Here is a 141,207-nt window from a genome sequence, read left to right as displayed (position 1 = left end):
ACGCAAGATGTGGGGGCGGTGCCAGACCCAGTAGCAGGAAGCTGCCACGGGCTTTGGATTTCTGTGCCAGAAAATTGCTGCACTTGGGCTGTGCCAGAACAGGGAAATGTCCAGATCTGGGCACTGGCAGTGCCAGCAAACAGCCCATTTCAGGCTCCAGGCTCCAGGAAGGATTGGATCTGGATGCCTTCCTCTTTTCTTTCCTTCTATCCTTCCTTCTTTCCTGGGATCCTGCTGTCAGCAAACTCCAGATTGGGCGGTGCTGGCAAGGGGAAATTGCCAGGTTTTAGCTTTCTTTGCCAGCAAATTGCTGGACATGGGTGGTGCCCAAAGAGGGAAATTGCCAGATGTGGGCACTGGCAGTGCCAGCGCACACCAGATCTGGGTGGGGGATGTGCCAGCACCAGGAAATTGCCAGATGTTAACTTTCAGTGCCAGCATATTGCTGGAATTATGCTGTGCAGGAACCTAAAAAATTCTGGATCTGGGCACTTGTGGTGTCAGCAAACACAAGATTGGGTTGCTGTAAGTACCAGGTATTTGCAAGATTTTGGCTTTCCTTGCCAGAAAATTACTAGACTTGGGCTGTGCTGGCACTGGGAAATTCCCGCATCTGGGCACTGGTGGTGCCAGCAAACACCGGATCTTGGCATTGCCAATGACAGTAGCAGGGAATTGCCAGATTGTGGCTTTCTTTACCAGAAAATTGCTGGACTTGGCTCTGCCAGAACAGGGAAATATCCAGATCTGAGCACTGGCAGTGGCAGCAAACATCAGGTCTGGGCACCTGTACTGGCATCAGGAAATTGCCGGATTTTGGCTTTCTGTGCCAGCAAATTGCTGGACTTGGGCTGTGCCAGCACTGGGAAATTTCCGGATCTGGGCACTTGCGCAGCAAACACCAGATCTGGGTGGTGCTGGTGGCAGCACTGGGAAGCTGCTGGGTTCTGGCTTTCTTTGCCAGAAAATTGCTGCATTTAGGTTTTGCTGGCAGTGAGAAATTGCCTGATGCTCATTTCCTGTGCCAGCAAACTGCTGCAATTGTGCTGTGCTGGCATCTGAAACATTCCCGATCTGGCTACTGGCGCTGTCAGCAAACCCGAGATTGGGTTGCTCTAGGTACCAGGTCTTTGCTTGCTTTTGGCTTTCTTTGCCAGCCACTTGCTGCACTTGGGCTGTGCCACAATAGGGAAATATCAAGACGTGGGAACTGGCAGTGCCAGCAAACACCACATTTCAGGAAGGACTGGATCTGGACCCGTTCCCTCCCTGCCCGCCTCCCTCAACAAGGTGCCAGAGGGGCTGGAGAGCGGCCAGGCAGAAAGGGACCTGCAGGGACTGATGGACAGCAGGCTGGACATGAGGCAGCAGTGTGCCCAGGTGGGCAAGCAGGCCAATGGCTCCTGGCCTGGCTCAGGAATGGTGTGGCCAGCAGGAGCAGGGCAGGGATTCTTCCCCTGTGCTGGGCACTGCTTGGGCAGCACCTCGAGTGCTGTGTCCAGTTCTGGTGCCCCCAATTTAGGAAGGACATGGAGGGGCTGGAGCGTGTCCAGAGAAGGGCAGCAAGGCTGGGGAGGGGTCTGGAGCACAAGAGCTGTGGGGAGTGGCTGAGAGAGCAGCTGGGGTTGTTTATCCTGGAGGAGAGGAGGCTCAGGGGAGACAAGGTGGTGTCAGGGCACAGGTGGGACTTGATGATCTCCATGGCCTCTTCCACCCTTGCTGATTCTGGGATTCTCTGGAACCACCCTTGGAGCAGTTGCAGGAGGAGCCCTGGGCCTCCTCTTCAGAAGCTTCAGCAGCCCAGGTCCCTCAGCTTCTCCTGCCAGCCCCAAAGCCCATCCTGTCAGTCCTGCAGAGCCTCTGCAGCTCCTCCTCGCTGCCCAGAACAGGGAGCCCCAGAGGCAGACACAGCAGCCCAGATGTGCCCCCCTGGCCTGGGGTGCCTCTGGCAAGGGAGCAGCGCCAGGCACTGCACGGGCCTGCAGACAATTGATCTGAAGGCCAAAGCTCCTTAGCTCCTTCTGAAAGAGCAGGAACAGTTCCTCATTCCAGCGTGGTGGAATGCTGGGCACCACAGCTCCAGGCGAGGACTGGACACAAGTTTCCTCCCACTGAGTGCTGTGATGGGTTCTGCAGGAGCTCTGGCCTCCTGTGCTTGCCAGGCACAATGAGGAGAGAAGGAGCCAAGTGCACTGATGTGGGAAATGGTTTTGTAGAAAGTTTTTAGAGCCTAATAGAAGGCCCACACAGTATGAATATGTATAAAATCTTGAGACAAGAAATGGTAACTTAAAAATTTCCATGGAATAGGACAGATATTGTTGAGAGAGAAATGGAGCTAGATAAAAGTTTCTAAAGATGGCCTTGCAAATAAGACTTTGGAAAAACAGAGCTATGAAAGATGCATTGGAGTGGGACCCACGAGGAGTAGTTTCAAATCATTCGCTTTAAGGCATCTACAACCTGGCATGGCAAAAAGGCTGAGAGACCAAGAAACGCTTATAATGTATTATAATTAGGAAGCAGTTCGCTTCTGCTTGTGATGGCGTGAATGATAACATCTGTATTGTCTCACCCTTCTCATGAGACTGAAAATGGAATAAAAGTTTTTAAAACACCTCTCAGTGTCCCCATCTCTAGGTCAAGAAAAGAGTATTATCCAACACACTGACACACCTTTGCCTCGAGCATAACCCAGCCTGGACCAAACACACTGAAAGGTTTCCCCTTTGGCCCATGTCTGGGAACATCAGCTCTGCTGTTTGACAGCTCAGGTTGGTTTGGTGTCAAGGAGTTTCCCTCAGAAATACTGGGTTTATCCTCCTCTGTGCCTTCCCCTCAGCAGCCTTGGGGATGCTCCTGTGTGAAGCCATCTGTCTCACACAGTTTGAGACAACTTCAAACAGGATATTGTGCAATAAGTCGTCTCCTCTAAAGTGTTCCAACAACCCCTTTCCAGCAATAGGAAAGCATTACTGATAGATGAAAGTGGAAAAACCCCAACAGTTTATTAACAAACAGAATCCCCCCATGACACGCGTTCCAAGAAGGCGCCGGGGTCTCTCTCGGAAGAACAGGAGCCGTCACGGAGCAGCTCCAGCAGCTGATGGAAGCTCGGGGGCTCGTCCGGCGTTGGCTTTCTCCCATGGCAGAGCTCCATGGAGCGGGCAGGGCAGTGAAGCAGCTGGGCTGGAGCCCCTCGCTGCCTTTTCTCCCCGGCGTGGCTCAGCTCACAGACTCTCGGGCTGGGAGCGGGGCCGCTCCGCTCCTGCCGGCACTGCGTCCCTGGGCTTGGACAAACGGTTTCCTGCCAGGAGAGCCCTGCACACTGCTCCACAGATCTTTCATAAAGGCCCAAACCAACTCCAAACACTCTGTCTGCTGCAGCTTTTCACAAAGGGTTGCAGCGATCCAGGACAGCTGCAAGTGAGCGTCGGAAGGCTCTTGTCTTGTTCCTGACAGCAGAATTCTTCATGATCTTGTGCAGTTTTATTCAGATGTAACATGAGAGCTGAGGTTTTTTTGTTAAAATATTTCTTGATGAGTAACAAGCTGTGGGAGCATGAGGTACAGGACTGACATGCGAAAGCATGAGCATATCCTCCAAAGTGGCCAGTCTAATTGTCCATTTTATTACTCTTGTATTTACTCCGCACTAATGAGGAAAACCAAGCTCTGCTTGGAGGCAAAACAGGCATGGGATACACTACAGCCCCTCGCAGGCTCAGCAGGGCTGGCAGTGGCACAGCAGGCAGTCTGCTTCATTGTGAACCACTACAGAGCTGCATCCCAATCTGGTTTAAGTAGTGTGGTATTATTAAGAGCTCCTTTTCCGCACGAGATTCAAAAAGGAGATTCCAAATGATCTTCATGCAAGCATGCAGTAAAGAACTGCTCCGGCTGTCCTAACAGAGCATTTGCTTTGGCAATTACACTCTTCCCGTACATCTTTTGATGCAGACACCTCAGGTTTTCCCCCACACCCCTGCAAGGCTGGCAGTCACTGTTTCCCATTTCCTGTTCTTCCCTAGAGATGGTGCAGTGGCTGCTTTGAAACAAAGAGCCCTGGGATCTGGACAGCTTGAAGGAGCATGAAATGCTGATTAAGTGCTCATATTGGTAACACCCAGGCCTGCACTGCCCAGTGCTCTGCAGCAGCAGCAGCAGCAGCAGGACCATGCATCATTCCTGTTGGGGGATGTTCATGTTTCTGATGTGCAAGAGCAATGACTCTGAGGAGGGACAAAAATGCCCCTCTTCAAACAGTGGGTGTGCAAGGAGATGTGAAGTTTCACAGCCTTTTCTAGGATATTTCAGAAAGATCTAAGAGAATATTGTGGCATGGAGCAGGTCCCTAATTTTGTCTCCAGAGAAATCCCCAAAGGGCACATTGACTCTGCTGCTGATGGCAACCCCAGAAGCTCATGGACCAGTTTTCCCTGCAATGTGCCGCCCTGCCCGGGCTTTACTGGGCCGGGACTAGACCCAGAGCTAAGCAAACACAGGCAGCCAGGTGACATTCTGTAACATCAGAAACTGGCGACCATGAGGACTTTGCTCATGGCCAAAAGTGGAAGAGGAGAGGCCCAATGAGGAAAGGATGTGGTGAGACACTGGCACATCGAGTGAGCTCTAGGCTAGCAGGTCCTGGTCTCACATTCTCCTCTTGGTTTTTTTCAATTTTGTTTATTTATTTACTTTTTTTCATCATCAAAATAAAATAGATAGAATTAAAAAAAAAAATGTCATCAAAAGTTAAAGACAGAATCAAAAGACATTAATTCAAAACTAACCCTAACCCTAACCCTATCCCTAACCCGAACCCCAACCCCAACCCTAACCCTAACCCCAACCCTAACTCTAACTGGGGTCGTGTTTCCCTAATTTTCCCCATTTTTCCCCAATGTTTCCCCTCTGTGTCTCGGATTCCCCCCCGATTTCCCCCCGGGGATCCCCGGCCGTGCCCGGTTCTTTTCCCCGATCCCGCCCGGCCGTTCACGGCCCTCGCCCGTCCCCGTGCCCCGGCCGGCCCTGGGGCTCTCCCTTGCCGGCCCCGGGCGGGTGCGGGAGAGAGAAAATCCAATAAAATGGAACAAAACCCAATCCAACCGTGCGGGGTCTCGCTGGGGTTTGGGGTGCACGGCTGGCATTTGGGGCGTGCGGGTGGGATCCGGGGCTCACTCCCGGCTGGGGTTTGGGGTCAGCCGGGGCCGGTTCGGGGCTCCCGTCGGCAGAGGAGCCGGGCCCGGTCGGAGGAGTCCGCAGGGGATTTGGGGGCAGCTGAGCTGGTTTTGGGGGAACCGGGGGCATTCTGGGGGCTCCGAGATGAATGCTGGGATGACCTGGGGGCATTTGGGGGCTCCCGAGTGGGTTTTCGGGGCACTTGCAGGCATTTGGACAGTCCCGCAGGGAGGCTGAGCTGAACTTGTGGCCATCGCAGCTCAGCAAGGAAAGAAAAGGTAAAACAGAAAGCCCGAAAGCCAGGCAGAAAGGAATTCCCAATTTTTAACCCCAAAAATGCCGGTTGAAGCCCTAAACACTGCGAGATTTTCTCCCTGCAAGGACCCAAAATTCCCATTTCCCCCCCTTATTCAGGCCCTACAAAGGCAGGATTTTACCCCAAAAATCCGGAGATCCATCCCTGAAAGATTCAGGTTTTCAAGCCCAGAAATGCCGAGCTTGAACCCCAAACGATCCGAGTTTGAACCCCAAATCTTCCCCGAATTTTTTCCCCTTCCAGGACCCAAAGGTCCCGGTTTGGAACCCCTAGAGTCGCGATTTTCAAGCCCAACATTGCCGAGTTTTCACCCCCAAAATCCCCACCCGAATGCATGCCCAGAACGGGGGGGGGGGGATTGAAGCCCAAAAGCCCCGACTTTTCGGGCCGGAGTTCCGGGAATTTCCCGCCAAAATGCTCAGGGCTTCCGGGCGCGGCCATGGTGGCGGCGGGATCGGCCCGGCTCAGGTTGGGGGTGTCCGGGGGGGGGGGTTTGGGGGGAATCGGGGGGATTTTGGGGCTCCTGGGGGGATCGGGGGGCCGCCAGGTCGGTTTTGGGGTGAATCGGGGCCGTTTCTGCACTCCCATCGAGCGCGGCCGAACCGAGCGCGGCACAGGCGGCGGCGGGAAGGGGGCGGGGGGGGCAGCGGTGGCGGGAGCGGCCGGGCCGGGGCGGAGGCGTCCGGGGGGGATTTGCGGGGACTCTGGGGCAATTGGGGGGGGATTTTTGGGCTCCGAGGCCGGTTTTGGGGGGGATTTGGGTGCTTTCTGGGCTCTCGTAAGCGGCGCCGAGCCAAGCGCGGCAGAGGCGGCGGCGGGGGAGGGGGGGCGCAGCAGCGGGAGCGTCCGGGGGGCGATTTGGGGGGACCTGGGGGGGATTAGGGTGTGGTAGCCGAGGCTGGAGGGGTCCTGAGGCGGTGTCGGGGGGAGCTGAGGCTTTTTGGGGGATACTGGGGGGGTTTTGGGGCTCCCGGGTGAGGTTTTGGGGGGGTCCGTGAGGGGTCGTGGGGGTCCTGGATGGGATTTGGGGAGATGGGAGGGATTTGGGGAGATGGGAGGGATTTGGGGGCTGGCAGGTGAATACGGGGGGGGGAATTGGGCCATTGCGGAGGTCCCAAGTTGTTTTTCCCATTTTTTACCGCCGAGTTCCCGATGTTTCGGCCGTCGGTCCCTGCGCCCGTTCCCCGCTGGCCCCACAAGCCCCGCGGCCGAGCCCCACGCGCCCCCGGGACGGCCCCTGCGCCTGCCCGAACACGGGAAAGGGGAGCGCAGACATCAATAGGGGAAAACATCTTGGATTGTTTCTTTCGTTTTCATTTCCCTTCTGGAAAGCTGTTTCTGTTTTCCAGGAATCTTCTCCTGTCTGCTCTTCCCAAGAATCTCTCACGGAGAACAAGGTCGAGCTTCTGTCGCAAGATTTGCCACCAGGAAACGATGCCGCTGGTGAAGTTTCCATGGTGACCGTTTGTGCTGGCTTAGGGCTACTTTTGGGGAGGAAACCTCCAAAAGGGGTCCGTCTAGAAAGCGAATTCAAGCAGCCCCTCCCCCTACTCGTTCAGGAAAAGACTTCCCTTAAGAAAAGGGGAAAAAACCCCAGTTTCTTGAACAAGTCAAGTATTCACAAGCATGAAGAATGAATAATATTAAATAAAGTCTCGGACAGTGCTGAAGAGATGACAAATTCAGAAAGTCCTTTTTGTGGGTTGGAGTTGGCTCACTCGGTCTCTCCGGAGTCCCTCTGGCGCTGGAACGCGGCGTCCCGGAGCTCGGTGGGCCAGGGGTGTGAGCTGCTGCCGGCGTTCGTCTGGGTTTTCAGTCCAGAGCAGGTGTAAACAGTTCCAAGAAAAAGGAAAGTCACGGTTCCTCCACGGAAAGAGGAACTTCTCTTCCTGAGCTAGCTAAAAGCAAATTGCTAGAGCTGGGCTGTGAAGGCACCGGGAAGTTTCCACATCTGGGCGCTGGTGGTCCAGCAAACACCAGAGCTGGATGCTGCTGGTGCCAGAACCTGCAAATTTCCAAACTTTGGCTGTCTGTGCCAGCAGATCGCTGGACTTGGGCTGTGCCGGCACCAGGGAGTTTTCAGATCTGGGCGCTGGCGCTGCCAGCAAACACCAGATGCGGGCGGCGTCATTGCCGGCGACAGAAATCTGCCGGATTTGGGCTCTGCCGGCAGCGGGAAATTTCCAAATCTGGCTTCTGGTTACATGAAACGCAAGATGTGGGGGCGGTGCCAGACCCAGGAGCAGGAAGCTGCCACAGGTTTTGGATTTCTGTGCCAGCAAATTGCTGCACTTGGACTGTGCCAGAATAGGGACATTTCCAGATCGGGGCGCTGGCAGTGCCAGCAAACGGCCCATTCCAGGCTCCAGGCAGGACTGGATCCGGATGCCTTCTTCCTTCTTCCTTCCTTCCTTCCTTCCTTCCTTCCTTCCTTCCTTCCTTCCTTCCTGCCTTCCTCCCTTCCTGCCTTCCTCCCTCCCTCCCTCCCTCCCTCCCTCTCTCCTCTCTCCTCCCTCCCTCCCTCCTTCCTTTTTGCCCTCCTTCCTTCCCTCCCTCCCTCCTTCCTGGGCCATTCTGGGGGCTCCCAGATGAATGCTGCGATGACCTGGGGGCATTTGGGGGCTCCCGAGTGGGTTTTCGGGGCACTTGCAGGCATTTGGACAGTCCCGCAGGGAGGCTGAGCTGAACTTGTGGCCATCGCAGCTCAGCAAGGAAAGAAAAGGTAAAACAGAAAGCCCCGAAAGCCAGGCAGAAAGGAATTCCCAATTTTTAACCCCAAAAATGCCGGTTGAAGCCCTAAACACTGCGAGATTTTCTCCCTGCAAGGACCCAAAATTCCATTTCCCCCCCTTATTCAGGCCCTACAAAGGCAGGATTTTACCCCAAAAATCCGGAGATCCATCCCTGAAAGATTCAGGTTTTCAAGCCCAGAAATGCCGAGCTTGAACCCCAAACGATCCGAGTTTGAACCCCAAATCTTCCCCGAATTTTTTCCCCTTCCAGGACCCAAAGGTCCGGTTTGGAACCCCTAGAGTCGCGATTTTCAAGCCCAACATTGCCGAGTTTTCACCCCCAAAATCCCCACCCGAATGCATGCCCAGAACGGGGGGGGGGGGATTGAAGCCAAAAGCCCCGACTTTTCGGGCCGGAGTTCCGGGAATTTCCCGCCAAAATGCTCAGGGCTTCCGGGCGCGGCCATGGTGGCGGCGGGATCGGCCCGGCTCAGGTTGGGGGTGTCCGGGGGGGGGGGGTTGGGGGAATCGGGGGGATTTTGGGGCTCCTGGGGGATCGGGGGGCCGCCAGGTCGGTTTTGGGGTGAATCGGGGCCGTTTCTGGACTCCCATCGAGCGCGGCCCGAACCGAGCGCGGCACAGGCGGCGGCGGGAAGGGGGCGGGGGGGGCAGCGGTGGCGGGAGCGGCCGGGCCGGGGCGGAGGTGTCCTGCGGGGGGATTTGCGGGGACTCTGGGGCAATTGGGGGGGGATTTTTGGGCTCCGAGGCCGGTTTTGGGGGGGATTTGGGTGCTTTCTGGGCTCTCGTAAGCGGCGCCGAGCCAAGCGCGGCAGAGGCGGCGGCGGGGGAGGGGGGGCGCAGCAGCGGGAGCGTCCGGGGGGCGATTTGGGGGGACCTGGGGGGATTAGGGTGTGGTAGCCGAGGCTGGAGGGGTCCTGAGGCGGTGTCGGGGGGAGCTGAGGCTTTTTGGGGGATACTGGGGGGGTTTTGGGGCTCCCGGGTGAGGTTTTGGGGGGTCCGTGAGGGGTCGTGGGGGTCCTGGATGGGATCTGGGGAGATGGGAGGGATTTGGGGGTGAATGTGGGGGATTTGGGGGCTGGCAGGTGAATACGGGGGGGGGGAATTGGGCCATTGCGGAGGTCCCAAGTTGTTTTTCCCATTTTTTACCGCCGAGTTCCCGATGTTTCGGCCGTCGGTCCCTGCGCCCGTTCCCCGCTGGCCCCACAAGCCCCGCGGCCGAGCCCCACGCGCCCCCGGGACGGCCCCTGCGCCTGTCCGAACACGGGAAAGGGGAGCGCAGACATCAATAGGGGAAAACATCTTGGATTGTTTCTTTCGTTTTCATTTCCCTTCTGGAAAGCTGTTTCTGTTTTCCAGGAATCTTCTCCTGTCTGCTCTTCCAAGAATCTCTCACGGAGAACAAGGTCGAGCTTCTGTCGCAAGATTTGCCACCAGGAAACGATGCCGCTGGTGAAGTTTCCATGGTGACCGTTTGTGCTGGCTTAGGGCTACTTTTGGGGAGGAAACCTCCAAAAGGGGTCCGTCTAGAAAGCGAATTCAAGCAGCCCCTCCCCCTACTCGTTCAGGAAAAGACTTCCCTTAAGAAAAGGGGAAAAAACCCCAGTTTCTTGAACAAGTCAAGTATTCACAAGCATGAAGAATGAATAATATTAAATAAAGTCTCGGACAGTGCTGAAGAGATGACAAATTCAGAAAGTCCTTTTTGTGGGTTGGAGTTGGCTCACTCGGTCTCTCCGGAGTCCCTCTGGCGCTGGAACGCGGCGTCCCGGAGCTCGGTGGGCCAGGGGTGTGAGCTGCTGCCGGCGTTCGTCTGGGTTTTCAGTCCAGAGCAGGTGTAAACAGTTCCAAGAAAAAGGAAAGTCACGGTTCCTCCACGGAAAGAGGAACTTCTCTTCCTGAGCTAGCTAAAACCAAATTGCTAGAGCTGGGCTGTGAAGGCACCGGGAAGTTTCCACATCTGGGCGCTGGTGGTCCAGCAAACACCAGAGCTGGATGCTGCTGGTGCCAGAACCTGCAAATTTCCAAACTTTGGCTGTCTGTGCCAGCAGATCGCTGGACTTGGGCTGTGCCGGCACCAGGGAGTTTTCAGATCTGGGCGCTGGCGCTGCCAGCAAACACCAGATCCGGGCGGCGTCATTGCCGGCGACAGAAATCTGCCGGATTTGGGCTCTGCCGGCAGCGGGAAATTTCCAAATCTGGGTTCTGGTTACATGAAACGCAAGATGTGGGGGCGGTGCCAGACCCAGGAGCAGGAAGCTGCCACAGGTTTTGGATTTCTGTGCCAGCAAATTGCTGCACTTGGACTGTGCCAGAATAGGGACATTTCCAGATCGGGGCGCTGGCAGTGCCAGCAAACGGCCCATTCCAGGCTCCAGGCAGGACTGGATCCGGATGCCTTCCTTCCTTCCTTCCTTCCTTCCTTCCTTCCTTCTTCCTTCCTTCCTTCCTTCCTTCCTTCCTTCCTTCCTTCCTTCCTTCCTTCCTTCCTTCCTTCCTTCCTGCCTTCCTTCCTTCTTTCCTGCCTTCCTCCCTCCCTCCCTCCTCCTCCTTCCTTCCTTTTTGCCCTCCTTCCTTCCCTCCCTCCCTCCTTCCTGGGCCATTCTGGGGGCTCCCAGATGAATGCTGCGATGACCTGGGGGCATTTGGGGGCTCCCGAGTGGGTTTTCGGGGCACTTGCAGGCATTTGGACAGTCCCGCAGGGAGGCTGAGCTGAACTTGTGGCCATCGCAGCTCAGCAAGGAAAGAAAAGGTAAAACAGAAAACCCGAAAGCCAGGCAGAAAGGAATTCCCAATTTTTAACCCAAAAATGCCGGTGAAGCCCTAAACACTGCGAGATTTTCTCCCTGCAAGGACCCAAAATTCCATTTCCCCCCCTTATTCAGGCCCTACAAAGGCAGGATTTTACCCCAAAAATCCGGAGATCCATCCTGAAAGATTCAGGTTTTCAAGCCCAGAAATGCCGAGCTTGAACCCCAAACGATCCGAGTTTGAACCCCAAATCTTCCCCGAATTTTTTCCCCTTCCAGGACCCAAAGGTCCCGGTTTGGAACCCCTAGAGTCGCGATTTTCAAGCCCAACATTGCCGAGTTTTCACCCCCAAAATCCCCACCCGAATGCATGCCCAGAACGGGGGGGGGGATTGAAGCCCAAAAGCCCCGACTTTTCGGGCCGGAGTTCCGGGAATTTCCCGCCAAAATGCTCAGGGCTTCCGGGCGCGGCCATGGTGGCGGCGGGATCGGCCCGGCTCAGGTTGGGGGTGTCCGGGGGGGGGGGTTTGGGGGAATCGGGGGATTTTGGGGCTCCTGGGGGGATCGGGGGGCCGCCAGGTCGGTTTTGGGGTGAATCGGGGCCGTTTCTGGACTCCATCGAGCGCGGCCGAACCGAGCGCGGCACAGGCGGCGGCGGGAAGGGGGCGGGGGGGGCAGCGGTGGCGGGAGCGGCCGGGCCGGGGCGGAGGTGTCCGGGGGGATTTGCGGGGACTCTGGGGCAATTGGGGGGGTGATTTTTGGGCTCCGAGGCCGGTTTTGGGGGGGATTTGGGTGCTTTCTGGGCTCTCGTAAGCGGCGCCGAGCCAAGCGCGCAGAGGCGGCGGCGGGGGAGGGGGGCGCAGCAGCGGGAGCGTCCGGGCGGCGATTTGGGGGGACCTGCGGGGGGATTAGGGTGTGGTAGCCGAGGCTGGAGGGGTCCTGAGGCGGTGTCGGGGGAGCTGAGGCTTTTTGGGGGATACTGGGGGGGTTTTGGGGCTCCCGGGTGAGGTTTTGGGGGGGTCCGTGAGGGGTCGTGGGGGTCCTGGATGGGATTTGGGGAGATGGAGGGATTTGGGGGTGAATGTGGGGGATTTGGGGGCTGGCAGGTGAATACGGGGGGGGGAATTGGGCCATTGCGGAGGTCCCAAGTTGTTTTTCCCATTTTTTACCGCCGAGTTCCCGATGTTTCGGCCGTCGGTCCCTGCGCCCGTTCCCCGCTGGCCCCACAAGCCCCGCGGCCGAGCCCACGCGCCCCCGGGACGGCCCCTGCGCCTGCCCGAACACGGGAAAGGGGAGCGCAGACATCAATAGGGGAAAACATCTTGGATTGTTTCTTTCGTTTTCATTTCCTTCTGGAAAGCTGTTTCTGTTTTCCAGGAATCTTCTCCTGTCTGCTCTTCCAAGAATCTCTCACGGAGAACAAGGTCGAGCTTCTGTCGCAAGATTTGCCACCAGGAAACGATGCCGCTGGTGAAGTTTCCATGGTGACCGTTTGTGCTGGCTTAGGGCTACTTTTGGGGAGGAAACCTCCAAAAGGGGTCCGTCTAGAAAGCGAATTCAAGCAGCCCCTCCCCCTACTCGTTCAGGAAAAGACTTCCCTTAAGAAAAGGGAAAAAACCCCAGTTTCTTGAACAAGTCAAGTATTCACAAGCATGAAGAATGAATAATATTAAATAAAGTCTCGGACAGTGCTGAAGAGATGACAAATTCAGAAAGTCCTTTTTGTGGGTTGGAGTTGGCTCACTCGGTCTCTCCGGAGTCCCTCTGGCGCTGGAACGCGGCGTCCCGGAGCTCGGTGGGCCAGGGGTGTGAGCTGCTGCCGGCGTTCGTCTGGGTTTTCAGTCCAGAGCAGGTGTAAACAGTTCCAAGAAAAAGGAAAGTCACGGTTCCTCCACGGAAAGAGGAACTTCTCTTCCTGAGCTAGCTAAAAGCAAATTGCTAGAGCTGGGCTGTGAAGGCACCGGGAAGTTTCCACATCTGGGCGCTGGTGGTCCAGCAAACACCAGAGCTGGATGCTGCTGGTGCCAGAACCTGCAAATTTCCAAACTTTGGCTGTCTGTGCCAGCAGATCGCTGGACTTGGGCTGTGCCGGCACCAGGGAGTTTTCAGATCTGGGCGCTGGCGCTGCCAGCAAACACCAGATGCGGGCGGCGTCATTGCCGGCGACAGAAATCTGCCGGATTTGGGCTCTGCCGGCAGCGGGAAATTTCCAAATCTGGCTTCTGGTTACATGAAACGCAAGATGTGGGGGCGGTGCCAGACCCAGGAGCAGGAAGCTGCCACAGGTTTTGGATTTCTGTGCCAGCAAATTGCTGCACTTGGACTGTGCCAGAATAGGGACATTTCCAGATCGGGGCGCTGGCAGTGCCAGCAAACGGCCCATTCCAGGCTCCAGGCAGGACTGGATCCGGATGCCTTCCTTCCTTCCTTCCTTCCTTCCTTCCTTCCTTCCTTCCTTCCTTCCTTCCTTCCTTCCTTCCTTCCTTCCTTCCTTCCTTCCTTCCTTCCTCCCTTCCTGCCTTCCTCCCTCCCTCACTCCCTCCCTCCCTCCTTCCTTTTTGCCCTCCTTCCTTCCCTCCCTCCCTCCTTCCTGGGCCATTCTGGGGGCTCCCAGATGAATGCTGCGATGACCTGGGGGCATTTGGGGGCTCCCGAGTGGGTTTTCGGGGCACTTGCAGGCATTTGGACAGTCCCGCAGGGAGGCTGAGCTGAACTTGTGGCCATCGCAGCTCAGCAAGGAAAGAAAAGGTAAAACAGAAAGCCCGAAAGCCAGGCAGAAAGGAATTCCCAATTTTAAACCCCAAAAATGCCGGTTGAAGCCCTAAACACTGCGAGATTTTCTCCCTGCAAGGACCCAAAATTCCCATTTCCCCCCCTTATTCAGGCCCTACAAAGGCAGGATTTTACCCCAAAAATCCGGAGATCCATCCCTGAAAGATTCAGGTTTTCAAGCCCAGAAATGCCGAGCTTGAACCCCAAACGATCCGAGTTTGAACCCCAAATCTTCCCCGAATTTTTTCCCCTTCCAGGACCCAAAGGTCCCGGTTTGGAACCCCTAGAGTCGCGATTTTCAAGCCCAACATTGCCGAGTTTTCACCCCCAAAATCCCCACCCGAATGCATGCCCAGAACGGGGGGGGGGGATTGAAGCCCAAAAGCCCCGACTTTTCGGGCCGGAGTTCCGGGAATTTCCCGCCAAAATGCTCAGGGCTTCCGGGCGCGGCCATGGTGGCGGCGGGATCGGCCCGGCTCAGGTTGGGGGTGTCCGGGGGGGGGGGTTTGGGGGGAATCGGGGGGATTTTGGGGCTCCTGGGGGGATCGGGGGGCCGCCAGGTCGGTTTTGGGGTGAATCGGGGCCGTTTCTGGACTCCCATCGAGCGCGGCCGAACCGAGCGCGGCACAGGCGGCGGCGGGAAGGGGGCGGGGGGGGCAGCGGTGGCGGGAGCGGCCGGGCCGGGGCGGAGGTGTCCGGGGGGATTTGCGGGGACTCTGGGGCAATTGGGGGGGGATTTTTGGGCTCCGAGGCCGGTTTTGGGGGGGATTTGGGTGCTTTCTGGGCTCTCGTAAGCGGCGCCGAGCCAAGCGCGGCAGAGGCGGCGGCGGGGGAGGGGGGGCGCAGCAGCGGGAGCGTCCGGGGGGCGATTTGGGGGGACCTGGGGGGGATTAGGGTGTGGTAGCCGAGGCTGGAGGGGTCCTGAGGCGGTGTCGGGGGGAGCTGAGGCTTTTTGGGGGATACTGGGGGGGTTTTGGGGCTCCCGGGTGAGGTTTTGGGGGGGTCCGTGAGGGGTCGTGGGGGTCCTGGATGGGATTTGGGGAGATGGGAGGGATTTGGGGGTGAATGTGGGGGATTTGGGGGCTGGCAGGTGAATACGGGGGGGGGAATTGGGCCATTGCGGAGGTCCCAAGTTGTTTTTCCCATTTTTTACCGCCGAGTTCCCGATGTTTCGGCCGTCGGTCCCTGCGCCCGTTCCCCGCTGGCCCCACAAGCCCCGCGGCCGAGCCCCACGCGCCCCCGGGACGGCCCCTGCGCCTGCCCGAACACGGGAAAGGGGAGCGCAGACATCAATAGGGGAAAACATCTTGGATTGTTTCTTTCGTTTTCATTTCCCTTCTGGAAAGCTGTTTCTGTTTTCCAGGAATCTTCTCCTGTCTGCTCTTCCCAAGAATCTCTCACGGAGAACAAGGTCGAGCTTCTGTCGCAAGATTTGCCACCAGGAAACGATGCCGCTGGTGAAGTTTCCATGGTGACCGTTTGTGCTGGCTTAGGGCTACTTTTGGGGAGGAAACCTCCAAAAGGGGTCCGTCTAGAAAGCGAATTCAAGCAGCCCCTCCCCCTACTCGTTCAGGAAAAGACTTCCCTTAAGAAAAGGGGAAAAAACCCCAGTTTCTTGAACAAGTCAAGTATTCACAAGCATGAAGAATGAATAATATTAAATAAAGTCTCGGACAGTGCTGAAGAGATGACAAATTCAGAAAGTCCTTTTTGTGGGTTGGAGTTGGCTCACTCGGTCTCTCCGGAGTCCCTCTGGCGCTGGAACGCGGCGTCCCGGAGCTCGGTGGGCCAGGGGTGTGAGCTGCTGCCGGCGTTCGTCTGGGTTTTCAGTCCAGAGCAGGTGTAAACAGTTCCAAGAAAAAGGAAAGTCACGGTTCCTCCACGGAAAGAGGAACTTCTCTTCCTGAGCTAGCTAAAAGCAAATTGCTAGAGCTGGGCTGTGAAGGCACCGGGAAGTTTCCACATCTGGGCGCTGGTGGTCCAGCAAACACCAGAGCTGGATGCTGCTGGTGCCAGAACCTGCAAATTTCCAAACTTTGGCTGTCTGTGCCAGCAGATCGCTGGACTTGGGCTGTGCCGGCACCAGGGAGTTTTCAGATCTGGGCGCTGGCGCTGCCAGCAAACACCAGATGCGGGCGGCGTCATTGCCGGCGACAGAAATCTGCCGGATTTGGGCTCTGCCGGCAGCGGGAAATTTCCAAATCTGGCTTCTGGTTACATGAAACGCAAGATGTGGGGGCGGTGCCAGACCCAGGAGCAGGAAGCTGCCACAGGTTTTGGATTTCTGTGCCAGCAAATTGCTGCACTTGGACTGTGCCAGAATAGGGACATTTCCAGATCGGGGCGCTGGCAGTGCCAGCAAACGGCCCATTCCAGGCTCCAGGCAGGACTGGATCCGGATGCCTTCCTTCCTTCCTTCCTTCCTTCCTTCCTTCCTTCCTGCCTTCCTGCCTTCCTCCCTCCCTCCCTCCCTCCCTCCTTCCTTCCTTTTTGCCCTCCTTCCTTCCCTCCCTCCCTCCTTCCTGGGCCATTCTGGGGGCTCCCAGATGAATGCTGCGATGACCTGGGGGCATTTGGGGGCTCCCGAGTGGGTTTTCGGGGCACTTGCAGGCATTTGGACAGTCCCGCAGGGAGGCTGAGCTGAACTTGTGGCCATCGCAGCTCAGCAAGGAAAGAAAAGGTAAAACAGAAAGCCCGAAAGCCAGGCAGAAAGGAATTCCCAATTTTTAACCCCAAAAATGCCGGTTGAAGCCCTAAACACTGCGAGATTTTCTCCCTGCAAGGACCCAAAATTCCCATTTCCCCCCCTTATTCAGGCCCTACAAAGGCAGGATTTTACCCCAAAAATCCGGAGATCCATCCCTGAAAGATTCAGGTTTTCAAGCCCAGAAATGCCGAGCTTGAACCCCAAACGATCCGAGTTTGAACCCCAAATCTTCCCCGAATTTTTTCCCCTTCCAGGACCCAAAGGTCCCGGTTTGGAACCCCTAGAGTCGCGATTTTCAAGCCCAACATTGCCGAGTTTTCACCCCCAAAATCCCCACCCGAATGCATGCCCAGAACGGGGTGGGTATTGAAGCCCAAAAGCCCCGACTTTTCGGGCCGGAGTTCCGGGAATTTCCCGCCAAAATGCTCAGGGCTTCCGGGCGCGGCCATGGTGGCGGCGGGATCGGCCCGGCTCAGGTTGGGGGTGTCCGGGGGTGGGGGGGTTGGGGGGAATCGGGGGGATTTTGGGGCTCCTGGGGGGATCGGGGGGCCGCCAGGTCGGTTTTGGGGTGAATCGGGGCCGTTTCTGGACTCCCATCGAGCGCGGCCGAACCGAGCGCGGCACAGGCGGCGGCGGGAAGGGGGCGGGGGGGGCAGCGGTGGCGGGAGCGGCCGGACCGGGGCGGAGGTGTCCGGGGGGGATTTGCGGGGACTCTGGGGCAATTGGGGGGGGATTTTTGGGCTCCGAGGCCGGTTTTGGGGGGGATTTGGGTGCTTTCTGGGCTCTCGTAAGCGGCGCCGAGCCAAGCGCGGCAGAGGCGGCGGCGGGGGAGGGGGGGCGCAGCAGCGGGAGCGTCCGGGGGGCGATTTGGGGGGACCTGGGGGGGATTAGGGTGTGGTAGCCGAGGCTGGAGGGGTCCTGAGGCGGTGTCGGGGGGAGCTGAGGCTTTTTGGGGGATACTGGGGGGATTTTGGGGCTCCCGGGTGAGGTTTTGGGGGGACCGTGAGGGGTCGTGGGGGTCCTGGATGGGATTTGGGGAGATGGGAGGGATTTGGGGGTGAATGTGGGGGATTTGGGGGCTGGCAGGTGAATACGGGGGGCGGAATTGGGCCATTGCGGAGGTCCCAAGTTGTTTTTCCCATTTTTTACCGCCGAGTTCCCGATGTTTCGGCCGTCGGTCCCTGCGCCCGTTCCCCGCTGGCCCCACAAGCCCCGCGGCCGAGCCCCACGCGCCCCCGGGACGGCCCCTGCGCCTGCCCGAACACGGGAAAGGGGAGCGCAGACATCAATAGGGGAAAACATCTTGGATTGTTTCTTTCGTTTTCATTTCCCTTCTGGAAAGCTGTTTCTGTTTTCCAGGAATCTTCTCCTGTCTGCTCTTCCCAAGAATCTCTCACGGAGAACAAGGTCGAGCTTCTGTCGCAAGATTTGCCACCAGGAAACGATGCCGCTGGTGAAGTTTCCATGGTGACCGTTTGTGCTGGCTTAGGGCTACTTTTGGGGAGGAAACCTCCAAAAGGGGTCCGTCTAGAAAGCGAATTCAAGCAGCCCCTCCCCCTACTCGTTCAGGAAAAGACTTCCCTTAAGAAAAGGGGAAAAAACCCCAGTTTCTTGAACAAGTCAAGTATTCACAAGCATGAAGAATGAATAATATTAAATAAAGTCTCGGACAGTGCTGAAGAGATGACAAATTCAGAAAGTCCTTTTTGTGGGTTGGAGTTGGCTCACTCGGTCTCTCCGGAGTCCCTCTGGCGCTGGAACGCGGCGTCCCGGAGCTCGGTGGGCCAGGGGTGTGAGCTGCTGCCGGCGTTCGTCTGGGTTTTCAGTCCAGAGCAGGTGTAAACAGTTCCAAGAAAAAGGAAAGTCACGGTTCCTCCACGGAAAGAGGAACTTCTCTTCCTGAGCTAGCTAAAAGCAAATTGCTAGAGCTGGGCTGTGAAGGCACCGGGAAGTTTCCACATCTGGGCGCTGGTGGTCCAGCAAACACCAGAGCTGGATGCTGCTGGTGCCAGAACCTGCAAATTTCCAAACTTTGGCTGTCTGTGCCAGCAGATCGCTGGACTTGGGCTGTGCCGGCACCAGGGAGTTTTCAGATCTGGGCGCTGGCGCTGCCAGCAAACACCAGATCCGGGCGGCGTCATTGCCGGCGACAGAAATCTGCCGGATTTGGGCTCTGCCGGCAGCGGGAAATTTCCAAATCTGGCTTCTGGTTACATGAAACGCAAGATGTGGGGGCGGTGCCCGACCCAGGAGCAGGAAGCTGCCACAGGTTTTGGATTTCTGTGCCAGCAAATTGCTGCACTTGGACTGTGCCAGAATAGGGACATTTCCAGATCGGGGCGCTGGCAGTGCCAGCAAACGGCCCATTCCAGGCTCCAGGCAGGACTGGATCCGGATGCCTTCCTTCCTTCCTTCCTTCCTTCCTTCCTTCCTTCCTTCCTTCCTTCCTTCCTTCCTTCCTTCCTTCCTTCCTTCCTTCCTTTTTGCCCTCCTTCCTTCCCTCCCTCCTTCCTTCCTTCCTTCCTTCCTTCCTTCCTTCCTTCCTTCCTTCCTTCCTTCCTTCCTTCCTTCCTTCCTTCCTTTTTGCCCTCCTTCCTTCACTCCCTCCCTCCCTCCCTCCTTCCCTCCTTCCTTCCTTCCCTCCTTCCTTCCTTCCTTCCTTCCTTCCTTCCTTCCTTCCTTCCTTCCTTCCTTCCTTCCTTCCTTCCTTCCTTCCTTCCTTCCTTCCTTTCCTTCCTTCCCTGGGGTCCTGCTGCCAGCAAACTCCCCATTGGGCAGTGCTGCCAAGGGGAAACTGCCAGGTTTTAGCTTTCTTGGCCAGCAAATTGCTGCACATGGCTGCTGCCAGAAGAGGGAAATTGCCAGGTGTGGCCACTGGCAGTGCCAGCGCACACCAGATCCGGCTGAGGGATGAGCCGGCACTGAGAAATTGCCAGATGCTCATTTCCTGTGCCAGCAAACTGCTGCAATTGTGCTGTGCAGGCATCTGAAACATTCCCGATCTGGCTACTGGCGGTGTCAGCAAACCCGAGATCGGGTTGCTCTAGGTACCAGGTCTTTGCTTGCTTTTGGCTTTCTTTGCCAGCCACTTGCTGCACTTGGGCTGTGCCACAATAGGGAAATATCAAGACGTGGGAACTGGCAGTGCCAGCAAACACCACATTTCAGGAAGGACTGGATCTGGACCCGTTCCCTCCCTGCCCGCCTCCCTCATCAAGGTGCCAGAGGGGCTGGAGAGCGGCCAGGCAGAAAGGGACCGGCAGGGACTGATGGACAGCAGGCTGGACATGAGGCAGCAGTGTGCCCAGGTGGGCAAGCAGGCCAATGGCTCCTGGCCTGGCTCAGGAATGGTGTGGCCAGCAGGAGCAGGGCAGGGATTCTTCCCCTGTGCTGGGCACTGCTTGGGCAGCACCTCGAGTGCTGTGTCCAGTTCTGGTGCCCCCAATTTAGGAAGGACATGGAGGGGCTGGAGCGTGTCCAGAGAAGGGCAGCAAGGCTGGGGAGGGGTCTGGAGCACAAGAGCTGTGGGGAGTGGCTGAGAGAGCAGCTGGGGTTGTTTATCCTGGAGGAGAGGAGGCTCAGGGGAGACAAGGTGGTGTCAGGGCACAGGTGGGACTTGATGATCTCCGTGGCCTCTTCCACCCTTGCTGATTCTGGGATTCTCTGGAACCACCCTTGGAGCAGTTGCAGGAGGAGCCCTGGGCCTCCTCTTCAGGAGCTCCAGCAGCCCAGGTCCCTCAGCTTCTCCTGCCAGCCCCAAAGCCCATCCTGTCAGTCCTGCAGAGCCTCTGCAGCTCCTCCTCACTGCCCAGAACAGGGAGCCCCAGAGCCAGACACAGCAGCCCAGATGTGCCCCCCTGGCCTGGGGTGCCTCTGGCAAGGGAGCAGCACCAGGCACTGCAGGAGCCTGCAGAACATTGATCTGAAGGCCAAAGCTCCTTAGCTCCTTCTGAAAGAGCAGGAACAGTTCCTCATTCCAGCGTGGTGGAATGCTGGGCACCACAGCTCCAGGCGAGGACTGGACACAAGGTTGCTCCCACTGAGTGCTGGGATGGGTTCTGCAGGAGCTCTGGCCTCCTGTGCTTGCCAGGCACAATGAGGAGACAAGGAGCCAAGTGCACTGATGTGGGAAATGGTTTTGTAGAAAGTTTTTAGAGCCTAATAGAAGGCCCACACAGTATGAATATGTATATAATCTTGAGACAAGAAATGGTAACTTAAAAATTTCCATGGAATAGGACAGATATTGTTGAGAGAGAAATGGAGCTAGATAAAAGTTTCTAAAGATGGACTTGCAAATAAGACTTTGGAAAAACAGAGCTATGAAAGATGCATTGGAGTGGGACCCACGAGGAGTAGTTTCAAATAATTGGCTTTAAGGCATCTACAACATGGCATGGCAAAAAGGCTGAGAGACCAAGAAACGCTTATAATGTATTATAATTAGGAAATAGTTGGCTTCTGCTTGTGATGGCGTGAATGATAACATCTGTATTGTCTCACCCTTCTCATGAGACTGAAAATGGAATAAAAGTTTTTAAAACACCTCTCAGTGTCCCCATCTCTAGGTCAAGAAAAGAGTATTATCCAACACACTGACACACCTTTGCCTCGAGCATAACCCAGCCTGGACCAAACACACTGAAACGTTTCCCCTTTGGCCCATGTCTCGGAATATCAGCTCTGCTGTTTGACAGCTCAGGTTGGTTTGGTGTCAAGGAGTTTCCCTCAGAAATACTGGGTTTGTCCTCCTCTGTGCCTTCCCCTCAGCAGCCTTGGGGATGCTCCTGTGTGAAGCCATCTGTCTCACACAGTTTGAGACAACTTCAAACAGGATATTGTGCAATAAGTCATCTCCTCTAAAGTGTTCCAACAATCCCTTTCCAGCAATAGGAAATTATTACTAATAGATGAAAGTGGAAAACCCCAACAGTTTAGTAACAAACAGAATCCCCCCGTGACACGCGTTCCAAGAAGGCGCCGGGGTCTCTCTCGGAAGAACAGGAGCCGTCACGGAGCAGCTCCAGCAGCTGATGGAAGCTCGGGGGCTCGTCCGGCGTTGGCTTTCTCCCATGGCAGAGCTCCATGGAGCGGGCAGGGCAGTGAAGCAGCTGGGCTGGAGCCCCTCGCTGCCTTTTCTCCCCGGCGTGGCTCAGCTCACAGACTCTCGGGCTGGGAGCGGGGCCGCTCCGCTCCTGCCGGCACTGCGTCCCTGGGCTTGGCCAAACGGTTTCCTGCCAGGAGAGCCCTGCACACTGCTCCACAGATCTTTCATAAAGGCCCAAACCAACTCCAAACACTCTGTCTGCAGCAGCTTTTCACAAAGGGCTGCAGCGATCCAGGACAGCTGCAAGTGAGCGTCGGAAGGCTCTTGTCTTGTTCCTGACAGCAGAATTCTTGATGATCTTGTGCAGTTTTATTCAGATGTAACATGAGAGCTGAGGTTTTTTTGTTAAAATATTTAATGATGAGTAACAAGCCTTGGGAGCATGAGGTGCAGGACTGACATGCGAAAGCATGAGCATATCCTCCAAAGTGGCCAGTCTAATTGTCCATTTTATTACTCTTGTATTTACTCCACACTAATAAGGAAAGCCAAGCTCTGCTTGGAGGTAAAACAGGCATGGGATACACTACAGTCCCTCGCAGGCTCAGCAGGCTGGAAGTGGCACAGCAGGCAGTCTGCTTCATTGTGAACCACTACAGAGCTGCATCCCAATCTGGTTTAAGTAGTGTGGTATTATTAAGAGCTCCTTTTCTGCATGAGATACAAAAAGGAGATCCCAAATGATCTTCATTCAAGCATGCAGTAAAGAACTGCTCCTGCTATCCTAACGAAGCATTTGCTTTGGCAATTACACTCTTCCTATTCATCTTTTGATGCAGACACCTCAGGTTTTCCCCCACACCCCTGCAAGGCTGGCAGTCGCTGTTTCCCATTTCCTGCTCTTCCCTAGAGATGGTGCAGTGGCTGCTTTGAAACAAAAAGCCCTGGGATCTGAACAGCTTGAAGGAGCATGAAATGCTAATTATGTGCTCATATTGGTAACACCCAGGCCTGCACTGCCCAGTGCTCTGCAGCAGCAGCAGCAGCAGCAGGACCATGCATGATTCCCGTTGGTGGATGTTCATGTTTCTGATGTGCAAGAGCAATGACTCTGAGGAGGGACAAAAATGCCCCTCTTCAAACAGTGGGTGTGCAAGGAGATGTGAAGTTTCACAGCCTTTTCTAGGATATTGCAGAAAGATCTAAGAGAATATTGTGGCATGGGGTAGGTCCCTAATTTTGTCTCCAGAGGAATCCCCAAAGGGCACATTGACTCTGCTGCTGATGGCAACCCCAGAAGCTCACGAACCAATTTTCCCTGCAACGTGCCACCCTGCCTGGGCTCTACTAGGCCAGGACTAGACCCAGAGCTAAGTAGCACATGCAGCCAGGTGACATTGTTTAACATCAGAAGCTGGCAACCATGAGGACTTTGCTGTCAAAAGGTTACAGCTTGCACTGGGCCCAGAAGCGTTTTACCCTAAAGCAAAGCAAATTAAAATGTGAATTTTCAAAGTTTCAAATGACTATGAAAGGAAACTGCAGAATAATTTCTGGAAGGGCAGCATTGTCAATGATCATGCAGCCCACCAACAGCTGGAGCTGAATCCAGAATTGGATTCCAAAGGTTTTCATTTGCTTTGGCTGTACTTCATATGGCTGCAGGTCACATTTCCTTTGGCTTAAGGAAGTATCTTGGCAGTTACTCTTGGTAATATATCTTGCTAATTCTGCCCTTGGAGGAATTACTCAGTTCTGCAGTCCTTATTACACGCCCTGTTCTAAAAGACTTTTATATTGTTTTCCCTCTCTCTGTGTTTTCACACTTGTTCAACAAGGTTTTCTTTCTAAGAATATTAGTCACAATATCCCAAAGGATTAAAAAGTGCTTTGGTATTTGTTCCCTAAGTATTTACTAAAGAAAAATAATAATAATAAAAAAAAACCCTGTATGCATGCTGGATGTAAAATACAAACAGAAATAAACTTGAGAGTTCTCCCAAAAACCTTAAGAAAAAACCCCATGTATTCTATAAAACCTGGAGTATTCATCTACAGTATACAAAAATGGGCATGTTCTAGAAGAGAAAATTTGTGCAATGGTTCCGCACAGAATTCTATGCTTTCAAGCTTTTTGCCCTTCAAGGGCAGTGCCATTCTCTGAACTGTAATGCTCTGAGCATGTTCTGCTCACCATGGCAGCTTTCTGCTCTGCCCTGGTACAGATCATCCTCCCAGCAAAGGGGGAGTGCAGCCACCACAACTCGCAGCACCTTCCCACACAGCAAGAACCTGAAGGAGAGAGATGGCTTTCACCAGCTGCTGCGGGTTCTAATAGTGCCACCTCTCAGCTGCCAAAAGCCTGAATTTCTGTGTTGCAGTGTGGTAGTTTATTGAGTCAAATGTTCTGTTATGTAGTGGTATGTTCAAGTGTTCCCCGAGTTATTACAGTTAGTTCTCCTAGTTAGTTATGCCCTCCTACCCAAGTGTCTCTCAAGGAATTCCCTCCCTCCTCACCAGATTTTTCCCTGTCTGTCAAGACAACCCGGCCCCTTTGCCCCATCCATCAGCCCAAACCCTACCCTTTGTTCCAGAAAGTTCCCTGTCCCTCACCCTAAGATCCAATCCCTATCCCAACGCTCTCTCCTCCCCTTGTTCTGATTTGTTGTAGCCCTCAAAACCACATCCCAAGAGTTGCTTATTGGTTACTATATGGTGTCCACCCCCTGTTTTGAAAGATTTTAAAAATCCGGTCACAGGGATGTTGGGGGTTTTTTTAACATCTGTTTCCTTTGGGAATTCTCAGCTGTGAACCTTCCCCCTGTCTCTCCTGGTGAATTTGCTGCACTTTATGCCGCAGAAGAGCCTCCTGTGCTTCCTTCACTCGGTCCTCCAGAGGTCTCTACTGCTGGCATTTGGCCTAGAGGTTCTGGCTCAGGCAAAACCCTAACCTAGCCAGATCCCCACTCTTGCCATTGTCCCTGGAGCATCACAGAGCTAGCCAGGGCTGCAGAGGGCAGTGACAGTGACCCATGCCCTGGCATGTCACAGTCCCCAGAGCCACACCTGCCAGGCCACAAGCCCCAGCCCTGGTCCCCACTGCCGGCCTCAGGGGCTCCTGGGCACCCTCACTCTGAGTGCAAAAGCAGCCTCAGGAGCCCCCAGGGCGCTCTGGATCCAGGCTGCAGACACCCTAAAGTCAGCACTGAAAGGGACATGGATGGGGACTGCAGCTGGATCTTGCAGTGCTCACCAGCCCTGACTACTCTCTAAGTGAACCCAAACCTCATTGGCAGCACCTTGAGCACATTGACCCTGCTCGCCCCTCCTGGAACGTGGTGTTCCCACATCATATACCAGCCCTTTGCAGGGAGTGACCAGCTCCCAGCTGCTCTGCTACCCTGGCCTTACTTTCTGTTTGCCAGCAATGAACTTAACGGATACACTCCTGAGAAACCTAGCACAACATTTGCTTCTCAGGAGCTCTGTGGCAAAAAAACTCCACTATTCCCTAGTTTTGCACAGAGAAGGAGGTCCTGACAAAGCATAAGGCAGAGGCAGGGCTCTGGCGTATGAATTCCTGAGCCGCAGGATTCCACCCATTGTTGTTCCTAGCTGCTTTGCTGATATTTTAGAGCCAGTTCTGGACAAGGGCTGCTGCTGACAGGATAGGAAAATATGGAGAAAAAAAGGTGCAGGAGACAACAACAAAAAAAAAAAAAAAAAAAAAAACCAAAAAAACCAAGGGGGAAAACCCTTAGAAATACAGAGCACAACAGAAGTCCTTGGAGATGGTTCAATAGAAAATGCCAGCAGCAGTGAGCAGAGCCCGAGGTTGCTCACTGCCACCCCAGGGGCTCCTCAGTCCCCTGCTGGTTTGTGTCTGATGCAGCCCTGCCTGGAAAGGGCTCCAGGCTCTGGAGTTCCCAGCTTGCTCCAGGCTACATTCTTAGCAGCACTGAAAGAAGAGGTGAAACAAAGAGCCATTTTCTGTGCTGCCTGCAAACTCTTCTTCTTCAGTGCCACTGCCAGAGATCATCCCTCTGTCAGCTTGGCACTGTGCCTACTGCATCCTTGTCCCTGTCCCTTGCATCAGCTCCTGGACATCATCAGCACTCGCTGTCCCACATCATGAACAGAGAGAGCTGTGTCAGAAGAGCAAGGAGTGCATTTTCTTGGCCTTTCTAACAGACGAAAGAAGCATGAGTCCAAATAACTTTGTTGTTTGTTCGTGCCTTTCTTTTAGATAAGTCTTTTCTGCTTTAATGCAAAAGCTTCTTTTCATACATGGATGGAATGATCTGGAATTGGCAGTTCCTTCAGGCTGTCAGGCACCATGGGAGTTTTCTCTTGTCTCTGATGAGGATTTGGTGAATTTTCCATTACTCACTTGGTGGTGTGACCATGGGCTGAGCTCGGCAGCCGACCCTGCTGTCCCCAAGGGATGCATTGGGACGCCAAGCCCGTCAGGGCTGGGATTCGGGGGAGGGCGGGCTCGGAGCGCCCAGGGCCTGGGCCCGTGAGGAGCTGCTGCTGGCGCTGGCTGTGCTCAGCCCGCTGTGCCGAGCAGCCGCGGCCATGGAGACACAGGCGGGAGCTGTGGCCGAGGCCGGCAGGCGGCCCGGGCCGGCTCGCAGCTGCGAGGACGCCGGCAGCCTGTGCCCTGAGGCCGAGGCCGTGGCGGGCGGTTTGCGGGCAGGGCTTTTCCGAGCCGGCCGCAATGTGCTGCCTCCCGTGTGGGCCCGGCTGCGGCAGAGGCAGGGGGAGCGCGGCGGGGCCGGCAGCGGCGGGCAGAGGCCGCAGAGAGCAGCGGCCGCAGAGAGCAGCGGCCCGGCCGGGCCCGCTGCGGAGCGGCACGGAGCTGCCGGGCCGCCCTCGGCCGTGTCTGTGCGCACAGGGCAGGAGCAGAGGCCGGAGCAGAGGCAGGAGCCGCGGCAGGAGCCGGCCATAGCGGCAGCTCGCCGTGCCCGGGGCCGCAGCCGCAGCTCTCCCCTGCCGGCCACAGCAGCAGCTGCTGGCCTCCGAGGCTCCGGCGCTTCCCGAAGACGAGGGGCCCGGCCCCCAGCACGCCCTGGAGCCCCGCAGCCAGAGGAGCCGCCGGCGCCGCAAAGGGCAGCGCAGAGGGCGCAGGGTGAGGAGGAGGACATGAAGCTCCCTCTGGGCCGGGCTGTGGCAGCTGTGCCGTGTCAGCCTTCGCCTTGAGCCCTTTGCTTCTTTTCCATGAGCCTTGATCCCCGTCCTTGGCCAAGGGCCCCCGCAGCCCTTTCCAGGGCTGCAGTAAAAGCTGCCTCAGTCACAGAATCACAGAATCCCTGGCTTGGAAGACAGACACTTTCAAGATGATCGAGTTCAATCTGTGGCCTAATACCTCAACTAAAGCACGGCACCGAGTGCCACATCCAGCCTTCTTTCAAAGGCTTGCAGGGATGGTGAGTCCACCAGCTCCCTGCAGGGGTCTGTCCCAGGAAGAACCAAGATAACACTGGGGCCTTCTACCCCCCGGCGCTTGGAGCTCTGGAGGTTTGTCTTTCTGCTTAGGCAAAGGCCATGGAAAAGGACTGGGAAAAGTAGTCACAAATCGAGTAGCCTACAGAGCTCTAAATTGATGTGCAAGGAATACAGAAAGGACAGAAAAGAAAAAAGGCAAAACCCAAATGGCATCAGCCAAGTCTTGGGCATGAAGACGTAGCTGCAAAGGGTCTTCTCAGCCCTATTTCTTTGTATTTCTGGCAACCAGAGGAATCCTGCTTCAGCCTCTGGGGAGATGGGTTTGGGAGGTAAAAGTTCATGTCTTTTTTCTCCTTGGGGCAGCTCCTGTTCCTAGCGTCAGCTGAGCCTCTTTTCAGCCTGATGCTTGTTCTGATTGTTGCAGCAAAACAACTCATGGCAGACAGAAGGCACTGACACTTGCAGAGACGTGACTTTTTCCAGTGCCAGGTGGGAGTGGGAGTCAGAAGAAAAACTCCCGAAAGCACAACTCCATTGGAAGATTGCCTTCCTTTTCATTGCGTAAAGAAGCTCTAGATCCACTTGTGAATTGTCAGTTGTTTGTTAAGGATGGGAAGTTTTCTTTCCTGATTTTTTTCATGTGGTTTGGGAGTGGATGAGGCTCTCGTTCATTCACAAACTCCAGACCAAAGTGCCTTTGGAAGATGGCCCACGTGGCAGTTTTTGCCCAGCCATGGTCCTTGTGGATATAAGAAAGCAAGGGCAATGGTATTTGCAGCCAAAACCCAGCAAAGCTTGGCTCAGCCAAAACATCCTGGGGAGAGAGAGGCCTCCAGCTGTTCCTAGAAATCAGCAGAGTTCCAGCCAAATGGTTGTGTAGCACTAAGTGCAATCTCTTTGCCTGGCTCAGAGCCTTGCTCAGCCGAAGAAGCAGAAAGATCAGCAAGGAGCTCTCAAAGGCCCCTCACATCATTTTGATTCTGCTCATCTTGTGTAAGTTTGCAACTAAACGTGTTTGCAGTTGAGCTAATGAGAGAAAAAAAAAGTAAATAGAGGCTTTACGGTGGGGCCATGACATTGTACAAGAGGAATCACCGGTGTGCATTTAATTGGAGCTCTCTCAATCCTATAAAAGTATTGTAGCCCTGATTTAAAATAGGCCGATGTGAACCAATTTGGAGAGACAGAGACTAAAATGGCCTATGGGGGTTTTTTTAAGAGTGAGAAAAACTACCCAAAAGGTGTTGTTTTGTGACATTTTAAAATATACTACGTCAAAATTACCAACTGCAATAAATCAAGAGTTTAAAATGGAGTGTTTAGGTATATGAATAATTAAAACCACAAAAATGTGAAGATATGAATGCATATTTTCATAAAAATCATGAAATTATAGACCAAAGAATACATGTCCTGAACTACAATGCAAAGGCAGGTAGAACTGTACTTGAATGATCTCTTTTTAGATTGCTGGAGTTTTTTCCTTGTGAGGAGGAGCTAGGGTATTGCTGAAGAAAAGTGGCACCAGCAGGACGGGGCAGCGTGCTGTGCTCCGTGCAGAGGCTGCCAGGGGCTGCCCGAAGAGCGCCCTGCTGCAGCCAGAGCCCTCCTGGCCTGGGGCCCGGGAGCAAAGGGCCAGGGCAGCCACCTCTTCCTCGTCCTGACCCTGCCACCGCTCCCTGCTGCTGCTGCTGCTGCTGAGGGAAAGAGAAGACTCTCCTAAGACCCCATGAACGAATGCACTTACACAGCCCTGGGGATGCCAGTGAAGGAAACCATGTGTCACATAAAGCATGTGTGACCAGAGTCACCAAACACCACCTAAACATGGAATTGTTGCACCTCTCTAGGACAGGCAGAAATTTATAGAATTAACTGGGGACCTGAAGGCAGAAGAGGCCAGAGGAGGAAAACAACTCTGATGGAAAAAAACCACCATATCTGGAGGGGAAAACATCTCTGCCTGCTCAGAATTGGTCAAGGGATCATGTCTCTAATCCTCTCCTGAAAGGGATGCTTTAGGTGAGCTTTGCATCTCCAACTGCCTTGGACCAGAGCCAGGAAGATTCAATTATGTAAATGTTACATAGATAGATAGATAGATAGATAGATACATACATATATACATGCATACATAGACAGATCTCATTACTGAAATCTCTCTTTACTGTCCTCCCTATTGCTACACACATCAGAACTTGGTAGCCAGTGCCCCACTCAACTACAGTCCTGAGATTGCTCTCCTGTTGCTTCAAAAAAGCACACTCTTGGGGAATCTGGAGCATGTAGGTCCTTATGGAATGCAACCAGACACCCAGAGCATTACACTGGGAGCTGCACTCTTTGTGCATCTGCTCGGGCAAGTTCTTCTCTTGGACTCAACCACACTGATGGTGCTGAAGTGGCTGGAATCAGAAATGCAGCCCAGCACCTCCCAGCTCCTGTGATCTCTGAGCACCAGCTGGAATGCAAGGGCATTGATTTCCTGCTCAATTCCCAAACACAACACACACTGATTGCCTGGGCTGCAGAAACTCACTGGCATTGTTAAGCTCTAGGTGATCTGTAAGACCATAGGGGCTGGCCTAGAACCACAAAAGCTCCTTCCGCATCAATGTCCCTGCACCAAATGATGAGTTCTCATGCAAAAATACTGCATTCCCCAGAAGTGACACCTTGGAATAGAAACTTGGAGCAGAACCAGTCCCAGTGCTGTATAAGGGCAGGAAATAATTGCGAAAAGAACCTTACCTGGGAGAAAAAGAAAATTAATAAGCCTCCTCCTCCAAGTAAAGCAAAAATAACAATAAAAAAAAGAGAGGGAAAGTCAAGTCCAAAAGTGGCTAAATATTTAAATGCACTGAGGAGATTCTCAGGAGACTCCCACTGTCCAGGCTAAAGCTCCCTCAGCACCGCCTCCCTGGCCTTGTGCTGCACCCCTTTCCCAGCTCCCCTGTCCTTCTGTGTACACGCTGCAGCCCCTCCATGACTTTCTGCTTCCCAGGGCCCACAGCTGCACACAGCACTCCAGCTGTGGCCGCAGCGCTGCCCAGCACAGGCCACGCTCCCTGCCCTGCTCCTGCTGCCCCACTGCTGCTGGCACAGCCACCGTGCCCTTGGCCTTCTTGGCCCCCTGGCCCCACGCTGCCTCATCTGCAGCTGCTCACGGCCGCCAGCCCTGCGTCCTTTTGGCCCACGCAGCTCCCCAGCCACAAAGGTGCCCATTTCACTTCAGACACTGCAGGCACCATGGCAAGATGGCCTTCCTGTTCTACAACAACATCTTCTAAGTAGATATCATAAAGTTTGATAGGAATAGAATTCTAAGGGACTTTGACTAAATTAAAATGGTCTAATTCAACTGTACAGGAAATTGCTCCTATGTAAATATTCCACCCTATCTGTCGTCAGCAAGCAAGGTTCTCTCTGCAACACTAGGTTTGTAGTTCTTCAAAGCTCTGATATAGAAATTTAAAATATCCATTTCGCACTTTGTTATTTTTCTTCAGGCATGAAAATGGATTTTCTTTTGGCCTTCCTAGCTGGCCCTCTACACTCTACTGCTACTGGCCAGGCTCACATCTTGCTCTACAATTCTTAAACACCAGGAACTTGAAATGTTCCTTTCTCACTCACCTCAGGATCTTCAGCACTGCTGAATACACGCTTCAGGTGACCTGTAGTGGGAAGGGAAAATGAACCAGCTTCTGTCAGAAAACTGCCTGGGCTGCTGAATCCCACAGAACAAGTCAACCCAAACAGAGATGATTTCCCGTTTCACAACATCCCTTCAACAGACACATTTCATTCACACATCCAGCAAGGGATCAGAGATATTCTTGCTTGTGCCTACACTTCAGCCTGTTTTGCCAGTAAATGAATACAAATATGACCAAGAAAATGCAAATTGTTCTTTAACACTCAATGCTCCTGTTCTACCAAACACATAAAACAGCTTCTGAAATCCTCTCCTTCAGGTACTCTTTTTTTTCCGGTCAGTTACACACACTAATTCTGATTAACTTGCAGGAAACAGTTGCCCAGAAAAGCTTCCCAAAATTCCCCTGAGCTGTGGCAGTTCTGTTGTGGAAGAGCACAGCAGCACCTCTAGGGTTCAGGAGCAGACACTCACTGCTTTAGAGTTTGCACTTCCTTTCAAAGGGAATAACTATTTTAGCACTCAGTAAAAGGTTATTAAGTTAGACAGTCAAATCCTTTCATGACAAAAGTTAAAAAGAAATAAGCTTTCTCTGAATTCTGGGAAAAACTGCAGAGTTTTTAGAAGGCATTCCAAGAAGCTCTGCCAGTCTACAATTTCAAAGGTGTCTTGCTTGTCCCAGCAGCCTGAGGAAATGACAGACTCTGCTGCCACAGACTCTCCCGTGGAGGGAACAGAGCCCTGCAGGTTCCCCTGCAAATGCTGCCCCTGTGGCTACAGACACCCCCTTTTTAGCTGAACCTCTTGACAGGAGCTTTACCAAACCAGTGGCATCCTAATGCTCTTTCCCTTTCAAAATCAGAAACTCAGTCACCAAGAAAGAGCAGGAAGACATACAAAAGCCAGGTTAGGTTACATCCTAACCTAAGTAGAAGCGAAACCTCTACTTACGGGTGAAGTGTGTCACGTAATACACAGAAAAAGAAATGCCATACGCAGCAAAAGCTGCTGTGGCCAGATGGTGAAACATTATCATTTTTGAAAGTTAGATAAATAATAGAAGAAACATTGCTCTTGTCAGTGGGCAGCTACCCACTGACAAATTCCCCAGCCAGGAAAGTTCTCCTGATGTGAGCCAGCACTAGGGCTGCTTTGACACTCAGACCTTCCGTGCACCAAGGCAACCTTCTGATGTCACTATGACAAGGTGGCAACCATGCCCTGACATCACAAAGCAAATGCTCCATGTTGGTCTCTGAATTTATGCAAAGCAATAACCAACCTTCCCTAAAGTAAACACAAAAGAGCCTGGGAAATTCTTCTCTGTCACAAAGCAGCACAAATTCCCCTCATGGGCCAAACCCTGCTGTTTAGGGATCCAAGAGAAACTCCAAGGGTGCCCCAAGCACTTACAGCCTGTACCCCAGCTGAGCACTCAGATGGGACACAAGCAAAGGAAACCAGACCAAGACAATCGCCCACAGCATTGCACATGTGAGAAATGACTCTCACTTTTAACATTTTAAAGGTTTAGTAATTCTTAACAAAGGACTGAATAAGGAAAAATTACAGCATTGGGAGTCTCTGTGACTAGCAGCCACGTTCTCATCTACAAAAAGGATGCTCTGCCTTTTATACCCTTAGCCTCTCTAAAAGTTTTGTCAGTCAACTCTTTCTCTTCTGTCCATTGGTGGAGATTACTTTCTTGCATCCTGACTGGAGGTCAGGTGTTGTTACACTCTGCCTGCTGGTCACAAGCCAGCCCTCCCCAAATGCCCTGACTACCAAGGCTATTACAAGGGGGACGGGAAAGAGGACTATGGGAGGATATATTACATTACCATCACTACACATTTGAACATCCACATAACATCTACTTAATAATTGTCAGAGCCAACCATTGCATTACTCGTCCAGAACCCACAGAACCAGGAGAGAAGCCACTGTTGGCATCACAGCTGAAATGTTTCCTAACAAATCTCCCCACATACTTGCACCTTTATTGGACATGCCCAGGGCTCCAGTGCGGGTACATCTCTGCCTCTCTTCCCCTTTGGCAGCAGTCGAACCGGCACTGTTGCCCGATTGATAAATGACACAAAACTCGGACAAGTTTTGTGCGTGCTTTATTAAGGGCCCGGGGGTGCCGGCGGACTAACGTCCCAAGTCCGAGCCCCCAATTTCACATATGGGTGCTTCCCTTTTTTTACATGCGATTCATAACAAGGTCTCCAAGAAACAGTTCCCCTTGCCTAGTCACAGTCCCCTTGTGATACATTCCTTAGTTCACAAGCAAGATCATAAATCTTCTGCTTATCTTATTCTAAGAGCATTGTATGCTGCCTCCAGACAGGTTAGCATTCTTACTTTCCTGCGCTAGTTTAATTATTTATTAAATTCCTAAGACTACCTGCTAGGTTACACACAAACCCAACATACACACTATCAACGGCTACAAAACTACAAAACTGCAAAACTGCTTTTAACAAACCAATTCACACACAACTCATAACTAAACTATAATTAAATATTTTGCTAAATTTCATTTCTTTTCCAACATTTCCCCCCTTTTGAGCATCCTTCAGTCCTGCTGCAAGGATGCTTAATCAACAGTATTGACAATAACATCTTCATACGAGGTGGGGAGTGTTCTTCATTCTGCCGCCCGCGGGTCATCGCCTTCAGCAACCGGAGAGATCGTTTCTTTTCCTTTTCGATCACACCTAAGAGGCATCTATATACAATCCATGTAGTCACTAAAAATACTAAAAACATTAGTACATACTGTATAGCAGATGTAATCCAGCCAGACAGGTGAAGCCCCAAAGAATCAAATACTGCTCCTATCCAGTTATGCTGTGCTTCCTTTTCAATTTCCTTGGTTTTTGTTTCCACTTCTGCCAGTTGAGAAATATCTTTCTCAACTTCAAGTGTAACATTTGGAATGTGTACACAGCAATGATCTATTCTCCTACTCAGGTAACCACAAACTCCATGCTCTTTTAACAGTAGCAAATCCAATGCCATTCTGTTTTGTAGGGTCATTCTTGATGTAGCTTGCAATTGCAAATTTAGATCTTTAAATCCGTTCTTAGTAGCTGCTGCCAACCTTTCTGTCTGTCCTAACAAATTGTTGACCATCTCCCTATTTCGATATGTCGCTACCAGAGGGAATAATGATTCTAATATCCATCCAAATTGTACTCCTGAGCCAGGTTCATGCCACTGCTCCTCTAGGGATTCTTCCCTCTTTCTGAGTCCTTTCCTTTGGATCAATCTATTCTGTTTCCAGTATGGACATAATGTGGGAACCCCTAGGGTGATTTGTGTTACTGATCCATCTAGAGGTAAATGTGTGGTCCACTGTCCATGTCCCAACACCCAGACTAGATTTCCAGGGCTATGCACAGTAGTATATCTGCAATCTATAGGTCCATCCATGGACTCTCGGCTAACCGTGTGATCATACCCCCTACACTCGCATCCCCACTTTCATGCCATTTTCACCGGTACCAATCCAATTCGGTCTTCCAGTGTATCACATGTAAAAACCTCAGTACAATTCCAATCCTCTTTCTGCGGTCTGAACTCTCGGGAAGATGTAGACGTGATGAGGGCCCTATAATGTGACTGATTCTTTACTCCTGACCATTGGATGCACCATTGTACTTCCCCAAGGTAATTATAGTGTTCCGAAAAACTGGGTCCCCATAATGTCTTCCAACTATTCCAGGTGTCAAAATTCTGTGTGACATTCTGACAACTCATCTCATTTCGGTGGGATTTCGTTCTTATTCGTACTGTATTGCATGGCTCATCTATTGGGGTTGCAATTAAACACCTCCTGGTATTTTTAATCCAACCATAATGATTGGGTTTCTTTTCACATTCCTCTCTAGTCATAGCCCGAATGGTCATACACAAATCCCTCCATACATCTACTGGTTTGGGAACTGACTGGCAGGACCATGAAACATTCTTGAATGTTTCAGGCATTTTGGTTACCGGTATTATTCCCCAGGGAATTGGTTCACCTGCAGCCTGTGGTAATGGTAGGCAAGCTGTTATTTTAGTCACGTTCTGCATGATCCCAAAATCTCTAATTAATCCTACCACTAAGTTTTCCTGCTCGTATTCTGTTCTATTGTATCATTAGCCTCCCGTCTACTCCTTCTACCGTGTCTCTGTAAGGATAACATCATTCTGTCATGCCTCCACCATGCATTTCCTGTTCTAGGATTAGTGACATTCGACCACCCACAACCTTTTCCTTCCTTCTCCCACCAACTGGTCCCGTCCTCTATTCTGTCCCAGGTCAGTTCCCTATTTTGCTTCCACCATTTGACCCGTAGGTTCCTTTGATATCTTGATCTTACTAGGAAGGAACAATTTATTCTAAGGGGTGGCCCATCCCACATGTCCACTGCCATTGATACTGGATTAACCTTTATGTTTTCAGCACGATCCCCTGTCCCTGGCAAAACCCTCATACTCACTCTTTTGTAATCAAAACTATCCCGTATCTTGACCAAACATGTATATTCTCCTGTATTGTTTGTGGTTACCTTAGTAAGATTCAGTACCGTGTTTCCTTGTTGTTTATCTAGATTCCAACCGACTCCGATCTTGCCTCGGCTTCTTTCAGCCCCCCGTTGCCATATTGCAATAACTTCACTGGCCTCAACTTTCTGGATGTCAAATATAACACAAGTTAATTGAACATCCATCCCTTCCATGACTGTAACCTTTGTTTCTTCAACCTGTACTAGAGTAGACCCTTGAACGGGTAATAGTCTCATGATCACTAGCAGTAATATAATTAAGAAGGCGGCTTTGCACGGAAGATCATCCGGGTTGGAGACACTATCTGGGTTTCCCATTGGAACGGTGCCTTCTTTACCCTGGTGTAATAGATCCAAGCATCCATCCCCTGGACCTTCACCGCCGTGTAGGTCGTCATCATCACCTGGTGGGGTCCGCTCCATGATTCCCATAGCGGATCCGTGATCCACTTCTTGACGTACACCTGGTCCCCAGGCTGAATGTCGTGGACAGAATTCTCCAGCGTGAGCAGTCTATTCCACTGCAATGTATTTCTTAAAGAATTCAAGATCTTATTAAGTGACATAACATACTCTGCAATCGCCTGGTCCCCACTCACATGTACCTCCCCCTTTAATACAGTTGCATGATATGGTTTGCCATATAGTATCTCATATGGACTTATGCCTACCTTTTCCCTTGGTTTAATTCGAATCCTGAGTAGGGCCAAAGGCAAAGCTTGAGGCCAGTGCAGTTTAGCTTCCTGGCAAATCTTTTTGATTTGTCCTTTCAGGGTTTGATTCATCCTGCCAACTAGACTGAGGTCTCCAGGGGGTATGCAAATTCCAGGTTATATCTAACAGTCGTGCTAATTCCTGCACTACCCCGGCTATAAAATGCGGACCCCTATCTGATGACAATCCTAAAGGTACTCCAAATCTTGGTATTATTTCTTTTAACAGGGTTTTTACCACCTCCTTAGCCTGATTAGTTCTACATGGAAAAGCTTCTGGCCACCCTGAGAACGTACATACGTACACTAACAAGTATCTGTATCCCTGTGCCCTAGGCAATTCCGAAAAATCAACTTGCCAGTAATCTCCCGGTTGTGGCCCGACTTGCAGCTTTCCCATTTGTATTTGTCTCCTAACTACTGGATTATTTTTCAAACATACCGGGCACATTGCATTAACTCTTTTTGCCATTGTTAACATCTGATTAGAAATTATCTCATTCTTCAAAAATTTTACCAATACTTCTGCCCCCCAATGACATTTATTATGTTCTGATTCCAAAATAAATTTCATTATGTGAGTAGGTACCACTATTTTCCCATTGGTGTAACATACCACCCAAGCTGATTCCTCTGTGCCCCTAGCAAGTTTATTAGTTTTCCATCTTCTATTGACTATTTGGGCTCCTGATTCAGGTATGGGGTAGCCGGATTCGTTCTTACCGGTACCAATGCAATTTGAGTCCATATTTCCCGTGCCACTTGCCGTGCTGTAACATCAGCAAATCGGTTTCCTCTCTAAACGTCTCCTTCCGCAGTCTGATGTCCTCTAACATGCATTACTGCAACTGCTTTGGGACTATGTACTGCATCCAGTAGCTGTAGCACTTCTTCCCGGTGCTTGATGTTGGTTCCCTGTGAATTCAAAAGCCCCCTTTCCTTCCATAATGCCCCATGTACATGAACTACACCAAACGCATATTTAGAATCCGTCCAGATATTAACCCTTTTGTCCTTGCTCAAATACAGGGCTCTGGTGAGTCCAATCACCTCTGCCTTCTGGGCCGAAGTTCCAGGTAACAAAGCCTTTGCCTCTATTACCTGATCCAATGTTACCACTGCATACCCGGCATAGCGAGTCCCATTCTCGACAAAACTGGATCCATCAGTGTATAGTTCCCATTCAGGGTCTTCCAATGGTTCATCCTTTAGGTCGGGTCTGCTGGCATATACTTGTTCAATTACCTCTACGCAATCGTGCACCAGTCCCCCAGCCTCCTGGTCACTGCGTAAAAACTCTGCTGGATTAACATGATTAGTAGTCTTTATTTCAATATCATCCTGTTCTCTCAGGATAGCCTGGTATTGCAACATTCGACTGGATGATAGCCAGTGACCCCCCTTTTGCTCCAAAACGGCCATGACCATATGGGGAACAAACACTTCCATTTTTGCCCCCAAAGTCAATTTCCGGGCCTCTTGAATAAGAATTATTGTTGCCGCCATGGCTCGTAAACACGAGGGCCACCCGGAACTTACCGAATCCAGTTGTTTAGAGAAGTATCCCACTGGCCTCTTCCAGGATCCCACCTTCTGGGTGAGGACCCCCAATGCCAGTTTTTGCCTCTCATTCACGTACAACTGGAATTCCTTGGTCAGGTCAGGGAGTCCTAGGGCTGGGGCCTCCTTTAGTGCCTGCTTCAATTCCTGGAAGGCCTTCTTTTGCTGTGTCGTCCACTCCAACCAATGCTGCTTCAAGGCCTCATACAGTGGCTTGGCTAGGAGACCGAAATTCATGATCCACAGTCGACACCATCCCACCATTCCTAGAAAAGATCTCAATTCCTGATGGTTACGAGGCAAAGGAATAGCACATATTGCCTCTATTCGATTTACTCCCAAACGTCTCTGCCCTTGTGTGATCTCACAACCGAGATAAATAACGCTATTTTTGACCAATTGAGCTTTTTCGTTAGAAGCCCGATACCCTGCTTGGCCAAGCATGTTGAGTAATTTAATTGTTAATTCCACACACATTTCCCTTTCCTTAGTAGCCAGAAAAATGTCGTCCACGTACTGCAGGACTACATACAAGGATGGGGATATTGTTACCTGGGTTATCTTCCATTCCTCCAGCTCCTTGGCCAGTTGGTTTCCAAAAATAATAGGGCTGTTTTAAATCACTGTGGGAGTCTCGTCCACGTAAGCTGCTTCTTTCTCCCAAAATCAGGACTCTCCCACTCGAAGGCAAAATATTTCCTACTCTCTACTGCCAGTGGGATGCAGAAGAAGGCATCTTTAAGGTCAATCAATGAGAACCATTTAAACTCCTCCGATACAGATGTTAACAAGGTGTAAGGATTCGCAACAACTGGATATATGTCTTTCACTATTTCATTAATAGCCCTCAAGTCCTGTACCAAACGGTACTTACCATTAGGCTTCCTCACTTGAAAAATTGGAGTATTATACTCCGATTCACATTCCTGTAATGTTCCTTGAACCAAAAATTGTTTAATTAACGGGGCTACTCCCCTCCTTGCCTCAAGCTTCAAGGGGTAGGTATTGCTTTACCTTCACTGGTTGGGCCCCTTAATTTAGTTCCACCTTTACTGGCTGTGCAGCTTTAGATTTTCCAGGGACCCCTGACTCCCATACCCAGGGTACTACAGCCTGCTCAATTTCTTCTGGAATAGGAGAGGCATCCACTTCCTTGATCACAAAAATGCCTGCTATTTGTTCCTCAGGTATTTCCAATTTCACCCTTCCCCCTTCAAATATTATTTTCACATTAAGTTGGGAAAACAGGTCTCTGCCAAGAAGGGGTGTGGGGCAGTTTGGCATGTACAAAAATTGGTGATCTAATTCCTTCCCTCCAAACCTAAGATTTAAAGGTTGTAAAAATGATTGTTCCTCTAGCTTCCCTGTTGCCCCCACCACCTGTACCGTTGTGTCACTCAAAGGTCCCAATCGTCTATTGAGTACAGAACATGTGGCTCCAGTATCTACCATAAATTCTTGATCCTTTCCATCTATCTCTAAAACTACCCTCAAATCCTGGTCTAGTCAGCTTTGATTCTGATAGTTTCCCAAAACTAGTGCTTGAGCGACCTCTGCTGGTCCTCCCGTGAATCCTCCCACAGGAGCATTCCCCATTGGACCTGTCCTTAATCCTATGTTTCCCATGCCCATACTTCCTCTAACCGGGCATTCATTTTTCCAGTGTCCCAATTGTCGGCAAAACGCACACTGGTTTGGATCCAACCTCCCCGTGTTAGGTGCAAACCCAAATCCTCCCCGACCTCTCGCCATCCCCCTCTGTCCGCGGTTAGCTCCTCCCCGACCTCGACCCCTAATGGGTCTTCCTCCTGCCCCTGTCTGTTGCATTACAGCCAGAATACTAGCTTGTTGTCTTTTTGCAGTTTCTTTTTCCCTGTTGTTGTATACCTTCCACGCTACCTCCAACATTTTATCCAAACTCCGAGTGTCCTCCCCTTCCAGCTTTTGTAACTTTTTCCTAACATCCTCTTGTGATTGCCCCATAAACAACAATGCCAATTGAAGTTTTCCTGATTGATCCTCTACATCTAAATTAGTAAACTTCCGAGCCATGTCTTTTAATCATTCTAAAAAAAGCAGACGGAGACTCATTCTTGTCCTGCTTGACCGAATACAACTTAGACCAATTCATAGTTTTAGGTATTCCTGTCCTAATTCCTTCCACCAACAATTCCTGATATCGTTTTACAGCCCTTATTCCTCCCGTAGAATTTGGGTCCCACCTGGATTCCTCACTAGGTACCAATTCGTCAACTGTTTCATTTAGTTGTCTCAACCAAATCTCCTCACGAGCCTTTTCTCTAGTGGCTCTAATAACCATTTCCTTTTCTGTGGAATCCATTATAGTATCTAATAATACCTGTAAATCATTCCAGTCCGGATTCTGAGTCTTTATTACCATTTTAACCACCCTTTCCACCCTTTCAGGATCCTCCTGATAACTCCCCACTGTTTGCTTCCATATTACCAAATCCCCGGGGGAGAAAGGCACCTTTATAAGTATCCTTTCTCCCTGTGGTCCCACAGCTTCCCTTAACGGCGCAATTAACTGTGGTCCCTTCTGCCCCTTCCTCCCCTGGCGAGTCCGCCCTGCTAATGGAGTTCTTTTAACACTCTCATTCTTTTCACCATCATCACCATCACTATCACTCTCACTAGATCCCGTTTTTGTAGCTATATCGGCAGAGGGAGCAGGGGGCACATTAGGAGCAAACCGGAACCCTCGAGGGTGCCATACAATAAAACAAATCTTCCTCAATTAAAGGATACAAATTACGCTCCTTTCTTTCTTTACATCCCACACGCTCCCTCTCATCATTCACTTCTAAAACCAAGATACCGCACTCCTTTTGCCATTCCTCTTTCCGGTATAAAACAAAAAACAAATCTAAATATGGTATTTCATCCCATTTCTCATTTTTCCTTAAAAATTGCATCAGAGATTCCATTATCCCCAATTCCAGTGTACCATTCACCGGCCATCCCGCTTCCCCAATCTCATATTCAGGCCACCAATGATTACAACAATCTATCATTTTACTTTTATCCAATTCTTGATAATACCCCTCACTTTTCCATCATTTTAATATACAACCTAATGGCATATTTCCAGGTATTTTACCATTGGCTTGCACTAAGGTTTTAAAAATTTTAAAAGACATCATATTACAGCCTTTAATTCCACCTTTAATCCCAATAAACCAATATACCTTAAACCAATATACCTTCTCGCCGTCCTTCCCAAAAAGAAACAGGAGGCGAGTTCCGGTCCTGCGTCCTTAGACGTCTTATGGCCGGAGCCTAGGCTTTTCTACCAACCACCAAATCCAAATCCAATTATCACCTTTTTCCAATATAAAGCACCTTCGGGCTTACCTTAATGCAGTTGTCCGACAGGCGCAGGGGTGGTTACGAACCGATGACTCCCCGAGAAATGCTCGGTGCCGGCTTGGAGTGGATCGAGACGCGGAACCGCCCCGGCAACCCTCGGAGTCCTGCCGCGGTCGCCAGAAAACTGTTGCCCGATTGATAAATGACACAAAACTCGGACAAGTTTTGTGGGTGCTTTATTAAGGGCCCGGGGAGCTGGTAGACTAACGTCCCAAGTCCGAGCCCCCAATTTCACATATGGGTGCTTCCCTTTTATACATGCAATTCATAACAGGGTCTCCAAGAAACAGTTCCCCTTGCCTAGTCACAGTCCCCTTGTGATACATTCCTTAGTTCACAAGCAAGATCATAAATCTTCTGCTTATCTTATTCTAAGAGCATTGTATGCTGCCTCCAGACAGGTTAGCATTCTTACTTTCCTGCGCTAGTTTAAATATTTATTAAATTCCTAAGACTACCTGCTAGGTTACACACAAACCCAACACACACTATCAACGGCTACAAAACTGCTTTTAACAAACCAATTCACACACAACTCATAACTAAACTATAATTAAATATTTTGCTAAATTTCATTTCTTTTCCAACACTAAGAGCCACCAAAGCCCCTTCCCATCTCCCCCAAAACCCACCCAAATCCTCTCCAAGCCACACAGCCTGGCCAGGACCTCAAACCCCCCTCACAGTCTGCCACAAAAGCCCCCAAACCCCCTCCCAGCACCACAAAACCCCCAAGGGCCACAGAAGCCTCTCTCCGTTCCCCCAGGACCCCCCAAACCCCCTCCCACCCCCCTGGCACTGACGAGGAGAGGTTGGTGGGCAGGAACATCCCCAGCCAGGAGCAGCCCAGGCACTGCAGCAGTGATTTGGGCACTTTGTGGGGACACCCCAAACGGGGAGAGCCAGGCCAGGGACTGGGACAGAACCAGAATTCCTGGAGAACAGACGGGCTCAGGGGGACAAACTCTGCCAGCACAGCTACGAGATTGTGGCCCCACAGCCCTACAACACACACATCCTCCTGGATATTCCTCTGAACCCCAAATTCACCTCCAAATCCCAGTGAAGTGGTGCAGCTTTAGATCTCTTTGTTTAGTTTCTTTATTTTTACCTCAATTCTGGGGGTTTTGATGGGATAAAGGTGTAAATAATTTAAGTTGGAAAAGACCTCCACGGACCATCCAGATTTGCTCAATGCCACCAGAAGAAATGATTGGATAGAGCAGAAATTTTAGGGTGCAAAGGTATGTTGGGGGTTCCTTTTGTTCCTTTTTACTTAGAGAATTGCTAGGAAACACTAACAACTGGATACTTAAGAAAACAAAAGATGTGATCAAGCTCAGGGAGGAGGGCATCTGGCTGCACTTCTCTTATCTGGGAGTTTCTCCAGAGCCCAGCCCAGAGCTGCTTCTCCAGCTGTGGGTTAGAAATTTAACTCGGGGTAGAAAGCAATTTTAGATTTAGCTGAAGTCTGCTGTTTAATCTCCTGTAGTCTGTTAACTTGTGTGCTCCCAAAAAAGCCTGCAGAGAAAACAAAGGAGATTCAAGGCTACCTAGAGGGGAATACAAACATCCAAGCTGTAGAGAGATAAGGAGAGTGGGCCACCGCATCCACCCTGGGGCTGAAACAGATGGAAAAACTGGATCTGGGTTACAACTATGTGACTAAACATCTGTCAGGCTCATAGAATTTATAAGACAGTTTACTACATGTGTGCCAGGAAAATGACTCCACAAACATCAGAGGTTTATGTCCAAAAAGGAGACAAATGAGTCCTTTGACTTTATTTGAATAAAGGGAGAGACCATCGGGCATTCCCCTGGGGTGTCTCAAAATTTTGGAGGATGCAACCTCCATTCTATCCCAATTTCCCTTCTCTCTTTCCCCATTTCTGAGGTACTTGAGAGGTACAGACTTCCCAAAATGCCTGATACCAAAGATTTCCCTCTAAAGTATAACCCCCCCTTTAAATTTTTAAATCTTACAGAATTTAGGGGTTTCCCGGATTGTTTTTTTCATCTTTCAATGTCCAATTTCATTTATCAGCAAACCTACAGTTAATTTGTAAAAGCAAATATCTTTTTCCATTCATCAATGATTGGAATCCTTCCCATTGTTTCTTTTATCTCTCAGTGCTGGTTTTATCTAGCAGCAGACCCACAGCTGGTTTGTAAAGACAAATCCCACATTCCTCTCATATGCATATGCAACAGGTTAAGAGGTAAAATAGACTTGGGAATTTCCGGGGTGCCCATGTCCTTAGGGCAGTACTGAAATCAGTCATACTGGCTTTATAGTTTCTACAAATTGTGGGTTTTTTCTGCAAATCAGGGTGAGCCTCTGCTTGTGAGACAACACTGGGACCTTATTGTGAAAAATGCATGTATTTTATGATTGGCTTTTCGCAAATATTAAAATGAATTTTATATGTGTTGTGTTAGAAAGTAATGCTGTATTAATTCTCTTAAGTATTGTGTTAAATATAGTTTTAGGTTATAAAAAATGTTAAAATAGAAACGATGCTATGTAGGATACTCTTTTTAAAGAAAGGACTTGAAACGAGATAGCAGCCAAAGGACATCTAAATCTTTCAGAGAAAAAGAATTTATTGATTTATTGCCTGCTTATCAGAAGAAACTTCTTCCTGCCTGGAAGGTGTTGTTAGGAATCAGAGGAAGAAGCTGACACTGACCAGGCAGAATCCTGTGTTTGAATGCAATTTATGCATCATGGATGAAGTGTATGAATATTCAACAGGCCATTGCTTTTAATGGTTAATCCTTTGTTAACGGGTGTCCTTTTTTGGGCTCAGTGCTGCCCAGAAAAAGGTACCCAGACATCCATAACTCTTTGTCTCTAGTCTCATATTGTCCTAATTCAAATGGTCCAAATTGTTATCACTCTAATTATATTACTATTTTATAACCATTTTATTACTATTAAACTTTTAAAATTTCAAAAACAAGTGATTGGTGTTTTTTACACTTATTAACACCCATCCCACTGAGAGAGGGACCCATCCCCATCTGCCTGGGACCCTGAGCTCAGCTCTCCCTGCCCTACAGCCTCTGTTATAGATACATATTATAACATTGGCTTTTCACAAATGTAAAAATGGATTTTATATCTGTGGTGTTAAAATAACTTTGCTATATAGTTTCTATTTCTGTTATCAGTTAAAGTTAGACATAGTAGTGAAATAGCTGATATAATTATGCTTGTGCTAAAATGCCTGCTTTGGTTGGGATAACATCCAGTTGAGAGGAACAGCAGATTTGTCTTCACAAACCAGCTGTGGGTCTGCTGCTAGATAAAACTAGCACTGAGAGATAAAAGAAACAATGGGAAGGATTCCACTGATTAATGGAAAAAATATTTGCCTTTACAAATAACAAAAAAATTAGGTTTGCTGATAAATGAAATTGGACATTGAAAGATGAAAGAAACAATGGGGGAAACCCCTAAATTCCGTAAGAATTTAAAATTAAAAGGGACGGTTATTCATTAGAGGGAAATCTTTGGTATCAAGTGTTTCAGGAACCCTGTGCTTCTCAAGTACCTCAGCCAATGGGGAAAGAGAGAAGGGAAATGTGGCAGGGAAATTAGGATAAAAAGGAGGCTGCATACTCCAAAATTTTGAGAGACCCCAGGGGGATGCCCCATGGCCTCTGCCTTTATTTTAATAAAGTCAAAGGACTCTTCTCTCTCCTTTCTGGACACAAATCTCTGATGTTTGTGGATTAATTTTCCTAACACAATGAACACAGGATGAGGACCTCTCTACAGATCTGCCAACTGTCAGCAACCACTGTCTGAAGGCAGTGTGGTCCGGACCCAAAACTGAAGATGATGATAAAAAAAAGACTAAAACCAAAAGCCAGGAATACTCATGCTCTAAAAAGGCAGATCTGAGGACAAGATAGGCTAAGGAGTTCTTGGAACATGTAAACTGGTTAGGGGAAATGTTTACTATGCATAAGGGTCTATGAATATACAAAGGGTTGGTGTAAGGGAAAAAGTATTTAAGGGGTATCCCCAGATGAGTGCCAAGATGCACCTGGCTGTAATTACCTTTGCTCTATGGTCCTCGTTTCCTATTGTCCTTTATTAATTTTTTTTTATTTTCACAGGAGACTGAAGGTGTTTTTCACAGCCCACACCCCCTGCCTGCTGATACATCTTGCCAGCCCAGCCTGGTGCTCCCCAAGCCCTGCTGGGGCACCGGGATCATCCAACCCACCCCTGTGGGTTTGTGCAGCAGAGCCTCTGTCAGTGGTGTAGTTGTTGCTGTTGTTTGTTTGCTTTATTATACACACCAGTAAAGAACTGTTATTCCTATTCCCCTATCTTTGCCTGAGAGCCCCTTAATTTCATGATTCTAATAGTTCAGAGGGAGGAGGTTTACATTTTCCATTCCAAGGAGGGCTCCTGCCTTACAGACACCTGTCTTTCAAACCAAGACAAGGTAAAAAATCAGCTCTTCCCAAGGGGTTTCCAATATGGAGCTGAGACCCAATGGATGTTCCTGCCCCAGCGCTGAGTCAGGTGGCCACAGGGAACCAGGATGATGTGGAGACCACCAGCCAGGCGTCTTCCCAATTTCGATTATTGGGAATGTGGATCAGCAGGGCTTTTCCAACTTGGATTATTGGGAATGTGGGACACCAGGGCTCTCTGCAACAAGGGTTCTCTGATGGAGGGGGAAGTTGGAGCAGTGCACGAAGCTCCTCCTGCAGCTGGGGCACTTGCAGGGCTTCCCTTAGCGGTGCCTCCACTGGTGTTGATTCAAGACTGAGCTGGTCCTGAACCTCTTCCCACACTCGGGGCACTCGTAGGGCCTCTCCCCGCTGTGGATGCACCGGTGCCTGGTGAAGTGGGAGTTGTGCTTGAAGCCCTTCCTGCAGTCGGGGCAGCGGAAGGGCCTCTCCTCTGTGTGAATCCGCTGGTGGGTGAGGAGAAGGGAGCTGCTCTGAAATGATTTCCCACACTCGGAACACTCGTAGGGCCTCTCCTCTGAGTGGATCTTCTGGTGGAAAGTCAGGTGGGAGCTCCGGAGGAAGTTCTGGCCACGCTCCCAACACTCGTAGGGCCGCTCCCTGGTGGGGATGCGATGGTGGATGGTGAGCTGGGGGCTGTCTCTGAAGCCCTTCCCACACTCAGGACACTCGAAGGGCCTCTCCCCAGTGTGGATCATCCGGTGGCGGAGCAGGCAGGACCTGCAGCTGAAGCTCTTCCCACACTCCAAGCACTTGTGGGGCTTCTCCCCACCATCGAGCTGCTCATGAACTCTGGCTGAAGCTCTGTCCGTCTTCCCGGCTCAGGTTTGCTCTTTCCTCCTCAGAACACCCTGGGCTGGGTTTGCAGCCCCTCCACCTGGGGGATCTCTGGGGATTTTCCTCCCCATCAGATTCTTGTGCTGTGGAGTCACTTGAAATAGCCTCTTCTACAAGGTTCTGCTGCCGTGGGCATTTGTCCTCCCTGCTCTCCATGCTCAGCTCCTGCTCTGGGGGAGGAAGGACAACAAGAGGATGGGATTTGTCTCCATCCCAGAGGGAAGGAGATCCTCCCAATGAGTCCCCAGCAAGACGGCATTGCCACCGGGATTGTCCTGCAGCCGGGGCTGTGCAGGGCTGGGAGATGGAGCAGCACAGAGGGGGAAAAGGGCACTGACTTCCTCCTCACCTGCCTGGGGGTCCCAGGGCATCTTCCTCTTCCTCACAGCCTCCTCCTCCACCCGGCCAAGAGTTGGGAATGTGAAATCCTGCTTAGCAAGGAAAACAAGGGATGAGCATATTGGGTTTGGAGGTCCCCCTGCCCAAGCCTGTGTATGGATGCCAACATCATGTGTCCATAAAAATCCCCTCTAAAAAAGCCTCCCAGGAGTTCCTCATCTCTGGTCTCTCAGTTTTGGGGTTCTGGGGTTCCTTCCTGTCCAGGATGCTGGGTCTCCTAGAAATCCCAAAAGCTCCTCTCTATTCTGTCTCCCCTTTAGGCATGCTGGGGGTTTTGGGGGTCCCTTCTCCCCTCATTCTCTGCTCTGGGCTGCAGCAGCTCCAAGGAGTCCCCCCTGCCCCTCTCCAGGCTCTTGAGGCTCCCGCCCACGGCGGCGCTCCCCCCTCTCTGGGCTCCCCACTTTGGGCTCCTGGGGGACACAGGACTCTGCTGTCCCCACAAGAGGCCTTTTCTGCTCAGCTTCTTCATTCTCCAAATATCCCCCCAAAAAACCCAACGCAGGGACCCCCTGGGATACCTGAGCTGAGCTCCCCCTCCCCAGTCATGATCCCACGGGTGGTTGCTGTGAATTCAGGGTGGTGCTGAGGCACCTAAAGCTGCACTGTATCCCCCAGGAATGGCCAAGGGAACAACAGGGCTGGGGACAAGCCACAAGGAAGGACTACTACAGCCACATTCCTGGATTCACTTCTCCACCAAGGTGTTTCCAGCCTGGAGGGGATATCCCACAAGAGAGCAGCTCCATGTCACATCCCCAACACCTGCCCTGCTCCAGGGCTGAATCCAGAGCCTGCTTCTGCCTGGCTGAGAGCACAGAGGGAGCTGCAGGACATCTCAGCTATCCCTGAATCCTTCTCTTCTCCAGGTGAGCACCCCCAGCTCTCCGAGCCTGGCTCCAGATCAGAGGGGCTCCAGCTCTTGGAGCATCTCTGGTGCCTCCTCTGGTCTGGTTCCAGCAGCTCCAGGTCCTTCCTGTGCTGGGTCCCAGGGCTGGGGCAGCTCTGCAGGTGGGGACTCACCTGAGTGGGGCAGAGGAGCAGAATCCCCCCCTCCCCTGCTGCCCACACGGGGGCTCAGTCCAGGCTCAGGGGGGCTTTCAGGCCTGGGGCTTCCTTCTGCTTTCCTCGACCTGCCTTTGTCCCTCCTCTTCCTCCCACTCCTCCTCTTCCATCCCTCCTTCTCCTCCTCTTCCTCCTCCTCCCTCAGCTCACCTCCTTCTCCTCTTCCATCTCTTCTGGCTCTCCTCCTTCATCCCTGCCCTTCCCTCCCTCCTCCTCCTCCCCCAGCAGGAGCCACACCCTCGGTGCCCCGTTCCCGCAGCCCTCGCAGCCCACAGCAGGAGCGGGGATGGAGCCGGGACAGGTTGGGATGGGCACCCTTGGGCCTCATACTGGAGGCTCCTGGGGTTATGTTGGCATTGACAGGGAGGAACTGGGATCACACGGGGGCCCCTGGCATCGTACTGGGAGTGACTGGGATCCTCCTAGAAGTGACTGAAACCATACTGGGAGTGACTGGGATCCTGCTGGGCTAATCCTGGGAGCCGCTGGGATCACACTTTGGGCAACTGCCAGAAACTGGGATCATGCTGGAGGCAACTGGGAGTGAGTGGGACCTTGCTGAGAGGGACTGGGACTATTCTAGGGACAACTGGGATCATACTGGGATGACAGTGACAGCAGCTGGATCCATGCTGGGAGAGACTGGGATCACACTGAGGGTGACTGGAATCATCCTGGGATTCACTGGGAATCGATGTCAGCACCTGGAATCATGCTGAAAGCAACTGGGGGGAAGTGGGAGTGACTGGGTGCCTCCTGGGGAGGACTGGGAACCATGAGGATCATACTGGAGGCTCCTGGGGTCATGCTGGCGTTGACAGGGAGCAACCGGGATCACACTGGGGGCCACTGGCATCATACTGGGAGTGACTGGAAGTGACTGGAGTTACACTACAAGTGACCGGGATTCTGTCTGGTCATTGTCAACTTCTTCTTCTGAATCCTAACAGTGCCTTGGAGGTGGGAAGAAGTTAGTTTCTTCTGATAAGAGGACAATGAATTCTTTTTCTCTGAACTATTTAGGTGTCCTCTGGCTGCTATCTCATTTCAAGTCCTTTCTTTAAAAAAAGAATCCTACATATCATAGTTTGTATTTTAACGATTTTTATAACCTAAAACTCTATTTAACACACTACATAAGAGAATTGATACAGCATTATTTGCTAACACAACACATATAATATTCTTTTTAATAGTTGTGAAAAGCCAATCATAAAATACATGCATTTTTCACACAGGTGATTTGGTTTCTTGGGGCGGGGATTTATTGAAAATTTTGGGAGTATTTGGTAATTTTGGTGGGTTCCACTGGAATTTTGTGGGATTCTCTGGAGTTTTGGAGGACTCTTATTGTAATTTTTAGGAGATTTTGGGAGTTTTAGTGGAATTCTGGGGGGCCTTGGGTGGTCTGAGGGGACTTTTGAGTTGTCCCCAGGTGTGGGGAAGGGCTGAGAGGCACCAAAATCTCCTTAAAACCCCTGAAAGTCCCAGTAAAATCCAGAAAATCCCAATTAAATCCCACAAAATTAGAACATCCTAGAATCTCAATAAATTCCCACAAATCTCTTGAAATCCCAACAACACCCCCATAACCCCAATTAAGCCCCACAAATTCCCCAAACATGTCCCCAAAACCACAAGAAACCCCACAAAATCCCTCCAAGATGCAAAGAAATCTTAGCAACACTCAAAAAACCCCAGAAAAACACCCAAATCCCCAAAAAACCCCAAACATTTCCTCAAAAAATCCAGACCTCTAAAGAATCCTACTAAAGGCCTCCATAATTCCAATAAAACCACCCAAAATCTTCCAGAAGTTCAAATAAAACCCCAAAATTTAAGAGATCCCAAAAAATCCCCATAAAATCCCATTAATCCCTCCCAAATTAAAAAAAAAAAAAAAACCAAAAAAATTTCAAAGAACCCCCAATCACACTCAGGAAAACACCCCCCAAAGTGCCAATAAAAGCCCCCAAAATCCCCCAAAATCCCCAACTGCCCCAAACCAAATCACTCTCTCCAAAACCCCAATAATTGCCCCTGAACTCCCAACAAACTCCCCCAGCCCCAAAGCCCCAAATGCCGCAGCCCTGCCCAGTTCTCCCTGGTCCCTCCCAGTCCCGCCCAGGCCCGTCCGGGGCCGCGGCCAAAACCCCCCGGAGCGAGCGCGGAGCCCATCCCGGGCTCGGCCTCAGCCTCGGCCCCTCGGGGGCATTTTGGGCCACCCTGGGCAGGTTTAGGGTGGGCTCAGATCCCTGGCAGCCATTCCCAGCCTTGCTGGGGGATTTTAGGCTCCTTTGGCTGATTTGAGGCCGAATCTGGTGGGTTGGAGGGGGGATTTTAGATCCCTTTGGATGATTTGAGGCCCATATGGGTGAATTTAATTTTGTGTGAGTGATTTTATGTCGCACTTTTTGGTGATTTGGGGCTTATTTGAGTAGGATTTTGCTCCTTTCTGTAATTTTAGGTCAAACCAAGTCATTTAGGATGATTTGAGGTCCTCTTGTGTTGGTTTCAGGCACATTTGGGTGATTTTAGGTCAATTTAGGTGATTTTTGGCAAAAACCGGATGGATTTTAGGCTCCTTTGGGAGATTTTAAGCCAAAGCAGGTACTTTCAGGGTGGATTTGAAGCCTATTTTGGAGATTTAAGGCAGATTTTAGGCCATTTTGAGGGAAGTGTAAACCAGTTTGGGCGATTTTAGGCCCCTTAGGTTGGATTTTAGACCCCTTTGGATAATTTTAATCCCATTGGGCTGATTTTAGGCCAAACTTGCTGGATTTCAGCTGCATTGTAGACGACTTCGGGTGATTTTAAACCAAGCTGGGCCCTTTCAGAACTGCGCGTCCCATTGGCCCCACCCCTTTCCCCTCACGGTTCCCGCCCTTTCCTCGCCCCCTTTCCCCTCACGGTTCGGCCTTCGGGAACGGGGCAGGAGGAGGAGACAGGCTGCAATTTGCTCCCAGCAAGGTCCCAGTTGCTCCCAGTTCCTGCCACTTTTGTCCTGCATGTTCCCAGTTCTCGCAGTTACCCCAGTCACTCCCAGTATGATCTCAGTCTCTCCCAGCAGGGCCCCAGTCACTCCCACTTACCCACAGTGTGTTCCCAGTTTCCCCCAGCACATTCCCTGTCGCTCCCAATTTGGTCCCAGTCACCACCTGTATGGTCTCAGACACTCCCAGTATATCCCAGTTGCCCTGAACATTCTCGTAGTCATTGCCAGGCACTCCCCGTTACCTCAGTGTGGTTCACTTGCCCCCTGTTTTATCCCAGTTGCTCCCAGTTCCTCTGATTATGTCCCCAGTTGGCTCCCAGCATGGGCCTGGTAGCTCCCAGGAACCCCCAGTCAGGGTCCAATCACACCCACTCTGCTCCCAGTATGATTGTAGCCACTCCCAGTATGATCCCATCATTCCCAGTCTGATACCAGTGCCCCAGTGTGATCCCAGTTGCTCGCTGTAAATGCCAGCCTAATCCCAGTAGCCTCCAGTGTGATCCCAATGACTCCCTGTCTCTCCCAGTCACCCCCCCTCTGCATGCTCCCAGTCACTCCCACTTTCTTCCAGTTGCTTTCAGCACAATTCCAGTTGCTCACAGCCATTCCCAGTCAATCCCAGCATGATTCCAATCACCCTCAGTGTGATCCCAGTTTAACCCAGCATGGACCCACCTGCTCTCACTGTGATCCCAGCATGATCCCAGCATGATCCCAGTTGTCCCTAGAATAGTCCCAGTCCCTCCCAGCATGGTCGCAGTCACTCCCAGTTGTCCCCAGCATGGTCTCGGCTGTTCCCGGTGTGGTTCCAGTCCCCCCACTGTGGTTACAAACACTCCCAGTTTATCCAACTTGCCCCAGTAAGGCTTTAGTTACCTGAGAATGATCCCAGTCTTTCCCAATTACTCCCAGTTGCCTCCAGCATGATCCCAGTTTCTGTCAGTTGCCCAAAGTGTAGTCCCAGTTGCTCCCCCCCCAGTTGTGGTCTCAGTCTCCTCTGCATGGTTCCAGTTCCTTCCAGGTGATCCCAGTTGTTCCCAATTGTTCTGGTTTGACACTGGCACAATGCCAGTGTCCCCATGAAAATTCCCCCCTCCCTGGCATCTGCTGTGAGGTAGTACCCAGGAATAAGCAAAACAGGCTCCTGCTTAAGGAAAAAAAAAGGGAAAAAACTTTATTAACTAAACTACAAAAACTAAACTACAAAAGAAAAGAAAAATGAAAAAAAAACACAAGGAAAATGAAAACTACACAGAACCACTTCCCCCTCCTCCTCCTTTCCAGATCCCCAATACATTTACATTTCCCAAAATTATCCACACTCGGTCTGGCACCACCCTTTAGAAAATCAAATCTTCAGCTCATGAAGAGTAGACGGAGTCCTTCCTTGTCCCACGGACTTCTTGTCACAATCAGCAACTGCTCGGAGTCCTGCTATCTCGTGACATCTCCTCTCCATGCCAAGGTGCTCTCACCACCAGGCATGGGATGAGGCAGAGGCCTGCTTTTCGGGTGGACCTTTTTAAGGATGCCTCGTCTCGTTCCAAGCAGAGCACAGTCTCATCTCTGGGACCTTTGTCCCCCCCATTTCTTCTATACCCCCTGAGGCCGAGTGGTCTCAAAACCAAACTCTCTTGACTCCGAGCCTCCGCTTCCCCCTGCAATGCAGCCTCTGTATCACCAGGAAACAGTCCATGGAAATACAACAAAAGAGTCCAGCAAGATTGCCACTCCGTCTTCCTCCATTCCTTAAACATCTCTCTTTCCCTTTGCCAGACCCCCTTGTTTCTTCCTTCATCTTCCACTCTTACCCCTTTCCTAGGAAAGGTAATGTTCCGTGAAGTTCTCACTATCCACAAGGGTTAAAAGCTCTCACTGCTCGCCGGTCCCCCCCCCTCTTCTCTTCCCAGCCGTGCTGCCTGCCGGCACATGATATCAAGTTTCAAAGTAACAGTCCAAGCAGTCCAAGCACTGGCTGCATTCTCTCCGTCTCCAAGGGGGGGGGGGGGGGGGAGGGGGGATTAACAGGTCGCTCAATGCTCCCCCCACCCTTCCACCGGGTCTGGCCTACCGTAGATGGGCCACGTGGCTTTCCCCTCCCCCAGCCCAGCCAGCAACTGGGCCGGGGGAGAGAGGCCCGACTCCTTCGCGCCCGGAAATCCCAAGAGGGCTCTGAAGGACAAGAGCCCTGCTTTTAACTCCTTGGGTTTTGTAGTCTCAAGAGGCGGATCCAAATGCCCACTGGTCAAACCAGGTGCTCATCTTAAAATCCGACCACCCATTGGTAACCACAGCAAAAACAACATATCCCAGATGTCCCATTTCCGGTCAAACCACGACACCAATGTTTCCACATTTTCCTCCCAACGTGGGCCCAGTAGCTCCCAGTAACCCCCAGTCAGGATCCATTCACACCCATTGCAATCCCAGTGGCTCCAAGAATGATCCCAGTAACTCCTGCTACAATCCCAGTCACTTTCACTATGATCCCAATTGCTCCCAGTCACCCCCAGTATGACCCCAGTCACTCTCAGATCCTCCCAGTGTTATTCCAGTCATGGCCAGAGCGACTCCCTGTCACTCCCAGTGTGGGCCCAGTTGCTCCCATTCACCTCCAGTATGGTTTCAGTCATGGCCAGCACCTGTCCAGTCACTCCCAGTCTGGTTCCAGTAGGATCCCAGTCACTCTCAGGTACTCCCAGTACTCTTCCGGTCACATCAGTGCCAGTGTGATCCCAGTATGACCCCAGCATGGACACAGCTGCTCCCATTATCTCTCAGCACGGTTCCAGTTGCTCCCATTTACCCCCACTATGGTTTCAGTCTTTCCCAGTAAAACCCAGCTGCCCCAGCATGTTCCCAGTCACTCCCAGCTGGCTGGAGTGGCTTCCAGCCTGATCCCAGTTGCTCACAGCCACTCCCAGTCACCCTCAGTGCAGTCCCAGTTGCTGAAAATGTGATCCAGTATGATCCCATTCTCCCCCAGCATGGGCCCAGCTGCTTCCACTGTGATCCCAGTAGGATCCCAATTGACTCCATCATGGTTCCAGTTGCTCCCTGTTCCTCCCAGTGTGATGCCAGTAGTACCCAGTTGTCCCTCATATAGTCCCAGTCACTCCCCAGATGATCCCAGTCCCACCCAGCATGGTCTCACTCACTCCCAGTTGCCCCCAGTGCGGTCCCAGTTCTCCCCAGCATGGTCCCAGTTGTTCCCAGTGTGGTTCTAGTCCCCCCAGTATGGTTCCAGACACTCCCAGTATATCCCAGTTGCCCCCAGCATGTCTGTAGTCATTTCCAGGCACTGCCAGTGGCCCCAGTAAGGTGTTAGTTCTCCCAGTATGATCCCCCAGTCATGCCCAGTATATCCCAGTTGCCTCCAGCATGCATCCAGTCCTTCCCAGTTCCTCCAGTTTGCTTGCAGCATCATCCCAGTTTCCCTCAGTTGCTCCCAGTAGCCCAAAGTGTGATCCCAGTCTTTCCCTTTCAACCCCAATAGGATCCCAGTAAGCTCCAGTTTGATCCCAGTCACATGCCAGCCCTCGCAGTGTGGTCCCAGTATAATCCCAGTTGCTTCCAATCTTTCCCAGTATGGTCCCAGCTGCCTCCAGCACGGTTCCAGTTGCTTCCTAGATCAGCCCAGTCAGTCCCAGTATGATGCCATTTGCTCCCAGTTGCTCCCAGTCATGCCCAGTATGGGGGATGATGTGCAGGGTGTGTTCCCAGTCGCTCTCAGATCCTCCTAGTATTAGTCCAGTCTCTCCCAGTATGATGCAAATATGGCCCCAGTGTTCTCCCAGTCCCTGCCAGAATAAACCAGTTTTGTTCTACATGGTTCACGTTGCTCTCCCCCTCACTTTCATTCCAGTCACTCCCAGCATGTCCCAGTGTACCTCAGTTCCCTCCAGCATCTTTCCAGTTCCTTCCAGTATGATCCCATTTGCTCCCAAGCACTCCCAGTCACCCTCAGTGTAGTGGCGCTAACTGCCAGTATGATCCCAGTCACCTCCAGCATGATCCCAGTTCATCCCAGTATAAGCCCAGGAGTTTCCAATCCCCCCAGCATGCACCCAGTCACTCCCAGTTCCTCCCAGTTGCTCCTAGCGTGTTCCCAGTTGCTCACAGCTGCTCCCAGTCACCCTCAGCATAATCCCAGTCACTCCCATATATCCCATTTGCCCATAACATGGTCTCAATTGCTCACCGCCGGCTCCTACTCACTCCCAGTATGATCCCAGCATGATCCCAGTCTCCATCAGTGTGATCACAATCTGCCCTGGTATGGCAGTATGATTCCAATACGATGTCCATACAAACCCAGTACCATCCCAGTCACTCCCAGTACGATCCCAGTATGATGTCAGTACAAAGGCAGTACAGCCCCAGTCACTCCCAGTAGGATCCCAGTGCAGCCCAGTCCCTGGCAGTGCTGCCACTGCTGGGATTCCCCAGCCCTGTGTGCGTTCCCCCCCGGCGGATGTGCCGAGAGGAGCCCCAAGGGCTGGCAGTGGCCAGGCAGGGTCCCCAGCAAGGCCCAGTTTGGATGTGCAGCCCCCAGTTTGCCCCTCCTTTGGCCCGGGCCGGGCTCCCCCCGCCCGCAGCGGCTGGGAGCAGCCGAGAGCCCTGCGCTGCCCATCCCGACCTTTCCCGGCTCCATCCCCGCTCCTGCCACGGGCTGCGAGGGCTGCGGGAACGGGGCAGCGAGGGTGTGGCAGCTGCTGGGGGAGGAGGAGGAGGGAGGGAAGGGCAGGGATGGAGGGGGAGGAGGAGGCGGGGTAAGGGAGGAGGACGGGGAAAGGGGTTGGAAGGGGCAGGACGGAAGAGGAGAAGGAGGTGGAGATAACACAGAGGAGCGGGAGGGGGGATGGAAGAGGAGGAGCAAAGGCGGATCAAGACTGAGCTGAGGGAAGCGCGCGGTCACTCCGAGCCGGGCCTGAAGTCGCAGCCCCCACCTGTGGGATCATCGCCCCCCCCCCCATCGCGCACGCAGGTGAGCGGGGGCAGGGGGAGTTCGGCCCAGATATCCCGGGGGGTCCCTGGGTTGGGTTTTTGGGGGGATGTTTGGAGAATGAAGCAGTCCAAGGCTGAGCGGAAAAGGCCCCTTGGGGGGACATCGGGAGGTGCTGGTGGCGGCTGCCGGCAGAGGCAGCCTGGAGGAGCAGAGCCCTGTGTCCCCCAGGAGCCCAAAGTGGGGAGCCCAGAGAGGGGGCAGCGCCACCATGGGCGGGAGCCTCAAGAGCCTGGAGAGGGGCAGGGGGGACTCCTTGGAGCCGCTGCAGCCCAGAGCAGAGAATGAGGGGAGAAGGGAGCCCGGGAGCCCAAACAGCCGCGACATCCCAGAATGGGGGGAGCGAAGAGGGGGGAGCTTTTGGCATTGCTGGGAGTGCCAGCAGCCTGGGCAGGGCGGGCACCGAGGAGAAGGGGGACCCCCAATGCAAGCGTGACCCCAGCAGCTGGGACAGGGGGTAACCCCCGAACACCCGAGGGGAGGGAGCAGGGACGGGGAACTCCTGAGAGGCTTTTTCAGGGCTTAATCTTGGTGTTTGAGAGTTTTTTCTGGAGCTCAGGTGTCCTGTGACTTGTAGTGATGGACACAGGCAGAGGGACCTTCAAACTCAACGTGTGTTGGGGAAGATGAAACAAGGAAGCCTTATAAATATGATTGTCTGGCAAATGATTGTGAGAATATAGAAAGGAGAAGCAAGACTGGAATGGAAGCAAGCTTTTAGATACCTTAGTGAACAGTTGGAAAGCAATGGTGTGGCCTGACTGAAGGTAATCCCCTTTTGATGAAACAATTCCCTCTGCTTGCAGACAGGTCCCAGGGTCAGAGCAGACCCTACTAGCTCAGCAGAAGGGGTCCAAAGAGTAGTATTCAGGGTTTAAAATGTAACACAGTATGGTCATGTAATGATTTTTATAGGCTGTATGTAAATGCTATAGGATTTGTATCTTGTACTAGATTGGTTAGTGAGAAAAAGAATATTCAACTCAGAAGAAGATTTATTGTATTGTAAGGGGAAACTTACTCTCTTACGCTCTTACCCTCTTACTCTCTCACCCTCTCATCCTCTCTGCCCCTCTCTTCTCTCTGGCCTCCTCTGAGCTGTGGCTGGCAGCTGCAAGCAGGGCCCTGCACCCAGGCCCTTTCAAATAAACTGCAAGTTCCACGACCTGACTTCAGAGATCTCTTGTCTCCGTCCATCCCCACCGTCCTACCCCCGACGCTCCTACAAACGTGCTCATCCCTTATTTTCCCCAAACCAGGATTTCCCATTGTGAGGAAGGCTGCGAGGAAGAGGAAGATGCTCCAGGACACTGATGCAGGTGAGGAGGAAGTCAGTGCCTCTTTCCCCTCTGTGCTGCTCCCTCTCCCTGCCCAGCACGGCCCCGGCTCCGGCACAGTCCTGGGGGGATCTCCTTGCCCTTGCCTGTGGCACGGAGGCAAATCCCATCCTGTCCTTGTCCTTCCTCCCCCAGAGCAGGAGCTGAGCATGGAGAGCAGGGAGGACAAATGCCTGCAGCAGAACCTGGTGGAAGAGGCCGTTTTGAGCGGCTCCACAGTGCAGGAAGCCAACGGGGAGAAAAGCCCTGGAGATGCTGCACGAGGAGGGGCTGCAAATGCAGCTGGTGGGGATCTGAGGGGGAAAGAGCCAGCCTGGGCGGGGAAGGCGGCCGGAGATCGGGCCAGAGCTCGGAGCTGGTGCTGCATGAGCAGCTCCATGATAGGGTGAAGCTGCACACGTGCGTGGAGTGTGGGAAGAGCTTCAGGAGGAACTGTGACCTGATCAGGCACCAGAGGACCCACACTGGGGAATGGCCCTATGAGTGTGGGGAGTGTGGGAAGAGCTTCAGGCAGAGCTGCCACCTAATCCAGCATCAGGTGATCCACACTGGGGAATGGCCCTACGAGTGTGGGGAGTGTGGGAAGAGCTTCAGCTGGAGCTCCAGCCTGATCAGTAACCAGAGGACCCACACTGCGGAGAGGCCCTATGAGTGTGGGGAGTGTGGGAAGGGGTTTCCAACCAGCTCCCATCTCCTCCAGCACTATCAGAGTCACAGAGAGGAGAGGCCCTTCCAATGCCCTGACTGTGGGAAGGGATTCAAGGACAACTCCACCCTCTTCACCCACTGGCGCATCCACACAGGAGAGAGGCCCTACAAGTGTGATAAATGCAGGAAGAAGTTTCTGACCAGCTCCAGTCTCCTCAAGCACTATCGGATTCACACAGATGAGAGGCCCTTCCGCTGCCCTGACTACGGGATGGGATTCAAGCACAACTCAGACCTCGTCACCCACCGGCGCATCCACTCAGGGGAGAGGCCCTACGAGTGTCCCCAGTGTGGGAAGAGCTTCTCCAGCAGCTCTACCTTGGCCAAACACCAACGGAGGCACCGGTAAGGGAAGCCCTGCGAGTGCCCCGAGTGCGGGAAGAGCTTCGTGCGCTGCTCCAGCTCCATCCCCCACTGGAGGAGGCACTTTGGGCACAGCCCTGGTCACTCACATTCCCTGTGATCCATGTTGGGGACACACCTGGCTGCTTCTCCTTTTGGTTTGGCCCCAATTTGGAGCAGTGGGATGGGGATTGTGTGGGGTTGGGTGTGTGGGATGTATTTGACTGCAAATAAAACTTTCAGAGTTACTGATTCTGTCCTATTTTCTGTAAGTTCTGTTTGCAGAGTGCCGCCTTCTCAGCTGATTTAATTACTATTAAAATCCTTTTTTAAAATCTAACCCAAAGAATCCAAAAACCAATATCCAAACAAAGCCACTCACACATAATTAAATTTTTTAAAAGTAATTTTATTTGTTTTAGAGTACTTAAGGGAATTATTAAAGTTTAATTGTTGGTTAAAATTTCTGAGAAATTACAGTGGTGTTTGGTTTTGTGTTTAGTATATTTGTAATAGGAATTTTTTTTACTAAGGTGTGTTAGATTCTATGTTAGTTGTTTAGATATTTTTTATCTAAAGTATATTGGTTACTGAGTTAAAACTTACAAAAGGTATTTCTTTGTATGTAATTTATTTTTTTTCTTTGGTAATGTTATATTAATAGTTTACTGTTGTTTTGGCTTGAGTCATTATTGGAGTATTGTAAGGAAGAGTTGAAATTAGATTTCATTTTTACATTTCATTTTTATTGTAGTGTATTTCATTTTAATTTTAATTTCTTGATTTTTAATTTATTATAATTTGTTGAGAGGATAGGAAGTAAGTTCAAGGGCAGGAACATTTTTTCCTGGCTTGGAACTGGAATTCCAGACCCTGGGAGTATGTGCAGGACCACAGACTGGGATCAAGTATGGGCTGGGATCAAGTATGGACTGGGATCCTATGGGTTTGGACTGCACAGAGTGGGACCATATGGATCAGGACCACACAGACTGGGATCAAATGGACTGGGATCACATGGCCGAGGATCACGTGCACTGGGATCCTGTGGATCAGAAACCTCCAGACTGGGATAGGCTGGAGTGGGATCAAGTATGGACTGGGACTGTATGGACTGAGATCCAGTGGACTGGGACCACACAAACTGATCAAGTGGTCTGGGATCAAATATGGGCTGAGACCATATGGAATGGGACCATGCAGATCAGGACTGGGATAAACTGGGTTGAGATTTTATGGACTGGGATTGCACAGACTGGGGTCACTCGCACTGGGAAAAAGCTTTGGCTGCCTTTGGCTGCCATGCACGTCTGAAGGCAGCCACATCAAGTTGGCTTGATCCTGTTTGGGGGTCCCATCCCCCTCTTCCCTCTGCTCTCCCGCCCCTTCCCCATCGTTCCCCCAGCCCCCTATCCCCTCCCCCATGCTTGGTTTTGGGGGTTCCAGGCCTCTCCTGCTCCCTCTGGGGGTCCCAACACCCTTGGGTTTAATTTGGGGCCCCCACGCTCTGATTGGCCAGGATCTGTTTTGGGGTGGGGACGGGACGAACTGGGCACCCCCAGGAGCCCCTCAGGTTTGGGGCTTTCAATCCCCCCTCGGCCCTTGGGGCGGCCCTGGGGCCACCCCAACACCCCCAAAATGGGGAGGGTCCGTGGGGCACCTTGGAACCCCCAGAAATGGGCGGGGAGCAGTAGGAGCGGCCCCAAAAAGGGATTGAAGGGTCTGGGCTGGGAATGGGGGAGGCTCTGGGGATGGCTCTGGTCCGGATCGGGGTGGGCTGGGATTGAGGGAGGGTCCGTTCAGCGAGTGGGGAGGGGCTGGCACTGGAGAGGGGTCCGGGATTGTGGGGATCGGTCCATTCCGGGACTGGGACGGGGCCTCTACCTTGGATTGGGGTCTGGGATTGGGTCAGGGTCTCCCCCCGATCCTGTTCCCAATCCCAATCCCAATGCTGATCCCAATCCTAATCCCAATCTTATTCCCGATCCCGATGCTGATCCCAATCTCCTTCCCGATCCCATTACCAATCCCGATCCCGCCGCTGTTTCCAGGGAATGGCTCTGATCTCAACCCTGACGCCAAGCCCAGGGAATCAAACATTGGGAGTTGACCCCAATCCTGGGGTCAACTCCCTGCGACCCCAAATCCTGGAGGTTGAAACACTGGGGGAATCAAACACCTCCAAACCCAGACTCTGGGATCTCAACACACGCCTCCCAGCCCGAACCCCAAATTTTAGGATCAAATCCCCCAAATCTCAGATCCTGGGGTGTCAAACACTCCCGAATTCCCAAACGTTGGGGTTAAATCCCCCCAAAGCCAGCTCCTGGGGTTTGAAACATTTGGGCTGTCCAACACCCCCCCATTCCCAAAGTCTGGGGTCAAACATCCCCTAAATCCCAAATCCTGAAGTGTCAAACGCCCCCAACCCCCAAAGTTTAGGGTTAAAACCCCCAATCCCCAATTCCTAGGGTTTCAAATATCGAGGGTGTCCAACCATCCTCACTCCCAAAGTCTGGAGTGAAACCCCCCAATCCCCAAACTTTGGGGTCAAAGGCCCTCGATCCCAAACTCTGGGGTGTCAAATCCCCCTGATCCCCCAACTTTGGGGTTAAATCCCCCCAAATCCTGGGGTGAATCCCCCCAATTACCAAACTTTGGCATGAAAACCCCCTGACCCCATATCCTGGGGTTTGAAACATCTGGGGTGTCCAACTGCCCTTATCCCAAAATTTGGAGGTCAAACCCCCTGACTGACAAATCCTAGGGTCAAAAACTCCCACATCCCAAATTCTGGGGCCAAACATCCCCAAACCCCAAGTCTGGGGTCAAAAACCTCCAAATCCTAAACCCCAAGGTGTCAAACCCCCTTTAACTCCCAAATTTTAGAATCAAACCCCCTAACCCCCAAAATTTGGGGTCATGACCCCCCCAGTCTCCATATTCCCCCAAACCCATTGCAACCCTGGGGGGCACAGTGGGGTTTGTTTGGAGCAGCTCCAGGTGCAATATCTGCAGAGAGACCCTGGGTAAAATGTTGGGGAAAACCCCAAAAACCCCTCAGGAACCCCAAAATCCCTGGGGGCTGGGAAAGGGGATTTGCAGTGGGGATCTGGGGTGGCAGAAGGGGATTTGGGGTGAAAGAAGAAGGATTTGGAGTGAGGAAATTTGGGGTGGAAAAAGAAGGATCTAGGATGGAAAAAGGAGATTTTTGGTGTGAAAGAAGGAGGATTTGGGGTGGGAAAAGGGATCTGGAGTGGGAAAAGAGGGTTTGGGGTGAAAGAAGAAGGATTTGGGATGTACAAAGAAGGATTTGGGGTGGAAAAAGGAGATTTCAGTGGGAAAAGGGGATTTGGATGGGAAAATGGGTTGAGGGTGGGGATTGCGAGACCAGAGGAGACCTTCAGATGGGTCCGTTTGGTGCTGCCTCCCTGGCTGCTCCCAGCACCTCCAGAAGCAGCACCTGGCTGGCTCTTGGCCCTGCCCATGCCCATTCCAGCAGGGCTGGCCAGAGGGGAGCAGCCCCAGGCTGTGCCTGTGCCCCCAGCCCCTGTGGGCAGTGTGTGGCTGCTGGGCGGGGCTCCAGAGGGGAATGGCCTTGCAGCACAAAGTGCCCAGAGAGCCCAGAGCCAAAGAGCCTCTCCCCTGCAGGCACTGCTGCTCCGGTGCATTGAAACATTTCCAGTGCTGGAGTGGGCTGACGGCTGTTCCTCATCCCACCCAAAAGAAGCTGATGGTTGGATATTATTGGAGAATTTCTCTCAAGTTGAGCCCGGCAGGGGGTTCTTGACAGGGAGAAGCTGCTACAAGAAATACCCTGATGCCTCCCCCAGGCTCTGTGTGTTTCAACGCTCTTGGCCTTTCTTGATGCTTCTCAAATGAAAAGAAATTCCTGGGGCAGCAGCAGCAGCAGCAGGATTTGCCTCTCACCATAAAATACTGTTACATCAGTTGGTTTTCCAGGCGATCCAGCTCTTACAGTGGCTATCCTGGCATGTGTCCAAACCCTAAAGATGTTCATATCCCCAAAGGGTGACACAGGGTTTTTCCTGTTGTTCAGACCTGGAAGACTTTGAGGCTTACAAATAGAAGGGGGAGTAATTGCAAGGTGCTGTACTGTATTTATAGTGGTCTTTTAATAAGCAATAAAATTACAGATGGACCATGATAGGAAAATAACTTGCTGCAGGAAAAATTCCTCAGGATACCTGGTTATTCTCAAGCTCTACTGCTGCCATTGAGTAGGGAAAGACGAACAACAAGCCATGTCTGAATAACAACAGATTAATGTTGTGCTCTCTTCCTGAGTCTGCTCCCAAAAGATCTGGGATTGACAAAGATAAAGGAATTTTAAGAGCTGGTTTTGGTTATTTCAGAGAAAGTTTAAAAGGGAGAAGGGATTGGGGTGATGAAGAGGCTGTCATTACCTATCCTTTTCAGTGCTGTCTATTGTTGCAAAAATGAGCAATGTGCCCTGCTGGTGTTTAGATGTTCTGAGTCCCTCAGCTGTGAGTTGGTTGCTGTGCTGTCCTGCCTGGTGCTTGCTAGATGTGCTGGCACAAAGAGCTTGGGCCCTTGATGAAAACGACCACAAATGAGTTCATTGGGATTTACTGGGCTCAGAGTAAAAGGGATCAAATTCAGGTTTGATCTAGAAAATGCTTCTTCCCTGTCAGGATGGTGAAGTCCTGGCTTCACAGATTGCTCAGAGAAGCCGAGTAAATAAAGTTTCAGAATTCTTCCTTTCTGTCCCATTCCTGTTCCATAAGTTCAGGTTTGCTTTTCAGAGTGCCACCTTCTCAGCTGGTTGCCGTTTGTGTCCTGCTTTCTCTCCTGCCTTCCTTTGTCTGCTCCTTTTCCCTTCCACAGGGTCTGTCTTTACCTGTGGCAGCTTCCAGCCAAAGACCCTCCCCTGATTGTATTTTTTTTTTTCCTTCCCCATCCAGGTGCTCAAACAGCCCTGGATGAAGTTTTGGAGGCTGGCAGTGAAATGTCTGTGGAAGATCTTGCTGCACTTGTGTCTTGGCCCCTTCAGAATTTGGCCTTGAAGGGCAGGAGCATCTTTTCCTTGCTGGCAGCTGGAATTGCAGCCCATGGCAGTGTGTGCCAGAGATGTCAGAGGGCAATTGCTGAGGCTGCCAGGGCGCTGCTCCTGCCGTGCCTGCCGGGGGAGCTGTGCAGGGCAGGGTCAGGCTGCAGCAGCTGGCTGGGCTCCCCGAGCAGACAGCAAAGGCGGCTTTGCTGCACATTCTGCAGCTGGGGGCAGAGGGAAGAAGGGCAGGGAGTCCCTGACAGAATGCTGGAATGCTTGTGGCTGGAAGGAACCTGCCCCCCGACCCCAATCGGGCCCAGCCCTGGATGTCCCCTGAGACCCTCCCCAGACCCTCTCCCCAAACCCTTCCAGAGCCCCTGCCCAAAACCTCCAAAACCCTCCCAGGACACCCTCAGCACCGCCCAGAGCTCTCCCCAAACTCCGCCCAGGACCATCCCAACACCCTCAGACCCTCCCAAGACCTTTCCACGACCCCTCCCCAAAACCCCCCCAGACCCTCCCACGACCCCTCCGCCCCCCCGCGAGACCCCTCTTAGGAGCCATCTGCACCCCCCAGGTCCCCCCACAATGCCCCAGGACCCCTCCCCAGACCCCCCCAAACCCCCGGACCCCTCCCCAGACACCCCCCAGACCCTCCCGCCCCGCCCCGATCCCCTCGCAGGCCCCTCCCGTTCCTGTCCCGAGCCCGGCGGGTCCCGGCGGCGGCGGGGAAGGGGGCGCCGCTTCCGGCTCTCCTCTGATTGGCTAGGGCGACACGGGGGAGGCGGGCATTGCTGAGGGGAGTCGTGCTGTGATTGGTTGTTTTAGGGACGTGCAGCACGGTGATTGGTTGGTTCGGGGCGGGGCGCGCCGCCATTCTTGAGAGTCCGCGTGCACGGCAGAGGCGGGAGATTGTGAGGGGAGAATGGAGCTGAGGTGGGGACGGGGGGAAACTGGGGTGGTTTGGGGCGGGTCTGAGGGGAAATTGGGAATTTTTGGGGGCATCGACGGGAAACACAGGGGTGGGCGATGGGTTTGGAGTAAATGAGGGAGTCTGAAGGGGCTTTGGTTGGTCAGAGGGAGCTTTAGGGAGCTTGGGGGGGAGCTTGAGAGGGTTTGAAGCATTCTCAGGTGGGTTTAGGGGGATCTCAGGACAATTGGGCGGGTCTGAGGGGATTTGGGGGGATTGTGAAAGGAACTGGGGTGTTGTGAGGGCATCTGGGGGGGTCTGAGGTGGCTCTAGGGGTAATTTTGGGGAGTCTGCAGGGGATTTCATAGGGTTTGGGGGGGATTGAGGGGTCTGAGGGGGATGTGGGGCATCCTGATGGATTTGGGGGGGGTCTCAGGTGGGTCTGGGGTGAATTTTGGGGGGAAATGGGGGGGTCTGAGAGTCCTGGGGAGGTTTTTGGGGTCCAGGGTGGTTCTGGGCCAACACTGGGGGAGCTCTGGGGGGTTTGGGGTTCCTGGAGGGGTCCCGGGGGAAGATTTGGGGGTCCCGGGGGGTCCCAGGCCCACCCTGAACTGGGGTCTGGGGGTTTCGAGGGGAGGGGGCACAGCAGGGGTTCCCCCCCTCCCCAGTTTTTGGGGGGTCTCCCATGGTGCCCCCTCCCCAAAAAGCTCCGAGGGCCCCCTGAAGTGGCTCCTGTTCCACCGGCCGGTGCCCCCTGATCCAGGACGGCCCCACTGAGTCTGGGGGGCTTCTGGGGGATTTTTGGGTTTTGAGTGGGTTTTTGGGGATTTCAGAGTTGCTTTTTTGGGCTTTGTGGGATTTTTTGGGGAGTTTGGGGGAAATTATTGGGTTTTTGAGGAGAATTATTGGGTTTTGGGATGACTAGAGGATTTTGGGGGATTTTGGGTGTTTTGTTGGGGTTGTGGGGGTTTTTTGGATGGGGAGGGGATTTATTGAAATTTTTGGGAGTTTTTTATAATTTTGGTGAGTTCCATTGGGATTTTCGGAGATTCTCTGGGGGTTTTGAGGGTTCTCTTGTAACTTTTGGGGAATTTGTGAGGTATTAGTTGAATTTTAGGGGGGCTTTGTAGCATTCCCTAGGTGTGGGGAAGGGCTGAGAGGCACCAAAATCTCCTTGAAACCCCTGAAAGTTCCAATAAAACCCATTAAATCCCAATTAAATCTCTCAAAATCTCATTAAAACACCCTAGAATCCCAATAACAGCCCACAAAATCCTTTGAAATCCCAATAACCCAAAAAATCCTAATTAAACTCCACAAATCCCCCAAAAATCTCAAAACCATAAAAAGTCCCACAAAATCTGCCCCAAATCCAAAGAAATCCTGGCAACACCCAAAACATCCCACAAAACCCACCAAAAATCTAAAAACTCTCAAATCCCCAAGGAATCCCGCTAAATGCCACCACAATTCCAATAAAATCCCCACAAAATCTCCTAAAAATCCCTATAAAACCCCCAGAATTTCTGAGAATGCCAAAAATCCCAACAAAATCTCAGTAAAACCCCCAAAATTCAAAAAAAGCCACAAAAAATTCAATAAACCCCCAAACACCCCCAGAAAAACTCCCCCTCAAACTGCCAATAGAATCCCCCAAAATCTAAACCCCCCAAAATCCACAAAACCAGCCACTCCCAGTCAATCCCAGTATGATTCCAGTTGCTCTCAATGTGATCTCAGTGTAACCCAGTATGGACTCAGCTGCTCTCACTGTGATCCCAGTGTGATCCCAGTTGCTCCCAGAATAATTCCAGTTGTTCCCAGTTCCTCCCATTATGATCCCAGTTTCCCAAAGAATACTCCCAGTCCCTCCCAGCAGGGTCCCAGGTGTGCCCAGTTGCCTCCAGGGTAGATTCAGTTTCCCCCAGCATTGTCCCAGTTGCTCCCAGCATGATCCCAGCTGTTCCCAGTGTGGTTCCAGTGCCCCCAGTATGGTTAGAGACACTCCCAGTTTGTTTTAGTTACCTCAGAATGATCCCAGTCTTGCCCAGTTACTCCCAGTTTCCTCTAGCATAATCCCAGTTTCCATCTGTTGCTCAAAGGGTGGCCCCAGTTGCTCCCAGTATGATCCCAGTTGCCCCAGTTATAGGCTCAGTCCTCTCAGCACGGTTCCAGTTCCTTCCAGCTGTTCCCAGTTGCTCCCAGTGTGTCGCATTTTCCTCCCAACATGGCCCAGTAGCTCCCAGCAAGCCCCAGTCAGGTTCCATTCACACCCAGTATAGTCCCAGTATGAGTGTAGCCACTCCAGTATGATCCCAGTCACCTGCAGTCTAATCCCAGTGTCTCCCAGTCACTCCCAGTCTGATGCCAGTGCCCCCAGTGTGATCCCAGTTGCTCCCAGCATGGGCCCAGCTGTTCCCAGTGTGGTGCCATCACTCCCCTATGGTTACAGACACTCCCAGTATGGTTCCAGTTGGACCCAGTTGCCCCTGCTCTAGTCCCAGTCACTCCCCAGATGATCCCAGTCCCCCCAGTATGGTCCCACTCACTCCCAGTTACTCCCAGTGTGGTCCCAGTTCTCCCCAGCATGGTCCCAGTTGTTCCCAGTGTGGTTCCAGTCATTCCAGTATGGTTCTAGACACTCCCAGTATATCCCAGTTGCCCCCAGCATGTCTGTAGTCATTTCCAGGCACTGCCAGTGGCCCCAGTAAGGTGTTAGTTCTCCCAGTATGATCCCCCAGTCATGCCCAGTATATCCCAGTTGCTTCCAGCATGCATCCAGTCCTTCCCAGTTCCTCCAGTTTGCTTGCAGCATCATCCTAGTTTCTCTCAGCTGCTCCCAGTAGCCCAAAGTGTGATCCCAGTCTTTCCCTTTCAGCCCCAGTATGATCCCAGTATGCTCCAGTTTGATCCCAGTCACATGCCAGCCCTCCCAGTGTGGTTCCAGTATAATCCCAGTTGCTTCCAATCTTTCCCAGTATGGTCCCAGCTGCCTCCAGCACGGTTCCAGTTGCTTCCTAGATCAGCCCAGTCAGTCCCAGTATGATGCCATTTGCTCCCAGTCAGGCCCAGTATGGGGGATGATGTGCAGGGTATGTTCCCAGTCGCTCTCAGATCCTCCCAGTATTAGTCCAGTCCCTCCCAGTATGATCCAAAGGTGAGTCCAGTGTGCTCCCAGTCCCTGCCACTATGAACCAGTTGTGCTCCACATGGTTCCAGTTGCTCTCTTTCACCTTCACTTTTGTTCCTGTCCCTCCCAGTATCTCCCAGTGTATGCCAGTTCCCTCCAGCATGTTCCCAGTCACTCCCAGTATCTCCCAGTTGGCTTTCTGGGGGCATGTTTGGAGAATGAAGCAGTCCAAGGCTGAGCGGAAAAGGCCCCTTGGGGGGACATCGGGGGGTGCCGGTTACAGCTGCCAGCTCCATGGTGCAGGAAGCCAACGGGGAGGAAAAGGCCCAGAGATGCCGCACGAGGAGGGGCTGCAAACGCAGCTGGCGGGGATCTGAGGGGGAAAGAGCCAGCCTGGGCCGGGAAGGCGGTCGGAGATGGAGCCAGAGCTCGGAGCTGGTGCTCCACGAGCAGCTCCATGATGGGGAGAAGCCCCACACCTGCTTGGAGTGTGGGAAGAGCTTCAGGAGGAACTGCAACCTGATCAGGCACCAGAGGACCCACACTGGGGAATGGCCCTATGAGTGTGATCAATGTAGGAAGAGGTTTAAGACCAGCTCCAATCTCCTCGATCACCAGCACACGCACACAAAGGAGAGGCCCTTCCGCTGCCCCGACTGCGGGCAGGGCTTCAGGTACAGCTCCTGTCTTGTTGTGCACCGACAAACCCACACTGGGGAGAGGCCCCACGAGTGTGAGGAATGTGGGAAGAGCTTCAGCCAGAGCTCCCAGCTGATCCGCCACCAAAAGATCCACACGGGGGAGAGGCCCTACGAGTGTGGGGAGTGTGGGAAGGGGTTTCGGATCAAGTCAGATCTCCTCCGGCACAATTGGATCCACACAGAGGAGAGGCCTTTCCAATGCCCCGATTGTGGGAAGGGATTCCAGCACAACTACACAACTACACCCTCGTCACCCACCGGCGCATCCACTCAGGGGAGAGGCCCTACGAGTGTCCCCAGTGTGGGAAGAGCTTCTCCAGCAGCTCTAACTTGACCCAACACAAACGGAGGCACCGGTAAGGGAAGCCCTGCAAGTGCCCCGAGTGCGGGAAGAGCTTCGTGCGCTGCTCCAGCTCCATCCCCCACTGGAGGAGGCACGTTGGGCACAGCCCTGGTCACTCACATTCCCTGTGATCCATGTTGGGAACACACCTGGCTGCTTCTCCTTTTGGTTTGGCTTAAATTTTTTTCTCTTCTCCATGTCTTTGCACTCCAAAAGCCAAGAGGGATCAATCTGTCACCTCAAAACCACTCAAATCCCAATGAAAACAACTGCATTTTAACCCATCAGGGCTCAATCTCACCTCAAATTGCTTGTTCCCGCCTCACAAAAACTCAGTCCTGTGCCAGACTTGCTCCATTCCACAGCCACCAGTGTGAGTTGGGGTTGGGAGGTGATTGGTAGAAGTGGGATCCCAATTTGGAGCAGTGGGATGGGGATTGTGTGGGGTGGCTGGGTGGGATGTATTTGACAGCAAATAAAATTTTCAGAGTTACTGATTTCTGTCCCATTCATTTTCAGTCAGTTCTGTGTGCAGAGTACTGCCTTCTCAGCTGTTTCAATTCCTATAAAAATCTCATTTTTTAAATCATCTAACCCAAACAATTCAAAAACCAATATCCAAACAAAACCACGCACCTGAAATTAGAATTTTGAAAAAAAAAATTTTTTTTAGAGTACTTAAGGATGTTAATAAAGTTTAATTGTTTGGTTCAAATGTGTGAGAAATTACAGTGGTGTTTGGTTTTGTGTTTAGTATATTTGTAACAGGAATTTTTTACTAAGGTGTGTTAGATTCTATGTTAGTTGTTTAGATATTTTTTATCTAAAGTGTATTGGTTACTGAGTTAAAACTTACAAAAGGTATTTCTTTGTATGTAATTTTTTTTTCTTTGGTAATGTTATATTAATAGTTTACTGTTGTTTTGGCTTGAGTCATTATTGGAGTATTGTAAGGAAGAGTTGAAATTATATTTCATTTTTATATTTCATTTTTATTCTAATGTGTTTCATTTTAATTATAATTTCTTGATGTTTAATTTATTATAATTTGCTGAGAGAATAGGAAGGAAGTTCAAGGGCAGGAACATTTTTTCCTGGCTGGGAACTGGAATTCCAGACCCTGGGAGTGTGTGCCGGACCACATACACTGCAATCAAATATGGACTGGGATCAAATATGGACTGGGATCCTATGGGTCAGGACGGCACAGAATGGGACCATAGGGATCAGGACCACACAGCTTGGGATAAACTGGACTGGGATCAAATATGGGCTGGGACCATATGGAATGGGACCATAGAGATCAGGATGAGACAGACTGGGATAAACTGGGTTGAGATTATACGGACTGGGCCATATGGACTGGGATTGCACAGACTGGGATTGCACAGACTGGAATCACACGGACTGGGAAAAAGCTTTGGCTACCATAGGCTACCTTTGGCTGCCATGCACGTCTGAAGGCAGCCACATCAAGTTGGCCATATCCTGTTTGGGGGTCCCATCCCCCTCTTCCCTCTGCTCTCCCGCCCCTTCCCCATCGTTCCCCCAGTCCCCAGTCCCCTCCCCCGTGCTTGGTTTTGCGGGTTCCAGGCGCCTCCTTCTCCCTTTGGGGGTCCCGACCCCACTTTGGGTTAATTTGGGGCCCTGCCCCCTTCCCACCGCGCCCTCCCCTCCCTCCGCAGCCGGGGGGGCTCCGAGCACCCCCAGTGCCACCAGTGCGGCCCCGGCTGCCCCCGCACGCCCCATCCCCATCCCCGGGGTCACCTCCCCCCGCCCCAAATTCCGCTCCTGGCAACTGATGAGTCATCAGCGACAAACGCTCTGATTGGCTGGAAACGGCCCCTGGAGCGGCGGGACAGGCACCTTTGCAGCCTGAGCTGCCCTTGTTCCTCTCTGTCCGTGCCCGGAACACAGCGCGGAGGAGAAGGGCAGCAGGGCCCTGCGTGTCCCCGGGCTCAGGTTTTGCACCGCTTCAGCTCCACGGAGACGCGGGTCAAGTGCAAAACACAAACAGTTTATTAAGGGAAAGCGAAGGTAAGGGGTGAGCTGGGAGGCAGAAAAGGGGATGGGCAGGGCCTAAGGGCTGCAGGGAGGGAGCTGCCAACAGGAAGAGAGATGGCAGGAGCTGCTGGAGCTTCGCACAGGCTCAGCTGTGAGCAGCCAGAGCCGTGCGTGGAGCTCCAGCTGGTCACTTCGGCTCTGCAGGTGCTCCCATCTTCAATGGGCACTAGAAATCGCCGATGGACGCTGGTACATCTCATCCAGCAGATGAACAAAGTCGTGCACATCTTCTTTCAAAGGTCATCTAAAGCAGTTTGCTCATGCATGATGGATTCTCATCTTCCTTCAGCGCTTGAAGAGCTGGAAGAGTGGAACAGAGCCAAGGTCAGAGGCCAGATTGAGGGAATCCAAGGAAAGCCTCCTGCCAGGGCCATCCCAGCCAGCTCTTGCCATGGCCAGGAGGGAGCGGGAGACAAGGGCTTCGGCCGGAAGGTGCTGGCCACGGATCCCCCATGTGTCCCTGAAAGCTCTCCGGGCTGTGCCCCCACCACCCCTGGTCCGCACAGGCAGCAGAGCCCTCCGCAGCCCGGGCACGGATTGTAGCTGCTGAGCCGGGATTTGCAGCTGCCCCCACACCCCCGGCAGTGCTCGCTGCCACGCGGCTGCCCTGACTCACCCTCAGTGAGGACCTGGAGCTCCTCCTGCTGCCCCATCACGAGCACTCCGGCCAGCCCTGGCAAGACAGAGCATGTGGCGGCGCCAGGCGGCACAGCTGCCCGACACGGGCTCTGCCAGCCCTGCGGCCGCACGCCCTCCTGGCGGGCAGGGCTCCTGCCAGGCCCCTGCTGCCCGCTGCCGCCCCAGGGCACGGCTGCGGGAGGGCGGCGGCAGCAATGCCCAGGGCGGGCGGGGCTGCAGCGGCCTGGGCGCGGCTCCCGCTGTAGCCGGGGCAGCAGCCGGGCAGGGGGCAGGGAGGGGCGCGGGGCTGCCGGCTCACCCATGAGCCTGACGGCCGCCTCTCGTAGGGGCCTCTGTGGGCTCTGCAGGTGCGGCAGGGCCCAGCGCAGATGCTCGGCCGCTCGGCTCTCGTCCTGCAGCAGCTGCGGGGAGCGCCGGCAGGGAAGGCTCGGCGCCGGCTCTGCCCCTGGGCAGAGTACTATACAGTAAACAGTACTATAATGTTAGAAATGAGAAGCTTGACTAGGTCATTATTCAAGCAGCAATCAATTTATTAATTATTTTGGTAAAGTATGAGCAATACAGTGCTGAGTACAGTGGGGGAAATTTTCCCTCCAACTGCACACAGATAGTTGAGACTTACCAGTATTTATAGGGGCACTCCTAAGCTTTCTCAGCAGTTTCTAGTCCAAATTTTTACTCATCAGTAGTTTCTTTTCCCATTTTTTACATCACAATTCTATACAGTATTGTGATTAATTTTTCTCAGGATGTATCCCAGAAAAGGAATATCCCAGGTGGTGGGGGGTCCAACTTCTGAACGAAGAAAGAAGTCTCCCAGCTGGTGGGGTCCAGATTCCAGACATGGCTTTACCTTTTGATTGCAAGGACTATAAATCTCACAACAGTGATGTCCAGCTTCCCTTGGTCAAAATTGTTAGTCCTTGCGTTGATATTCATATTCATTCTTCAAGCTGCTTTTCACTGTTTTGTTCAGGTGTGAGATAGGCATATTTCCTTTTTACATATTCTGAAGCTATAGTTTCAGAGATCCTTACTACAAGCAATATTCTGAAATTATACTTCAAAAGGTTATTATTGCAAAACTCTTGAAGGCTTAGCTACAAGCAGAAAGTTCCTGTCAAAAAGCAACATCCTCAAAGCTTTAATTCAAATGCTTCTAAATCAACTTAAGACTTATAAAAGCTAATTAGGAACAAAGGATAGGTTCAAAGGCCTTCTTCCATGCTTTGCTTTCCTCAGTTATATTAGAATTCGTCTTTATAAGTGTCCCATGGTTGGTTTCCACACATATCAAAATCACAAATACACACGTTGCCTGTATGTACCTGACACAAAATACAGCTTTGTATTTGAAAAAAGGAGAGAAAGGAGAGCGATTTAGAAAGATGCATCACCAATTGCTTAAATTGTTTATCATCTTGCAGATCTGCACTTGCTGGGGAGCCTGATTTTACACCAAGGACCTGGGGAACCATTCCCAGCAATTGGGAAAATCCGAGGTCGTCCACGCACTCATTGATGAGGTCTCCAAATGTGCCCCGAAATTTGGTCCGGCTCTTAGAGGCCTAAAAGAGCAAGTCCAAGTGACTCGATGATATTTTTCGGCCCAGGAAGCCCTGCAGCTGATGGCACACTTCACAATCAGCAGGGGACACAGCTCGGCCAAAGCCCAGACCTCTGCTGGGAGCCTTTCTCCTCAAATACCCTTCAGACAAACCTCCATCCAAGTTACTGGGGAAAGTTTCTTCAAATGATCCATTTCTGGCACATGACTACAAAGGGTTATGGGAAAGATTCTAAAACAGCTGCTCTGGAGTCAAAGAGCCAGCACTAAGAGCCCTTGTCATCTCTTTGTAGCTAAATCCCACTTTGGGGGATTTGAGGGAGTTTGGAACAAGCTAGAGAGCAGACCTCTGAGTGTTTTAGATGATGCCATTGCTTTTTCTTCTCTGCTACACAGACAGGAAGGGTGAGTTTGGCTCACATCTCCACCGCATGGCTCACAAGGCCAAAACACTTGTAGTTACAAGAGCTTTGAAGGATTTCTTGGCCAAGAAGACACTGCCAACAAGGATATTTATGTTTTCCAGCCAATCCTTCAATATTTCGTCTTAGGGGCTCTTGCTACAGTATAAGCTTCCTTAGCCAATCATGTTATGACACGCAAACCTACAGCACTGCATCCTAAGCTTCTTGTTTACCATTGTAACTACTTTGATTTTTTCTAGATCTTCAGCCCTAAAACTCTAAACTTTCCTCCACTTCAACCTTCCTCCCCGTCTCTCTGCTATAATAAACTGGAAATCCACATTCTCGCTTCTAGCACCTAAGTTTGGAAGCCCTTTCCAAGGTCTCCGATCAAATCCTGTGTTTAATTCAAAGCTTTGCTGACAAGACCAAAGATCTGAGATTTCCCTGCATTTGGGTTTCCAACAACACTGATGCTGTTAGTTCCAGAGTGCCCAGGGTCCCTCTTGCAAGTCAACTCTGGCAGGAACAAGGCGAGCAGCTGCCGGAGGGCTGCTTGTGGCCTCTGCCAGCCCATTGCTCAGGGCTTGCCAGTGCCCCAGCCCCTCATGGGCTGCCCCAGCCCGGCCAAGCTGCCCGGCAGCAGCGCTGCAGCCCCACAGCAGCTGCAGAGCAGCCCCATCCAGAGGCACCTGGGAGCCCTCAGCAATCCAGCCAGCAGCACACAGGCAGGAGGATACAGAGGGTGGTTCCTTCCTGGCACAGGGCTTGTGGCCATCTCCAGGCACCACTCTGGCAGGGATCCCTGCAGCCCTGGCCCCTGCCCACCCACTCTGTCACCAGCACAAAGGCTTCAGCAGACCCACCACAGGACAAGGGGCTTCTGGCCATTTTCCCTTGCCCACTGCACGCCTGGGCAGCTGGCTGAGCCAGGGTACCCTTCTCCCCCTCTTCCCCTATGCCCTGCAGACCCTGGGTAGCAAAAGAAAGCTCCTGGGAGTCTGTGTATTATAACACACTCTATATTCATATACTAAAGAAAAAAAACAAAAAGAAGAAAAGAAAAATCTTAAAGAAATGGAAAATTCCCGCTGGCTCAGGTGGCCCCAGCAGACAGAGCCTCTGGCATCAGGTCTCTGAAGAGCTGCAGCAGCGCAGCCAGCCAAGCCCCGACAGACGAGGCTGTGTCCTCCATGCCCTGCGGAGGTGATCTTGCAGCCACTGGAAGAGGGAATATCGCTCACTCTGCAGTGCCTAGAGGACATACAGTGTTTCTAGTGCCACGTCCGACACGGCACTGCTGATGTCCTCTGTCAGCGGTTCAAGGGCTGCAAGAGAGAGGGACAGAGCCATGGTCAGATCGCGGATCTGCGGGGAGCCGAGGAGAGCCCCCTACCAGGGCCATCCCAGACGGCTCTAGTCAGGGCCAGGAGGAAGCAGGGACCAAGGGCACTGGCTCGAAGCAGCTGGCCACGAATCCCCAAGGTGGCCCTGATATCTCTGTGTGCTCTGCCCACGCCGCCCCATATCTGCACAAGGAGCAGAGCCCTCTGCAGCCGGGGCAGGGCTTGCAGCTGCCCCCTCCAGCCCCCTCGGTCAGCACGCTGCCCTCACGCACTCACCAGTGCAGATCAGCTGCAGCTCTTGCTGCTGCCCCCTCAGGCGCCGCCCGGCCATGCCTGTGAACACAGAGCCTGTCACGGCCCCAGCGGCACAGCTCCCTGCCAGCGGCGCTGCCGGCGCTGTGGCCACACGGGCTGCTGGCCAGGCAAAGCTCAGCCCGGCCCTTGCCGCACGCTGCCGCCCCAGGGCACGGCTGCCAGAGGGCGGCAGCAACGCCCAGGCCAGGCGGGGCTCCACGGCGCCGGGCCGGGCCGGCGCTGCCGGGGCAGCAGGCGGGGCCGGGGCCGAGCTGCGGCGGGCCGGGGAGGAGCCCGGGCTCGGGACTCACCCATGAACCTGACGGCCGCCTCTCGCAGAGACTCCTGTGGGCTCTGCAGGTAGTGCAGTGCCCTGCGCACGTGCTCGGCCACTCGGCTCCTGTCCTCTGCCAGCTGCAGAGAGCGGCAGGAGGGAAGGGTTGGCGCGGGCTCAGCTCCTGGGCCGGACGCTGCCTGCGCCCACCGCCGGCCTCGCCTGCCCGCACAGCCCTGAGGCGCGGCCAGCAGCCACTGGCCAAGGGCTCCCGAGGCGAGGGGCAGAGGGCTGGCTGCTGCCCGGGGAGCCGCGGTGCCGCCCCGCAGCCCCGCCGGGCCGGGGCTCCATGGGCACCCGACTCAGGCCCACGGGAGCCTGGAGCAGAGCCCGCGCGGCCTCTGGCTGCAGCAGCGGGCACAGCTGTTAGGCCCGCACACTGAGCACCGCCCTCAGGGACCTTGGCCATGCTGAGGCTGGGGGGTCTCTGCTGTTCTTACCAGGCACTCGGCAAAGCTCTGATCCAGGTGTAGCATTTGTTCTATATCTCTCCTCTTCAGGAATCTGGCTGAGGAATGCAGCGTTTCCCGGGAGGCCTGGAGGGGGACAGAGATGCACAGATGGCCCTACAGTCCAGGGCACAGGAGCATCCCAGTGGCACAGGCCTGAGGAGGCTGCAGCCCACAAGGTGCCCGGGCAGGAGGCAGCCCAAGCCCCTGCCAGGGGGACAGCAGCTGGCCACAAGTGCTCACCTCAGCAACCATCTGATTCTCATCATGGCAGTGGAAGTAGAGAGGGAGCAGGCTCTGGCGCACGTGGGACTTGAGGGCCTTTCTTCCCTCTTCTGTTAATAAGTCCAGCATCTCTTGAAAGAGAGCCATGGAGCTCAGCTGCACCTGGATGTCATCCTGGATGAAAGGAAAGGGCAAAAGACCTGAGCATCAGCTGCTTCAGGCCCCCCAGGGCACAGGCGTGCATCTGCACAGGGCACCAAGTGTCCCGGCAGCAGCCAGTGGCCGTGGCTGTGGGCACAGAGCCTTACGCTGTCAAAGAGTGGCAGGAGCGCCTCAGCCAGCTGCAGGGCGATGGGGGTGGCTATTGGAGCACCATTATCCAGGAGCAAATATCGGAGTAGAAGAATGCTCATCCTGACCATGTCGCTGTCATTTTCCTCCAGGAGCTCCACAAGACTTTCAGTCAGGCTCTGCATTTTTTCAGCCTGTGCGGAAGACGACTTTGTGAAAGGCCGCCCTGCTGCCGCAGGGCCCAGAGGCCAAAGGCCTGTCCCGAAGCAGTGGGGCAGCTGAAGCGGGAAGCAGGAGAGATGGGAACAGCTGCCCCAGCGGCCGAAGCCCAGGCAAGGCCAAGCGACTGCGTTGCCCAGCCCCACGCTGCCTGCACGGCTTCGGCCACTGCCCCCTTCTCACCATCAAGGGATTCTTGCCCAGCACTACGAGGCCTCGGAGTGCCAAGTAACGCCTGGCCATGTGCTCGCTCTGCAGGTTCTGTGCCAGGATCTCCAGGACACTGTCACTGCATTCCCTCAAGTCCAGGCACTCGAGGACCTGAAAGGCTCAGGGCAGTGACAGGGGAGCCGGCCGGCAGGAGCCCAGAAGCGCACAGGGCCGGGCCCAGGCAGCAGCACAGGGCACGGGCACTGTCCTGGCAGCTGTGGCTGTGAGAGGCCAGAGGGCTGGGAGGCCGCTCAGCCAGGCAGCGCTGGCCTTGAGGCTCACCTCCACAAGGAATGCCAGGGCAGGGAAATCCCAGTATGGCATCTCTTTGCCGAGCAGGGCGAGCAGGTAGAATGCCACCGCGGAACAAAAGTGGATGGCTAAGCGGCGAATTTCTCTGAAGAGGGGAAAAAGGAAACAAGAGCCTGATGCAGTGGGGCAAACCTCTCCCAGGCGTGACTCACCCAGTTCTCATCTTTCCCCAGCACCCTTCCAGCAAGGGGACGTGGGCCGTTTGGGAGTTGGTTGCTCATGGGTACCCTCCTCTGCCAGCCTATTCCAGTCTGCTTGGCCGTCCCTCAGTGACAAGGCCCTCTGACCCATGGCCACCACGGACACTTTGTGGGGCACCTGGGCACAGAGCAGCAATGCCAGAGGCAGTGGGGAGAAGGGGGTCTCACCTGGCAAGCAGAGCGACGGCAAAGTGGTGGGTGTCAAGAGAGAGCAGCGTGTCCCAGGCACACCTGCGCTCCATTGCCACCACCACATCCTCGCAGCGGAGAAGGCAGAGCAGGGACTTCAGGGTGCGCACAGCAAACCTGTGTGCACAGCAAAGCCCAGGTCACACTGGCAGCACTGGCTCCTTGGCAGGCCACGTGGCAGGGACAGGAGGAGTGGCATGGAGCACCTGTTGGGGCTGGTGGCAAGGCCGTGCTCTTCCTGGCATCCCTTCCAGAAGGTGTCGACCTCCTCTGGCATATCCAGAGTGCTGAAGAACACTTGGAATAGCAGATGCACAAATAGGCGGGGGAAATACACCTTCAAGATCCGTGGGAGACAGGGCACCTGGAGGATCTTCCACGTCACCACAGTTGCCTGCAAAGGACAAAGCCCCCCGAGACAGCGCTCAGTGCCGAGGTGTGTGTGTGGCAGGGCCCGAGCGTGGCAGGGAGAGGCCAGGAGAGACCATGGCAGGGGGAGCACGGGGCCTGGTGGGCCTGAAGCTGCCCCTTGGCCAGGTTTCAGGCCAGCGCCTGAGGCAGGGAGATGCAGTGGGGGAAGGAGGATGGAGAGCTGCTGGAGAGACAGCCTTGGGGCCTGCAAAGGCCAGTTGCAGAAACTCACCGTCAGGGCAAAGACAGCCGTTTCGTCCCCATTGGAGGTGCAGGTGCTGTACTCTGGCCAGCTGCCCAGCACATCCAGGAGGATCAGCTGCGCCAGCTCCGCAGTCCTGGCTGAGCCCATGATGGTCTTCCACATGGCCATGGCAGCTCTGTGGGGTTAGAGCTGTGTCTCAGGAGGGTCTCAGAGGAAGCACCAGGGGCAGCTGAGCCGGCTGCCATTTCTGCCTCTGCCCACTGCCCCCCTGCCAGCAGGAGGCAGACAGCCCAGCCCTGTGGGGACAGAGCCCTGAGAGGCGGCAAGGGAGCACGGCAGCAGGCTGAGGGGCTGGCCTGGCAGGGCTGGGAAAGGGAGCATCCAGAGGGCCCTGGAAGTCTCTGTTGCTCCGACACCTGGGGCAGGCTGTGCAGGGTGATGGGCTGGGGAGGCCTGAGCCCTGTGGGCAGGTGGGCCCCATACCTGTCACAGGACGGGGCCACACGCAGGAGCGTCACCACTGCGTCATTTGGCTGTGCTTCGGTGAGATCCAGCAGGGTCTTGTCCAGCCTGTGCTCAGCAGAATCATTGGCCATGAGCCACTGGTGGATGTAGCTCACCATGGCAGGCACCTGGAGAAGGCACGGGGAGACTTGGAAAGCTGCCAGAGGGGGCAATGTTCCCAGCTTCCCCAGAGGAGTGCTTCCCTTCCCACCCCACTGCCATGCGGCCTGAAAGGCTCACAGCAACCAGCATGCGTGGATTGGGAGGCCAAGCAATTGCTGGGAGGATCAAAGCCTGGCCCAGGCTGCTTACTTGCTTTGGAGTGTAAAAATCTTCCTCTACAAGCATATGCAGCAGGGCAGCACCGGTCTTGCTGAGGAAGATGGGCGAGTATGGTCTGAGGCCTATGCCCGTGGCGATGGTCTCTTCCTCTTTAATTCTCTTGAGGAAGTTGCAAACAAACTGTAGGAGAAGGGCAAGAAGCCGAGGATGTTGCATGGAGTGCTGCACACACGGTGCTGGGCTGAGCAGGGACAGCAGGCCCAGCCCAGGTGGGGGTGGCTGCAGGTACCTGCGCTGTTCTGCGGAAGCGGCCAGGGCTGGACTCCTGCTCTTGTGTGCGCTCCGGGGCTGCATCTGGCAAAGAGCGAGCGCAGCCAGAGATGAGGGACTGCGGGAGAGGCCGGACAACACGGCCCAGCCCTGCGATCCCCAGGCAGAGAGAGCCCCGGGATGCCCCAGGGGATGGAGCACGGCCACTGCGGGTGTCTGCCCGGCCCCTCTTCCGTCCTGTCCGTGGGCATGTCCCCACAGGATAGCATGGCACGGCACGGCATGGGGTCCAAGCTGGCAGCAGGCACCAGTCCTGTGGCCCAGCTCTGCCACTCACCCTCCTGCGGTGGCTGGAACGGCACCACCTCCTCAGTCTGCTGTGCCGGGGCAGCTCCAGGGCCACCTTCCTCCTCCTCCACGCAGGCCAGCTCAGGCACTGCCGGGTGTCTCTGCTCCATGTCTCTGCCTGGATTTGTGGCTATTTGCAGGAGAGTTGCCTTGGAAAAGCTCCAAGTCACCAAGTCCTGCAGTGGTGCCTGGAAGGCACCTTCAAGTAAGAAGCCTCAGGAAGGCTACAGGACAGCAAGTCCTGCACTCGGTCTCAAGGGCTCCTGCCACAAGGACAGGGGACTCCTGACAAGGACTATGATATGGCCTCAAGGGCACCTGCAGAAGAGAAGCCTCAGGGAGACCACGGGTCAGCAAGCCCTGTGGTCTGGCCTCGAGCTCAGCTGCAGGAACCAGGCTTCAGAAAAGCTGCGGGTGGGACGCGAACGAGCGCGCCGTGCGGGGTCTCCTCACGGCACCGCTCTGTCCCGTCCTGTCCCGTGGCGTGCTCTGAGCACTGTGGCGTGCTCTTGTCACCTCCAGCCCCTATGTCACCCCGTGTCACAAAGGGCCCTTGGACAGCCGTTCCATGTCACAGTGACTGTGCAGCACCTGTCACCAAGGGCCCTTGCAGACACTGCCGCCTGCCCTGGGGCCACGCCCAGCCCACCCAAAGTGGCCCAGTTTGGAGGGAATGGCTGGCCCCAGGAGTCTAAGCCAGGCCGAGAGGATCTTTAAGAAGGGCTCAGAGCATCAGCAAACGCTGCCATGCTCTGTGGGCTCAGGGCAGCAGAAGGAGCCCTGAGGGCTGCAGACGCAGCCGTTCTGGGAAGGGCACGGGGCCTTGCAGGGAAGCTGGCACGGCCTCCTTGGGACACGTCCCGGCTGGTGGCCGTCCTAAAGCTGCCGGTGTGACACGCACAAGGAACGTGTGGGCCCGGGCACGAATGCTGCTCTGAGGCCTGGGGAGCGCTGACATCAGCAGGTGTGGCAGAGTCCCCGGCCAAGCAGACCTGCCACCCCCCGAGCCCTGGCAGCGCTGGTGCCAGTCTCCTGCCCCAGAGACCTGTGCCCCCGGGGGGCTTCTGCGCCAGAAGGAGCCAAAGGCCACGTGCCTAGGGGGCTGTGCCTCTTTCCTGTAGGGGCTGATGGCAGGAGCACCTGGAGCAACTGCTGGCACACTTGGTCTCTGTCAGATGATGTTGCTCCTTCCTGAAATGCATTTTTCTCATGGAAGGCATTGGCAGTAGCACCAGAGCACCATCCATTGCTGAGTTTCCCAGGGCAATTAGATTGCAAAGTTAACAGTCTGAAATTTCCTTGTGCTTTTCTCACTCTCTTTCCCACATTCTGGAACAAACGGCATCTGCCCAGCCTCTGCTATTCTCAGCTTCAGTTGCTGCGTGTCTTGCTCTGGCAGCTCATGTCCAAACAGAGCTGTGTCTCTGCTGAGCACAGCAATGAGCTGCCACAAAGTGGCAGGTTCCCCAGTGAACATCAAGGCAGAGACGTGGAAGTGCAGAGGATAAGGACAACTCTGGGAGGAGAAGCTCTTCTGTGTCTCTGATGATGGTGCCCACACCCTGAAGCAGCAGCCAAAAGAAGCGCTGGAAGCAGACGGGCGCAGTTTTGGGCAGTACAATATCAAAAGATATGAAACCATTAGGCAGAATGCAAAGGAGGACTGCAAGGATGGAGTGTGGCCTGGGGGGGAAGCCCTAGATGCAGCTGCAGCCACTTTGTTCAGCCTGGAGGAGAGTAAAGGGCGTCATTGTGGTCTTCAACATGCTCCTGAGAGGAATCAGAGGGGCTGCTGCAGCTCTCGTCACTGTTGGGACCAGTGACAGGACTGGAGAAAAGGGCAGGGAGCTGGGACAGGGCAAGTTTCATTTCCGTATCAGGAAAAGGTTTTTCACCCAGAGCACAGTCAGGCACTGGGACGAGTTCCCCATTGACGCAGCCCAGCGGAGCCCGGGCTGGCTCTTGGGAAAACTGCGGCGCTGCGCCAGGAGTGGGGAACGGCCGAGGCGTGGGTCCTGCCCGCGGCTGACCCTGGTGAGCCACTGCTCAGTGGTTCAGGATCTCCTAACTGCAGCACGGAGCAGGCCAAAGAGAAGGAGGAGGCTCCTCGATGGTGAGGTTCCACAGGCCAAGGTTTATTGCAAGGGAAGGATTCAGCAGCAAAGAGCCGCCAGCACTTCTGTGCACGGGATTTTATCGGGGTACAACTCAGGGGGTGGATACAAACGACTGAGCAATAAGGAATCTGCAGGGGAGGAGCGAGGGGATTCCATCAGTTGCTTGGGACTAATTAGGACAGATGGGAGGAGAGGGTAGGTCACATGGGCCAGTGGGGCTTCCAGCAATAGAGGAATTCCAAAGGGGTGGTGCAGTCAGGGATTGGTCCAAGGCAAAAGTGACAGGGAAGGTTCAGGAATAAAGAGCTGGATTATCTTGAGAGGCAGGGAAGGAGCTGGAACAAAGAGCGGGGAATGGCATGAGGGACAGCTTTGAGGGAGGGCAAAACCTAGGGGTAAACCAAATTGGGGAAAATACGGGGTACATGAAAACAAACCATTGTACGATAACTGATAAATAAACACCAACTGGAACACCCCAGGGAAATGGTCACAGCACCAAGCCCCTCTGAGTTTGAGAAGTGTTCGAAGAACATTGAGCAGTCACGCAAGCTTTTAGACACTACATCAAAAGTAGAAAGTGTACGATAGTCAAGAGAGGGAAAAAGAAAAAGAGCTCCCTGCAGCCATGGTGGCAGCTCTGGATCAGCACCAGGGAGAGGACTGATGTAGGCGTGGTTAAAGCAGAGGCAGGGGCGAAAATAGCAGAGGCAGAGGAGGTTCAAAGCAGCCACAGACCAAGCTGGGCCCAAATCAATGTGCATCTTGTAAGAAATCAGGACACTGGAAATAGGGCCAGTGCCCAGAGTTAGCAGACAAAGTACACAAAACTCTTGCAGCCACTCTAGATGATAAGAAATGACCGAGACTGGCAGTTCTTACCCTAGCAGGCCACTGTTTAAAATACAGCTAAAGAATGATGAAGAAGTTGAAATTTTAAGAAATAGTGGAGACACATTTTCACTCTTGAATCAAGCACTGCTACCCAAAAGTGAAAACTATCTTCAAGCAATAGGAGCAACTACAGGGCAGCCAGAAAATGCATTCTTCCTGAAACCACTTTGATGTAAAATCAAGAAGAAAATGGGAATACGTCAGTTTCTGTATTTCCCAAACTCACCCAAATCTGTCCTATGCAGGGATTTGCTTGAAAATTTAGAAGCAACAGTTCCGTTTAGAAAAAGAAAACTTCAGTGGAAGGTACCTGAAGACAAATGAGCGCTTTTAGCAGTAGGACTGACAATCGACACCAGACCAACAAACAAGAAGAACTAGTTAGAGCAAGTATTGAATCAGGTGTACCCAAGAGTATGGGATACTGATAGCCCAGGAAAATCAAAACCAGGAGACCCTATGAAAATTGAGCTACAGACAAGAGTTAGGGCAGTAGTCACTGCCTCCCCCACAGCAAGAGGAACAAGACTTGGATATCAGGCAGTGGAGCTCAATGCCTAAGGCTGAGGGGCGGGGGGCTCCAGTCTGGAGCACAGGGAGGGCACCCCCCCAGCCCCACAACAGCTGGCCTCACAGCCCTGAAAGGCCAGGACCAGGGTTCCACGCCTGATTCCAGGGCGTCCCTCCAACCGGCCACCGACCTGGAAGCGCCAGAGCAGCCGGCTGTCGGGATCAAGGCGGCTGCCAGGGGGCTGCTTATGGCCTCTGCCAGCCAATTGCTCAGGGCTTAGCAGTGCCTCAGCCCCTCAGGGTCTCCCCCAGCCTGGCCAAGGGTGCCGGCCGCAGCGCCGCAGCCCCAAAGCAGCTCCAGAGGAGGCCCATCCAGAGGCACCTGGGAGCCCTCAGCACTGCAGCCAGCAGCAGACGGGCAGGAGGACATGGATGGCCCTTCCTGTCCGGCACAGGGCTCGTGGCCATCTCCAGGCACCGCTCTGGCAGGGATCCCCGCAGCTCCGGCCCCTGCCCAGCCGCTCTATGGGCAGCACAAAGGCTTCAGCAGAACCACCAAAGGCCAAAAGGCTTCTGGCCATTTTCCCTGCAACACTGCACGCCTGGGCAGCTGGCTGAGTACAAGCAACCTTTTCCCCCTCTTCTCTTATGCCCTACAGACCTTGCGCAGGAAAAGAGAGATGCTGGGACTCTGTGTATTGTAAGATATTTTATATTTACATACTCAACAATGAAAATGCAAACACAAAAATCTTAAAGAAGAAAAAGAAAATTCCTGCTGGCTTAAATGGCCCCAGATCATCTCTCTGCCGAGCTGCAGCAGAACAGTAAGGCAGTGCAGCAAAGACGAGGCCGTTTCCTCCATGCACTGCGGAATCGATCCCGCAGCTTCTGCCATGGGGAGTAGGGAGCTCTCTCAAGAGCCCGGAGAACTAAACAAAATTCTACTGCAGCATCTCTGATTGCAGGACTGCTGTCATATGCCATTTCTTCAAGGGCTGCAAGAGAGAGGAACAGAGGCAAGGTCAGATCCCGCATACGCAGGGAGCCAAGGTGAGCCCCATGCCAGGGCCATCCCGGTCGTCTCTTGCCATGGCCCGCAGGGAGCGGGGAGCAAGGGGATCAGCCCGAAGTTGCTAGCCACGAATGCCACACGTAGCCCTGATATCTCTGTGTGCTCTGCCCATGGGTGCAGATCCCTCCACAGCCGGGGCAGGGCTTGCAGCTGCCCCCTCCAGCCCCCTCGGTCAGCCCGCTGCCCTCACGCACTCACCAGTGCAGATCAGCTGCAGCTCTTGCTGCTGCCCCCTCAGGCGCCGCCCGGCCATGCCTGTGAACACAGAGCCTGTCACGGCCCCAGCGGCACAGCTCCCTGCCAGCGGCGCTGCCGGCGCTGTGGCCACACGGGCTGCTGGCCAGGCAGAGCTCAGCCCGGGCCCTTGCCGCACGCTGCCGCCCCAGGGCACGGCTGCCAGAGGGCGGCAGCAACGCCCAGGCCAGGCGGGGCTCCACGGCGCCGGGCCGGGCCGGCGCTGCCGGGGCAGCAGGCGGGGCCGGGGCCGAGCTGCGGCGGGCCGGGGAGGAGCCCAGGCTCGGGACTCACCCATGAACCTGACGGCCGCCTCTCGCAGAGACTCCTGTGGGCTCTGCAGGTAGTGCAGTGCCCTGCGCACGTGCTCGGCCACTCGGCTCCTGTCCTCTGCCAGCTGCAGAGAGCGGCAGGAGGGAAGGGTTGGCGCGGGCTCAGCTCCTGGGCCGGACGCTGCCTGCGCCCATCGCCGGCCTCGCCTGCCCGCCCAGCTCTGAGGCGCGGCCAGCAGCCACTGGCCAAGGGCTCCCGAGGCGAGGGGCAGAGGGCTGGCTGCTGCCCGGGGAGCCGCGGTGCCGCCCCGCAGCCCCGCCGGGCCGGGGCTCCATGGGCACCCGACTCAGGCCCACGGGAGCCTGGAGCAGAGCCCGCGCGGCCTCTGGCTGCAGCAGCGGGCACAGCTGTTAGGCCCGCACACTGAGCACCGCCCTCAGGGACCTTGGCCATGCTGAGGCTGGGGGGTCTCTGCTGTTCTTACCAGGCACTCGGCAAAGCTCTGATCCAGGTGTAGCATTTGTTCTATATCCCTCCTCTTCAGGAATCTGGCTGAGGAATGCAGCGTTTCCCGGGAGGCCTGGAGAGGGACAGAGATGCACAGATGGCCCTACAGTCCAGGGCACAGGAGCATCCCAGTGGCACAGGCCTGAGGAGGCTGCAGCCCACAAGGTGCCCGGGCAGGAGGCAGCCCAAGCCCCTGCCAGGGGGACAGCAGCTGGCCACAAGTGCTCACCTCAGCAACCATCTGATTCTCATCATGGCAGTGGAAGTAGAGAGGGAGCAGGCTCTGGCGCACGTGGGACTTGAGGGCCTTTCTTCCCTCTTCTGTTAATAAGTCCAGCATCTCTTGAAAGAGAGCCATGGAGCTCAGCTGCACCTGGATGTCATCCTGGATGAAAGGAAAGGGCAAAAGACCTGAGCATCAGCTGCTTCAGGCCCCCCAGGGCACAGGCGTGCATCTGCACAGGGCACCAAGGGTCCGGGCAGCAGCCAGTGGCTGTGGCTGTGGGCACAGAGCCTTACGCTCTCAAAGAGTGGCAGGAGCGCCTCAGCCAGCTGCAGGGCAATGGGGGTGGCTATTGGAGCACCATTATCCAGGAGCAAATATCGGAGTAGAAGGATGCTCATCCTGACCATGTCGCTGTCATTTTCCTCCAGGAGCTCCACAAGACTTTCAGTCAGGCTCTGCATTTTTTCAGCCTGTGCGGAAGACGACTTTGTGAAAGGCCGCCCTGCTGCCGCAGGGCCCAGAGGCCAAAGGCCTGTCCCGAAGCACTGGGGCAGCTGAAGCAGGAAGCAGGAGAGATGGGAACAGCTGCCCCAGCGGCCGAAGCCCAGGCAAGGCCAAGCGACTGCGTTGCCCAGCCCCACGCTGCCTGCACGGCTTCGGCCACTGCCCCCTTCTCACCATCAAGGGATTCTTGCCCAGCACTACGAGGCCTCGGAGTGCCAAGTAACGCCTGGCCATGTGCTCGCTCTGCAGGTTCTGTGCCAGGATCTCCAGGACACTGTCACTGCATTCCCTCAAGTCCAGGCACTCGAGGACCTGAAAGGCACAGGGCAGTGACAGGGGAGCCGGCCGGCAGGAGCCCAGAAGCGCACAGGGCCGGGCCCAGGCAGCAGCACAGGGCACGGGCACTGTCCTGGCAGCTGCGGCTGTGAGAGGCCAGAGGGCTGGGAGGCCGCTCAGCCAGGCAGCGCTGGCCTTGAGGCTCACCTCCACAAGGAATGCCAGGGCAGGGAAATCCCAGTATGGCATCTCTTTGCCGAGCAGGGCGAGCAGGTAGAATGCCACCGCGGAACAAAAGTGGATGGCTAAGCGGCGAATTTCTCTGAAGAGGGGAAAAAGGAAACAAGAGCCTGATGCAGTGGGGCAAACCTCTCCCAGGCGTGACTCACCCAGTTCTCATCTTTCCCCAGCACCCTTCCAGCAAGGGGACGTGGGCCGTTTGGGAGTTGGTTGCTCATGGGTACCCTCCTCTGCCAGCCTATTCCAGTCTGCTTGGCCGTCCCTCAGTGACAAGGCCCTCTGACCCATGGCCACCACGGACACTTTGTGGGGCACCTGGGCACAGAGCAGCAATGCCAGAGGCAGTGGGGAGAAGGGGGTCTCACCTGGCAAGCAGAGCGACGGCAAAGTGGTGGGTGTCAAGAGAGAGCAGCGTGTCCCAGGCACACCTGCGCTCCATTGCCACCACCACATCCTCGCAGCGGAGAAGGCAGAGCAGGGACTTCAGGGTGCGCACAGCAAACCTGTGTGCACAGCAAAGCCCAGGTCACACTGGCAGCACTGGCTCCTTGGCAGGCCACGTGGCAGGGACAGGAGGAGTGGCATGGAGCACCTGTTGGGGCTGGTGGCAAGGCCGTGCTCTTCCTGGCATCCCTTCCAGAAGGTGTCGACCTCCTCTGGCATATCCAGAGTGCTGAAGAACACTTGGAATAGCAGATGCACAAATAGGCGGGGGAAATACACCTTCAAGATCCGTGGGAGACAGGGCACCTGGAGGATCTTCCACGTCACCACAGTTGCCTGCAAAGGACAAAGCCCCCCGAGACAGCGCTCAGTGCCGAGGTGTGTGTGTGGCAGGGCCCGAGCGTGGCAGGGAGAGGCCAGGAGAGACCATGGCAGGGGGAGCACGGGGCCTGGTGGGCCTGAAGCTGCCCCTTGGCCAGGTTTCAGGCCAGCGCCTGAGGCAGGGAGATGCAGTGGGGGAAGGAGGATGGAGAGCTGCTGGAGAGACAGCCTTGGGGCCTGCAAAGGCCAGTTGCAGAAACTCACCGTCAGGGCAAAGACAGCCGTTTCGTCCCCATTGGAGGTGCAGGTGCTGTACTCTGGCCAGCTGCCCAGCACATCCAGGAGGATCAGCTGCGCCAGCTCCGCAGTCCTGGCTGAGCCCATGATGGTCTTCCACATGGCCATGGCAGCTCTGTGGGGTTAGAGCTGTGTCTCAGGAGGGTCTCAGAGGAAGCACCAGGGGCAGCTGAGCCGGCTGCCATTTCTGCCTCTGCCCACTGCCCCCCTGCCAGCAGGAGGCAGACAGCCCAGCCCTGTGGGGACAGAGCCCTGAGAGGCGGCAAGGGAGCACGGCAGCAGGCTGAGGGGCTGGCCTGGCAGGGCTGGGAAAGGGAGCATCCAGAGGGCCCTGGAAGTCTCTGTTGCTCCGACACCTGGGGCAGGCTGTGCAGGGTGATGGGCTGGGGAGGCCTGAGCCCTGTGGGCAGGTGGGCCCCATACCTGTCACAGGACGGGGCCACACGCAGGAGCGTCACCACTGCGTCATTTGGCTGTGCTTCGGTGAGATCCAGCAGGGTCTTGTCCAGCCTGTGCTCAGCAGAATCATTGGCCATGAGCCACTGGTGGATGTAGCTCACCATGGCAGGCACCTGGAGAAGGCACGGGGAGACTTGGAAAGCTGCCAGAGGGGGCAATGTTCCCAGCTTCCCCAGAGGAGTGCTTCCCTTCCCACCCCACTGCCATGCGGCCTGAAAGGCTCACAGCAACCAGCATGCGTGGATTGGGAGGCCAAGCAATTGCTGGGAGGATCAAAGCCTGGCCCAGGCTGCTTACTTGCTTTGGAGTGTAAAAATCTTCCTCTACAAGCATATGCAGCAGGGCAGCACCGGTCTTGCTGAGGAAGATGGGCGAGTATGGTCTGAGGCCTATGCCCGTGGCGATGGTCTCTTCCTCTTTAATTCTCTTGAGGAAGTTGCAAACAAACTGTAGGAGAAGGGCAAGAAGCCGAGGATGTTGCATGGAGTGCTGCACACACGGTGCTGGGCTGAGCAGGGACAGCAGGCCCAGCCCAGGTGGGGGTGGCTGCAGGTACCTGCGCTGTTCTGCGGAAGCGGCCAGGGCTGGACTCCTGCTCTTGTGTGCGCTCCGGGGCTGCATCTGGCAAAGAGCGAGCGCAGCCAGAGATGAGGGGCTGCGGGAGAGGCCGGACAACACGGCCCAGCCCTGCGATCCCCAGGCAGAGAGAGCCCCGGGATGCCCCAGGGGATGGAGCACGGCCACTGCGGGTGTCTGCCCGGCCCCTCTTCCGTCCTGTCCGTGGGCATGTCCCCACAGGATAGCATGGCACGGCACGGCATGGGGTCCAAGCTGGCAGCAGGCACCAGTCCTGTGGCCCAGCTCTGCCACTCACCCTCCTGCGGTGGCTGGAACGGCACCACCTCCTCAGTCTGCTGTGCCGGGGCAGCTCCAGGGCCACCTTCCTCCTCCTCCACGCAGGCCAGCTCAGGCACTGCCGGGTGTCTCTGCTCCATGTCTCTGCCTGGATTTGTGGCTATTTGCAGGAGAGTTGCCTTGGAAAAGCTCCAAGTCACCAAGTCCTGCAGTGGTGCCTGGAAGGCACCTTCAAGTAAGAAGCCTCAGGAAGGCTACAGGACAGCAAGTCCTGCACTCGGTCTCAAGGGCTCCTGCCACAAGGACAGGGGACTCCTGACAAGGACTATGATATGGCCTCAAGGGCACCTGCAGAAGAGAAGCCTCAGGGAGACCACGGGTCAGCAAGCCCTGTGGTCTGGCCTCGAGCTCAGCTGCAGGAACCAGGCTTCAGAAAAGCTCCGGGTGGGACGCGAACGAGCGCGCCGTGCGGGGTCTCCTCACGGCACCGCTCTGTCCCGTCCTGTCCCGTGGCGTGCTCTGAGCACTGTGGCGTGCTCTTGTCACCTCCAGCCCCTATGTCACCCCGTGTCACAAAGGGCCCTTGGACAGCCGTTCCATGTCACAGTGACTGTGCAGCACCTGTCACCAAGGGCCCTTGCAGACACTGCCGCCTGCCCTGGGGCCACGCCCAGCCCACCCAAAGTGGCCCAGTTTGGAGGGAATGGCTGGCCCCAGGAGTCTAAGCCAGGCCGAGAGGATCTTTAAGAAGGGCTCAGAGCATCAGCAAACGCTGCCATGCTCTGTGGGCTCAGGGCAGCAGAAGGAGCCCTGAGGGCTGCAGACGCAGCCGTTCTGGGAAGGGCACGGGGCCTTGCAGGGAAGCTGGCACGGCCTCCTTGGGACACGTCCCGGCTGGTGGCCGTCCTAAAGCTGCCGGTGTGACACGCACAAGGAACGTGTGGGCCCGGGCACGAATGCTGCTCTGAGGCCTGGGGAGCGCTGACATCAGCAGGTGTGGCAGAGTCCCCGGCCAAGCAGACCTGCCACCCCCCGAGCCCTGGCAGCGCTGGTGCCAGTCTCCTGCCCCAGAGACCTGTGCCCCCGGGGGGCTTCTGCGCCAGAAGGAGCCAAAGGCCACGTGCCTAGGGGGCTGTGCCTCTTTCCTGCAGGGGCTGATGGCAGGAGCACCTGGAGCAACTGCTGGCACACTTGGTCTCTGTCAGATGATGTTGCTCCTTCCTGAAATGCATTTTTCTCATGGAAGGCATTGGCAGTAGCACCAGAGCACCATCCATTGCTGAGTTTCCCAGGGCAATTAGATTGCAAAGTTAACAGTCTGAAATTTCCTTGTGCTTTTCTCACTCTCTTTCCCACATTCTGGAACAAACGGCATCTGCCCAGCCTCTGCTATTCTCAGCTTCAGTTGCTGCGTGTCTTGCTCTGGCAGCTCATGTCCAAACAGAGCTGTGTCTCTGCTGAGCACAGCAATGAGCTGCCACAAAGTGGCAGGTTCCCCAGTGAACATCAAGGCAGAGACGTGGAAGTGCAGAGGATAAGGACAACTCTGGGAGGAGAAGCTCTTCTGTGTCTCTGATGATGGTGCCCACACCCTGAAGCAGCAGCCAAGAGAAGCGCTGGAAGCAGACGGGCGCAGTTTTGGGCAGTACAATATCAAAAGATATGAAACCATTAGGCAGAATGCAAAGGAGGACTGCAAGGATGGAGTGTGGCCTGGGGGGGAAGCCCTAGATGCAGCTGCAGCCACTTTGTTCAGCCTGGAGGAGAGTAAAGGGCGTCATTGTGGTCTTCAACATGCTCCTGAGAGGAATCAGAGGGGCTGCTGCAGCTCTCGTCACTGTTGGGACCAGTGACAGGACTGGAGAAAAGGGCAGGGAGCTGGGACAGGGCAAGTTTCATTTCCGTATCAGGAAAAGGTTTTTCACCCAGAGCACAGTCAGGCACTGGGACGAGTTCCCCATTGACGCAGCCCAGCGGAGCCCGGGCTGGCTCTTGGGAAAACTGCGGCGCTGCGCCAGGAGTGGGGAACGGCCGAGGCGTGGGTCCTGCCCGCGGCTGACCCTGGTGAGCCACTGCTCAGTGGTTCAGGATCTCCTAACTGCAGCACGGAGCAGGCCAAAGAGAAGGAGGAGGCTCCTCGATGGTGAGGTTCCACAGGCCAAGGTTTATTGCAAGGGAAGGATTCAGCAGCAAAGAGCCGCCAGCACTTCTGTGCACGGGATTTTATCGGGGTACAACTCAGGGGGTGGATACAAACGACTGAGCAATAAGGAATCTGCAGGGGAGGAGCGAGGGGATTCCATCAGTTGCTTGGGACTAATTAGGACAGATGGGAGGAGAGGGTAGGTCACATGGGCCAGTGGGGCTTCCAGCAATAGAGGAATTCCAAAGGGGTGGTGCAGTCAGGGATTGGTCCAAGGCAAAAGTGACAGGGAAGGTTCAGGAATAAAGAGCTGGATTATCTTGAGAGGCAGGGAAGGAGCTGGAACAAAGAGTGGGGAATGGCATGAGGGACAGCTTTGAGGGAGGGCAAAACCTAGGGGTAAACCAAATTGGGGAAAATACGGGGTACATGAAAACAAACCATTGTACGATAACTGATAAATAAACACCAACTGGAACACCCCAGGGAAATGGTCACAGCACCAATCCCGTCTGAGTTTGAGAAGTGTTCGAAGAACATTGAGCAGTCACGCAAGCTTTTAGACACTACATCAAAAGTAGAAAGTGTACGATAGTCAAGAGAGGGAAAAAGAAAAAGAGCTCCCTGCAGCCATGGTGGCAGCTCTGGATCAGCACCAGGGAGAGGACTGATGTAGGCGTGGTTAAAGCAGAGGCAGGGGCGAAAATAGCAGAGGCAGAGGAGGTTCAAAGCAGCCACAGACCAAGCTGGGCCCAAATCAATGTGCATCTTGTAAGAAATCAGGACACTGGAAATAGGGCCAGTGCCCAGAGTTAGCAGACAAAGTACACAAAACTCTTGCAGCCACTCTAGATGATAAGAAATGACCGAGACTGGCAGTTCTTACCCTAGCAGGCCACTGTTTAAAATACAGCTAAAGAATGATGAAGAAGTTGAAATTTTAAGAAATAGTGGAGACACATTTTCACTCTTGAATCAAGCACTGCTACCCAAAAGTGAAAACTATCTTCAAGCAATAGGAGCAACTACAGGGCAGCCAGAAAATGCATTCTTCCTGAAACCACTTTGATGTAAAATCAAGAAGAAAATGGGAATACGTCAGTTTCTGTATTTCCCAAACTCACCCAAATCTGTCCTATGCAGGGATTTGCTTGAAAATTTAGAAGCAACAGTTCCGTTTAGAAAAAGAAAACTTCAGTGGAAGGTACCTGAAGACAAATGAGCGCTTTTAGCAGTAGGACTGACAATCGACACCAGACCAACAAACAAGAAGAACTAGTTAGAGCAAGTATTGAATCAGGTGTACCCAAGAGTATGGGATACTGATAGCCCAGGAAAATCAAAACCAGGAGACCCTATGAAAATTGAGCTACAGACAAGAGTTAGGGCAGTAGTCACTGCCTCCCCCACAGCAAGAGGAACAAGACTTGGATATCAGGCAGTGGAGCTCAATGCCTAAGGCTGAGGGGCGGGGGGCTCCAGTCTGGAGCACAGGGAGGGCACCCCCCCAGCCCCACAACAGCTGGCCTCACAGCCCTGAAAGGCCAGGACCAGGGTTCCACGCCTGATTCCAGGGCGTCCCTCCAACCGGCCACCGACCTGGAAGCGCCAGAGCAGCCGGCTGTCGGGATCAAGGCGGCTGCCAGGGGGCTGCTTATGGCCTCTGCCAGCCAATTGCTCAGGGCTTAGCAGTGCCTCAGCCCCTCAGGGTCTCCCCCAGCCTGGCCAAGGGTGCCGGCAGCAGCGCCGCAGCCCCAAAGCAGCTCCAGAGGAGGCCCATCCAGAGGCACCTGGGAGCCCTCAGCACTGCAGCCAGCAGCAGACGGGCAGGAGGACATGGATGGCCCTTCCTGTCCGGCACAGGGCTCGTGGCCATCTCCAGGCACCGCTCTGGCAGGGATCCCCGCAGCTCCGGCCCCTGCCCAGCCGCTCTATGGGCAGCACAAAGGCTTCAGCAGAACCACCAAAGGCCAAAAGGCTTCTGGCCATTTTCCCTGCAACACTGCACGCCTGGGCAGCTGGCTGAGTACAAGCAACCTTTTCCCCCTCTTCTCTTATGCCCTACAGACCTTGCGCAGGAAAAGAGAGATGCTGGGACTCTGTGTATTGTAAGATATTTTATATTTACATACTCAACAATGAAAATGCAAACACAAAAATCTTAAAGAAGAAAAAGAAAATTCCTGCTGGCTTAAATGGCCCCAGATCATCTCTCTGCCGAGCTGCAGCAGAACAGTAAGGCAGTGCAGCAAAGACGAGGCCGTTTCCTCCATGCACTGCGGAATCGATCCCGCAGCTTCTGCCATGGGGAGTAGGGAGCTCTCTCAAGAGCCCGGAGAACTAAACAAAATTCTACTGCAGCATCTCTGATTGCAGGACTGCTGTCATATGCCATTTCTTCAAGGGCTGCAAGAGAGAGGAACAGAGGCAAGGTCAGATCCCGCATACGCAGGGAGCCAAGGTGAGCCCCATGCCAGGGCCATCCCGGTCGTCTCTTGCCATGGCCCGCAGGGAGCGGGGAGCAAGGGGATCAGCCCGAAGTTGCTAGCCACGAATGCCACACGTAGCCCTGATATCTCTGTGTGCTCTGCCCATGGGTGCAGATCCCTCCACAGCCGGGGCAGGGCTTGCAGCTGCCCCCTCCAGCCCCCTCGGTCAGCCCGCTGCCCTCACGCACTCACCAGTGCAGATCAGCTGCAGCTCTTGCTGCTGCCCCCTCAGGCGCCGCCCGGCCATGCCTGTGAACACAGAGCCTGTCACGGCCCCAGCGGCACAGCTCCCTGCCAGCGGCGCTGCCGGCGCTGTGGCCACACGGGCTGCTGGCCAGGCAGAACTCAGCCCGGGCCCTTGCCGCACGCTGCCGCCCCAGGGCACGGCTGCCAGAGGGCGGCAGCAACGCCCAGGCAAGGCGGGGCTCCACGGCGCCGGGCCGGGCCGGCGCTGCTGGGGCAGCAGGCGGGGCCGGGGCCGAGCTGCGGCGGGCCGGGGAGGAGCCCGGGCTCGGGACTCACCCATGAACCTGACGGCCGCCTCTCGCAGGGACTCCTGTGGGCTCTGCAGGTAGTGCAGTGCCCTGCGCACGTGCTCGGCCACTCGGCTCCTGTCCTCTGCCAGCTGCAGAGAGCGGCAGGAGGGAAGGGTTGGCGCGGGCTCAGCTCCTGGGCCGGACGCTGCCTGCGCCCATCGCCGGCCTCGCCTGCCCGCCCAGCTCTGAGGCGCGGCCAGCAGCCGCTGGCCAAGGGCTCCCGAGGCGAGGGGCAGAGGGCTGGCTGCTGCCCGGGGAGCCGCGGGGCCGCCCCGCAGCCCCGCCGGGCCAGGGCTCCATGGGCACCCGACTCAGGCCCACGGGAGCCTGGAGCAGAGCCCGCGCGGCCTCTGGCTGCAGCAGCGGGCACAGCTGTTAGGCCCGCACACTGAGCACCGCCCTCAGGGACCTTGGCCATGCTGAGGCTGGGGGGTCTCTGCTGTTCTTACCAGGCACTCGGCAAAGCTCTGATCCAGGTGTAGCATTTGTTCTATATCCCTCCTCTTCAGGAATCTGGCTGAGGAATGCAGCGTTTCCCGGGAGGCCTGGAGAGGGACAGAGATGCACAGATGGCCCTACAGTCCAGGGCACAGGAGCATCCCAGTGGCACAGGCCTGAGGAGGCTGCAGCCCACAAGGTGCCCGGGCAGGAGGCAGCCCAAGCCCCTGCCAGGGGGACAGCAGCTGGCCACAAGTGCTCACCTCAGCAACCATCTGATTCTCATCATGGCAGTGGAAGTAGAGAGGGAGCAGGCTCTGGCGCACGTGGGACTTGAGGGCCTTTCTTCCCTCTTCTGTTAATAAGTCCAGCATCTCTTGAAAGAGAGCCATGGAGCTCAGCTGCACCTGGATGTCATCCTGGATGAAAGGAAAGGGCAAAAGACCTGAGCATCAGCTGCTTCAGGCCCCCCAGGGCACAGGCGTGCATCTGCACAGGGCACCAAGGGTCCGGGCAGCAGCCAGTGGCTGTGGCTGTGGGCACAGAGCCTTACGCTGTCAAAGAGTGGCAGGAGCGCCTCAGCCAGCTGCAGGGCGATGGGGGTGGCTATTGGAGCACCATTATCCAGGAGCAAATATCGGAGTAGAAGGATGCTCATCCTGACCATGTCGCTGTCATTTTCCTCCAGGAGCTCCACAAGACTTTCAGTCAGGCTCTGCATTTTTTCAGCCTGTGCGGAAGACGACTTTGTGAAAGGCCGCCCTGCTGCCGCAGGGCCCAGAGGCCAAAGGCCTGTCCCGAAGCAGTGGGGCAGCTGAAGCGGGAAGCAGGAGAGATGGGAACAGCTGCCCCAGCGGCCGAAGCCCAGGCAAGGCCAAGCGACTGCGTTGCCCAGCCCCACGCTGCCTGCACGGCTTCGGCCACTGCCCCCTTCTCACCATCAAGGGATTCTTGCCCAGCACTACGAGGCCTCGGAGTGCCAAGTAACACCTGGCCATGTGCTCGCTCTGCAGGTTCTGTGCCAGGATCTCCAGGACACTGTCACTGCATTCCCTCAAGTCCAGGCACTCGAGGACCTGAAAGGCACAGGGCAGTGACAGGGGAGCCGGCCGGCAGGAGCCCAGAAGCGCACAGGGCCGGGCCCAGGCAGCAGCACAGGGCACGGGCACTGTCCTGGCAGCTGCGGCTGTGAGAGGCCAGAGGGCTGGGAGGCCGCTCAGCCAGGCAGCGCTGGCCTTGAGGCTCACCTCCACAAGGAATGCCAGGGCAGGGAAATCCCAGTATGGCATCTCTTTGCCGAGCAGGGCGAGCAGGTAGAATGCCACCGCGGAACAAAAGTGGATGGCTAAGCGGCGAATTTCTCTGAAGAGGGGAAAAAGGAAACAAGAGCCTGATGCAGTGGGGCAAACCTCTCCCAGGCGTGACTCACCCAGTTCTCATCTTTCCCCAGCACCCTTCCAGCAAGGGGACGTGGGCCGTTTGGGAGTTGGTTGCTCATGGGTACCCTCCTCTGCCAGCCTATTCCAGTCTGCTTGGCCGTCCCTCAGTGACAAGGCCCTCTGACCCATGGCCACCACGGACACTTTGTGGGGCACCTGGGCACAGAGCAGCAATGCCAGAGGCAGTGGGGAGAAGGGGGTCTCACCTGGCAAGCAGAGCGACGGCAAAGTGGTGGGTGTCAAGAGAGAGCAGCGTGTCCCAGGCACACCTGCGCTCCATTGCCACCACCACATCCTCGCAGCGGAGAAGGCAGAGCAGGGACTTCAGGGTGCGCACAGCAAACCTGTGTGCACAGCAAAGCCCAGGTCACACTGGCAGCACTGGCTCCTTGGCAGGCCACGTGGCAGGGACAGGAGGAGTGGCATGGAGCACCTGTTGGGGCTGGTGGCAAGGCCGTGCTCTTCCTGGCATCCCTTCCAGAAGGTGTCGACCTCCTCTGGCATATCCAGAGTGCTGAAGAACACTTGGAATAGCAGATGCACAAATAGGCGGGGGAAATACACCTTCAAGATCCGTGGGAGACAGGGCACCTGGAGGATCTTCCACGTCACCACAGTTGCCTGCAAAGGACAAAGCCCCCCGAGACAGCGCTCAGTGCCGAGGTGTGTGTGTGGCAGGGCCCGAGCGTGGCAGGGAGAGGCCAGGAGAGACCATGGCAGGGGGAGCACGGGGCCTGGTGGGCCTGAAGCTGCCCCTTGGCCAGGTTTCAGGCCAGCGCCTGAGGCAGGGAGATGCAGTGGGGGAAGGAGGATGGAGAGCTGCTGGAGAGACAGCCTTGGGGCCTGCAAAGGCCAGTTGCAGAAACTCACCGTCAGGGCAAAGACAGCCGTTTCGTCCCCATTGGAGGTGCAGGTGCTGTACTCTGGCCAGCTGCCCAGCACATCCAGGAGGATCAGCTGCGCCAGCTCCGCAGTCCTGGCTGAGCCCATGATGGTCTTCCACATGGCCATGGCAGCTCTGTGGGGTTAGAGCTGTGTCTCAGGAGGGTCTCAGAGGAAGCACCAGGGGCAGCTGAGCCGGCTGCCATTTCTGCCTCTGCCCACTGCCCCCCTGCCAGCAGGAGGCAGACAGCCCAGCCCTGTGGGGACAGAGCCCTGAGAGGCGGCAAGGGAGCACGGCAGCAGGCTGAGGGGCTGGCCTGGCAGGGCTGGGAAAGGGAGCATCCAGAGGGCCCTGGAAGTCTCTGTTGCTCCGACACCTGGGGCAGGCTGTGCAGGGTGATGGGCTGGGGAGGCCTGAGCCCTGTGGGCAGGTGGGCCCCATACCTGTCACAGGACGGGGCCACACGCAGGAGCGTCACCACTGCGTCATTTGGCTGTGCTTCGGTGAGATCCAGCAGGGTCTTGTCCAGCCTGTGCTCAGCAGAATCATTGGCCATGAGCCACTGGTGGATGTAGCTCACCATGGCAGGCACCTGGAGAAGGCACGGGGAGACTTGGAAAGCTGCCAGAGGGGGCAATGTTCCCAGCTTCCCCAGAGGAGTGCTTCCCTTCCCACCCCACTGCCATGCGGCCTGAAAGGCTCACAGCAACCAGCATGCGTGGATTGGGAGGCCAAGCAATTGCTGGGAGGATCAAAGCCTGGCCCAGGCTGCTTACTTGCTTTGGAGTGTAAAAATCTTCCTCTACAAGCATATGCAGCAGGGCAGCACCGGTCTTGCTGAGGAAGATGGGCGAGTATGGTCTGAGGCCTATGCCCGTGGCGATGGTCTCTTCCTCTTTAATTCTCTTGAGGAAGTTGCAAACAAACTGTAGGAGAAGGGCAAGAAGCCGAGGATGTTGCATGGAGTGCTGCACACACGGTGCTGGGCTGAGCAGGGACAGCAGGCCCAGCCCAGGTGGGGGTGGCTGCAGGTACCTGCGCTGTTCTGCGGAAGCGGCCAGGGCTGGACTCCTGCTCTTGTGTGCGCTCCGGGGCTGCATCTGGCAAAGAGCGAGCGCAGCCAGAGATGAGGGGCTGCGGGAGAGGCCGGACAACACGGCCCAGCCCTGCGATCCCCAGGCAGAGAGAGCCCCGGGATGCCCCAGGGGATGGAGCACGGCCACTGCGGGTGTCTGCCCGGCCCCTCTTCCGTCCTGTCCGTGGGCATGTCCCCACAGGATAGCATGGCACGGCACGGCATGGGGTCCAAGCTGGCAGCAGGCACCAGTCCTGTGGCCCAGCTCTGCCACTCACCCTCCTGCGGTGGCTGGAACGGCACCACCTCCTCAGTCTGCTGTGCCGGGGCAGCTCCAGGGCCACCTTCCTCCTCCTCCACGCAGGCCAGCTCAGGCACTGCCGGGTGTCTCTGCTCCATGTCTCTGCCTGGATTTGTGGCTATTTGCAGGAGAGTTGCCTTGGAAAAGCTCCAAGTCACCAAGTCCTGCAGTGGTGCCTGGAAGGCACCTTCAAGTAAGAAGCCTCAGGAAGGCTACAGGACAGCAAGTCCTGCACTCGGTCTCAAGGGCTCCTGCCACAAGGACAGGGGACTCCTGACAAGGACTATGATATGGCCTCAAGGGCACCTGCAGAAGAGAAGCCTCAGGGAGACCACGGGTCAGCAAGCCCTGTGGTCTGGCCTCGAGCTCAGCTGCAGGAACCAGGCTTCAGAAAAGCTCCGGGTGGGACGCGAACGAGCGCGCCGTGCGGGGTCTCCTCACGGCACCGCTCTGTCCCGTCCTGTCCCGTGGCGTGCTCTGAGCACTGTGGCGTGCTCTTGTCACCTCCAGCCCCTATGTCACCCCGTGTCACAAAGGGCCCTTGGACAGCCGTTCCATGTCACAGTGACTGTGCAGCACCTGTCACCAAGGGCCCTTGCAGACACTGCCGCCTGCCCTGGGGCCACGCCCAGCCCACCCAAAGTGGCCCAGTTTGGAGGGAATGGCTGGCCCCAGGAGTCTAAGCCAGGCCGAGAGGATCTTTAAGAAGGGCTCAGAGCATCAGCAAACGCTGCCATGCTCTGTGGGCTCAGGGCAGCAGAAGGAGCCCTGAGGGCTGCAGACGCAGCCGTTCTGGGAAGGGCACGGGGCCTTGCAGGGAAGCTGGCACGGCCTCCTTGGGACACGTCCCGGCTGGTGGCCGTCCTAAAGCTGCCGGTGTGACACGCACAAGGAACGTGTGGGCCCGGGCACGAATGCTGCTCTGAGGCCTGGGGAGCGCTGACATCAGCAGGTGTGGCAGAGTCCCCGGCCAAGCAGACCTGCCACCCCCCGAGCCCTGGCAGCGCTGGTGCCAGTCTCCTGCCCCAGAGACCTGTGCCCCCGGGGGGCTTCTGCGCCAGAAGGAGCCAAAGGCCACGTGCCTAGGGGGCTGTGCCTCTTTCCTGCAGGGGCTGATGGCAGGAGCACCTGGAGCAACTGCTGGCACACTTGGTCTCTGTCAGATGATGTTGCTCCTTCCTGAAATGCATTTTTCTCATGGAAGGCATTGGCAGTAGCACCAGAGCACCATCCATTGCTGAGTTTCCCAGGGCAATTAGATTGCAAAGTTAACAGTCTGAAATTTCCTTGTGCTTTTCTCACTCTCTTTCCCACATTCTGGAACAAACGGCATCTGCCCAGCCTCTGCTATTCTCAGCTTCAGTTGCTGCGTGTCTTGCTCTGGCAGCTCATGTCCAAACAGAGCTGTGTCTCTGCTGAGCACAGCAATGAGCTGCCACAAAGTGGCAGGTTCCCCAGTGAACATCAAGGCAGAGACGTGGAAGTGCAGAGGATAAGGACAACTCTGGGAGGAGAAGCTCTTCTGTGTCTCTGATGATGGTGCCCACACCCTGAAGCAGCAGCCAAGAGAAGCGCTGGAAGCAGACGGGCGCAGTTTTGGGCAGTACAATATCAAAAGATATGAAACCATTAGGCAGAATGCAAAGGAGGACTGCAAGGATGGAGTGTGGCCTGGGGGGGAAGCCCTAGATGCAGCTGCAGCCACTTTGTTCAGCCTGGAGGAGAGTAAAGGGCGTCATTGTGGTCTTCAACATGCTCCTGAGAGGAATCAGAGGGGCTGCTGCAGCTCTCGTCACTGTTGGGACCAGTGACAGGACTGGAGAAAAGGGCAGGGAGCTGGGACAGGGCAAGTTTCATTTCCGTATCAGGAAAAGGTTTTTCACCCAGAGCACAGTCAGGCACTGGGACGAGTTCCCCATTGACGCAGCCCAGCGGAGCCCGGGCTGGCTCTTGGGAAAACTGCGGCGCTGCGCCAGGAGTGGGGAACGGCCGAGGCGTGGGTCCTGCCCGCGGCTGACCCTGGTGAGCCACTGCTCAGTGGTTCAGGATCTCCTAACTGCAGCACGGAGCAGGCCAAAGAGAAGGAGGAGGCTCCTCGATGGTGAGGTTCCACAGGCCAAGGTTTATTGCAAGGGAAGGATTCAGCAGCAAAGAGCCGCCAGCACTTCTGTGCACGGGATTTTATCGGGGTACAACTCAGGGGGTGGATACAAACGACTGAGCAATAAGGAATCTGCAGGGGAGGAGCGAGGGGATTCCATCAGTTGCTTGGGACTAATTAGGACAGATGGGAGGAGAGGGTAGGTCACATGGGCCAGTGGGGCTTCCAGCAATAGAGGAATTCCAAAGGGGTGGTGCAGTCAGGGATTGGTCCAAGGCAAAAGTGACAGGGAAGGTTCAGGAATAAAGAGCTGGATTATCTTGAGAGGCAGGGAAGGAGCTGGAACAAAGAGCGGGGAATGGCATGAGGGACAGCTTTGAGGGAGGGCAAAACCTAGGGGTAAACCAAATTGGGGAAAATACGGGGTACATGAAAACAAACCATTGTACGATAACTGATAAATAAACACCAACTGGAACACCCCAGGGAAATGGTCACAGCACCAAGCCCCTCTGAGTTTGAGAAGTGTTCGAAGAACATTGAGCAGTCACGCAAGCTTTTAGACACTACATCAAAAGTAGAAAGTGTACGATAGTCAAGAGAGGGAAAAAGAAAAAGAGCTTCCTGCAGCCATGGTGGCAGCTCTGGATCAGCACCAGGGAGAGGACTGATGTAGGCGTGGTTAAAGCAGAGGCAGGGGCGAAAATAGCAGAGGCAGAGGAGGTTCAAAGCAGCCACAGACCAAGCTGGGCCCAAATCAATGTGCATCTTGTAAGAAATCAGGACACTGGAAATAGGGCCAGTGCCCAGAGTTAGCAGACAAAGTACACAAAACTCTTGCAGCCACTCTAGATGATAAGAAATGACCGAGACTGGCAGTTCTTACCCTAGCAGGCCACTGTTTAAAATACAGCTAAAGAATGATGAAGAAGTTGAAATTTTAAGAAATAGTGGAGACACATTTTCACTCTTGAATCAAGCACTGCTACCCAAAAGTGAAAACTATCTTCAAGCAATAGGAGCAACTACAGGGCAGCCAGAAAATGCATTCTTCCTGAAACCACTTTGATGTAAAATCAAGAAGAAAATGGGAATACGTCAGTTTCTGTATTTCCCAAACTCACCCAAATCTGTCCTATGCAGGGATTTGCTTGAAAATTTAGAAGCAACAGTTCCGTTTAGAAAAAGAAAACTTCAGTGGAAGGTACCTGAAGACAAATGAGCGCTTTTAGCAGTAGGACTGACAATCGACACCAGACCAACAAACAAGAAGAACTAGTTAGAGCAAGTATTGAATCAGGTGTACCCAAGAGTATGGGATACTGATAGCCCAGGAAAATCAAAACCAGGAGACCCTATGAAAATTGAGCTACAGACAAGAGTTAGGGCAGTAGTCACTGCCTCCCCCACAGCAAGAGGAACAAGACTTGGATATCAGGCAGTGGAGCTCAATGCCTAAGGCTGAGGGGCGGGGGGCTCCAGTCTGGAGCACAGGGAGGGCACCCCCCCAGCCCCACAACAGCTGGCCTCACAGCCCTGAAAGGCCAGGACCAGGGTTCCACGCCTGATTCCAGGGCGTCCCTCCAACCGGCCACCGACCTGGAAGCGCCAGAGCAGCCGGCTGTCGGGATCAAGGCGGCTGCCAGGGGGCTGCTTATGGCCTCTGCCAGCCAATTGCTCAGGGCTTAGCAGTGCCTCAGCCCCTCAGGGTCTCCCCCAGCCTGGCCAAGGGTGCCGGCAGCAGCGCCGCAGCCCCAAAGCAGCTCCAGAGGAGGCCCATCCAGAGGCACCTGGGAGCCCTCAGCACTGCAGCCAGCAGCAGACGGGCAGGAGGACATGGATGGCCCTTCCTGTCCGGCACAGGGCTCGTGGCCATCTCCAGGCACCGCTCTGGCAGGGATCCCCGCAGCTCCGGCCCCTGCCCAGCCGCTCTATGGGCAGCACAAAGGCTTCAGCAGAACCACCAAAGGCCAAAAGGCTTCTGGCCATTTTCCCTGCAACACTGCACGCCTGGGCAGCTGGCTGAGTACAAGCAACCTTTTCCCCCTCTTCTCTTATGCCCTACAGACCTTGCGCAGGAAAAGAGAGATGCTGGGACTCTGTGTATTGTAAGATATTTTATATTTACATACTCAACAATGAAAATGCAAACACAAAAATCTTAAAGAAGAAAAAGAAAATTCCTGCTGGCTTAAATGGCCCCAGATCATCTCTCTGCCGAGCTGCAGCAGAACAGTAAGGCAGTGCAGCAAAGACGAGGCCGTTTCCTCCATGCACTGCGGAATCGATCCCGCAGCTTCTGCCATGGGGAGTAGGGAGCTCTCTCAAGAGCCCGGAGAACTAAACAAAATTCTACTGCAGCATCTCTGATTGCAGGACTGCTGTCATATGCCATTTCTTCAAGGGCTGCAAGAGAGAGGAACAGAGGCAAGGTCAGATCCCGCATACGCAGGGAGCCAAGGTGAGCCCCATGCCAGGGCCATCCCGGTCGTCTCTTGCCATGGCCCGCAGGGAGCGGGGAGCAAGGGGATCAGCCCGAAGTTGCTAGCCACGAATGCCACACGTAGCCCTGATATCTCTGTGTGCTCTGCCCATGGGTGCAGATCCCTCCACAGCCGGGGCAGGGCTTGCAGCTGCCCCCTCCAGCCCCCTCGGTCAGCCCGCTGCCCTCACGCACTCACCAGTGCAGATCAGCTGCAGCTCTTGCTGCTGCCCCCTCAGGCGCCGCCCGGCCATGCCTGTGAACACAGAGCCTGTCACGGCCCCAGCGGCACAGCTCCCTGCCAGCGGCGCTGCCGGCGCTGTGGCCACACGGGCTGCTGGCCAGGCAGAGCTCAGCCCGGGCCCTTGCCGCACGCTGCCGCCCCAGGGCACGGCTGCCAGAGGGCGGGGACGGCGCCGGGCCGGGCCGGCGCTGCCGGGGCAGCAGGCGGGGCCGGGGCCGAGCTGCGGCGGGCCGGGGAGGAGCCCGGGCTCGGGACTCACCCATGAACCTGACGGCCGCCTCTCGCAGGGACTCCTGTGGGCTCTGCAGGTAGTGCAGTGCCCTGCGCACGTGCTCGGCCACTCGGCTCCTGTCCTCTGCCAGCTGCAGAGAGCGGCAGGAGGGAAGGGTTGGCGCGGGCTCAGCTCCTGGGCCGGACGCTGCCTGCGCCCATCGCCGGCCTCGCTGCCCGCACAGCCCTGAGGCGCGGCCAGCAGCCGCTGGCCAAGGGCTCCCGAGGCGAGGGGCAGAGGGCTGGCTGCTGCCCGGGGAGCCGCGGTGCCGCCCCGCAGCCCCGCTGGGCCGGGGCTCCATGGGCACCCGACTCAGGCCCACGGGAGCCTGGAGCAGAGCCCGCGCGGCCTCTGGCTGCAGCAGCGGGCACAGCTGTTAGGCCCGCGCACTGAGCACCGCCCTCAGGGACCTTGGCCATGCTGAGGCTGGGGGGTCTCTGCTGTTCTTACCAGGCACTCGGCAAAGCTCTGATCCAGGTGTAGCATTTGTTCTATATCCCTCCTCTTCAGGAATCTGGCTGAGGAATGCAGCGTTTCCCGGGAGGCCTGGAGAGGGACAGAGATGCACAGATGGCCCTACAGTCCAGGGCACAGGAGCATCCCAGTGGCACAGGCCTGAGGAGGCTGCAGCCCACAAGGTGCCCGGGCAGGAGGCAGCCCAAGCCCCTGCCAGGGGGACAGCAGCTGGCCACAAGTGCTCACCTCAGCAACCATCTGATTCTCATCATGGCAGTGGAAGTAGAGAGGGAGCAGGCTCTGGCGCACGTGGGACTTGAGGGCCTTTCTTCCCTCTTCTGTTAATAAGTCCAGCATCTCTTGAAAGAGAGCCATGGAGCTCAGCTGCACCTGGATGTCATCCTGGATGAAAGGAAAGGGCAAAAGACCTGAGCATCAGCTGCTTCAGGCCCCCCAGGGCACAGGCGTGCATCTGCACAGGGCACCAAGGGTCCGGGCAGCAGCCAGTGGCTGTGGCTGTGGGCACAGAGCCTTACGCTGTCAAAGAGTGGCAGGAGCGCCTCAGCCAGCTGCAGGGCAATGGGGCAATGGGGGTGGCTATTGGAGCACCATTATCCAGGAGCAAATATCGGAGTAGAAGAATGCTCATCCTGACCATGTCGCTGTCATTTTCCTCCAGGAGCTCCACAAGACTTTCAGTCAGGCTCTGCATTTTTTCAGCCTGTGCGGAAGACGACTTTGTGAAAGGCCGCCCTGCTGCCGCAGGGCCCAGAGGCCAAAGGCCTGTCCCGAAGCACTGGGGCAGCTGAAGCGGGAAGCAGGAGAGATGGGAACAGCTGCCCCAGCGGCCGAAGCCCAGGCAAGGCCAAGCGACTGCGTTGCCCAGCCCCACGCTGCCTGCACGGCTTCGGCCACTGCCCCCTTCTCACCATCAAGGGATTCTTGCCCAGCACTACGAGGCCTCGGAGTGCCAAGTAACGCCTGGCCATGTGCTCGCTCTGCAGGTTCTGTGCCAGGATCTCCAGGACACTGTCACTGCATTCCCTCAAGTCCAGGCACTCGAGGACCTGAAAGGCACAGGGCAGTGACAGGGGAGCCGGCCGGCAGGAGCCCAGAAGCGCACAGGGCCGGGCCCAGGCAGCAGCACAGGGCACGGGCACTGTCCTGGCAGCTGTGGCTGTGAGAGGCCAGAGGGCTGGGAGGCCGCTCAGCCAGGCAGCGCTGGCCTTGAGGCTCACCTCCACAAGGAATGCCAGGGCAGGGAAATCCCAGTATGGCATCTCTTTGCCGAGCAGGGCGAGCAGGTAGAATGCCACCGCGGAACAAAAGTGGATGGCTAAGCGGCGAATTTCTCTGAAGAGGGGAAAAAGGAAACAAGAGCCTGATGCAGTGGGGCAAACCTCTCCCAGGCGTGACTCACCCAGTTCTCATCTTTCCCCAGCACCCTTCCAGCAAGGGGACGTGGGCCGTTTGGGAGTTGGTTGCTCATGAGTACCCTCCTCTGCCAGCCTATTCCAGTCTGCTTGGCCGTCCCTCAGTGACAAGGCCCTCTGACCCATGGCCACCACGGACACTTTGTGGGGCACCTGGGCACAGAGCAGCAATGCCAGAGGCAGTGGGGAGAAGGGGGTCTCACCTGGCAAGCAGAGCGACGGCAAAGTGGTGGGTGTCAAGAGAGAGCAGCGTGTCCCAGGCACACCTGCGCTCCATTGCCACCACCACATCCTCGCAGCGGAGAAGGCAGAGCAGGGACTTCAGGGTGCGCACAGCAAACCTGTGTGCACAGCAAAGCCCAGGTCACACTGGCAGCACTGGCTCCTTGGCAGGCCACGTGGCAGGGACAGGAGGAGTGGCATGGAGCACCTGTTGGGGCTGGTGGCAAGGCCGTGCTCTTCCTGGCATCCCTTCCAGAAGGTGTCGACCTCCTCTGGCATATCCAGAGTGCTGAAGAACACTTGGAATAGCAGATGCACAAATAGGCGGGGGAAATACACCTTCAAGATCCGTGGGAGACAGGGCACCTGGAGGATCTTCCACGTCACCACAGTTGCCTGCAAAGGACAAAGCCCCCCGAGACAGCGCTCAGTGCCGAGGTGTGTGTGTGGCAGGGCCCGAGCGTGGCAGGGAGAGGCCAGGAGAGACCATGGCAGGGGGAGCACGGGGCCTGGTGGGCCTGAAGCTGCCCCTTGGCCAGGTTTCAGGCCAGCGCCTGAGGCAGGGAGATGCAGTGGGGGAAGGAGGATGGAGAGCTGCTGGAGAGACAGCCTTGGGGCCTGCAAAGGCCAGTTGCAGAAACTCACCGTCAGGGCAAAGACAGCCGTTTCGTCCCCATTGGAGGTGCAGGTGCTGTACTCTGGCCAGCTGCCCAGCACATCCAGGAGGATCAGCTGCGCCAGCTCCGCAGTCCTGGCTGAGCCCATGATGGTCTTCCACATGGCCATGGCAGCTCTGTGGGGTTAGAGCTGTGTCTCAGGAGGGTCTCAGAGGAAGCACCAGGGGCAGCTGAGCCGGCTGCCATTTCTGCCTCTGCCCACTGCCCCCCTGCCAGCAGGAGGCAGACAGCCCAGCCCTGTGGGGACAGAGCCCTGAGAGGCGGCAAGGGAGCACGGCAGCAGGCTGAGGGGCTGGCCTGGCAGGGCTGGGAAAGGGAGCATCCAGAGGGCCCTGGAAGTCTCTGTTGCTCCGACACCTGGGGCAGGCTGTGCAGGGTGATGGGCTGGGGAGGCCTGAGCCCTGTGGGCCCCATACCTGTCACAGGACGGGGCCACACGCAGGAGCGTCACCACTGCGTCATTTGGCTGTGCTTCGGTGAGATCCAGCAGGGTCTTGTCCAGCCTGTGCTCAGCAGAATCATTGGCCATGAGCCACTGGTGGATGTAGCTCACCATGGCAGGCACCTGGAGAAGGCACGGGGAGACTTGGAAAGCTGCCAGAGGGGGCAATGTTCCCAGCTTCCCCAGAGGAGTGCTTCCCTTCCCACCCCACTGCCATGCGGCCTGAAAGGCTCACAGCAACCAGCATGCGTGGATTGGGAGGCCAAGCAATTGCTGGGAGGATCAAAGCCTGGCCCAGGCTGCTTACTTGCTTTGGAGTGTAAAAATCTTCCTCTACAAGCATATGCAGCAGGGCAGCACCGGTCTTGCTGAGGAAGATGGGCGAGTATGGTCTGAGGCCTATGCCCGTGGCGATGGTCTCTTCCTCTTTAATTCTCTTGAGGAAGTTGCAAACAAACTGTAGGAGAAGGGCAAGAAGCCGAGGATGTTGCATGGAGTGCTGCACACACGGTGCTGGGCTGAGCAGGGACAGCAGGCCCAGCCCAGGTGGGGGTGGCTGCAGGTACCTGCGCTGTTCTGCGGAAGCGGCCAGGGCTGGACTCCTGCTCTTGTGTGCGCTCCGGGGCTGCATCTGGCAAAGAGCGAGCGCAGCCAGAGATGAGGGGCTGCGGGAGAGGCCGGACAACACGGCCCAGCCCTGCGATCCCCAGGCAGAGAGAGCCCCGGGATGCCCCAGGGGATGGAGCACGGCCACTGCGGGTGTCTGCCCGGCCCCTCTTCCGTCCTGTCCGTGGGCATGTCCCCACAGGATAGCATGGCACGGCACGGCATGGGGTCCAAGCTGGCAGCAGGCACCAGTCCTGTGGCCCAGCTCTGCCACTCACCCTCCTGCGGTGGCTGGAACGGCACCACCTCCTCAGTCTGCTGTGCCGGGGCAGCTCCAGGGCCACCTTCCTCCTCCTCCACGCAGGCCAGCTCAGGCACTGCCGGGTGTCTCTGCTCCATGTCTCTGCCTGGATTTGTGGCTATTTGCAGGAGAGTTGCCTTGGAAAAGCTCCAAGTCACCAAGTCCTGCAGTGGTGCCTGGAAGGCACCTTCAAGTAAGAAGCCTCAGGAAGGCTACAGGACAGCAAGTCCTGCACTCGGTCTCAAGGGCTCCTGCCACAAGGACAGGGGACTCCTGACAAGGACTATGATATGGCCTCAAGGGCACCTGCAGAAGAGAAGCCTCAGGGAGACCACGGGTCAGCAAGCCCTGTGGTCTGGCCTCGAGCTCAGCTGCAGGAACCAGGCTTCAGAAAAGCTCCGGGTGGGACGCGAACGAGCGCGCTGTGCGGGGTCTCCTCACGGCACCGCTCTGTCCCGTCCTGTCCCGTGGCGTGCTCTGAGCACTGTGGCGTGCTCTTGTCACCTCCAGCCCCTATGTCACCCCGTGTCACAAAGGGCCCTTGGACAGCCGTTCCATGTCACAGTGACTGTGCAGCACCTGTCACCAAGGGCCCTTGCAGACACTGCCGCCTGCCCTGGGGCCACGCCCAGCCCACCCAAAGTGGCCCAGTTTGGAGGGAATGGCTGGCCCCAGGAGTCTAAGCCAGGCCGAGAGGATCTTTAAGAAGGGCTCAGAGCATCAGCAAACGCTGCCATGCTCTGTGGGCTCAGGGCAGCAGAAGGAGCCCTGAGGGCTGCAGACGCAGCCGTTCTGGGAAGGGCACGGGGCCTTGCAGGGAAGCTGGCACGGCCTCCTTGGGACACGTCCCGGCTGGTGGCCGTCCTAAAGCTGCCGGTGTGACACGCACAAGGAACGTGTGGGCCCGGGCACGAATGCTGCTCTGAGGCCTGGGGCCCGGGGAGCGCTGACATCAGCAGGTGTGGCAGAGTCCCCGGCCAAGCAGACCTGCCACCCCCCGAGCCCTGGCAGCGCTGGTGCCCGTCTCCTGCCCCAGAGACCTGTGCCCCCGGGGGGCTTCTGCGCCAGAAGGAGCCAAAGGCCACGTGCCTAGGGGGCTGTGCCTCTTTCCTGCAGGGGCTGATGGCAGGAGCACCTGGAGCAACTGCTGGCACACTTGGTCTCTGTCAGATGATGTTGCTCCTTCCTGAAATGCATTTTTCTCATGGAAGGCATTGGCAGTAGCACCAGAGCACCATCCATTGCTGAGTTTCCCAGGGCAATTAGATTGCAAAGTTAACAGTCTGAAATTTCCTTGTGCTTTTCTCACTCTCTTTCCCACATTCTGGAACAAACGGCATCTGCCCAGCCTCTGCTATTCTCAGCTTCAGTTGCTGCGTGTCTTGCTCTGGCAGCTCATGTCCAAACAGAACTGTGTCTCTGCTGAGCACAGCAATGAGCTGCCACAAAGTGGCAGGTTCCCCAGTGAACATCAAGGCAGAGACGTGGAAGTGCAGAGGATAAGGACAACTCTGGGAGGAGAAGCTCTTCTGTGTCTCTGATGATGGTGCCCACACCCTGAAGCAGCAGCCAAGAGAAGCGCTGGAAGCAGACGGGCGCAGTTTTGGGCAGTACAATATCAAAAGATATGAAACCATTAGGCAGAATGCAAAGGAGGACTGCAAGGATGGAGTGTGGCCTGGGGGGGAAGCCCTAGATTCAGCTGCAGCCACTTTGTTCAGCCTGGAGGAGAGTAAAGGGCGTCATTGTGGTCTTCAACATGCTCCTGAGAGGAATCAGAGGGGCTGCTGCAGCTCTCGTCACTGTTGGGACCAGTGACAGGACTGGAGAAAAGGGCAGGGAGCTGGGACAGGGCAAGTTTCATTTCCGTATCAGGAAAAGGTTTTTCACCCAGAGCACAGTCAGGCACTGGGACGAGTTCCCCATTGACGCAGCCCAGCGGAGCCCGGGCTGGCTCTTGGGAAAACTGCGGCGCTGCGCCAGGAGTGGGGAACGGCCGAGGCGTGGGTCCTGCCCGCGGCTGACCCTGGTGAGCCACTGCTCAGTGGTTCAGGATCTCCTAACTGCAGCACGGAGCAGGCCAAAGAGAAGGAGGAGGCTCCTCGATGGTGAGGTTCCACAGGCCAAGGTTTATTGCAAGGGAAGGATTCAGCAGCAAAGAGCCGCCAGCACTTCTGTGCACGGGATTTTATCGGGGTACAACTCAGGGGGTGGATACAAACGACTGAGCAATAAGGAATCTGCAGGGGAGGAGCGAGGGGATTCCATCAGTTGCTTGGGACTAATTAGGACAGATGGGAGGAGAGGGTAGGTCACATGGGCCAGTGGGGCTTCCAGCAATAGAGGAATTCCAAAGGGGTGGTGCAGTCAGGGATTGGTCCAAGGCAAAAGTGACAGGGAAGGTTCAGGAATAAAGAGCTGGATTATCTTGAGAGGCAGGGAAGGAGCTGGAACAAAGAGCGGGGAATGGCATGAGGGACAGCTTTGAGGGAGGGCAAAACCTAGGGGTAAACCAAATTGGGGAAAATACGGGGTACATGAAAACAAACCATTGTACGATAACTGATAAATAAACACCAACTGGAACACCCCAGGGAAATGGTCACAGCACCAAGCCCCTCTGAGTTTGAGAAGTGTTCGAAGAACATTGAGCAGTCACGCAAGCTTTTAGACACTACATCAAAAGTAGAAAGTGTACGATAGTCAAGAGAGGGAAAAAGAAAAAGAGCTTCCTGCAGCCATGGTGGCAGGTCTGGATCAGCACCAGGGAGAGGACTGATGTAGGCGTGGTTAAAGCAGAGGCAGGGGCGAAAATAGCAGAGGCAGAGGAGGTTCAAAGCAGCCACAGACCAAGCTGGGCCCAAATCAATGTGCATCTTGTAAGAAATCAGGACACTGGAAATAGGGCCAGTGCCCAGAGTTAGCAGACAAAGTACACAAAACTCTTGCAGCCACTCTAGATGATAAGAAATGACCGAGACTGGCAGTTCTTACCCTAGCAGGCCACTGTTTAAAATACAGCTAAAGAATGATGAAGAAGTTGAAATTTTAAGAAATAGTGGAGACACATTTTCACTCTTGAATCAAGCACTGCTACCCAAAAGTGAAAACTATCTTCAAGCAATAGGAGCAACTACAGGGCAGCCAGAAAATGCATTCTTCCTGAAACCACTTTGATGTAAAATCAAGAAGAAAATGGGAATACGTCAGTTTCTGTATTTCCCAAACTCACCCAAATCTGTCCTATGCAGGGATTTGCTTGAAAATTTAGAAGCAACAGTTCCGTTTAGAAAAAGAAAACTTCAATGGAAGGTACCTGAAGACAAATGAGCGCTTTTAGCAGTAGGACTGACAATCGACACCAGACCAACAAACAAGAAGAACTAGTTAGAGCGAGTATTGAATCAGGTGTACCCAAGAGTATGGGATACTGATAGCCCAGGAAAATCAAAACCAGGAGACCCTATGAAAATTGAGCTACAGACAAGAGTTAGGGCAGTAGTCACTGCCTCCCCCACAGCAAGAGGAACAAGACTTGGATATCAGGCAGTGGAGCTCAATGCCTAAGGCTGAGGGGCGGGGGGCTCCAGTCTGGAGCACAGGGAGGGCACCCCCCCAGCCCCACAACAGCTGGCCTCACAGCCCTGAAAGGCCAGGACCAGGGTTCCACGCCTGATTCCAGGGCGTCCCTCCAACCGGCCACCGACCTGGAAGCGCCAGAGCAGCCGGCTGTCGGGATCAAGGCGGCTGCCAGGGGGCTGCTTATGGCCTCTGCCAGCCAATTGCTCAGGGCTTAGCAGTGCCTCAGCCCCTCAGGGTCTCCCCCAGCCTGGCCAAGGATGCCGGCCGCAGCGCCGCAGCCCCAAAGCAGCTCCAGAGGAGGCCCATCCAGAGGCACCTGGGAGCCCTCAGCACTGCAGCCAGCAGCAGACGGGCAGGAGGACATGGATGGCCCTTCCTGTCCGGCACAGGGCTCGTGGCCATCTCCAGGCACCGCTCTGGCAGGGATCCCCGCAGCTCCGGCCCCTGCCCAGCCGCTCTATGGGCAGCACAAAGGCTTCAGCAGAACCACCAAAGGCCAAAAGGCTTCTGGCCATTTTCCCTGCAACACTGCACGCCTGGGCAGCTGGCTGAGTACAAGCAACCTTTTCCCCCTCTTCTCTTATGCCCTACAGACCTTGCGCAGGAAAAGAGAGATGCTGGGACTCTGTGTATTGTAAGATATTTTATATTTACATACTCAACAATGAAAATGCAAACACAAAAATCTTAAAGAAGAAAAAGAAAATTCCTGCTGGCTTAAATGGCCCCAGATCATCTCTCTGCCGAGCTGCAGCAGAACAGTAAGGCAGTGCAGCAAAGACGAGGCCGTTTCCTCCATGCACTGCGGAATCGATCCCGCAGCTTCTGCCATGGGGAGTAGGGAGCTCTCTCAAGAGCCCGGAGAACTAAACAAAATTCTACTGCAGCATCTCTGATTGCAGGACTGCTGTCATATGCCATTTCTTCAAGGGCTGCAAGAGAGAGGAACAGAGGCAAGGTCAGATCCCGCATACGCAGGGAGCCAAGGTGAGCCCCATGCCAGGGCCATCCCGGTCGTCTCTTGCCATGGCCCGCAGGGAGCGGGGAGCAAGGGGATCAGCCCGAAGTTGCTAGCCACGAATGCCACACGTAGCCCTGATATCTCTGTGTGCTCTGCCCATGGGTGCAGATCCCTCCACAGCCGGGGCAGGGCTTGCAGCTGCCCCCTCCAGCCCCCTCGGTCAGCCCGCTGCCCTCACACACTCACCAGTGCAGATCAGCTGCAGCTCTTGCTGCTGCCCCCTCAGGCGCCGCCCGGCCATGCCTGTGAACACAGAGCCTGTCACGGCCCCAGCGGCACAGCTCCCTGCCAGCGGCGCTGCCGGCGCTGTGGCCACACGGGCTGCTGGCCAGGCAGAGCTCAGCCCGGGCCCTTGCCGCACGCTGCCGCCCCAGGGCACGGCTGCCAGAGGGCGGCAGCAACGCCCAGGCCAGGCGGGGCTCCACGGCGCCGGGCCGGGCCGGCGCTGCCGGGGCAGCAGGCGGGGCCGGGGCCGAGCTGCGGCGGGCCGGGGAGGAGCCCGGGCTCGGGACTCACCCATGAACCTGACGGCCGCCTCTCGCAGGGACTCCTGTGGGCTCTGCAGGTAGTGCAGTGCCCTGCGCACGTGCTCGGCCACTCGGCTCCTGTCCTCTGCCAGCTGCAGAGAGCGGCAGGAGGGAAGGGTTGGCGCGGGCTCAGCTCCTGGGCCGGACGCTGCCTGCGCCCATCGCCGGCCTCGCCTGCCCGCCCAGCTCTGAGGCGCGGCCAGCAGCCGCTGGCCAAGGGCTCCCGAGGCGAGGGGCAGAGGGCTGGCTGCTGCCCGGGGAGCCGCGGTGCCGCCCCGCAGCCCCGCCGGGCCGGGGCTCCATGGGCACCCGACTCAGGCCCACGGGAGCCTGGAGCAGAGCCCGCGCGGCCTCTGGCTGCAGCAGCGGGCACAGCTGTTAGGCCCGCACACTGAGCACCGCCCTCAGGGACCTTGGCCATGCTGAGGCTGGGGGGTCTCTGCTGTTCTTACCAGGCACTCGGCAAAGCTCTGATCCAGGTGTAGCATTTGTTCTATATCCCTCCTCTTCAGGAATCTGGCTGAGGAATGCAGCGTTTCCCGGGAGGCCTGGAGAGGGACAGAGATGCACAGATGGCCCTACAGTCCAGGGCACAGGAGCATCCCAGTGGCACAGGCCTGAGGAGGCTGCAGCCCACAAGGTGCCCGGGCAGGAGGCAGCCCAAGCCCCTGCCAGGGGGACAGCAGCTGGCCACAAGTGCTCACCTCAGCAACCATCTGATTCTCATCATGGCAGTGGAAGTAGAGAGGGAGCAGGCTCTGGCGCACGTGGGACTTGAGGGCCTTTCTTCCCTCTTCTGTTAATAAGTCCAGCATCTCTTGAAAGAGAGCCATGGAGCTCAGCTGCACCTGGATGTCATCCTGGATGAAAGGAAAGGGCAAAAGACCTGAGCATCAGCTGCTTCAGGCCCCCCAGGGCACAGGCGTGCATCTGCACAGGGCACCAAGGGTCCGGGCAGCAGCCAGTGGCTGTGGCTGTGGGCACAGAGCCTTACGCTGTCAAAGAGTGGCAGGAGCGCCTCAGCCAGCTGCAGGGCAATGGGGGTGGCTATTGGAGCACCATTATCCAGGAGCAAATATCGGAGTAGAAGAATGCTCATCCTGACCATGTCGCTGTCATTTTCCTCCAGGAGCTCCACAAGACTTTCAGTCAGGCTCTGCATTTTTTCAGCCTGTGCGGAAGACGACTTTGTGAAAGGCCGCCCTGCTGCCGCAGGGCCCAGAGGCCAAAGGCCTGTCCCGAAGCAGTGGGGCAGCTGAAGCGGGAAGCAGGAGAGATGGGAACAGCTGCCCCAGCGGCCGAAGCCCAGGCAAGGCCAAGCGACTGCGTTGCCCAGCCCCACGCTGCCTGCACGGCTTCGGCCACTGCCCCCTTCTCACCATCAAGGGATTCTTGCCCAGCACTACGAGGCCTCGGAGTGCCAAGTAACGCCTGGCCATGTGCTCGCTCTGCAGGTTCTGTGCCAGGATCTCCAGGACACTGTCACTGCATTCCCTCAAGTCCAGGCACTCGAGGACCTGAAAGGCACAGGGCAGTGACAGGGGAGCCGGCCGGCAGGAGCCCAGAAGCGCACAGGGCCGGGCCCAGGCAGCAGCACAGGGCACGGGCACTGTCCTGGCAGCTGTGGCTGTGAGAGGCCAGAGGGCTGGGAGGCCGCTCAGCCAGGCAGCGCTGGCCTTGAGGCTCACCTCCACAAGGAATGCCAGGGCAGGGAAATCCCAGTATGGCATCTCTTTGCCGAGCAGGGCGAGCAGGTAGAATGCCACCGCGGAACAAAAGTGGATGGCTAAGCGGCGAATTTCTCTGAAGAGGGGAAAAAGGAAACAAGAGCCTGATGCAGTGGGGCAAACCTCTCCCAGGCGTGACTCACCCAGTTCTCATCTTTCCCCAGCACCCTTCCAGCAAGGGGACGTGGGCCGTTTGGGAGTTGGTTGCTCATGGGTACCCTCCTCTGCCAGCCTATTCCAGTCTGCTTGGCCGTCCCTCAGTGACAAGGCCCTCTGACCCATGGCCACCACGGACACTTTGTGGGGCACCTGGGCACAGAGCAGCAATGCCAGAGGCAGTGGGGAGAAGGGGGTCTCACCTGGCAAGCAGAGCGACGGCAAAGTGGTGGGTGTCAAGAGAGAGCAGCGTGTCCCAGGCACACCTGCGCTCCATTGCCACCACCACATCCTCGCAGCGGAGAAGGCAGAGCAGGGACTTCAGGGTGCGCACAGCAAACCTGTGTGCACAGCAAAGCCCAGGTCACACTGGCAGCACTGGCTCCTTGGCAGGCCACGTGGCAGGGACAGGAGGAGTGGCATGGAGCACCTGTTGGGGCTGGTGGCAAGGCCGTGCTCTTCCTGGCATCCCTTCCAGAAGGTGTCGACCTCCTCTGGCATATCCAGAGTGCTGAAGAACACTTGGAATAGCAGATGCACAAATAGGCGGGGGAAATACACCTTCAAGATCCGTGGGAGACAGGGCACCTGGAGGATCTTCCACGTCACCACAGTTGCCTGCAAAGGACAAAGCCCCCCGAGACAGCGCTCAGTGCCGAGGTGTGTGTGTGGCAGGGCCCGAGCGTGGCAGGGAGAGGCCAGGAGAGACCATGGCAGGGGGAGCACGGGGCCTGGTGGGCCTGAAGCTGCCCCTTGGCCAGGTTTCAGGCCAGCGCCTGAGGCAGGGAGATGCAGTGGGGGAAGGAGGATGGAGAGCTGCTGGAGAGACAGCCTTGGGGCCTGCAAAGGCCAGTTGCAGAAACTCACCGTCAGGGCAAAGACAGCCGTTTCGTCCCCATTGGAGGTGCAGGTGCTGTACTCTGGCCAGCTGCCCAGCACATCCAGGAGGATCAGCTGCGCCAGCTCCGCAGTCCTGGCTGAGCCCATGATGGTCTTCCACATGGCCATGGCAGCTCTGTGGGGTTAGAGCTGTGTCTCAGGAGGGTCTCAGAGGAAGCACCAGGGGCAGCTGAGCCGGCTGCCATTTCTGCCTCTGCCCACTGCCCCCCTGCCAGCAGGAGGCAGACAGCCCAGCCCTGTGGGGACAGAGCCCTGAGAGGCGGCAAGGGAGCACGGCAGCAGGCTGAGGGGCTGGCCTGGCAGGGCTGGGAAAGGGAGCATCCAGAGGGCCCTGGAAGTCTCTGTTGCTCCGACACCTGGGGCAGGCTGTGCAGGGTGATGGGCTGGGGAGGCCTGAGCCCTGTGGGCAGGTGGGCCCCATACCTGTCACAGGACGGGGCCACACGCAGGAGCGTCACCACTGCGTCATTTGGCTGTGCTTCGGTGAGATCCAGCAGGGTCTTGTCCAGCCTGTGCTCAGCAGAATCATTGGCCATGAGCCACTGGTGGATGTAGCTCACCATGGCAGGCACCTGGAGAAGGCACGGGGAGACTTGGAAAGCTGCCAGAGGGGGCAATGTTCCCAGCTTCCCCAGAGGAGTGCTTCCCTTCCCACCCCACTGCCATGCGGCCTGAAAGGCTCACAGCAACCAGCATGCGTGGATTGGGAGGCCAAGCAATTGCTGGGAGGATCAAAGCCTGGCCCAGGCTGCTTACTTGCTTTGGAGTGTAAAAATCTTCCTCTACAAGCATATGCAGCAGGGCAGCACCGGTCTTGCTGAGGAAGATGGGCGAGTATGGTCTGAGGCCTATGCCCGTGGCGATGGTCTCTTCCTCTTTAATTCTCTTGAGGAAGTTGCAAACAAACTGTAGGAGAAGGGCAAGAAGCCGAGGATGTTGCATGGAGTGCTGCACACACGGTGCTGGGCTGAGCAGGGACAGCAGGCCCAGCCCAGGTGGGGGTGGCTGCAGGTACCTGCGCTGTTCTGCGGAAGCGGCCAGGGCTGGACTCCTGCTCTTGTGTGCGCTCCGGGGCTGCATCTGGCAAAGAGCGAGCGCAGCCAGAGCTGAGGGACTGCGGGAGAGGCCGGACAACACGGCCCAGCCCTGCGATCCCCAGGCAGAGAGAGCCCCGGGATGCCCCAGGGGATGGAGCACGGCCACTGCGGGTGTCTGCCCGGCCCCTCTTCCGTCCTGTCCGTGGGCATGTCCCCACAGGATAGCATGGCACGGCACGGCATGGGGTCCAAGCTGGCAGCAGGCACCAGTCCTGTGGCCCAGCTCTGCCACTCACCCTCCTGCGGTGGCTGGAACGGCACCACCTCCTCAGTCTGCTGTGCCGGGGCAGCTCCAGGGCCACCTTCCTCCTCCTCCACGCAGGCCAGCTCAGGCACTGCCGGGTGTCTCTGCTCCATGTCTCTGCCTGGATTTGTGGCTATTTGCAGGAGAGTTGCCTTGGAAAAGCTCCAAGTCACCAAGTCCTGCAGTGGTGCCTGGAAGGCACCTTCAAGTAAGAAGCCTCAGGAAGGCTACAGGACAGCAAGTCCTGCACTCGGTCTCAAGGGCTCCTGCCACAAGGACAGGGGACTCCTGACAAGGACTATGATATGGCCTCAAGGGCACCTGCAGAAGAGAAGCCTCAGGGAGACCACGGGTCAGCAAGCCCTGTGGTCTGGCCTCGAGCTCAGCTGCAGGAACCAGGCTTCAGAAAAGCTGCGGGTGGGACGCGAACGAGCGCGCCGTGCGGGGTCTCCTCACGGCACCGCTCTGTCCCGTCCTGTCCCGTGGCGTGCTCTGAGCACTGTGGCGTGCTCTTGTCACCTCCAGCCCCTATGTCACCCCGTGTCACAAAGGGCCCTTGGACAGCCGTTCCATGTCACAGTGACTGTGCAGCACCTGTCACCAAGGGCCCTTGCAGACACTGCCGCCTGCCCTGGGGCCACGCCCAGCCCACCCAAAGTGGCCCAGTTTGGAGGGAATGGCTGGCCCCAGGAGTCTAAGCCAGGCCGAGAGGATCTTTAAGAAGGGCTCAGAGCATCAGCAAACGCTGCCATGCTCTGTGGGCTCAGGGCAGCAGAAGGAGCCCTGAGGGCTGCAGACGCAGCCGTTCTGGGAAGGGCACGGGGCCTTGCAGGGAAGCTGGCACGGCCTCCTTGGGACACGTCCCGGCTGGTGGCCGTCCTAAAGCTGCCGGTGTGACACGCACAAGGAACGTGTGGGCCCGGGCACGAATGCTGCTCTGAGGCCTGGGGCCCGGGGAGCGCTGACATCAGCAGGTGTGGCAGAGTCCCCGGCCAAGCAGACCTGCCACCCCCCGAGCCCTGGCAGCGCTGGTGCCCGTCTCCTGCCCCAGAGACCTGTGCCCCCGGGGGGCTTCTGCGCCAGAAGGAGCCAAAGGCCACGTGCCTAGGGGGCTGTGCCTCTTTCCTGCAGGGGCTGATGGCAGGAGCACCTGGAGCAACTGCTGGCACACTTGGTCTCTGTCAGATGATGTTGCTCCTTCCTGAAATGCATTTTTCTCATGGAAGGCATTGGCAGTAGCACCAGAGCACCATCCATTGCTGAGTTTCCCAGGGCAATTAGATTGCAAAGTTAACAGTCTGAAATTTCCTTGTGCTTTTCTCACTCTCTTTCCCACATTCTGGAACAAACGGCATCTGCCCAGCCTCTGCTATTCTCAGCTTCAGTTGCTGCATGTCTTGCTCTGGCAGCTCATGTCCAAACAGAACTGTGTCTCTGCTGAGCACAGCAATGAGCTGCCACAAAGTGGCAGGTTCCCCAGTGAACATCAAGGCAGAGACGTGGAAGTGCAGAGGATAAGGACAACTCTGGGAGGAGAAGCTCTTCTGTGTCTCTGATGATGGTGCCCACACCCTGAAGCAGCAGCCAAGAGAAGCGCTGGAAGCAGACGGGCGCAGTTTTGGGCAGTACAATATCAAAAGATATGAAACCATTAGGCAGAATGCAAAGGAGGACTGCAAGGATGGAGTGTGGCCTGGGGGGGAAGCCCTAGATGCAGCTGCAGCCACTTTGTTCAGCCTGGAGGAGAGTAAAGGGCGTCATTGTGGTCTTCAACATGCTCCTGAGAGGAATCAGAGGGGCTGCTGCAGCTCTCGTCACTGTTGGGACCAGTGACAGGACTGGAGAAAAGGGCAGGGAGCTGGGACAGGGCAAGTTTCATTTCCGTATCAGGAAAAGGTTTTTCACCCAGAGCACAGTCAGGCACTGGGACGAGTTCCCCATTGACGCAGCCCAGCGGAGCCCGGGCTGGCTCTTGGGAAAACTGCGGCGCTGCGCCAGGAGTGGGGAACGGCCGAGGCGTGGGTCCTGCCCGCGGCTGACCCTGGTGAGCCACTGCTCAGTGGTTCAGGATCTCCTAACTGCAGCACGGAGCAGGCCAAAGAGAAGGAGGAGGCTCCTCGATGGTGAGGTTCCACAGGCCAAGGTTTATTGCAAGGGAAGGATTCAGCAGCAAAGAGCCGCCAGCACTTCTGTGCACGGGATTTTATCGGGGTACAACTCAGGGGGTGGATACAAACGACTGAGCAATAAGGAATCTGCAGGGGAGGAGCGAGGGGATTCCATCAGTTGCTTGGGACTAATTAGGACAGATGGGAGGAGAGGGTAGGTCACATGGGCCAGTGGGGCTTCCAGCAATAGAGGAATTCCAAAGGGGTGGTGCAGTCAGGGATTGGTCCAAGGCAAAAGTGACAGGGAAGGTTCAGGAATAAAGAGCTGGATTATCTTGAGAGGCAGGGAAGGAGCTGGAACAAAGAGCGGGGAATGGCATGAGGGACAGCTTTGAGGGAGGGCAAAACCTAGGGGTAAACCAAATTGGGGAAAATACGGGGTACATGAAAACAAACCATTGTACGATAACTGATAAATAAACACCAACTGGAACACCCCAGGGAAATGGTCACAGCACCAAGCCCCTCTGAGTTTGAGAAGTGTTCGAAGAACATTGAGCAGTCACGCAAGCTTTTAGACACTACATCAAAAGTAGAAAGTGTACGATAGTCAAGAGAGGGAAAAAGAAAAAGAGCTCCCTGCAGCCATGGTGGCAGCTCTGGATCAGCACCAGGGAGAGGACTGATGTAGGCGTGGTTAAAGCAGAGGCAGGGGCGAAAATAGCAGAGGCAGAGGAGGTTCAAAGCAGCCACAGACCAAGCTGGGCCCAAATCAATGTGCATCTTGTAAGAAATCAGGACACTGGAAATAGGGCCAGTGCCCAGAGTTAGCAGACAAAGTACACAAAACTCTTGCAGCCACTCTAGATGATAAGAAATGACCGAGACTGGCAGTTCTTACCCTAGCAGGCCACTGTTTAAAATACAGCTAAAGAATGATGAAGAAGTTGAAATTTTAAGAAATAGTGGAGACACATTTTCACTCTTGAATCAAGCACTGCTACCCAAAAGTGAAAACTATCTTCAAGCAATAGGAGCAACTACAGGGCAGCCAGAAAATGCATTCTTCCTGAAACCACTTTGATGTAAAATCAAGAAGAAAATGGGAATACGTCAGTTTCTGTATTTCCCAAACTCACCCAAATCTGTCCTATGCAGGGATTTGCTTGAAAATTTAGAAGCAACAGTTCCGTTTAGAAAAAGAAAACTTCAATGGAAGGTACCTGAAGACAAATGAGCGCTTTTAGCAGTAGGACTGACAATCGACACCAGACCAACAAACAAGAAGAACTAGTTAGAGCAAGTATTGAATCAGGTGTACCCAAGAGTATGGGATACTGATAGCCCAGGAAAATCAAAACCAGGAGACCCTATGAAAATTGAGCTACAGACAAGAGTTAGGGCAGTAGTCACTGCCTCCCCCACAGCAAGAGGAACAAGACTTGGATATCAGGCAGTGGAGCTCAATGCCTAAGGCTGAGGGGCGGGGGGCTCCAGTCTGGAGCACAGGGAGGGCACCCCCCCAGCCCCACAACAGCTGGCCTCACAGCCCTGAAAGGCCAGGACCAGGGTTCCACGCCTGATTCCAGGGCGTCCCTCCAACCGGCCACCGACCTGGAAGCGCCAGAGCAGCCGGCTGTCGGGATCAAGGCGGCTGCCAGGGGGCTGCTTATGGCCTCTGCCAGCCAATTGCTCAGGGCTTAGCAGTGCCTCAGCCCCTCAGGGTCTCCCCCAGCCTGGCCAAGGATGCCGGCCGCAGCGCCGCAGCCCCAAAGCAGCTCCAGAGGAGGCCCATCCAGAGGCACCTGGGAGCCCTCAGCACTGCAGCCAGCAGCAGACGGGCAGGAGGACATGGATGGCCCTTCCTGTCCGGCACAGGGCTCGTGGCCATCTCCAGGCACCGCTCTGGCAGGGATCCCCGCAGCTCCGGCCCCTGCCCAGCCGCTCTATGGGCAGCACAAAGGCTTCAGCAGAACCACCAAAGGCCAAAAGGCTTCTGGCCATTTTCCCTGCAACACTGCACGCCTGGGCAGCTGGCTGAGTACAAGCAACCTTTTCCCCCTCTTCTCTTATGCCCTACAGACCTTGCGCAGGAAAAGAGAGATGCTGGGACTCTGTGTATTGTAAGATATTTTATATTTACATACTCAACAATGAAAATGCAAACACAAAACTCTTAAAGAAGAAAAAGAAAATTCCTGCTGGCTTAAATGGCCCCAGATCATCTCTCTGCCGAGCTGCAGCAGAACAGTAAGGCAGTGCAGCAAAGACGAGGCCGTTTCCTCCATGCACTGCGGAATCGATCCCGCAGCTTCTGCCATGGGGAGTAGGGAGCTCTCTCAAGAGCCCGGAGAACTAAACAAAATTCTACTGCAGCATCTCTGATTGCAGGACTGCTGTCATATGCCATTTCTTCAAGGGCTGCAAGAGAGAGGAACAGAGGCAAGGTCAGATCCCGCATACGCAGGGAGCCAAGGTGAGCCCCATGCCAGGGCCATCCCGGTCGTCTCTTGCCATGGCCCGCAGGGAGCGGGGAGCAAGGGGATCAGCCCGAAGTTGCTAGCCACGAATGCCACACGTAGCCCTGATATCTCTGTGTGCTCTGCCCATGGGTGCAGATCCCTCCACAGCCGGGGCAGGGCTTGCAGCTGCCCCCTCCAGCCCCCTCGGTCAGCCCGCTGCCCTCACGCACTCACCAGTGCAGATCAGCTGCAGCTCTTGCTGCTGCCCCCTCAGGCGCCGCCCGGCCATGCCTGTGAACACAGAGCCTGTCACGGCCCCAGCGGCACAGCTCCCTGCCAGCGGCGCTGCCGGCGCTGTGGCCACACGGGCTGCTGGCCAGGCAGAGCTCAGCCCGGGCCCTTGCCGCACGCTGCCGCCCCAGGGCACGGCTGCCAGAGGGCGGCAGCAACGCCCAGGCCAGGCGGGGCTCCACGGCGCCGGGCCGGGCCGGCGCTGCCGGGGCAGCAGGCGGGGCCGGGGCCGAGCTGCGGCGGGCCGGGGAGGAGCCCGGGCTCGGGACTCACCCATGAACCTGACGGCCGCCTCTCGCAGGGACTCCTGTGGGCTCTGCAGGTAGTGCAGTGCCCTGCGCACGTGCTCGGCCACTCGGCTCCTGTCCTCTGCCAGCTGCAGAGAGCGGCAGGAGGGAAGGGTTGGCGCGGGCTCAGCTCCTGGGCCGGACGCTGCCAGCGCCCATCGCCGGCCTCGCCTGCCCGCCCAGCTCTGAGGCGCGGCCAGCAGCCGCTGGCCAAGGGCTCCCGAGGCGAGGGGCAGAGGGCTGGCTGCTGCCCGGGGAGCCGCGGTGCCGCCCCGCAGCCCCGCCGGGCCAGGGCTCCATGGGCACCCGACTCAGGCCCACGGGAGCCTGGAGCAGAGCCCGCGCGGCCTCTGGCTGCAGCAGTGGGCACAGCTGTTAGGCCCGCACACTGAGCACCGCCCTCAGGGACCTTGGCCATGCTGAGGCTGGGGGGTCTCTGCTGTTCTTACCAGGCACTCGGCAAAGCTCTGATCCAGGTGTAGCATTTGTTCTATATCCCTCCTCTTCAGGAATCTGGCTGAGGAATGCAGCGTTTCCCGGGAGGCCTGGAGAGGGACAGAGATGCACAGATGGCCCTACAGTCCAGGGCACAGGAGCATCCCAGTGGCACAGGCCTGAGGAGGCTGCAGCCCACAAGGTGCCCGGGCAGGAGGCAGCCCAAGCCCCTGCCAGGGGGACAGCAGCTGGCCACAAGTGCTCACCTCAGCAACCATCTGATTCTCATCATGGCAGTGGAAGTAGAGAGGGAGCAGGCTCTGGCGCACGTGGGACTTGAGGGCCTTTCTTCCCTCTTCTGTTAATAAGTCCAGCATCTCTTGAAAGAGAGCCATGGAGCTCAGCTGCACCTGGATGTCATCCTGGATGAAAGGAAAGGGCAAAAGACCTGAGCATCAGCTGCTTCAGGCCCCCCAGGGCACAGGCGTGCATCTGCACAGGGCACCAAGGGTCCGGGCAGCAGCCAGTGGCTGTGGCTGTGGGCACAGAGCCTTACGCTGTCAAAGAGTGGCAGGAGCGCCTCAGCCAGCTGCAGGGCAATGGGGGTGGCTATTGGAGCACCATTATCCAGGAGCAAATATCGGAGTAGAAGAATGCTCATCCTGACCATGTCGCTGTCATTTTCCTCCAGGAGCTCCACAAGACTTTCAGTCAGGCTCTGCATTTTTTCAGCCTGTGCGGAAGACGACTTTGTGAAAGGCCGCCCTGCTGCCGCAGGGCCCAGAGGCCAAAGGCCTGTCCCGAAGCAGTGGGGCAGCTGAAGCGGGAAGCAGGAGAGATGGGAACAGCTGCCCCAGCGGCCGAAGCCCAGGCAAGGCCAAGCGACTGCGTTGCCCAGCCCCACGCTGCCTGCACGGCTTCGGCCACTGCCCCCTTCTCACCATCAAGGGATTCTTGCCCAGCACTACGAGGCCTCGGAGTGCCAAGTAACGCCTGGCCATGTGCTCGCTCTGCAGGTTCTGTGCCAGGATCTCCAGGACACTGTCACTGCATTCCCTCAAGTCCAGGCACTCGAGGACCTGAAAGGCACAGGGCAGTGACAGGGGAGCCGGCCGGCAGGAGCCCAGAAGCGCACAGGGCCGGGCCCAGGCAGCAGCACAGGGCACGGGCACTGTCCTGGCAGCTGTGGCTGTGAGAGGCCAGAGGGCTGGGAGGCCGCTCAGCCAGGCAGCGCTGGCCTTGAGGCTCACCTCCACAAGGAATGCCAGGGCAGGGAAATCCCAGTATGGCATCTCTTTGCCGAGCAGGGCGAGCAGGTAGAATGCCACCGCGGAACAAAAGTGGATGGCTAAGCGGCGAATTTCTCTGAAGAGGGGAAAAAGGAAACAAGAGCCTGATGCAGTGGGGCAAACCTCTCCCAGGCGTGACTCACCCAGTTCTCATCTTTCCCCAGCACCCTTCCAGCAAGGGGACGTGGGCCGTTTGGGAGTTGGTTGCTCATGGGTACCCTCCTCTGCCAGCCTATTCCAGTCTGCTTGGCCGTCCCTCAGTGACAAGGCCCTCTGACCCATGGCCACCACGGACACTTTGTGGGGCACCTGGGCACAGAGCAGCAATGCCAGAGGCAGTGGGGAGAAGGGGGTCTCACCTGGCAAGCAGAGCGACGGCAAAGTGGTGGGTGTCAAGAGAGAGCAGCGTGTCCCAGGCACACCTGCGCTCCATTGCCACCACCACATCCTCGCAGCGGAGAAGGCAGAGCAGGGACTTCAGGGTGCGCACAGCAAACCTGTGTGCACAGCAAAGCCCAGGTCACACTGGCAGCACTGGCTCCTTGGCAGGCCACGTGGCAGGGACAGGAGGAGTGGCATGGAGCACCTGTTGGGGCTGGTGGCAAGGCCGTGCTCTTCCTGGCATCCCTTCCAGAAGGTGTCGACCTCCTCTGGCATATCCAGAGTGCTGAAGAACACTTGGAATAGCAGATGCACAAATAGGCGGGGGAAATACACCTTCAAGATCCGTGGGAGACAGGGCACCTGGAGGATCTTCCACGTCACCACAGTTGCCTGCAAAGGACAAAGCCCCCCGAGACAGCGCTCAGTGCCGAGGTGTGTGTGTGGCAGGGCCCGAGCGTGGCAGGGAGAGGCCAGGAGAGACCATGGCAGGGGGAGCACGGGGCCTGGTGGGCCTGAAGCTGCCCCTTGGCCAGGTTTCAGGCCAGCGCCTGAGGCAGGGAGATGCAGTGGGGGAAGGAGGATGGAGAGCTGCTGGAGAGACAGCCTTGGGGCCTGCAAAGGCCAGTTGCAGAAACTCACCGTCAGGGCAAAGACAGCCGTTTCGTCCCCATTGGAGGTGCAGGTGCTGTACTCTGGCCAGCTGCCCAGCACATCCAGGAGGATCAGCTGCGCCAGCTCCGCAGTCCTGGCTGAGCCCATGATGGTCTTCCACATGGCCATGGCAGCTCTGTGGGGTTAGAGCTGTGTCTCAGGAGGGTCTCAGAGGAAGCACCAGGGGCAGCTGAGCCGGCTGCCATTTCTGCCTCTGCCCACTGCCCCCCTGCCAGCAGGAGGCAGACAGCCCAGCCCTGTGGGGACAGAGCCCTGAGAGGCGGCAAGGGAGCACGGCAGCAGGCTGAGGGGCTGGCCTGGCAGGGCTGGGAAAGGGAGCATCCAGAGGGCCCTGGAAGTCTCTGTTGCTCCGACACCTGGGGCAGGCTGTGCAGGGTGATGGGCTGGGGAGGCCTGAGCCCTGTGGGCCCCATACCTGTCACAGGACGGGGCCACACGCAGGAGCGTCACCACTGCGTCATTTGGCTGTGCTTCGGTGAGATCCAGCAGGGTCTTGTCCAGCCTGTGCTCAGCAGAATCATTGGCCATGAGCCACTGGTGGATGTAGCTCACCATGGCAGGCACCTGGAGAAGGCACGGGGAGACTTGGAAAGCTGCCAGAGGGGGCAATGTTCCCAGCTTCCCCAGAGGAGTGCTTCCCTTCCCACCCCACTGCCATGCGGCCTGAAAGGCTCACAGCAACCAGCATGCGTGGATTGGGAGGCCAAGCAATTGCTGGGAGGATCAAAGCCTGGCCCAGGCTGCTTACTTGCTTTGGAGTGTAAAAATCTTCCTCTACAAGCATATGCAGCAGGGCAGCACCGGTCTTGCTGAGGAAGATGGGCGAGTATGGTCTGAGGCCTATGCCCGTGGCGATGGTCTCTTCCTCTTTAATTCTCTTGAGGAAGTTGCAAACAAACTGTAGGAGAAGGGCAAGAAGCCGAGGATGTTGCATGGAGTGCTGCACACACGGTGCTGGGCTGAGCAGGGACAGCAGGCCCAGCCCAGGTGGGGGTGGCTGCAGGTACCTGCGCTGTTCTGCGGAAGCGGCCAGGGCTGGACTCCTGCTCTTGTGTGCGCTCCGGGGCTGCATCTGGCAAAGAGCGAGCGCAGCCAGAGATGAGGGGCTGCGGGAGAGGCCGGACAACACGGCCCAGCCCTGCGATCCCCAGGCAGAGAGAGCCCCGGGATGCCCCAGGGGATGGAGCACGGCCACTGCGGGTGTCTGCCCGGCCCCTCTTCCGTCCTGTCCGTGGGCATGTCCCCACAGGATAGCATGGCACGGCACGGCATGGGGTCCAAGCTGGCAGCAGGCACCAGTCCTGTGGCCCAGCTCTGCCACTCACCCTCCTGCGGTGGCTGGAACGGCACCACCTCCTCAGTCTGCTGTGCCGGGGCAGCTCCAGGGCCACCTTCCTCCTCCTCCACGCAGGCCAGCTCAGGCACTGCCGGGTGTCTCTGCTCCATGTCTCTGCCTGGATTTGTGGCTATTTGCAGGAGAGTTGCCTTGGAAAAGCTCCAAGTCACCAAGTCCTGCAGTGGTGCCTGGAAGGCACCTTCAAGTAAGAAGCCTCAGGAAGGCTACAGGACAGCAAGTCCTGCACTCGGTCTCAAGGGCTCCTGCCACAAGGACAGGGGACTCCTGACAAGGACTATGATATGGCCTCAAGGGCACCTGCAGAAGAGAAGCCTCAGGGAGACCACGGGTCAGCAAGCCCTGTGGTCTGGCCTCGAGCTCAGCTGCAGGAACCAGGCTTCAGAAAAGCTCCGGGTGGGACGCGAACGAGCGCGCCGTGCGGGGTCTCCTCACGGCACCGCTCTGTCCCGTCCTGTCCCGTGGCGTGCTCTGAGCACTGTGGCGTGCTCTTGTCACCTCCAGCCCCTATGTCACCCCGTGTCACAAAGGGCCCTTGGACAGCCGTTCCATGTCACAGTGACTGTGCAGCACCTGTCACCAAGGGCCCTTGCAGACACTGCCGCCTGCCCTGGGGCCACGCCCAGCCCACCCAAAGTGGCCCAGTTTGGAGGGAATGGCTGGCCCCAGGAGTCTAAGCCAGGCCGAGAGGATCTTTAAGAAGGGCTCAGAGCATCAGCAAACGCTGCCATGCTCTGTGGGCTCAGGGCAGCAGAAGGAGCCCTGAGGGCTGCAGACGCAGCCGTTCTGGGAAGGGCACGGGGCCTTGCAGGGAAGCTGGCACGGCCTCCTTGGGACACGTCCCGGCTGGTGGCCGTCCTAAAGCTGCCGGTGTGACACGCACAAGGAACGTGTGGGCCCGGGCACGAATGCTGCTCTGAGGCCTGGGGCCCGGGGAGCGCTGACATCAGCAGGTGTGGCAGAGTCCCCGGCCAAGCAGACCTGCCACCCCCCGAGCCCTGGCAGCGCTGGTGCCCGTCTCCTGCCCCAGAGACCTGTGCCCCCGGGGGGCTTCTGCGCCAGAAGGAGCCAAAGGCCACGTGCCTAGGGGGCTGTGCCTCTTTCCTGCAGGGGCTGATGGCAGGAGCACCTGGAGCAACTGCTGGCACACTTGGTCTCTGTCAGATGATGTTGCTCCTTCCTGAAATGCATTTTTCTCATGGAAGGCATTGGCAGTAGCACCAGAGCACCATCCATTGCTGAGTTTCCCAGGGCAATTAGATTGCAAAGTTAACAGTCTGAAATTTCCTTGTGCTTTTCTCACTCTCTTTCCCACATTCTGGAACAAACGGCATCTGCCCAGCCTCTGCTATTCTCAGCTTCAGTTGCTGCATGTCTTGCTCTGGCAGCTCATGTCCAAACAGAACTGTGTCTCTGCTGAGCACAGCAATGAGCTGCCACAAAGTGGCAGGTTCCCCAGTGAACATCAAGGCAGAGACGTGGAAGTGCAGAGGATAAGGACAACTCTGGGAGGAGAAGCTCTTCTGTGTCTCTGATGATGGTGCCCACACCCTGAAGCAGCAGCCAAGAGAAGCGCTGGAAGCAGACGGGCGCAGTTTTGGGCAGTACAATATCAAAAGATATGAAACCATTAGGCAGAATGCAAAGGAGGACTGCAAGGATGGAGTGTGGCCTGGGGGGGAAGCCCTAGATTCAGCTGCAGCCACTTTGTTCAGCCTGGAGGAGAGTAAAGGGCGTCATTGTGGTCTTCAACATGCTCCTGAGAGGAATCAGAGGGGCTGCTGCAGCTCTCGTCACTGTTGGGACCAGTGACAGGACTGGAGGAAAGGGCAGGGAGCTGGGACAGGGCAAGTTTCATTTCCGTATCAGGAAAAGGTTTTTCACCCAGAGCACAGTCAGGCACTGGGACGAGTTCCCCATTGACGCAGCCCAGCGGAGCCCGGGCTGGCTCTTGGGAAAACTGCGGCGCTGCGCCAGGAGTGGGGAACGGCCGAGGCGTGGGTCCTGCCCGCGGCTGACCCTGGTGAGCCACTGCTCAGTGGTTCAGGATCTCCTAACTGCAGCACGGAGCAGGCCAAAGAGAAGGAGGAGGCTCCTCGATGGTGAGGTTCCACAGGCCAAGGTTTATTGCAAGGGAAGGATTCAGCAGCAAAGAGCCGCCAGCACTTCTGTGCACGGGATTTTATCGGGGTACAACTCAGGGGGTGGATACAAACGACTGAGCAATAAGGAATCTGCAGGGGAGGAGCGAGGGGATTCCATCAGTTGCTTGGGACTAATTAGGACAGATGGGAGGAGAGGGTAGGTCACATGGGCCAGTGGGGCTTCCAGCAATAGAGGAATTCCAAAGGGGTGGTGCAGTCAGGGATTGGTCCAAGGCAAAAGTGACAGGGAAGGTTCAGGAATAAAGAGCTGGATTATCTTGAGAGGCAGGGAAGGAGCTGGAACAAAGAGCGGGGAATGGCATGAGGGACAGCTTTGAGGGAGGGCAAAACCTAGGGGTAAACCAAATTGGGGAAAATACGGGGTACATGAAAACAAACCATTGTACGATAACTGATAAATAAACACCAACTGGAACACCCCAGGGAAATGGTCACAGCACCAAGCCCCTCTGAGTTTGAGAAGTGTTCGAAGAACATTGAGCAGTCACGCAAGCTTTTAGACACTACATCAAAAGTAGAAAGTGTACGATAGTCAAGAGAGGGAAAAAGAAAAAGAGCTCCCTGCAGCCATGGTGGCAGCTCTGGATCAGCACCAGGGAGAGGACTGATGTAGGCGTGGTTAAAGCAGAGGCAGGGGCGAAAATAGCAGAGGCAGAGGAGGTTCAAAGCAGCCACAGACCAAGCTGGGCCCAAATCAATGTGCATCTTGTAAGAAATCAGGACACTGGAAATAGGGCCAGTGCCCAGAGTTAGCAGACAAAGTACACAAAACTCTTGCAGCCACTCTAGATGATAAGAAATGACCGAGACTGGCAGTTCTTACCCTAGCAGGCCACTGTTTAAAATACAGCTAAAGAATGATGAAGAAGTTGAAATTTTAAGAAATAGTGGAGACACATTTTCACTCTTGAATCAAGCACTGCTACCCAAAAGTGAAAACTATCTTCAAGCAATAGGAGCAACTACAGGGCAGCCAGAAAATGCATTCTTCCTGAAACCACTTTGATGTAAAATCAAGAAGAAAATGGGAATACGTCAGTTTCTGTATTTCCCAAACTCACCCAAATCTGTCCTATGCAGGGATTTGCTTGAAAATTTAGAAGCAACAGTTCCGTTTAGAAAAAGAAAACTTCAATGGAAGGTACCTGAAGACAAATGAGCGCTTTTAGCAGTAGGACTGACAATCGACACCAGACCAACAAACAAGAAGAACTAGTTAGAGCAAGTATTGAATCAGGTGTACCCAAGAGTATGGGATACTGATAGCCCAGGAAAATCAAAACCAGGAGACCCTATGAAAATTGAGCTACAGACAAGAGTTAGGGCAGTAGTCACTGCCTCCCCCACAGCAAGAGGAACAAGACTTGGATATCAGGCAGTGGAGCTCAATGCCTAAGGCTGAGGGGCGGGGGGCTCCAGTCTGGAGCACAGGGAGGGCACCCCCCCAGCCCCACAACAGCTGGCCTCACAGCCCTGAAAGGCCAGGACCAGGGTTCCACGCCTGATTCCAGGGCGTCCCTCCAACCGGCCACCGACCTGGAAGCGCCAGAGCAGCCGGCTGTCGGGATCAAGGCGGCTGCCAGGGGGCTGCTTATGGCCTCTGCCAGCCAATTGCTCAGGGCTTAGCAGTGCCTCAGCCCCTCAGGGTCTCCCCCAGCCTGGCCAAGGATGCCGGCCGCAGCGCCGCAGCCCCAAAGCAGCTCCAGAGGAGGCCCATCCAGAGGCACCTGGGAGCCCTCAGCACTGCAGCCAGCAGCAGACGGGCAGGAGGACATGGATGGCCCTTCCTGTCCGGCACAGGGCTCGTGGCCATCTCCAGGCACCGCTCTGGCAGGGATCCCCGCAGCTCCGGCCCCTGCCCAGCCGCTCTATGGGCAGCACAAAGGCTTCAGCAGAACCACCAAAGGCCAAAAGGCTTCTGGCCATTTTCCCTGCAACACTGCACGCCTGGGCAGCTGGCTGAGTACAAGCAACCTTTTCCCCCTCTTCTCTTATGCCCTACAGACCTTGCGCAGGAAAAGAGAGATGCTGGGACTCTGTGTATTGTAAGATATTTTATATTTACATACTCAACAATGAAAATGCAAACACAAAACTCTTAAAGAAGAAAAAGAAAATTCCTGCTGGCTTAAATGGCCCCAGATCATCTCTCTGCCGAGCTGCAGCAGAACAGTAAGGCAGTGCAGCAAAGACGAGGCCGTTTCCTCCATGCACTGCGGAATCGATCCCGCAGCTTCTGCCATGGGGAGTAGGGAGCTCTCTCAAGAGCCCGGAGAACTAAACAAAATTCTACTGCAGCATCTCTGATTGCAGGACTGCTGTCATATGCCATTTCTTCAAGGGCTGCAAGAGAGAGGAACAGAGGCAAGGTCAGATCCCGCATACGCAGGGAGCCAAGGTGAGCCCCATGCCAGGGCCATCCCGGTCGTCTCTTGCCATGGCCCGCAGGGAGCGGGGAGCAAGGGGATCAGCCCGAAGTTGCTAGCCACGAATGCCACACGTAGCCCTGATATCTCTGTGTGCTCTGCCCATGGGTGCAGATCCCTCCACAGCCGGGGCAGGGCTTGCAGCTGCCCCCTCCAGCCCCCTCGGTCAGCCCGCTGCCCTCACGCACTCACCAGTGCAGATCAGCTGCAGCTCTTGCTGCTGCCCCCTCAGGCGCCGCCCGGCCATGCCTGTGAACACAGAGCCTGTCACGGCCCCAGCGGCACAGCTCCCTGCCAGCGGCGCTGCCGGCGCTGTGGCCACACGGGCTGCTGGCCAGGCAGAGCTCAGCCCGGGCCCTTGCCGCACGCTGCCGCCCCAGGGCACGGCTGCCAGAGGGCGGCAGCAACGCCCAGGCCAGGCGGGGCTCCACGGCGCCGGGCCGGGCCGGCGCTGCCGGGGCAGCAGGCGGGGCCGGGGCCGAGCTGCGGCGGGCCGGGGAGGAGCCCGGGCTCGGGACTCACCCATGAACCTGACGGCCGCCTCTCGCAGGGACTCCTGTGGGCTCTGCAGGTAGTGCAGTGCCCTGCGCACGTGCTCGGCCACTCGGCTCCTGTCCTCTGCCAGCTGCAGAGAGCGGCAGGAGGGAAGGGTTGGCGCGGGCTCAGCTCCTGGGCCGGACGCTGCCAGCGCCCATCGCCGGCCTCGCCTGCCCGCCCAGCTCTGAGGCGCGGCCAGCAGCCGCTGGCCAAGGGCTCCCGAGGCGAGGGGCAGAGGGCTGGCTGCTGCCCGGGGAGCCGCGGTGCCGCCCCGCAGCCCCGCCGGGCCAGGGCTCCATGGGCACCCGACTCAGGCCCACGGGAGCCTGGAGCAGAGCCCGCGCGGCCTCTGGCTGCAGCAGTGGGCACAGCTGTTAGGCCCGCACACTGAGCACCGCCCTCAGGGACCTTGGCCATGCTGAGGCTGGGGGGTCTCTGCTGTTCTTACCAGGCACTTGGCAAAGCTCTGATCCAGGTGTAGCATTTGTTCTATATCCCTCCTCTTCAGGAATCTGGCTGAGGAATGCAGCGTTTCCCGGGAGGCCTGGAGAGGGACAGAGATGCACAGATGGCCCTACAGTCCAGGGCACAGGAGCATCCCAGTGGCACAGGCCTGAGGAGGCTGCAGCCCACAAGGTGCCCGGGCAGGAGGCAGCCCAAGCCCCTGCCAGGGGGACAGCAGCTGGCCACAAGTGCTCACCTCAGCAACCATCTGATTCTCATCATGGCAGTGGAAGTAGAGAGGGAGCAGGCTCTGGCGCACGTGGGACTTGAGGGCCTTTCTTCCCTCTTCTGTTAATAAGTCCAGCATCTCTTGAAAGAGAGCCATGGAGCTCAGCTGCACCTGGATGTCATCCTGGATGAAAGGAAAGGGCAAAAGACCTGAGCATCAGCTGCTTCAGGCCCCCCAGGGCACAGGCGTGCATCTGCACAGGGCACCAAGGGTCCGGGCAGCAGCCAGTGGCTGTGGCTGTGGGCACAGAGCCTTACGCTGTCAAAGAGTGGCAGGAGCGCCTCAGCCAGCTGCAGGGCAATGGGGGTGGCTATTGGAGCACCATTATCCAGGAGCAAATATCGGAGTAGAAGAATGCTCATCCTGACCATGTCGCTGTCATTTTCCTCCAGGAGCTCCACAAGACTTTCAGTCAGGCTCTGCATTTTTTCAGCCTGTGCGGAAGACGACTTTGTGAAAGGCCGCCCTGCTGCCGCAGGGCCCAGAGGCCAAAGGCCTGTCCCGAAGCAGTGGGGCAGCTGAAGCGGGAAGCAGGAGAGATGGGAACAGCTGCCCCAGCGGCCGAAGCCCAGGCAAGGCCAAGCGACTGCGTTGCCCAGCCCCACGCTGCCTGCACGGCTTCGGCCACTGCCCCCTTCTCACCATCAAGGGATTCTTGCCCAGCACTACGAGGCCTCGGAGTGCCAAGTAACGCCTGGCCATGTGCTCGCTCTGCAGGTTCTGTGCCAGGATCTCCAGGACACTGTCACTGCATTCCCTCAAGTCCAGGCACTCGAGGACCTGAAAGGCACAGGGCAGTGACAGGGGAGCCGGCCGGCAGGAGCCCAGAAGCGCACAGGGCCGGGCCCAGGCAGCAGCACAGGGCACGGGCACTGTCCTGGCAGCTGTGGCTGTGAGAGGCCAGAGGGCTGGGAGGCCGCTCAGCCAGGCAGCGCTGGCCTTGAGGCTCACCTCCACAAGGAATGCCAGGGCAGGGAAATCCCAGTATGGCATCTCTTTGCCGAGCAGGGCGAGCAGGTAGAATGCCACCGCGGAACAAAAGTGGATGGCTAAGCGGCGAATTTCTCTGAAGAGGGGAAAAAGGAAACAAGAGCCTGATGCAGTGGGGCAAACCTCTCCCAGGCGTGACTCACCCAGTTCTCATCTTTCCCCAGCACCCTTCCAGCAAGGGGACGTGGGCCGTTTGGGAGTTGGTTGCTCATGGGTACCCTCCTCTGCCAGCCTATTCCAGTCTGCTTGGCCGTCCCTCAGTGACAAGGCCCTCTGACCCATGGCCACCACGGACACTTTGTGGGGCACCTGGGCACAGAGCAGCAATGCCAGAGGCAGTGGGGAGAAGGGGGTCTCACCTGGCAAGCAGAGCGACGGCAAAGTGGTGGGTGTCAAGAGAGAGCAGCGTGTCCCAGGCACACCTGCGCTCCATTGCCACCACCACATCCTCGCAGCGGAGAAGGCAGAGCAGGGACTTCAGGGTGCGCACAGCAAACCTGTGTGCACAGCAAAGCCCAGGTCACACTGGCAGCACTGGCTCCTTGGCAGGCCACGTGGCAGGGACAGGAGGAGTGGCATGGAGCACCTGTTGGGGCTGGTGGCAAGGCCGTGCTCTTCCTGGCATCCCTTCCAGAAGGTGTCGACCTCCTCTGGCATATCCAGAGTGCTGAAGAACACTTGGAATAGCAGATGCACAAATAGGCGGGGGAAATACACCTTCAAGATCCGTGGGAGACAGGGCACCTGGAGGATCTTCCACGTCACCACAGTTGCCTGCAAAGGACAAAGCCCCCCGAGACAGCGCTCAGTGCCGAGGTGTGTGTGTGGCAGGGCCCGAGCGTGGCAGGGAGAGGCCAGGAGAGACCATGGCAGGGGGAGCACGGGGCCTGGTGGGCCTGAAGCTGCCCCTTGGCCAGGTTTCAGGCCAGCGCCTGAGGCAGGGAGATGCAGTGGGGGAAGGAGGATGGAGAGCTGCTGGAGAGACAGCCTTGGGGCCTGCAAAGGCCAGTTGCAGAAACTCACCGTCAGGGCAAAGACAGCCGTTTCGTCCCCATTGGAGGTGCAGGTGCTGTACTCTGGCCAGCTGCCCAGCACATCCAGGAGGATCAGCTGCGCCAGCTCCGCAGTCCTGGCTGAGCCCATGATGGTCTTCCACATGGCCATGGCAGCTCTGTGGGGTTAGAGCTGTGTCTCAGGAGGGTCTCAGAGGAAGCACCAGGGGCAGCTGAGCCGGCTGCCATTTCTGCCTCTGCCCACTGCCCCCCTGCCAGCAGGAGGCAGACAGCCCAGCCCTGTGGGGACAGAGCCCTGAGAGGCGGCAAGGGAGCACGGCAGCAGGCTGAGGGGCTGGCCTGGCAGGGCTGGGAAAGGGAGCATCCAGAGGGCCCTGGAAGTCTCTGTTGCTCCGACACCTGGGGCAGGCTGTGCAGGGTGATGGGCTGGGGAGGCCTGAGCCCTGTGGGCCCCATACCTGTCACAGGACGGGGCCACACGCAGGAGCGTCACCACTGCGTCATTTGGCTGTGCTTCGGTGAGATCCAGCAGGGTCTTGTCCAGCCTGTGCTCAGCAGAATCATTGGCCATGAGCCACTGGTGGATGTAGCTCACCATGGCAGGCACCTGGAGAAGGCACGGGGAGACTTGGAAAGCTGCCAGAGGGGGCAATGTTCCCAGCTTCCCCAGAGGAGTGCTTCCCTTCCCACCCCACTGCCATGCGGCCTGAAAGGCTCACAGCAACCAGCATGCGTGGATTGGGAGGCCAAGCAATTGCTGGGAGGATCAAAGCCTGGCCCAGGCTGCTTACTTGCTTTGGAGTGTAAAAATCTTCCTCTACAAGCATATGCAGCAGGGCAGCACCGGTCTTGCTGAGGAAGATGGGCGAGTATGGTCTGAGGCCTATGCCCGTGGCGATGGTCTCTTCCTCTTTAATTCTCTTGAGGAAGTTGCAAACAAACTGTAGGAGAAGGGCAAGAAGCCGAGGATGTTGCATGGAGTGCTGCACACACGGTGCTGGGCTGAGCAGGGACAGCAGGCCCAGCCCAGGTGGGGGTGGCTGCAGGTACCTGCGCTGTTCTGCGGAAGCGGCCAGGGCTGGACTCCTGCTCTTGTGTGCGCTCCGGGGCTGCATCTGGCAAAGAGCGAGCGCAGCCAGAGATGAGGGGCTGCGGGAGAGGCCGGACAACACGGCCCAGCCCTGCGATCCCCAGGCAGAGAGAGCCCCGGGATGCCCCAGGGGATGGAGCACGGCCACTGCGGGTGTCTGCCCGGCCCCTCTTCCGTCCTGTCCGTGGGCATGTCCCCACAGGATAGCATGGCACGGCACGGCATGGGGTCCAAGCTGGCAGCAGGCACCAGTCCTGTGGCCCAGCTCTGCCACTCACCCTCCTGCGGTGGCTGGAACGGCACCACCTCCTCAGTCTGCTGTGCCGGGGCAGCTCCAGGGCCACCTTCCTCCTCCTCCACGCAGGCCAGCTCAGGCACTGCCGGGTGTCTCTGCTCCATGTCTCTGCCTGGATTTGTGGCTATTTGCAGGAGAGTTGCCTTGGAAAAGCTCCAAGTCACCAAGTCCTGCAGTGGTGCCTGGAAGGCACCTTCAAGTAAGAAGCCTCAGGAAGGCTACAGGACAGCAAGTCCTGCACTCGGTCTCAAGGGCTCCTGCCACAAGGACAGGGGACTCCTGACAAGGACTATGATATGGCCTCAAGGGCACCTGCAGAAGAGAAGCCTCAGGGAGACCACGGGTCAGCAAGCCCTGTGGTCTGGCCTCGAGCTCAGCTGCAGGAACCAGGCTTCAGAAAAGCTCCGGGTGGGACGCGAACGAGCGCGCCGTGCGGGGTCTCCTCACGGCACCGCTCTGTCCCGTCCTGTCCCGTGGCGTGCTCTGAGCACTGTGGCGTGCTCTTGTCACCTCCAGCCCCTATGTCACCCCGTGTCACAAAGGGCCCTTGGACAGCCGTTCCATGTCACAGTGACTGTGCAGCACCTGTCACCAAGGGCCCTTGCAGACACTGCCGCCTGCCCTGGGGCCACGCCCAGCCCACCCAAAGTGGCCCAGTTTGGAGGGAATGGCTGGCCCCAGGAGTCTAAGCCAGGCCGAGAGGATCTTTAAGAAGGGCTCAGAGCATCAGCAAACGCTGCCATGCTCTGTGGGCTCAGGGCAGCAGAAGGAGCCCTGAGGGCTGCAGACGCAGCCGTTCTGGGAAGGGCACGGGGCCTTGCAGGGAAGCTGGCACGGCCTCCTTGGGACACGTCCCGGCTGGTGGCCGTCCTAAAGCTGCCGGTGTGACACGCACAAGGAACGTGTGGGCCCGGGCACGAATGCTGCTCTGAGGCCTGGGGCCCGGGGAGCGCTGACATCAGCAGGTGTGGCAGAGTCCCCGGCCAAGCAGACCTGCCACCCCCCGAGCCCTGGCAGCGCTGGTGCCCGTCTCCTGCCCCAGAGACCTGTGCCCCCGGGGGGCTTCTGCGCCAGAAGGAGCCAAAGGCCACGTGCCTAGGGGGCTGTGCCTCTTTCCTGCAGGGGCTGATGGCAGGAGCACCTGGAGCAACTGCTGGCACACTTGGTCTCTGTCAGATGATGTTGCTCCTTCCTGAAATGCATTTTTCTCATGGAAGGCATTGGCAGTAGCACCAGAGCACCATCCATTGCTGAGTTTCCCAGGGCAATTAGATTGCAAAGTTAACAGTCTGAAATTTCCTTGTGCTTTTCTCACTCTCTTTCCCACATTCTGGAACAAACGGCATCTGCCCAGCCTCTGCTATTCTCAGCTTCAGTTGCTGCATGTCTTGCTCTGGCAGCTCATGTCCAAACAGAACTGTGTCTCTGCTGAGCACAGCAATGAGCTGCCACAAAGTGGCAGGTTCCCCAGTGAACATCAAGGCAGAGACGTGGAAGTGCAGAGGATAAGGACAACTCTGGGAGGAGAAGCTCTTCTGTGTCTCTGATGATGGTGCCCACACCCTGAAGCAGCAGCCAAGAGAAGCGCTGGAAGCAGACGGGCGCAGTTTTGGGCAGTACAATATCAAAAGATATGAAACCATTAGGCAGAATGCAAAGGAGGACTGCAAGGATGGAGTGTGGCCTGGGGGGGAAGCCCTAGATTCAGCTGCAGCCACTTTGTTCAGCCTGGAGGAGAGTAAAGGGCGTCATTGTGGTCTTCAACATGCTCCTGAGAGGAATCAGAGGGGCTGCTGCAGCTCTCGTCACTGTTGGGACCAGTGACAGGACTGGAGGAAAGGGCAGGGAGCTGGGACAGGGCAAGTTTCATTTCCGTATCAGGAAAAGGTTTTTCACCCAGAGCACAGTCAGGCACTGGGACGAGTTCCCCATTGACGCAGCCCAGCGGAGCCCGGGCTGGCTCTTGGGAAAACTGCGGCGCTGCGCCAGGAGTGGGGAACGGCCGAGGCGTGGGTCCTGCCCGCGGCTGACCCTGGTGAGCCACTGCTCAGTGGTTCAGGATCTCCTAACTGCAGCACGGAGCAGGCCAAAGAGAAGGAGGAGGCTCCTCGATGGTGAGGTTCCACAGGCCAAGGTTTATTGCAAGGGAAGGATTCAGCAGCAAAGAGCCGCCAGCACTTCTGTGCACGGGATTTTATCGGGGTACAACTCAGGGGGTGGATACAAACGACTGAGCAATAAGGAATCTGCAGGGGAGGAGCGAGGGGATTCCATCAGTTGCTTGGGACTAATTAGGACAGATGGGAGGAGAGGGTAGGTCACATGGGCCAGTGGGGCTTCCAGCAATAGAGGAATTCCAAAGGGGTGGTGCAGTCAGGGATTGGTCCAAGGCAAAAGTGACAGGGAAGGTTCAGGAATAAAGAGCTGGATTATCTTGAGAGGCAGGGAAGGAGCTGGAACAAAGAGCGGGGAATGGCATGAGGGACAGCTTTGAGGGAGGGCAAAACCTAGGGGTAAACCAAATTGGGGAAAATACGGGGTACATGAAAACAAACCATTGTACGATAACTGATAAATAAACACCAACTGGAACACCCCAGGGAAATGGTCACAGCACCAAGCCCCTCTGAGTTTGAGAAGTGTTCGAAGAACATTGAGCAGTCACGCAAGCTTTTAGACACTACATCAAAAGTAGAAAGTGTACGATAGTCAAGAGAGGGAAAAAGAAAAAGAGCTCCCTGCAGCCATGGTGGCAGCTCTGGATCAGCACCAGGGAGAGGACTGATGTAGGCGTGGTTAAAGCAGAGGCAGGGGCGAAAATAGCAGAGGCAGAGGAGGTTCAAAGCAGCCACAGACCAAGCTGGGCCCAAATCAATGTGCATCTTGTAAGAAATCAGGACACTGGAAATAGGGCCAGTGCCCAGAGTTAGCAGACAAAGTACACAAAACTCTTGCAGCCACTCTAGATGATAAGAAATGACCGAGACTGGCAGTTCTTACCCTAGCAGGCCACTGTTTAAAATACAGCTAAAGAATGATGAAGAAGTTGAAATTTTAAGAAATAGTGGAGACACATTTTCACTCTTGAATCAAGCACTGCTACCCAAAAGTGAAAACTATCTTCAAGCAATAGGAGCAACTACAGGGCAGCCAGAAAATGCATTCTTCCTGAAACCACTTTGATGTAAAATCAAGAAGAAAATGGGAATACGTCAGTTTCTGTATTTCCCAAACTCACCCAAATCTGTCCTATGCAGGGATTTGCTTGAAAATTTAGAAGCAACAGTTCCGTTTAGAAAAAGAAAACTTCAATGGAAGGTACCTGAAGACAAATGAGCGCTTTTAGCAGTAGGACTGACAATCGACACCAGACCAACAAACAAGAAGAACTAGTTAGAGCAAGTATTGAATCAGGTGTACCCAAGAGTATGGGATACTGATAGCCCAGGAAAATCAAAACCAGGAGACCCTATGAAAATTGAGCTACAGACAAGAGTTAGGGCAGTAGTCACTGCCTCCCCCACAGCAAGAGGAACAAGACTTGGATATCAGGCAGTGGAGCTCAATGCCTAAGGCTGAGGGGCGGGGGGCTCCAGTCTGGAGCACAGGGAGGGCACCCCCCCAGCCCCACAACAGCTGGCCTCACAGCCCTGAAAGGCCAGGACCAGGGTTCCACGCCTGATTCCAGGGCGTCCCTCCAACCGGCCACCGACCTGGAAGCGCCAGAGCAGCCGGCTGTCGGGATCAAGGCGGCTGCCAGGGGGCTGCTTATGGCCTCTGCCAGCCAATTGCTCAGGGCTTAGCAGTGCCTCAGCCCCTCAGGGTCTCCCCCAGCCTGGCCAAGGATGCCGGCCGCAGCGCCGCAGCCCCAAAGCAGCTCCAGAGGAGGCCCATCCAGAGGCACCTGGGAGCCCTCAGCACTGCAGCCAGCAGCAGACGGGCAGGAGGACATGGATGGCCCTTCCTGTCCGGCACAGGGCTCGTGGCCATCTCCAGGCACCGCTCTGGCAGGGATCCCCGCAGCTCCGGCCCCTGCCCAGCCGCTCTATGGGCAGCACAAAGGCTTCAGCAGAACCACCAAAGGCCAAAAGGCTTCTGGCCATTTTCCCTGCAACACTGCACGCCTGGGCAGCTGGCTGAGTACAAGCAACCTTTTCCCCCTCTTCTCTTATGCCCTACAGACCTTGCGCAGGAAAAGAGAGATGCTGGGACTCTGTGTATTGTAAGATATTTTATATTTACATACTCAACAATGAAAATGCAAACACAAAACTCTTAAAGAAGAAAAAGAAAATTCCTGCTGGCTTAAATGGCCCCAGATCATCTCTCTGCCGAGCTGCAGCAGAACAGTAAGGCAGTGCAGCAAAGACGAGGCCGTTTCCTCCATGCACTGCGGAATCGATCCCGCAGCTTCTGCCATGGGGAGTAGGGAGCTCTCTCAAGAGCCCGGAGAACTAAACAAAATTCTACTGCAGCATCTCTGATTGCAGGACTGCTGTCATATGCCATTTCTTCAAGGGCTGCAAGAGAGAGGAACAGAGGCAAGGTCAGATCCCGCATACGCAGGGAGCCAAGGTGAGCCCCATGCCAGGGCCATCCCGGTCGTCTCTTGCCATGGCCCGCAGGGAGCGGGGAGCAAGGGGATCAGCCCGAAGTTGCTAGCCACGAATGCCACACGTAGCCCTGATATCTCTGTGTGCTCTGCCCATGGGTGCAGATCCCTCCACAGCCGGGGCAGGGCTTGCAGCTGCCCCCTCCAGCCCCCTCGGTCAGCCCGCTGCCCTCACGCACTCACCAGTGCAGATCAGCTGCAGCTCTTGCTGCTGCCCCCTCAGGCGCCGCCCGGCCATGCCTGTGAACACAGAGCCTGTCACGGCCCCAGCGGCACAGCTCCCTGCCAGCGGCGCTGCCGGCGCTGTGGCCACACGGGCTGCTGGCCAGGCAGAGCTCAGCCCGGGCCCTTGCCGCACGCTGCCGCCCCAGGGCACGGCTGCCAGAGGGCGGCAGCAACGCCCAGGCCAGGCGGGGCTCCACGGCGCCGGGCCGGGCCGGCGCTGCCGGGGCAGCAGGCGGGGCCGGGGCCGAGCTGCGGCGGGCCGGGGAGGAGCCCGGGCTCGGGACTCACCCATGAACCTGACGGCCGCCTCTCGCAGGGACTCCTGTGGGCTCTGCAGGTAGTGCAGTGCCCTGCGCACGTGCTCGGCCACTCGGCTCCTGTCCTCTGCCAGCTGCAGAGAGCGGCAGGAGGGAAGGGTTGGCGCGGGCTCAGCTCCTGGGCCGGACGCTGCCTGCGCCCATCGCCGGCCTCGCCTGCCCGCCCAGCTCTGAGGCGCGGCCAGCAGCCGCTGGCCAAGGGCTCCCGAGGCGAGGGGCAGAGGGCTGGCTGCTGCCCGGGGAGCCGCGGTGCCGCCCCGCAGCCCCGCTGGGCCGGGGCTCCATGGGCACCCGACTCAGGCCCACGGGAGCCTGGAGCAGAGCCCGCGCGGCCTCTGGCTGCAGCAGCGGGCACAGCTGTTAGGCCCGCACACTGAGCACCGCCCTCAGGGACCTTGGCCATGCTGAGGCTGGGGGGTCTCTGCTGTTCTTACCAGGCACTCGGCAAAGCTCTGATCCAGGTGTAGCATTTGTTCTATATCCCTCCTCTTCAGGAATCTGGCTGAGGAATGCAGCGTTTCCCGGGAGGCCTGGAGAGGGACAGAGATGCACAGATGGCCCTACAGTCCAGGGCACAGGAGCATCCCAGTGGCACAGGCCTGAGGAGGCTGCAGCCCACAAGGTGCCCGGGCAGGAGGCAGCCCAAGCCCCTGCCAGGGGGACAGCAGCTGGCCACAAGTGCTCACCTCAGCAACCATCTGATTCTCATCATGGCAGTGGAAGTAGAGAGGGAGCAGGCTCTGGCGCACGTGGGACTTGAGGGCCTTTCTTCCCTCTTCTGTTAATAAGTCCAGCATCTCTTGAAAGAGAGCCATGGAGCTCAGCTGCACCTGGATGTCATCCTGGATGAAAGGAAAGGGCAAAAGACCTGAGCATCAGCTGCTTCAGGCCCCCCAGGGCACAGGCGTGCATCTGCACAGGGCACCAAGGGTCCGGGCAGCAGCCAGTGGCTGTGGCTGTGGGCACAGAGCCTTACGCTGTCAAAGAGTGGCAGGAGCGCCTCAGCCAGCTGCAGGGCAATGGGGGTGGCTATTGGAGCACCATTATCCAGGAGCAAATATCGGAGTAGAAGAATGCTCATCCTGACCATGTCGCTGTCATTTTCCTCCAGGAGCTCCACAAGACTTTCAGTCAGGCTCTGCATTTTTTCAGCCTGTGCGGAAGACGACTTTGTGAAAGGCCGCCCTGCTGCCGCAGGGCCCAGAGGCCAAAGGCCTGTCCCGAAGCACTGGGGCAGCTGAAGCGGGAAGCAGGAGAGATGGGAACAGCTGCCCCAGCGGCCGAAGCCCAGGCAAGGCCAAGCGACTGCGTTGCCCAGCCCCACGCTGCCTGCACGGCTTCGGCCACTGCCCCCTTCTCACCATCAAGGGATTCTTGCCCAGCACTACGAGGCCTCGGAGTGCCAAGTAACGCCTGGCCATGTGCTCGCTCTGCAGGTTCTGTGCCAGGATCTCCAGGACACTGTCACTGCATTCCCTCAAGTCCAGGCACTCGAGGACCTGAAAGGCACAGGGCAGTGACAGGGGAGCCGGCCGGCAGGAGCCCAGAAGCGCACAGGGCCGGGCCCAGGCAGCAGCACAGG

Source organism: Melozone crissalis, unplaced genomic scaffold, assembly GCF_028551555.1.
Source record: "Melozone crissalis strain CALT ecotype California unplaced genomic scaffold, PUWL_Pcris_2 ptg000032l_1, whole genome shotgun sequence".
In the NCBI taxonomy this organism is placed as follows: domain Eukaryota; kingdom Metazoa; phylum Chordata; class Aves; order Passeriformes; family Passerellidae; genus Melozone; species Melozone crissalis.
This window is presented reverse-complemented; position numbering follows the sequence as displayed.